Source organism: Zootoca vivipara, chromosome 1 (assembly GCF_965207765.1).
Source record: "Zootoca vivipara chromosome 1, rZooViv2.hap1.1, whole genome shotgun sequence".
Classification (NCBI taxonomy): domain Eukaryota; kingdom Metazoa; phylum Chordata; class Lepidosauria; order Squamata; family Lacertidae; genus Zootoca; species Zootoca vivipara.
The window spans coordinates 106,685,288-106,829,466 of NC_142582.1; the positions used below are offsets into that span (position 1 = coordinate 106,685,288).

Here is a 144,179-nt window from a genome sequence, read left to right on the forward strand (position 1 = left end):
TGTGATCCTAATGGCAAGTGTGATATCAATTTTGATGTTCATGCTGTCTTTGATTTGCCTCCTGTGAATATTTAATGGCATCACATGTCTGGAAAAATATAAGGAAGAACTTTCTGACCGTAAGAGCTGTTTGACAGTGGAACGGTCTCCCTTGGAAGGTTGTGGACTCTCCTTCCTTGGAGGTTTTTAAGTAGAGGTTGGATGGCCACCTGTCATGGATGCTTTAGCTAAGATTCCTGCATTGCAGGGGGTTGGACTAGATGACCCTTGGGATCCCTTCCAGCTCTATAATTCTGCAATTCTATGATTATATAGAATGTAAAAAGTTAGTTCCAACCAACCAATCATTTTATTTGTATGTCACCTTTCGAAAGTCAAAACTGTGCTCAAAGCAGCTTACAAATATATTAAAAATTACATAAAAACAAAAGTACCGGTAGTCTAAACAGCAGGCAACACATCTGGTATTAAAGGTTTCCTTGGGCTGCACTCCTTGAGGCTGCCAGTGAGATTGCATGGTTGAATACTTCCCCTTGGGAAGTATAGGTGATTTTTGCATTAAATGGGTATTTTTGCATTGTTGTTGTTGTTGTTTAGTCGTTTAGTTGTGTCCGACTCTTCGTGACCCCATGGACCAGAGCACGCCAGGCACTCCTGTCTTCCACTGCCTCCCGCAGTTTGGTCAAACTCATGTTCGTAGCTTCGAGAACACTGTCCAACCATCTTGTCCTCTGTCGTCCCCTTCTCCTAGTGCCCTCAATCTTTCCCAACATCAGGGTCTTTTCCAAGGATTCTTCTCTTCTCATGAGGTGGCCAAAGTATTGGAGCCTCAGCTTCACGATCTGTCCTTCCAGGGAGCACTCAGGGCTGATTTCCTTAAGAATGGATAGGTTTGATCTTCTTGCAGTCCATGGGACTCTCAAGAGTCTCCTCCAGCACCATAATTCAAAAGCATCAATTCTTCGGCGATCAGCCTTCTTTATGGTCCAGCTCTCACTTCCATACATCGCTACTTGCATCATGAAGTGGTAGATAATCATTTATCTTTTTCTTTTTCAGGACAATCTTTCACCATTTGCTTCTGTTGATTGAATCAATTGCTCTTTAGTGTTTTGTGGGTAATGCGTGAGCAAGCTGTGAGCTTATGTAGGATATTTGAGATTGGTTATTTGTTTATCAAGAAGATAAAAGCATTCCTCTTTGGCAGTTTTGGATAATCTCTGAATATTTTTGGACTTAAAAAACAACACTCTGAGCTATTTCTTCAGGCACCGGCACACAAAGAGGAAATCCAATCACTCTAAGTAGGTGCACATTCTAATAATAGAATAGTTTGGCTTTGATTATAGAATTACCTCGTGTTCTGGGGCACATGGTATTATACAATTGGGGTATTCTTCCTTTGTCGCAGCCTCAAATTTTGATTATTTAGTTAAGAGCCACAAGAAGCAGATTATTTTGAATCAAGAGAACAAATGCAGATAGAAGGCAGATATAGACACATATTTCCCTTTCGGACAAGACTTGTGATCCAGTGATTAAAAGAAAAAGTAGGTTGGAAGTAAAGGCAAATCATGTTTAACATCTGTTTCGACAGATAGCAGAGCACTGGAATTAAAAGTGATTACATCAGTGAAACAAATCCTAAGCAACAGAGTAAGCCATTAAAACCATCAAATGCTCAGTGTAACATCGTAACATTGTGTATGGGTGGGAAGAACAATGAAAAATGATAAGTAAATAGGACTTCTAGAGCCAACCAGTGTGCCTCCAGATGTTTTGGGACTACAACTCCCATCATCCCTAGCTAGCAAGACCAGTGGTCAGGAATGATGGGAGTTGTAGTCCCAAAACATCTGGAGGCACACTGGTTGGGAAACACTGTTCTAGAGAACTTCATTCAGAATTACTGTAGTTTTGATAGACAGTATGGTTAAATGTGCAAAAGTAAGACAGACCCTTACCCAGGTTGCATGAGTGACCACAGGTGCAATTTAACTTATATGTGCTAAGCCAGAGACTGACTCTCTATATATATATTCCAACATTTGTGCTCCTGTTCTAATTATCCTAGCTTAGTGGGAAATGATATGTTTTCAGGCTGCTGTGGCACCACAACATGGTAAAACGTCACATTTACACAACTGCTATGCTTACAGAAGTCCGAATGTTGAACAACTGGCCAATTAATGTACTTATAGTCAGGCATCCCCAGACTTCGGCCCTCCAGATGTTTTGGACTACAATTCCCACCATCCCTGACCACTGGTCCTCTTAGCTAGGAATCATGGGAGTTGTAGGCCAAAACATCTGGAGGGCCGCAGTTTGGGGATGCCTGCACTAGGAACAAGGACCCAGACGGGGGTAGGAAGGCTAGAATGGAAGACAGCAGAAACCCCAATGGGTTCTATGTGGAGCTAACTTCAGGCACTAGGCCTCTTGGCAGAAAAACTCTGCATTACAAAGATGTCTGCAAACATGACATGAAGGCTGACAACATTCACCCCGCTTTATGTGACTCCCTTGCAGACGACCACAGTGTATCCACAGTAATGACCAGCAAAGGAATAACCACTGGGAGGAGTGCATACAGAAGAAATGCCATAGTGCACCTGCAGTAGCAAAACAGGACGCCTTCATCTGCCCCACCTGTAATAAAACATCTCTCTCTTACATCCTTCTGTACAGCCACAGCAGACACTGTAACTCTCCAATGGTTTGACTTTACCCCCAAAGGTGCACATTTCTACTGTCACCCAAGACTGACGGAGAGGAAATTTGAGTGACAACAACAACAACAACAATTTATTATTTATACCCCACCCATCTGGCTGGGTTTCCCCAGCCACTCTGGGTGGCTTCCAACAAAAAAATAAAATAATTGATTATAAAGATTTAAAGCCTCTCTAAACAGGGCTACCTTCAGATGTCTTCTAAAAATTTGGTAGCTGTTTTTCTCTTTGACATCTGATGGGAGGGCGTTCCATAGGGCGGGCACCACTACCCCATTCAGGACCAGAGAGTCCTCCACACCTGCCCGCCTCCTGTCCCCCACAAACAGTACTTCTGTCTTGTCAGGATTCAACCTCAATCTGTTAGCTGCCATCCATCTTCCAACCGCCTCCAGGCACTCACACAGGACCTTCACCGACAAGCTACCCTCGCTGAATTTCCCTCTTATGCAAAATTATTAGAAGGTGCAAGAGGGGCTGGCCTCCTTTGTATTGGGCTAACTTACTGTCCATTAAATGTCAAATGCAACCAAGCCATAGAGAAAGGAAGATAAGAGTGGCTTCATTGTATCTGCAAAGCACTTTGCACAGCGGTCCTGTGGCAGACGTGGGACTTAGACCTTCAAGATGCAGCACTCGGCCCATCAGCTCACTTTGGCAAAAATGCTATTTTATGCCATGCTTGCTTCCCTTTCTGTATAATAAGCAAACCCTCCAGTAGTTACTCCCATACCCCAGTTCACATTCGATATCTTTATCTAGAATCAAAATCCTCCATAAAATGGATTCCACCCCCCCCCCAACATCTCTCCACTGCCGCCACTGACAATAATCAAGGATAAATGTGCTCATTAGGAACAATGGAAGTGTTGATAACAAGGGAAAACATTTGCAGGTGTGAGGGATGAAGCTTCCTGTACAGCTGGCTTTTAACTCAGGCCTCCCTACCACCAGAAAGGAGAATAATGACGAACATCACCATTTCCAGGAAGATGGAGCTGATTTCTTTTCTAAAGCTGTGCTAGAATAATTATGATGATGCTAAACAGATTTTTTTTAAAAAAAAAAGTTTAAAATACATTTTCTAGGAGAATCAAGAAAGAGAACAGAGCATTGTCAATATAGATATGCTCTTTCTGGGACACCAATAAGCTTGTTTTGCACTTCCCTGACTTGGTAGGAAGTTTCAGGGGCAGACTTTCTACAGGGCCAGTTTCCTAGGGAGACGAGAGTACTGGAGGCTTACGGAGATTTTGAATTTTGAGGGGAGAATGTAGCCACCAGGATCCCTTCAGCACCCCTTGTTAACAGCCACAGAGGCAACACCATCAGTGGTTCAGTGGAGACTAGCTGATGCCCAGCTCTGTTTCTCTGAAACATCCAAATCAGGAGAGGCCATGAAGGAGACCTGTCCAACAGTTCCTTTCAGCCTCCAGCCAAGTAGATAGGGAGGAGTGTCCAGTAAAATAGTAGCCACCAATGTTCATGTGCCTTGCAGGCTGCTGAACCCTGTGACATTCCGATTTAATGTAAATCCTTATGTTACTCCCACAAAAAGATTTCCAATGAAGGTTTGTATAAATTAATACTTTAATACTAAACTGTCTTTCACCTCCTAAGGTGCACTCCTTCATTGTTTCCTGAGACAGATGGATGCCAGCAACACATACAGTGGTACCTCTACTTACGAATAACTCTACTTACGAATGTTTCTACTTACAAACGGAGCTCCGTCTGCCATATTGGATGTGGTTTAGATAGGATTTTTTTCTACTTACGAATTTTTAGATAGGGTTGCTTCGACTTACGATTTTTTTTCTCCCAATGCATTCCTATGGGATTCGACTTACAATTTTTTTCGACTTACGAATGTGCGTTCAGAACACATTAAATTCGTAAGTAGAGGTACCACTGTATATGAAACAGTCAGTGCAAATTATAATTTTGCCACCCAGTAGGTTGTATTGTGAGTAACCTCAATAGGCATGCATCAGTGCAAACCTAACGTAGAACACCAAACCAACAACAACAACTTTTTTATATGCCGTCCATCTACTGGGTTACCCCGGCCACTCTGGGCAGTTCCCAACAAATTAAAACACAACTCTGTTGCACCCACTGAATGTATCTATTAATTATAGGTTTTCTACCCCACCCTTCAAGCCAATTACCAGACTGGCTTCCACCAAATATTATACAGTACTGGTATATTAACAAATTACTATGATATGCTGGTGGCCCAGGGGCGGGGCAGGCGGGTAGCAGTACAATCCTAAATGTGTTTACTCAGAAGTAGCCTCTGATATAAACACAACATAGTCTAAGGCACTGCTTACAGTTTGTGCAACCGGATATTTTAGAAGACAGCAAAAGCCACCTCAAACCTATGCAGCATTGATATGCAATAATTCAGGCATAGGCAAACTCTGCCCTCCAGATGTTTTGGGACTACAATTCCCATCATCCCTGACCACTGGTCCTCTTAGCTAGGATGGGAGTTGTAGGCCAAAAATCTGGAGGGCCGCAGTTTGGGGATGCCTGGCCTTGAGGACCATGAGGATTGGGAAATTGTACTTCTGAAACAGGAGTGGGTGGTGGGGTTTTTAAAAATAATTTTTAAATTATTATTTCATTCTATATGTATGCACACAACAGAGATTGTTAGACAAAACTTTAAAGACGAAAAACAAAACTATATAAATAGACAGAGAGAATGAATAGTTTACACATGAGTTAAAACAAGTATAGACTATCTTCTGTATCAGATCATCAATTATATTTCCAGATTTGCCAGGCTTGTCTTGAAAGCAGGAGCGGTTTGTCCTGTTTTCCCCACTAGCTTTCACAGCACACGACATGCTTGCCTATTGCAAAACTACCAGCTTTGTTGCTGATACAGGTGAACACATGTAAAAAGGCTGACCTACAAATAGGTGTCAGCGAAGGCGGCCTCTCCGGCTGACGGCAAAACGCACCGGCGCTTCACCCACCCCCCTCTTCTCTTTCAATGAGCTCGCCCGGCGGCTCCGGCCTTGTAGTTCTTCGGAGCCCAGGCGCCCCTACAAATCCCGAGGCTTTGGCATCCGCGAGAAAACTACAAGTCCCAGCATCCCCGGCAGGGGAAAGCCTGTACTACGTGCGGGAAGCAGGGGGTGGGGAAGAGAGGGGAGGAACCTTGGATTCCGCCGAATAAAAGCGTCCCTGTGCCCAGAAAGCCGGTAAGTGTGGAGAGCGGCGCTGTCCACGTTGGCTGTGGCTGGACGGCCAGACCAGGGGGACGGGGCGGGCGGTCCTCTTTGGAGTCATTTCGGCGGAGGGACAAACCTTTGTGGAATCTAGAACGTCGAGTAATGAATGGGGAGACGGCAGGGGGTTCGGAGGGGCCGAAATGGGACCTCCCCCGCACGTCCGTAGTCCAGTTACGCAAGTAAATTTAGGGTCCTTATGTATCGAACGTTTCCACTTCACCTATGCGCTGCAATCCTCCCTAGCCCCGCTTATGGGACCGGCTTCTTTCAACGCTCATTTCAGGGTTTCGATTTGCCCAGTAGCACCGTGACCTGACCTTTTAGTTTTTCCAGAAGTGCACTCAGTCCCCCTTGATCTTCGTGTCCCCTTTTTACTACCGTATTCAGTCCCCGGCTCGCTTTACGTAAGAGCTCGGCCGTTCATTCGCCTCTGAAGTGCAACCTGCCACCCACTCGCCCCATCCACAACAGCCCACCTGAAATTTCCCTGCTTGTAGGTTGGGGGAAGCATGGTCGGGTGATTTGTCAACAGCTTCAGGTACTGCTGGCCATACTCCTCCGTCGGAAGGAGAGTCAGTGGTGAATCTCACAGACCCATATTTGGGAAAAAGAAAGTTTTGCTCTGAAGGCAGAGGCCAATTCAGTGAGCACTGTTTGCTTAATTGGAAAATGTTGCCTCCATGGAAAATTGGAAAATGTTGATCTTCCTTAAGGATTAACACATTTAGGCTGCAGTCCTGTGCCCACTCACCTGGAAGTAAGCCCCACTGAACTCAATGAAACTTATTTCTGAGTAGATATGTATTTTGTTGACTATATCTCTTATCCAACGTTCATAGCATAGCGTAGCCAATGGCCAGAGATTATGTGAATTGCAAAGATAATGTGAATTCAACACCTGGTGGACCACAGGTTAGCCACCGCTTTGTTAGACGGAATGAGGCACAAAGTTCTTCTTGCATGCCTTTAGATGGGCTTGCCACCTGGGCATCCAGCCAGTTGAAAAGTGTATATGGAAAGCCTGTGTTGATGTATCTATGCCCTTTTTGAAAACTAACTTTTGGCCTTTTTTATTAACAAAAGTTGGCCCAATTCTCCTCCCCAATATTTGTGTTTTTACTTTAAAAAAAGTATTTCTGTACAGTCGTATCAGAAAATATCAGGGCGTTGTGCAACAATAAAACATAAAACACCATTAAAAAACATTACAAATAATAATTAAAGTGACTGGCCAAACAGCTGCAAAGGCCAGTCAGCACAGAAAGATCTTCAAGAGACCCCTGAAAGTCAAAAGTGAGGATACCTGTGTACCTTTGCTGGAAGAGTGTTCCACAGCATGGGAACAGCAGTGCTAAATGCCTTACATGTAGCTGAGGCCCGTTGGGTGCCCTTAGCGAACACATTTAAATGGTAAGGATTTTGATCATGCTGATATCGTTGCAGGATGGATCTCTGTTATTCTCGTTTCCTACAATTACCGTACTGTACATGATTTAAATGGTAGAGATAGGTTGCATCATCATGACTGCAATTGAAACATCTATGCTAGATTTATAGGAGCCCCTTGCTATTTGTCTTTCCTTGCCTTTCTACTGGAAATTGAAGGACCACCAACTTGGATGGTTTAAAAAGAGGATTGGACAAATGTATGGAGGACACAGCTGTCAACAGCCACATACCACAGTGTGTCTCTGAAGACCAGTTGCTGGGAGTTGCAGGTGGGCAGAGTGCAGTTGTGGACATGTCCAGCTTGCAGGCCTTCCAAGGGCATCTGTCTGACGACTGTGATAAGAGGATGGTGGAATAGATGGGCCATTGGCACGATACAGCCGGCTCTTTTTATGTTCTTACGACTTAACAACATCGAACCTGCTTTCTAAAAGTGTTTTGCTGCAGGTGCTACATAGCATCATATGTGAGACTGTGGAAACAAGGACTGGAACAATCCTAAACACCTAGCAGAAAACTTCCAGCGCACAAAGTCACTAATTGACACCAACAGTTTTAATAATGAAATGAACTCTGGTTCTCACATCTTTTGCAAAAGCAAAGCTTCAGTAGGATTTCTGCTGTTGAGAATAGGGGTGTTAAAAACATACATACATTTACGATTCCCTCCAGGGATGTCATAGTCGCTCGTTTACGTGCGAGAAGCACACCAATGCCTCGTGGAAAATTTCCAAAGCAATTTATTCTAACTGTTGTTTTCACCTTATATATTTTTAATAACTCCATTTTTATTGCAAAGAGAAATTAGCACAAAACCAGGTGTCTTTGTTGCTTAAAAGCTCAGCTGCCACTCTGCCCCCCCCTCCCTTGAAGCTGCCATCCTGTGGTAGGTGTTGCAATTAGTGGAGATGGCAATAGTCGTGATGACACAAATGGCACAATATGGCTTCAGGTGAGAATAGACAATGGTAGCAGATGGAGTTTTCAGGCACAGGTTCTTAAAAAATAATAAAAGGAAGGAGGTGGGGGAAAGAGAGCTGAAATGGAAGGTGGATTTTTTTTAAAGGAATTGCTGCCAAAAAGAACTAGGCCTCAACAGCTACTATAAAAAGGAAAGTGATAGGAATCGAAATGTTATTCGTTAAAGAAAAATATGGTTTTGACGGTCCCCACCCACTGAGTGCAAACCTAAAATGGAAGATTCTGTGACCATCCTGGCTAACTTACTTGGTGGTTGCTATAGTTAAGAAAGACTTTGCTGTAAAGTTTAGCCTACTGTATATATGAACAGAGGAGGTTGTCTTTTACTCACTGAGCCTGAGATTATTGATTCATCAAACATAGAACTGCCTCCTTTGATTTGTAGTGACTCCCCAAGGTCTCAAGCAGAGATCTGCTGCATAAAATCACTTTAACTGGAGGTGCAAGGTCTTTAACCTGGTTCATTCTGCACGCAAAGGAAAATTTGACATTGTAATGGGAATGTCTGGGGTTCCCAGTCTCCATAGCTAGGCCCATGCACCCTCCATTTTTCTTGTAATTCTCATTCTGCCAACTCACTTATCTCACATGTACCCCATCGAGTCATGACTTATGCTTTATTTCTCCTCAGTGTTTACTGCCATGGCCAGAAGGGCTTTAAAACTCGCATCGTTGGCCACTGCAGCAGCCGCCACCACTGGGTTTTACCTGTATGGCAACAAGCACCTGGATCCCAACGATTTTGGAATTGTTCGAGTAGGCAGAGCATTTGCCACAGTAAGTTTCAATCTGGCATCTTGTGTGAGGGAAAGCATAAAGTCATCTTGAAATCCACAGGACTTATGTGTTGCCATGTAATAAACCTGATTTGAATATTTCTGGTTTACAGCGGGCGTTTTTAATCAGGAATCCATATTTTAGAGGCTTGTGTTGCGACATTTGATGAAAAAGGGAAACTCGTAAAAGGAATATAGAAGGAATCTAGGGAAAAGCTGATATAAAATATGACAGAAATCATGCAGAAAGTGGGTATCATCATCATCTTCATTTATTTGTACCCCACCCACTCGGCTAGGTTTCCCCAGCCACTCTGGGCGGCTTCCAACAAGATTAAAATACGTTAAAATGTCACACATTAAAAACTTGCCTAAACAGGCCTGCCTTCAGATGTTTTCTAAACAGGTAGTTCAGGTAGTTGTTTATCTCTTTGACGTCTGATGGGAGGGCGTTCCACAGGGCAGGTGCCACTACCAAAAAGGCCCTCTGCCTGGTTCCCTGTAGCTTTGCTTCTTGCAGTGAGGGAATCGCCAGAGGCAGTTCTGCTTCTTCGCCATCTGCTTCTTCTGCTTCTTCACCGTCGCCATTGCCTTTGCCACTTGGTAGGCTTGACGTTGAGCTCTAACCCATGTCTGGTCCAATTCAGGGAGAGTTTTCCACCACCGGCGCTCTAGCCGACTCAGAGATTGTTTCATCACCCTCGGCTCCAGGGAAAACCACGGGGCTGTCCGGGCTCCATGCAATTGGAGAGGGCACTTTGGATCCAGACAGTCAATAGGCCTGGTTAACTCCATATTCCAACAGGTCACCATGGAATCAGCTGAAAGGCCATCAACATGGGATAAAGCATCTCTGGAAACCATTTGGATCCATTAATGAAAAGCACAAAAATCAGTACACTGGGACCTAAATATTTCTATTAAAGGAATGCTGATACCCATTTACTGAGCACTTTTGTCATTCCCTACCCACCCTCCTGCAATAGAGCAGGGATGGGGAGCCTGTGGGTCTCCAGATGTTGCTAAACTACAACACCCATCATTCCTGACCGTTGGTAATGCTGACTGGGGTTGATGGGAGCTGGAGTCCAACAACTTCTGGAGGGCCACAGGCTTTCTAACTCTGATAGAAGGATATGAGTGTTCTTAATTCTTGAGATGATTGGATTGTTTTGGGTCCACCGTTCTCAAGGTGGAGGGCAATAAGCAAATGTTACAGGTACATTGTGAAGATGGTCCCTTCTGCTTCCATTCTCTCACAACCCGCCTCTCTAATTACAGGCTCAGATTTGCATCAGATCCCTCCCCGCCAGCTCATTGGATCCCCAGTAGTCTAGTGTTGCTCTAATTTACATTTGCCCCCTTTCTGTTTTCTGAGAGATGTTACGTATGTGCCTTCGAAAGCTGTCAGAGATACATCAGCTGCAGTTTTCCTCATCTCTGCAGCTCTGTAGGAGAAACATCACCTGTTGCACTTCTGCCTATTGCAAAGTTGTTAAAGGCACAAAACCTGTGTCAGGAATAGGGTGGAAAAGCAACCTTAATCAGATTGCATAATCTTACAGAGACAAAGCAGTGAAATGATCTAGCAAGGGGGACAATTCAGAAAAGACAGTTTTCTGTCTCCTGAACCATCTGGACCTATGCTTTTGGTGTGTGATAGGATCATTATTTGTTGTCTTGGTGTCCAAGCCGTATCCATGCTAAGGCCTAATATTTAGTCACTATGACAACAGGTATGATGTCACTATAGTAGATTGTGATGACGCCAGCTTTAGGCTGCTTTCTGTCAGGACTTCAGACTGTTGAGTCCCTTGTTGAACATCCAGCAGGCCAGGGCAGACCATTGTTTCCACTGAGTTCCTGACTTCAGGTTCTGCATGTCTGAATTAGAAAACCCCTGATCTGTTTGTCAGAAAGGTTGTACTATTAAGATTATTCTCTAAAAGGTAGTCCATAATTCTTGTAATATTTTTATTACACTTGCCCTATATATTTTTAGGTATGGGTGGGCAGAAAGTAGATAGGGATCTACTGGTAGATCTCTGGGTGGCTTGTAGGAGATCAGGAAGGGTTTTTGACTCACAACTCTTTAACAAAATGTCATTTTCATTTCAGCTGCTGTAGTGGAGAAAAAAGCTGAAACCTGGAAGGGACTTTTTAGTAAAGTCCTTTTGAGTTCAGTGAAAACAAATTCCCAGGATGAGAATGTGCTCAGAGACAATCTGACCATTCTGAAGCCCGCCCACTCTTGTTTTCGGGTAAACCTGAATTTGGAAACGAGTTCTAAACAAAGTGCCAAAGGTTTTAGGAGGAAGGTGAGGACTCAGTGTGCTTGGAGTGCGCTGGTAGCTTTCTGAACTGAGGATGCATTTCTAGTTGGGTAGAAGTGGGAAAAGTGAAGCCGCCCAATGGCTTAAGAAAGGACCATACTTCTGGATCAACCACAAACTCATTTTAGTAGAACAAGAGCCATGGGATACTTTGCTTATGCTGTTGTTTCTGACTTGTTTTGCAGACAGCAGTTATTACCTTTGACTACCTCACTTCTCTCCGGAGTGTTTCACGCGGGACAGAAGAATATGAGTCTGTCAAATCACAGGTAAAGGGCCAACAGGAGGGGGAGAGTACCATACCAAAGGCCGTTTTCAAAGCAAGCCCACCTGATTGCTCATTTTGCAGTTTTAAGGGCTGGAGAAGAAATGGATTTGACTTCCCACAGCCTGGAATGATGCATAGAGTTGGTAATTCAGCTAGTGCAGATGTGAAAACACAGATTACTTGACCGGGTTAGCAGGAATCCTTGGGTAGAAGGCAGTGGCTATAGGGAAGATCAAATGTGTGTGAGAGAGAGTTGGATTGGGAGAATGAAAAGGAAAGTTATGTGGATTCAGCTTCCTGAAGAAATGAGAAATGACTAAGCAAATTAAGGACAGCTTCTGATGGAGTTGTTTGGATGTTCCTGGGAAGTGCGATTTAAAAACAGAACCCGACGCATTATCTATTAAGGATAAAAATTATGATAGTTCTCCTGATGCCTTATGTTTCTTATCCCGAGTTGCTTCTGTTCCTGGAGCCTCTTGCTGAAGACTGAATGGTGGCAGCTTTGTTCTTTTGTTTGTTAGATTTCATGCCTGCCCTTCACCACAAGATTCCCGGGTGGGTTGCAACCATATAATCGTACAATGTTAACATTAAATAAAATTATTTAACAAAGCAACCACTATATCTCAAAAAAGGTGTGCTCACATAAATCTTAACTGTCAAGGGCCAAGGTTAGGAGGTGTGTCTTTAGCAAAACTCCAGAAGCTATATACAGTAACGGAGGTGCTTGATACACTTGCATGGAGAGGGAGTTCCATTGTTTGGATGCTGATGCAGAGAATGCCCTCTCTGGGGCCACCATCTCCCCATGTTTTTGAGTGTGTGGGAACTTCCAAGAGGGCACATTGGAATACCAGAGAGGATTTGTGGGGAGACTTTAAATATTTATTTTAAATATTTTTAAAGTCTCCTTTTGTTGTTGTTTAGTCGTGTCCGACTCTTCGTGACCCCATGGACCAGAGCACGCCAGGCATTCCTGTCTTCCACCGCCTCCCGCAGTTTGGTCAGACTCATGTTGGCGGCTTCGAGAACACTGTCCAACCACCTCGTCCTCTGTCGTCCCCTTCTCCTAGTGCCCTCCATCTTTCCCAACATCAGGGTCTTTTCCAGGGAGTCTTCTCTTCTCATGAAGTGGCCAAAGTATTGGAGCCTCAGCTTCACGATCTGTCCTTCCAGTGAGCACTCAGGGCTGATTTCCTTCAGAATGGATAGGTTTGATCTTCTAGCAGTCCATGGGACTCTCAAGAGTCTCCTCCAGCACCATAGTTCAAAAGCATCAATTCTTCGGCGATCGGCCTTTTTTATGGTCCAGCTCTCACTTCCATACATCACTACTAGGAAAACCATAGCTTTAACTATATGTACCTTTGTCAGCAAGGTGATGCCTCTGCTTTTTAAGATGCTGTCTAGGTTTGTCATTGCTTTTCTCCCAAGAAGCAGGCGTCTTTTAATTTCGTGATTGCTGTCACCATCTGCAGTGATCATGGAACCCAAGCTATTCCCCTGAGGTGGCTTTCATTCAATATAAAAATACAAACCCAAAATAACAATTCCTGAAGCCATCATACAATGCTACAAAATAAAACCGCAAGTTGAACCATGGGGAGATATCCAATGAAGTCATACTCAAGAGCCACGTTGGTGGCTCTACTCTTAATGGGTGGGGAAACTGCATCTGGCCAGTGGTTTGATCCTTTGATTAGTGGGTGGGCTCCCCACCTGACATCACAATCATGTTATGTGAGACAACACTTTGGACTTCGAAGTACAGTGCAGGGCTCTTTGCATGTCTAGGATTGTGGCAGGCGGGGGGGGGGGGTCAATGCTTTCCTCCCCTCCTGTGGACCTGATGCACAATAGTTTGGTTGATGGTGCTATTTGCCCTGGAGAAAAGCTCCCATTGATGCTAATTGGAGCTTTCTTCCTAAAGCAAATAGTAGCTTCAGAGAAGCAAATTCTATTCGGAATGTAGCAGGGGAGGAAAGTGTTAAGCCACGCCACTCGCATGCAATGATACCAATAATTATCTGTTCCCATCCTTTCTCCACGGTGGCGGCTACTTGCATTATTTAAAAAGTACACGGTAAATACAAAGATGCATTTAATGCCATCGCCAACATTGTGCCTGAGAAGGGAAAGGATGCTAAGGTGATAGACATATTTATATATTGCTGTCTAAGCAACTGGAGAGTTAAATTGGGAGCATCCCAAAAGCGTCATGAAAAAGAAAGAAATGATGGTCAGATGTATGCAGTTCCGAAGACACCAAGGGGAAGTTGGTTGGACAACTGCTGCCCATCTCGCACTGCAGAAAGAAATGGCAAATCAGTAGAAGTAGCAGAAACAGCAACTAGGGAGTTTTGCAGTAATACATGACTTGCACCCAGATTCATTGGAAACGTGACCTATGTGTGTATGTGTTTTTCTTTCTGGAGGCAGAGGGTGTGGCGCCCACGGCTCTTGCTCCAAAATCCAAATGTGCACACAGTCCTGGGAAAGCTGGTGGCCCTTGCTGTTAAGGGATGTAGATTTCTGAAAGATCTGAAGCTTCTAGATTGCAATCCTGCCATTCTGGAATCTTCCTTGGCCCTATTGCAATTGATTAGGAGTGATAATGACCTTGACACCTTTACCTACAGAAGAGTTGATTGTGGTTTCCTTCTGTGCTGCAGGCAGCTTGTGGTTTGATGGTTGCTGCCAATAGTTCCCACGAAGCTTTGACCCTTGGCCTTGTGTCTCCATGGCCTCATTAACCTCTGTCAGGCGCCGGCTGATGTTTTCTTTGGTTAATGTATGGGGGAAAGGCTCAGTTCATCTCAGCTGCATCCTTCTTACTTGGCAGCCGTGTTGCCCATGATTCAGCATTCAAGCCTTGCCAAGGTTAGTGGTTAGTTAGTGCAATGCGTTTCAAGAAGATTTTTGCCGTGCTCTCTCTGTGTGCCTCGAAGCCTGTAGCCTTGAACCCCCCCAGGCTAGACCTGGATGGATAGAAACCTGATGTCTGGCAGGCTGTTCAGTGCTCTCTGTAAAAAAATAAAAATACTTAATTGAAATCCATTTCACTCTCTGGTGGACAGTGTTCAATCAAACCTGTAATCACTATTGGACTTCCTTAAGAAGCTGAACTCTCTTTTTAACCGTAGCAGTATGGCTTCCAAGTCATGGTGAAGGAGAAACAAAAGGCTATGCAGAGTTGGAGCATTTGCTTTGTTTCACTTCCTGTGTGGAAACCTTAAACCAGCTTGCTGATTTTCTCTCTCCCCCCCCCCGGTTCTGCCCTGATAATGCCACCCCCCCCCCCGGCTCTGCCTGCCTGTTTCTCCTTAGTGTTCCCTCAGTTTAGCAATGTTGCCCAAACCCTTCTTTTCTTTTCCTCTTGAATTGAAATAAAATAGTCCCAAGAAACTAGTTCTATGAATCTTCTAATACTGGAGTTTGGTATAGGGCTGCAGCACATCTGGGTTTTCCCAGAAACATCCGGGAATCAGGCAGCACAATGGCATCCGGGCGGATTTTCACTAAATCGGCAAAATGTGTAGAAAAACTGGCAAGTAGGGCATTTTTTTCTTCTTCCAAGAATGATTTAAAACATCAAAGAAATGCCCTTCAAATTGGGAATACAGTGGTGCCTCGCTAGACGAATTTAATTCGTTCCACGGGTCTTTTCTTATAACGAAAAATTTGTCTAGCGAATCCCATAGGAATGCATTGATTTTTTTTGGAATTTTTTTTGCCCATAGGAACGCATTAATTGAAATTCAATGCATTCCTATGGGAAACCGCGATTCGCTAGACGAATTTTTCGTAAAACGAATTCGTCTAGCGAGGCAACCTCCGCTTGAAAAATCCTTTCGTTAAGCGGAAATTTCGTTAAGCAGGGCATTCGTTAAGCGAGGCACCACTGTATGGCAACCCTAGATTTGTATGTGCTTCCTTCCAAAACTTGTTTTGTGGTACAGAATATTATTTCGGTGTGTGAGAGATGGAAATCTCTGAGTCGCCATATGAGACTTTTAACTTTTGTTGTGCTTTTAACTAGTACAGGTACACTCTGTTTTCACTTCTCACCTTGTAGCTGTTGCTTTACCCCTGGAGATGGTGTCTGCTGTGATTGTGGACAATGCCCTGTAATTAATAGTCTGTGCTGCTTAATAGAACATGCATGGATGGTAGTTGGGAGATAGGAAACCTCAGTGCCAGGCCCGGTCCCTGAGCCTGCTGGGGCCAAACAAGGACATCGTCATTAGGAAACAATTACATAGAAAGCAGATTAAGCAGGGAATGGGCTCCCCATGGGCACCTAGCAGGCTCCTATTTAGCTTCAAGGAAACATCATCAGTTCCTCTCCGTTTTCCTTTCATGTGTGAGCTGCTCTTGCTGCTAATTCTCACAGCCGGGCAGTTCCTAGCATCGCTTTATGGGCAGCAAATTGGGGGACTATTTACTTCTTTCTGTAGGGAAATGAAACCAAACCTGCTTGCTTGGATTCTCCAGAAATATTAAGCAAGCATCTTTCTCCCAGTTAACTCTTTTGGCTTCAGAACTGCTGTGTCAGGGCCATTTGGGGAGGTTAATTATCTCTTTTATTTTGGCGAGCAGAACTGGGATATTCTGTACCTCTGAGGTACTGGTGTTTTTTTTGAGCTGAAGTTATCTGAGCAATTTGTTCCGAGGTCGTGTGAGGAGCTGCAGCGGGAATTTTTTTTATGATGTCAGGAGAATGCTAGGCTGATCCTGCTGAGTTTTTTTGTCTCCTCAACTCAAACTAGGATTTGACTGCTAACAGTACAAATGTACTAAGAACTGGAGGAGACTGAACATTTGTACTGTCAGCCAGTCCCTAAAACTGGGAGCACTGCTAATACCATGGCACCTTTTGATTATTTCTTAGGCAAAACCTGAAGTTTATCTATTTATTCATTTGTATGCCGCCCATCTGACTGGGTTGCCCCAGCCACTCTGGGGCAAAGCAGGCCACAACAACCATATATGCATGTAAGAAGCACATAGAAATTTAAAATTGGATCACCAACTATGATAGAAAGATATTTTATTGATTGCCTGAATAAGCTTGGTGGCACAGAAAAGTTCCCAGCAGACATTTAAAGGTTAAAACAGAGCATCCCACAGAACTGGGCTGAGGACTCTGAAGGCTCGGTTTTGTGTCACTGTTAGATGAGCCTCACCAACTTGGGGAATGACCAATGATGTTCCTTCAGATAATTTCAGTGATTGAGCTGGAATATAAAGGTTCATTCTGTCCTAAGGTACCTTGAACGTAAGCTGTGTGGGGGCTTTGTAAATGAATACAATGTCTCCAATAACTTCAACAACCATTCCTCCATATTAAACAATAAGTTTTTCCATCTTTGTCCACACAAGAATTTCTCAGCTATGATAATTCATTAAAATAACATTCCATAGTTCTTTACCTATTATGTATTTATTAGTTTGTACCTGGTTCCGTACCTTCTGTTCCCATTTCCTGTTGTATTTGTTGTAGTTTTCCATCTTGATTTTTTTTAAAAAATAGTCCCTCCATTTACGCTTCTTCTATTCCCCTCCCCGCCAAGAAAAGTGACAGAGGTTTGATAGCTTTATCATATGAATTGACTCCAAGTTGTACGCAGAGACCTTTCACTCTCAACTCTTATCACTGCCAGCTCAGGATGTCTCTTCATATCTTCATCCATGACTCCATTCCACTCCTCCAACTTCCCAACTCTGCCATTTGGTTGTTTCATTTCTCTAGTCTAGGCACTTACATGAAGGACTTCTCCTTTTCACCAACTGTTGCCTCCAACTTTACCACCTCACCCTCCTGTTCTGGCAATCCTTCATCCCATATTGTTCTCCGAAGTCTCTGTGTCCTCTAATTCCACTTTCTATTTCATCTTCCTCTAGTCCGCTTTCATTCACCATTTCACCAATCTCAGCCCCAATCGCTTTTATTTGCTTATCAAACAATTGCTGAATGATGCCAACAGTCAATGGGATTGTCCAACAATGTATTAGTCATACCGTATGTTTTTGATCTTATTAACAATTCAGTCTCCACCTTGAGATCTCCACAATCTCCACCTCAGAGATCTCCCGTCTCCACCTTAAGATCCGCTGTGATGTAAACTTTGAAGACTTGGTTGTTGAGTATTCACCTGATTTTCTTACACTGTGCTTAGAATATGCTTGATCGTTATTGTGTGTTCATTCTGATTTGTTTGCAGAGATATTATATGATAAGGAGCATTTTTCCTGGTTTGTCTGCATGGTATTTGTATATTTCCCTGTTAATCATTTGCTCACCTCACATATTCCCTGTCACTTTCCTAACTGCAAAAAGTCTGTTGTTTAAAAGTGAATTTGTTGTGCTAGAGCAACAAAGGGCTTTAAGCTCATCATTGTTATTGTTTGATAATAATGATAATAATTCCCTGACAGGGACTCAGGGCGGCTTACAGATAAAATAAGAACAGCTTGAAATATAGGGGGAAATAATTAAAAAACAATTAAATATTAATACAGTCCTACCTCGGTTTAAGTATGCTTTGGTTTGAGTACTTCAGTTTAAGTACTCCGCGGACCCGTCTGGAACGAATTAATCCACTTTCCATTACTTTCAATGGGAAAGTTCGCTTCAGGTTAAGTATGCTTCAGGTTAAGTACAGACTTCCAGAACCAATTACACTCATACTTTGGGTTAAGTACACTTCAGGTTTAGTACTCCGTGGACCCGTCCGGATCAGATTAATCCACTTTCCATTACTTTCAATGGGAAAGCTCGCTTCAGGTTAAGTACGCTTCAGGTTAAATATTCTGCGGACCGTCTGGAACGGATTAATCCACTTTCCATTACTTTCAATGGGAAAGTTCGCTTCAGGTTAAGTATGCTTCAGGTTAAGTACAGACTTCCAGAACCAATTACACTCATACTTTGGGTTAAGTACACTTCAGGTTTAGTACTCCGTGGACCCGTCCGGATCAGATTAATCCACTTTCCATTACTTTCAATGGGAAAGCTCGCTTCAGGTTAAGTACGCTTCAGGTTAAATATTCTGCGGACCGTCTGGAACGGATTAATCCACTTTCCATTACTTTCAATGGGAAAGTTCGCTTCAGGTTAAGTACGCTTCAGGTTAAGTACAGACTTCCGGAACCAATTGTGTATTTAAACCAAGGTACCACTGTACACACACATATAAAATTTATTAAAAACATACAATCACAACGAAAACAGCAAGGCACCAGCCCCTTCCTTAAAAGCAATCAGTTACCAAAACTGGCGGAAGTACAACAAGGAGCCACTCTAACTTCTCTTGGGATGGAGTTCCAAAGTCTGGGAGCAGCCGCCAAGAAAGCCCTCTCCTGCTTCCCCACCAAATGTGCGTGTGAGGGTGTCGGTATTGGAAGAAAGTCTCAAAACAGGGCAGGTTCATTTGAGGGAATATGATTTTTCAGATGGTTTCATCATCATCTTCCACAGGCATCCCAAGGCAATGTACAAAACCCACTTCAAATGCGCAAACCTAGATTTCCAATGCTGCGCTTGTATCCATTCTACAAAATGGTGACAGTCCTGGAGGTGACCATGTCTATTTGGTTACAGGGTACAGTTTCAGCTTTTTGAGAGGCTTCTTTTTTTTAAAAAAAAGGAGGGGAAATGTTCACTCTGACTTCTAGTAGGTACACTTTGGATAAAATTAAATGGTGCCTTGCTGAGCCAGCACCTTCCACTTCAGTCGGCGTTGCTCTTCATTGCCTTCCATCATGTTAGCAGAACAGTTATTTAAACCATGTCTAATTTAATTCCCAAGATAGGATTGAGCTACATGCCACTCACAAAGACGGTACTTCTCTCTGGTGTGCAGGCCTGCATTTGTTTCTATTTATTTATTTCATTTCATTTAAATAAATAAATAAAATTCTGCTTTCCCTGATGTATTCCCATATGTCACCTCCAGGTGGGGCTGTTCCTTTGTTGTTGGATCAAAGATAGGCCTAAAAGATTTATCACCTTAAAGGACTTCGGCCCTTTCCATGACAATTGAAAACAAAGCAAAACTGGTTTTCCATCATTGGGGCTCTTTTCATGTTTGTCCCAGTTCACTGCCAGCGCTGTGATATCTCCTTCTCTTGTACTGGATTGTGAAGTGGCAGTGGTGGGGATATATCTTTGCTGTGGTGACAGGCTATACTTGAGTTTTCCTCTCTTGTTTTTAATCTGGAGAGTTTTGGGGACACATGACTTTCAAAGAGGTGTACAAAAATTAATAGCCAACAACAATGCCATATAGTTTTCTATTCAATAAAGATTTCAATGATAATGAGCGCCATGTGTACATTAAAAGAGGTGCGAAGGCATATTTGCAATTTGCCAGTCAGGAGAGCATCAGTTAATCATCTGCCCTATTAATTCTAGTTTCCTCTATTTCCCTCCCAATGGAGAACTTTCCATTGCAGGGTGACTCTGGGAAAGTGGTTTTGCCTTGCCTTGCCTTGAAATCTACCCAAAATGCAAACTGCTCTTTTGCAAAAGGAAGCCATTCGAATGAAGGCCCCAGATGTACCCAAGTCTATAGTTTGATACTACTCTCCCAAATAATAGGGTCTTTGCCCAATAAATGCAGAGATATTACTCATTTGTATTATAGGATCCAGATTATTGCCCCCACTCCCACTCAACACCATTTGTGAGATACCAGCACTCAAACCGTGGTATGCTGTCGCTAGAAAAACGTGATTCCGCTCCCAAGCCAGTTAAGGCTATATTAAGCCCAGGTTGCACATAATGGTAAAGTGACCACAGTAATACAAAGTCCAAACAAGCAATGCCTGACCATTCATGAGCAGTGCACCCTCCCCGCCATCTCCCGCTTTTGTGCCAAGAGGAAACAAATCACAGTGCTGGCTGCGAACCAGAACCCATGGTTTGTTTCTCTCCAAGCAAACCATGACAAGTAAACCAACAACAAAGCTTGGCTTCCACCAGTGCTAACCCAGTGCTGTGGTTTGTTGCCTCCCTGCACAGGAAAAGCTGAGGTGGGCACAGTATGAGCGGCACTCACCAGTGTGCTGCTCATTCCCAGTAAACCATGGTTTGTTTGGACTATGTTAACAAGCGAATTATGCATTACCACTCAAAGGCAGGGGTACAGATCCATTTCTGTACTGTTGGACGCCTATGCACAGCAGGCTTCTGCTCAGCTTCCCTCTGTGGTTGTGTACTCCCCTTCTGCTGTGCTGAAGGGGACAAATGGTTATTGAAAGGGTTGTGTGTGTGTGTATGTGTATGTGTGTGCATGTGTGCGTACAGCAGCACAGTGTTTTTAGCTGTCTGAGTACCAAATGGATTTTTCAGGCCAGAGGAAACATATCAGATTGCAAAGCAAAGGTCACTGTGCTCTTGTTAGGTGACATTGTACGGATTGTTGTGATATCTGGACCTCTTGTAGGAGAAGTCGTCCTAGATTCTGAACATCACTTGGGGAGGAGTGAAAGAAGAAAACAATTCTTAACCCAAAGGGATGGCTCCTAGTGTGTGTGTTTTTAAAGGCAGTGCAATTTACCACTGTAGTCACAGTGACTCTAACTTCTTTAACTGTCCGTATGGTTTCTGATAGAAATCTTCATTTCCAAATAACTACCATAACTTTGCTTGGAAAAATAAAACTTGGCAAAAATGAGCAGCTCAGGGCAGTGCTCATGCAGCAGTTAGTGTGGCAAGATACAACATAGGACAGGGCTCCTAGGCCTCTAATAGTTGTGTAGAACTGGGAATTTCAGCATGTGTAGACTTCATGCCATGCCATGCCTGCTGAAATTCCCTCTTCTCCACAGCTGTTACAAGTGTAGGATCCTTGTAGCCATTTGTATTGGGCCACCATAGCAGCTGATAAGGGTGTCCATTCAAACATGGGGATGTGCCATAGCTCATATGCTGTTTGCCAATGCCTTGAACTATAACTCAGTACCTGGGGTCCTTTAGACGTGGTACAAAACCAGCCAGACTAAGTTTCTAAGAAAGCAAAAGTGATAAGTTGTTCTATTTATTATTAGCTATAAAAAAGTAATATAAGTTCTCCATCTGTAAACAAAAGTCACTTGCTTTGTAGCCTTGCTTTGAGGAAAGACGAAGGAAGGCTTGTATTTTTTAATTTAAAAATTTCAGTATGCTAAAGTGAAGATCACCGTTCCATTTTGAGATATTTGCACATGCTCAGTGAGTTGTTGGGTCAGGAAAGCACTGATAAATTTATATACGGGCTATGAGAGAATAAGAGGAACAGACTAAATTGTTTTCCCCTGGTATGCTTAAAGGTAAAGGTAAAGGGAACCCTGACCATTAGGTCCAGTTGTGACCGACTCTGGGGTTGTGGCGCTCATCTCGCGTTATTGGCCGAGGGAGCCAGCGTACAACTTCCAGTCATGTGGCCAGCATGACAAAGCCATTTCTGGTGAATCAGAGCAGCACACGGAAACACCGTTTACCTTCCTGCTGTATTTATCTACTTGCACTTTGAAGTGCTTTAAAAACTGCTAGGTTGGCAGGAGCTGGGACCGAGCAACGGGAGCTCACCCTGTCGCGGGGATTCGAACCTCCGACCTTCTGATTGGCAAGCCCTAGGCTCTGTGGTTTAACCCACAGTGCCACCCGCATCCCCCCTGGTATGCTTACCATATAGAAAAGATGTTGGACTGCTGGTATTAGACCTGTTGCAGCAAGTTAGCCACTGGATCATGTTCATGTAAAGGGTTTTTTGCAAGGATTGAATAGCAGACTTAGCATAAATTCTGTGGGCTTCTTCTGCTAAACCAGTGACCTTATCAAAATCTCCCTAAAGTGTATCAGATGAAGGAAGGTGCTTCAGGCTAACACACAATTAGCTTACCTGTCAAGCCAACGTCTTCATTTTACCCTGCTTCGTCAGTGCCAAGGGGATAACTGAAATTGGTATTGGCTTATAGATGCTTCTCCAAATTAGGGAAGGATCTTAAGGGTGATTCGCACAACTGTTGGGCGGATTCATATGTTTGCTGCTTTGAAGCCCTTCTGGTGGAAAGGCTTGACAGAGTAAGATAAATAAATAAATTTTAAAATCGGAGGCCCACTCCTTGCCTGTTGCCAGCTGCTTGTGTGCAGCTGCTGCCACATGCAGGATTAAGCTTTGCGTGTGTTACTGCAAAGACTGGGAAACTCAGTTTTGAAGCCTTGTGCAAAAGGCTTAGCTTCATACTTGGCAGCAGTTGTGTGTGGTTGGCTGACAACTGGCGGTGAGCTGACATGGGCAGCTTTTGGAGTGGCTACCCTTCATGGTTGTGTGAATCAGCCTTCAAGGGTCCACCTAAATCAGGCATAGGCAAACTCGGCCCTCCAGATGTTATGGGACTACAACTCCCATCATCCCTAGCTAACAGGACCAGTGGTCAGGGATGATGGGAGTTGTAGTCCCAAAACATTTGGAGGGCCGAGTTTGCCTATGCCTAACCTAAATGCTACTGGAAGGAAATTTTTTAATTTTGTTTCGACTAAATGTTGGCAGTTAATCTAAAACCTGCTTAGATGAAAGGTCCACCCTAACCCCCCCCCCCGAGCTGCAGCAGCTGCTGATTTAATTTGGAAACAATAAAATGGAGCTCTGTGTCTTTAGCCTTTGCCTGAATAATTGAATTGTCCGGGTGATTGACCCAGTAAGATGGGCAAGAATGAGTGTGTTTGCTTCTGTAAATCTAGGCAATCATCTTTGAACAAGGCTATACAGTATTGAGCTATACTTGGGAGCATCCCAAAGTCTGGAAATGGTTACAGGATCATAGCTGCAGCATATACAGTACTCTTGAAGGGCACGTATGCTAAAAGAGTGGGTAGGTGAGCTAGGCAGTGTCAAAAAAATCCTTAAACTGACATTTCCCACTTTCTTCTTCTTCTTCTTCTTCTTCTTCTTCTTCTTCTTCTTCTTCTTCTTCTTCTTCTTCTTCTTCTTCTTCTTCTTCGATCACTTGTAGCCGAGTAAGATTGTCTTAGATTGTCTTTCATGAACACAGTCCTAACAGTGAGTCCGTAAGTGACTGTTCTCCAATTGGAGCGCTCGCAGGCCAGTGTTCTCTAGTTGTCAGTGTTTATACTACATTTTTAAAGATTTGCCTTGAGAGAGTCTTTAGACCTCTATTGTTGACCACCAGCATTACGCTTTTCATGCATTATATAGCAAACGTGTTTAAAGCCAAAGCTAGATATAGCCCTGTGTCTGCATAGAGCAGGGATGGGGGGGGGCGCTTTTTCAGCCTGAGAGCTCATCCCCTCATCTTCTGGAGGCCGTGTGCCATTGGTGGACAAAGCTAGAGGTAAAAATGGGTGAAGCAATGGATGTGACCCTAAACTTTGTGCAGTAAGGCTACATCCCATCCATGCAAATGCCACAGGTTTCTACACCCATACGCTCATTTTGCCTCCTAGGCAAACAGGAAACAGTTGTTGAGGGAGTACACGGAGCATGTCCAGTGAGGAATGTGGTCTGGCATACAGGTGTAGCTTGAGGAAAGTCCCAGGGGTGGGATAGAGAGGCACGAAGGGCCACATTTAACCCTCAACCCTCAGGGCTAAGGCTTCTTGCATTGGTGTAGATGGATAACTTAATATATTGCATACACTGATGACAACCGAAAGCAGCTGTTGTTGTTGTTGTTGTTGTTGTTGTTGTTGTTGTTGTTGTTGTTGTGTTGTTAAAAAACAGAGTCCAGGACAAACTGGGATCTTTACTTTAAAATAATTATGTGAGAGCAGTGTTTTTTTATCGGCTCCTTACAATTCATTCGGCTTCAGACAGCAGTTGCTGTTTCTTCATCGCACGCCAGAAGGAGAGTGAATCTGTTCCCTGTTTGGGGGAAAGTTGAAATGGTGATAACATGCTCATAATGAAGACCAGAATGGCTGTAGTCTCCTCTTTGTGTCACTGCAGATTTTTTTTTTTAAAAAGTGTGGAGCTAGCAACTCACAGGAGAGGCTTTGGGAAGTCTGCCGCTATATTCCGCAAGAGTTACAGTAAATCTTCCAAACGGTTGCCAAAGCAGCCCTGCAAAGTTACATTATATTTCAGTATGTACCCTTAGCTTTGTTTGCCGAGTTCTGGGAGGCTTTGCACAATACAGATGGTCAAGCTATGGCGTGGCTTCAGCGGCAGTCATTTGCAAAATCCATGTATGATGATTTGTGGGATTTTAAATAAATCCAAACCCACAACCTCGCCTTATAGCAAGTGTGTTGCCCCCCCCCCCCCGGTGTGTGTTTCATCTTATCTATCCCACCTTAACTTACTTCAGATTGAATCATTGTGGAACATTTGTGCAATTAACGGATGTTTCTTAAATATATAAATAAACTGTTGACTTGCTTGTAAATTGTGGGACATATGTGTAGTTAATTAAAGAAGACGAGAGGCATAGATAGGGCCACTACTGCACCAACCTGCCCCCTCCTGCCATTCCCCAGTGACAGATGCCCCCCTCCCCCCTAAACCTGGATTGCTTTAAAAAAATGTTTATATTCGGTTGGAAAATGTCGTTTCAATCACAACATGCCCCGTAATTAATTGCATAGCAATTCCAGCGTGCAGCTCTGTCACCCATGATAGGGACAGGGGAATGGGGGAAGGTGTTGATATTTTTTGTTGATGGTTGAACATTTGTTTTCCTCATCATTTTGACATCAGAGGTAATTGCCACCCCTGAAATATTTTTCTTGCCGCTATTACAAGGGAACTGTTAGGGACAAATTAATTATGAAGTCTCTTGCTATGGCAGATGAATAGGCCGATGGAAGAGATTTCTTCCTGTCTTCTGCAACTTTTGGCTGGCAGGGTGTTGGGCATTTATGTACTAAAAACATCAGACTTTTCTCAGACACATGATATAAAGCATGTTATCTATATACAGCAGCAAACTAGCATATCAGTTTATTGCCGAGGGCAAATGGAGGAATTAAGAATAAAAATCATAATGGACCCAACCTGACAGTAAACAGAACCTTCCCACTGCAAGCCAATTCCGTTCTTTTTAAAAGCGCTTCTGTCTACCAGGTTCTTTTTTTCAGAAAGGGCTTCTATAAGGCACCACCGTTGTGCATGGTGCTTTACAGAGTACAAAGGGATTGATCCCTGCCCTGAGGGGCTTACAAACCAAAATTTGAAATGGGGAGGGAGGGAACTGGAGCCATGGTGCTAAACTAGGGAAGAATATGCAGGCATTCCTGTTAGCTGTACAGTGGTACCTCTACTTACGAATAACTCTACTTACGAAGGTTTCTACTTACGAATGGAGCTCCGTCCGCCATCTTGGATGCGGTTTAGATAGGATTTTTTCTACTTACGAATTTTTTCTCCCAATGCATTCCTATGGGATTCGACTTACAATTTTTTTCTACTTACAAATGTGCGTTTGGAACGCATTAAATTCGTAAGTAGAGGTACCACTGTACTTAGGCTTAATTTGGAGAGGGGAGATGAGTTAAAGGACCACTTTTTTTCAAGAATAGGGTTGATCTTCTCAAAATGTTCCTGCTTCATGTTCAAATTCAGTAAGGAAGGCTCTGTCAAGAGAGGAGGTAGATTATGTGATGGAGAAGACAGATACTTTCTGTACCACCAAGGCCTTCCTGATCAGATATTGCCCACACAGTTCTTAAAGGTCCCCCCCCCGCCCATATTTACAAGAGTTAGAAACCTGCCCTGTTGAAGGAAAACATTATTTAGGCTTCCATGGCAACTGCCAGATTCGGAATCAGGTGCCGCCATGGAGACCAGGCTAGCGTATTTGGTAATATTTCAGGTACAGATCAGACTGTGACTTATAAATGGTATTGAGAAGCAAATTGGCTATTAGCACCAGTTTTGCTATTATTGTTAAATGGAATAGGTTACATCCCCCCCAATTGCTAGGTCTTTAATGCAGACAAGTGGGTAGCTGCAACATGAGCCAGGGCATAGTTAAGCTGCTATTCTCCATGCCAGCTTCCCCTAACCTGGTGCCATTTGGGTGTTTTGCACTAGAAATCGCATCCGCCTCAGCCAGTGCACCCAGTGGGAATTGTAGTCCAAAACACCTGGGGGGGCATTGGGATTGAGGAAGGCCACTCCGTGTCAACACTTGACATAATTACATTTTACCCCATTAACCTGATACCTAACCATAGAAGCAAACTTGGAATATACAGTCTTATTTTTAATTAACCCACGGTAGAACTTATGTATGCTTAAACAGCAGAAGCACGATTGGGTTAGCAATTAAGGATTTGATAGCTTATTGATTGCTAAAGGAAAGAAACCCTAATAAGCTTTAGTAAACATGCAGATTAGTCTGGCAATCTGCCTTTTCACTGATGCAGCAAGCATAGCAGAACAGAGACAGGCTTTGGATGTGGCCAAACCCTTGGCCAAGCAGGGTATTAAAGGTAAAGATAAAGGGACCCCTGACCATTAGGTCCAGCCATAACCAACTCTGGGGTTGCGGCGCTCATCTCGTGTTATTGGCCGAGGGAGCCGGTGTACAGCTTCCAGGTCATGTGGCCAGCATGACAAAGCCGCTTCTGGCGAACCAGAACAGCGCACGGAAATGCCGTTTACCTTCCCCGCTGTAGCGGCACCTATTTATCTACTTGCACTTTGATGTGCTTTTGAACTGCTAGGTTGGCAGGAGCTGGGACCGAGCAACGGGAGCTTACCCCATCGCAGGGATTCGAACTGCCAACCTTCTGATCGGCAAGCCCTAGGCTCTATGGTTTAACCCACAGTGCCACCCGCGTCCCTTCATTTGGTTAAGATGAATAGAATTAAACCCACTGAATAATTTTCCAGTACTGTTGCTAAAGATGTGCCATCTTGAACCTTTGTATCCTACAATATATGGGGAAAATCTCCTTCATTTCCTTCCCCTCAACATACTTGACTTTTTACCATAAGTGGAGCTTCAGGTCAAAGCAGAAGCCCTTTAAAGGAAGTCAGTTTTCTCACATGCTGAAAAGAAGTCATGTAGAGTCTTTAAAAATACCCAGATGTCCAAGAGTTATTCAGAGTTCTAGGTAAAGCCAGTTTTTTTGGTGATTAGACATCTGTGTTCATTGATGCACCACAATCCATCCCATTTCTCCCTCTTACTTCATTAGCATATTAAATGCCACCAAAATACTGACAAATCTGAGGACATTCAAAGGAGAGCAACATAAAATGATCAGGCAGCTGGAGGGATTGATCAGTAGAAAATGGAGTTTAAAACATGGAGGGGAGTAGGACAGGGGCGGCTAACCTGCGCCTAGCGATTTGTCAGTTACAGTTTTTCTCAGTTTTTCATTTTTTTCCCAATCTTAAGGTCAGTTCCTTACATTGACTTGTTGTTATTATTATTATTATTATTATTATTATTATTATTATTATTATTATATTTATACCCCGCCCATCTGGCTGGGTTTTCCCCGCCACTCTGGGCGGCTTCCAACATGTAACAAAATACATTAAAATATCACAGATTAAAAACTTCCCTAAACAGGGCTGTCTTTAGGTGTTTTCTAAATGTCAGGTAGTTTTTTTATCTCCTTGACCTCCGATGGAAGGGCGTTCCGCAGGGCGGGCGCCACTTGTGATTTTGTTAAAAGCCCACATGAATATTCACCTTTATTTTAGTGTGAATTTCTCCTACTAGACACATTTTTGCCCTGTGTGCACATTCCCCCCCCTCCAAAGTAATTTCCTTTCATATAATATATGCATTTTAACACACCCTTTTGGTATACATTACATGGTTGGAGAGTTGCATTGCAAAATTCAGAGAAGTATGAACTTCAAAGGATTTCTGTGTTTCACAGTTCGCTCATTGTTTCCGATAGCGCAAATTAAGTTGGCATGCCTTTAAATGTGAACCAGACTGCATGTCTTTTTCCTACCTGCAACCCTCCAGATATTGCTGGCCTCTCAAGTCCCGTCAGCCCGAACCTGCATCGCCAGTAGCAAGGGATGATGGGCTTTGTAATCAAACAATGTATGAGGAGCCACAGGTTACCCCCCCCCCAACCCCGGTGTAGGTCTTGTTTAACGCTGCGTGTGTGTATTTTATTAAAGCTAGTGAACTTACGAATGCAAAGCAGGATCAGGGCAATGCTGTTCTCAGCTTTCTGTCGAAGGGTCAGAGCTTGAACTCCTTGCCTGATTTTTACTGAGGCCCAACTCCCACTGACTGACTGAATTTGCACGCAAGTAGGGTCTGTTGTGTTTGTTTCTGAATGAGCAGCCGCCTTAAGGAAAGTAAAAAGCCATTGAGGTGAAGGTAGTTGGTGAGGTTGTTTCTATGCGTTTTCATGAAAAAGGATTGTGCCAGCAGTTCTCTGCAAAATCTCTGAAGAAGCAAAAGGTCGCCTTCAGCCTCAGTATTTTGTGCGTACTGGAAATTTAGGTATGCACAAGTAAGTGGATTAAAGTGTGCTGTCGCCCTCGTAACAAATCCACTTAAACAAAACAGCAACATACATTTTTGCAGTTAGGAAAGTGATGAGGAGATGCACTGAAAAGTGTGGAATGAATCTGCAGTTTGCATTTTTTCTTGCATGTGATAAACCTGACTTAGTTGGGTGCCCAGTTTTAGGAATTGCTTTTGCTAGTGTTCTTGGTTTTGCGCGTTCCTTATTCCTCGTTTTCATGGCCATGATTTAAAGGGAACTGTGTCTAATGTCTTATTGTTCACAACTGCCTTGAACTGAAAGCTACAATCACACAGGATCCAGTTGCCTGAATGCGTTGTCTGGTTTTGCTGTGGCTCTTCTGCCTTTCCATATCATCTGTGATGTACACTTGTTCACATTTTAATTTGGCAAAGCAGCACGCACACATTCAAATAAAAAGTTTCCACAGCCATGAGGCGGTTGGCGAACCAAACACTGTCCTTTGGACACTTCATTGCTAGACTCGTCAATCAGCAATATTGGATTCCTTCCTAATATGATGTAATGTCATCCCATTTTTGGAAAACCATTTTGGTTCATGGGTTGCCCTTAATTGGAGAGATTGTGCAAATGACCCTCTGTTCTGTCCTCTAACCTTTCAGCGCCATTAATTTTAGCTGAGCTTGGACCAGTTGGTGGTTTCATGACGACAGGTCCTCTGTCTAGAGAACAGGGGAGGTCAAATGTTCCCACCCTTTATGCCTTTCTGAGAGGAGGACGGCAATAAAGATAATAGGCTTTGAAGGCAAGTCCCAGGTATGCCAGCTGAAGTATGGTAGGTAGGCTAAGCTTTGGAAGATTCAGGGTTGCCAGAGGTCAGAATATTTCAAAAGAGAGGGAGAGAACAAATGTTCTCAATTGCCAATGCAGGCAAGACCTGGGAAGTATCTGCTGGTGAATTTGCAGGAGCCTGGTGCATCAAAATATGTGCGTTCTGCTTTCACAGGCCACTCTTCCCACCAGGGATCTACAGACAGGGGGCAGTGGCAGCGCTGTTTGTTCCTTTCTTTGCACGCTGAACACTTAGGTCACATCTACATCATATGTTTAAAGCACATGGCTCCCTGCAAGGAACTGTAGTTTACCCACCACAGAGCTCTGAGCACCCTTAAACTACAGTTCCCACAATGCTTTGTGTGTGTGGGGGAGCCATGTTCATTAAATGTGCTTGAAACATTTGGTATGGATGGGATCTAGACTGGAATGCAGGTGAGCTGCAGTGGGATTTAGAAGGTGGTGGTTTTTTAATTCAGAAGCTTTTCAATCAGCTTCCCATGTGGTGGCCATTATGTAAAAAAATGTGGTTCACAAGACAATCACATTGCAAGAATGATTGAGGGCTGAGCCAGATGTGATGTAGAGAGAAGAGATCCATGATTAGGATTTCTTGCAGTTTTTGTTTTGCTAATTAGCAGTGCCACTTTGATGGCAGGAGACGTGTGTCTTTGGGAGAGGGTGCTCAAGTCTTCTCTCCTGTGCCCTTTCTGCAATGTATGTCTCTCACATACATTATCTGAAGAAGTGTGCATGCACACGAAAGCTCATACCAAAATAAAAACTTAGTTGGTCTTTAAGGTGCTACTGAAGGAATTTTTTTATTTTACTTCGATCCAGACCAACACGGCTACCTACCTGTAAACAAATCTCACACTCTTGAAATGCTGTTACTTCCGCAGGAGAAAACAAAGAGAGGAAGAGCATTGTCAACCTCCTGCATCATATCTGACCTGACCCTAGTAGAAGGGAAATGATGTTATACAAATTCAGTTTTAGAGACACAACAGAGACCATAATTCTAAACAAATGCATTTTATAAATGAGAAGTTTTACTTGCTGGTTTCTCTGCATAGGAAAAAGGAACTGTTCAAGACCAGGATTTAATCCAAACTCTCTAAGCCGAAATCTAGAGTTCTAGTGCAGAGGTGCCTATCCTGTTGCTGCCAAGATGTTGCTGGGCTCCAATGCCTTTCATACTTGACTTTGGCCATGCTGCCTGGGAGCTGATGGGAGATGAAGCCCAACATGATCTGGACAGCCACAGGCCAGTCATCCCTGTTCTGAAGACTGGGCTACACTGATAGATGCAGAGAGGTTAGGTAGGCTGAAGTCACATGACTTCCCCAAGGAATCCTTGGAAATGTGGTTTGTCAAGGGTTCTGGGAATCATATCTCTGTGAAGAGGTAAACCATAATTCCCAGGATTCTATGAGGGAAGCCACGTGCCCTGAATATGTAGAAGTGACCTTTAGCTTGGGTAACTCTGGAATTGGACTACAATCTCTGTCTCTACCCAGTCCGTGTGTTTGAGAAATGGGCAGGAGCAGCTCAAGAGCACAGTGGTGGGCCATGACTTGGTGTCCTGCTTTGCTCTTGAGCAGTTCCCATTTGTTTCCCCGAGTCTTGCGCTGGTGAACTGCCCAGTGTGTTATGTTCTTGGGTATGATTTTTATTTTTTAAAAAATTAGGCCTGGCTTCCAAGATTTTCTAAAGAGGCCTTGTAAGAAGGGTTCCATTGTTGCTTCATTGGGATGTAGATGGGGAACAGCTGCTCCCCATACACATTTCGCTCCTCCCCCTTAACAACCCCTATTGATAACTAATCGCAGCCCAGACGCTTCTATTAGCTATTTACCCCAAATCGACTTGGCTAATGAAAATGTTTCTAATTAATACGAGGCAGATTAAAACTCATTACAGCAAGGTCGTTGGTAATGAGAGATAATCAGAGCGCAAATGACCGAGCTTGGAGCAAAATGAAGATGGAGCGCGAGCCAGGAAATCGGCACCAGCTGTGTGTACCTCCAGCAGCAAGGGAGGAAGGGAACAGGGCAAGGGGGCCGGAGGATTCGTGCAAGCATTGCTGCAGGCTCGGATCATGGCCCATTTGGGTTAGGCATGTGCCTAAGGTGCTGTGGCTGTGGGAGTGCAAAGGTTTCCAATAGCAGTGGTGACTTTGGAGAGTCAGGATGGGCTTTTCTCTCTCTCACACACCCCACCTGAAGGTGACCCGAAGTCCCTCTTAAAAGGCCTTCTTTCTAAGTGAATGGGGGATGACCACTGCAGGAGTTCCATTGCTACATTTCCCCCATCTGAGGTTGGCTTTAAGAGCAAAGAAAAGGATTGCTAGAGTGAAACGGCTATGAGTTAGCTGTGCAACCTTTTTCCTACATGAAGCTAAATCTCAATATAAAACCCCCAAAACAAAACAAAATCCATGAGCAGTTTGAAGACAATGCTAAAATTTATTTTGTCACCATCAAGTATTTTGCTGTGGAGTAACTTCCATAGACATGACAGTTTTTTCAATATGAATAGGAACACTTTTTTACAGACATGGTGATGTATGAGGTTTTCTACGGGGAGCTTATTTTGTGTAGGAAAAAGAAATCACATTTAAAGCAATTCTTGGGACACATTTATACTACAGAGAAACTTGTCTTATAGTCATTACCGTGTTTCTCACATTATAAAACACCCCTACAAAATAAGGCATGGCAGGATTTTTCTGAGGTGGCAAAATATAAGGCATACCTCGAAAATAAGCCATACCGCAGGTCTGTGGCAAAGAAGAGGAAAAGGAAGGGGGCTGCTCGGAACCGGCTGCTGCTGCTGCGTTAACCCCTGGGACCCGGCTGCAGGCTTTGCACGCGCCGCGCGAAGCCCCGGGACCCGGCTGTAGCCTTTGCGCGCGCCGCGCGAAGCCCCGGGACCCGGCTGTAGCCTTTGCGCGCACTGCGCGAAGCCCCGGGACCCGGATGCAGCCTTTGCGCGTGCCGCGCGAAGCCCCGGGACCCGGATGCAGCCTTTGCGCGCGCCGCGCCAAGCCCCGCTCGCAGACAGGCAGGCGTGCGAATGAACGAGGGAGGTGTGGAAATGGCCAGGAGAGGTTTCCCACCCACCCCTCCTCCTCCCTCGGCCTTCACATACGATAGCTGGGTAGCCAGTCACCGGCTCTAACTACGGTATGGACTTTTTACCTCAGGCGGGGAAATGGGATGGGGGTCGGTTGGCGGCGAGGGAGGGGCGGAAGGAATCTGAGGGGTTGCATGCTGACGTGCATTTTGTCGCCGCCGCGCAAAGCGGGCTGAGGATGCGCGCCCGGCTGAGGCGCAGGCATGGGGGGGGGAGAGCAGCAAACCTTTCCTCAGGCAATCCGAAATAGACTCCCTTGCCTGCCTGCCTGACTCAATCAACTCAGCAAAACCACCTCCGCTCCCCAGCTCACTGCCCGGTGTGGGAGCGAGAGGACACACACTCGCAACAGGACACGCAAAATGCGATAGCAGGGGGAGCTACTGCACTACCCATGTACCGTAATAAAAATAAGACATCCCTTGAAAATAAGCCATGGTGTGTTTTTTGAAGAAAAAATAAATATAAGACATGTCTTATAATATGAGAAACACGGTACCTTTCCACAGAGAACTGTGGCTGTACATTATTTGGGGATCTAGGGATTTCTGACAGAATCTGCAGTGTCCTTGCCAAACTACAGTTCCCAAGATCATTTGAGGGAAGCCATTACAGTTAAATTGGTGTAAAGCCAATATAAACTTGAAGCTCATATGACACTAGGCACAAGATTCTTGCACAATCTTAGACCAGTAGTGCAGAAATGTATAGCCCCATCTCCTATTTTGAGACAGAAGCCTTTGTATTTATACTCCTTGAGAAGGTTAGCCAACCCATATAATCACAATTACATTGTGCTTCATAGAATCATAGAATTGTAGAGTTGGAAGGTACCATGGTCATCTAGTCCAACCCCCTGCAATTCAGGAATCTTTTGGACTAATGGGGTACTTGAATCCATGACCCTGAAATTAAGAGTTTCGTGTTCTACCAACTGAGTTATCCCACAGGCTCAAAGATGTGCTCTGCCAACACATAAGTGCCAACTTCAGTGCCATGCCAGAGGTGCTTATAGTAGGGTTGCTGAGTCGAAAAACTTTGAACAATGAAGGTGGGGTGTTTTGTTTTTTTTGGCTATTTTTAAGGAAATTTACCAAAAATTCAACACTTCCGTCATGAGTTGCCATATGCCTGGGTTTTCCCGGACAATTTTACTGATTTTCGTAAATTCTGTCCGGACGCTATTTCCGATGGACAGATCCCAGATATGTCCGGGAAATCCCGGATGTATGGCAGCCTTAGCTTATGGGGCAAAAAGGTGTAAACTTATTTGACTTTTTCGGGTTTTATTTTGTGTGCATACTTGTGTGCACAACCACAACCACACATCCCTTAAAAAGCAGTGGCTCCTTCAGTGATGTAATTTACTTCTTTTAAACCAAACATTTATCTTTAAAAATACAATTTGTGGGGGAAAGCTTAAGGCAGGGGTCCCCAAACTACGGCCCCCGGGCCAGATGCGGCCCAATTGGCCTCCCAATCCGGCCCGCGACGACCCCCTGCCGCCCGCTGCCGCCGCCCGCTCTTACAGCGCGCGGCGCGGATCTTCAAAATCGGCAAAAAATCGCCGAAAATCCTTTGTGCGCATGCGTATGGGCCTCTCCCGACCCAGAAGAGGTCATTTCCGATGCACTTCCGGGTCGGGGGAGGCCCATACGCATGCGCACAAGCGATTTTCGGCGATTTTCCCCCGACCGTGTGCGCATGCGCATGCGCACAGGCGCGCACTCCCCCGCCCTCCGGCCCGCCGCGCGCGCACTCCCCTGCCCTCCGGCCCACCGTGCGGTAAGTCTGGGGACCCCTGGCTTAAGGCAACTCAAGCCCAGTAAATCCCCAGAGCCCAGAAACCAGAAGGCAAACAAAAGCAACCCAATCCAACATACACCTTGCCTTTTTTCTTGCACCACAAAAGTTACGATTTGTATGTCAATCATGTGATTTCTTGGGCTTGACTAATGCTTTCTATTATTTTGACTCTGTCACAGGTGGCACAGTCTCATTTTTCAGTGTCATTGTCCTCGTAATCTATTCTACGATTTCATTTCTGTCCTTTTGTTTTAATGCACCCAAGCAACCTGTTGCTGCTCCAGCGGCTGCTGTGTTATAAAGAAACATCTTTACTGATCTGAATTCCATCTGCCACTGGGCTGCCAGCTCACCTAGTGTGTTTGACTCCACCTGGAATTTGCCATAATCTTTTCAAAGTCCAATGTAACACAGATATATAGGCCCACAATGTATCTATATAGGCCCACATTGCAGCTTTAACCAGCCACAGCCATATTGTACTACTTAGTTCTGAGGGCAGAACCACATGTTAATAGGTGCAAAGTTCTGGATTGAAAAATCCGGGATCAGCAGCGCCGCGGCACCAGAAGTCGCTTCTATGCACTTCCGGACATGCCTAGAAGCGCCTTCTGGCGCTGCGGACATTTTGGAAATGGGCACAGCGGCATCAGAAGTCGCTTCTACGCATGTCCGGAAGTGCATAGAAGCGACTTCCGGTGCCGGCACAGCACCAGAAGAACATGGCCGCCAGCAGGAGCTCCGTAATCTGCGGGAATATGGGGTATTTTGCCATTCGGGACACCTGCGGGAAATGGTAAGAAAATACGGGGGTTTCCCAGGGAAAACGGGGTACTTGGCAGCTATGCACATGTTAACCCCCCCAAAAAGTGTTCTCAAACCTTATACTACTGTAACAATATTATGCTGGAATAAAGGTAAAGGGACCCCTGACCGTTAGGTCCAGTCGTGACCGACCCTGGGGTTGCGTGCTCATCTCACATTATTGGCCGAGGGAGCCAGCGTACAGCTTCCAGGTCATGTGGCCAGCATGACAAAGCCGCTTCTGGCGAACCAGAGCAGCACTTGGAAACACCGTTTACCTTCCCGCTGTGGCGGTCCCTATTTATCTACTTGCACTTTGACATGCTTTCGAACTGCTAGGTTGGCAGGAGCTGGGACCGAGCAATGGGAGCTCACCCTGTCGCAGGGATTCAAACCGCCGACCTTCTGATCAGCAAGCCCTAGGCTCTGTGGTTTAACCCACAGCGCCACCTGTGTCCCTATTTTTCAGAAAGCCATGCTGACTTTTAGTGATCACAGAGTTCCTTTCTAGGTGCTCACAGACCGTTTGCTTAATGATCTACTCTAGAATCTTTCCTGGTATTGATGTCAGGCTGACTGGGCGGTAATTGTTTGGGTCCTCTCTTTTCTCCTTTTTGAAAATAGGGACAACATTTGCCCTCCTCCAGTCTGCTGGAACTTCGCCTGTTCTCCAGGAATTTTCAAAGATTACTGCCAGTGGATGCAGAAGGTTATTTACTGAGAACTTTTGCAAGTGCCATAGGAAGTACCGGTGGGCATTCTGGAGCTTGCCAGTGCCTTGTTGGTGACTGCTTTCTATTAAAGCATAATCTGTTTGTTGAATTGAGGGCAACAGTCGCCATGGAAGTGCAATTCCCCTGCCATTGTGGTTGTTGTTCCAGAACTTTGACTCAAAGAAAATGGAATTCTGTTGGTGCCCTGGCAGTTTCAGAAGGGCTTTAGATCTAGATGGAAGAGGAGGGGGAGCAGTTTTTGCTGACTTTCCCTCCTACACCCAGGGCTTTTTTTTTCCAGCCACAACTCACCGAAACTCTGTTCCGGCACCTCTCAGTTGGGCACCATTGCCATTATAAAAGAACAAGGGAGGCATTCATGGTGAGTTTCAGCACCTCTTTTTCTAGAAAAACAGCACTACACCTTTCATGTAGTGTTCCCCAACTCCCCTGGATCGAGTGGGGGTGTTGCTGAGCGCTGTAGAGCAGAAAGAATCCTGCCCCACTTCATTCCCCCCTTTCCCCCTTTTTTTTTTTAAAAAAAGAATGGGAAACTTCCACATGCAGCGCCTTACTTGAATGTGTCTGGAGTCTTGGAAGCTTGACAACCCTACGTTCTCCTACAAATGGACCTTGAGCTTGTTTGGAGGTTCTTAGCAGGGGAGCGCAGCTATCGTATACCCTTGACCGAAGAACGGTACACTCCTTCTATCTGGGATGGTCGTCCTCTTCCACCGAGCGCGCAGCTTTGGGAGGGACACACATGGAGCGGTGAGGGAGGAAGGGGACATCCGCCTAGCCAGCCAGATTAGCCGAATCAACCCTGGCGATCAATGGGGTGACAGATGTCACAGCCAGATCGCCCTCACATCCATTCCCCCCCTTTTCCAAGACACTTGTTGATTTGACCAAATAATTGCCACTCCAATTTTAATACTGCCCATGTACTGCCCATATCTATGTAATAAACTGCACATTCAGGCATGACTCTTAAGGTTAATGATCCCAACATCTGTTCAGGTATATGTGTGTATCACTGCACATATGGAGATGAGGACATGTTTTAACAAACCTTTCCCCACCAATCTAAAGTCTTTACTCAATTAATATAACCAATTAATTGATTAACCGCTGCCGTCGTAGTCTAATATGTATTATTTTTATTATTTTTTATTTGTTTTCAACCCTACAGCTGAAGTCAGCTCAAAGTATTTTGCTGATTGTGAGAAAGGAAAGGAAAAATGAAACCCTGCGAATGGGTGCCATCATTTTATTTTAATTAAAATTTGTATAGCCTACCCTAATTCAATTTTGTCTCCAGAGAGGGTACAATGGTGTTTCTAAAACAACAATATATAAAACAGCAGTAATTACAGTAATTAATGATTACAGATGTAAGTCGGTTTTGGCATAGGCATTGGGTATATATCCTGAATCAGTCAACCCCACTGTTGGCTGATAATTCCATGTGCATGCACACAAAAGCTTATACATAAAACTACTCTGTTGGTCTCTAAGGTGCTACATTATAATTTTTAAATTCTTTTGGAAGGATTCTTTTAAATACTTTTTTTAGATCATATAACTGTTTTGAAGACTTGGTTCTTTTAAGGGAGTTTTTAGGTTTTTAAAAAGAGTCTTTTAAACTATCTTTTTAAATAATTGTTTTAATTTATGTTGACTACGGCAGACCAACACGGCTACCTACTTGAATTCTGTCAGGGTTGATCCTGGGATTATGGATCCCCACATGATGCAGATCACGTCATAGGGTGATCATACCAGATTGCCATTTGGGGTGTTCTATGGCCCATAAGCTTTTGGACAGAGCCCTACTGGGCTACCCTGAATTTTGATCCAGAATCTGGGGATGGGGCATGGACTCACCCCCTAGCATTTGACTGAAGAATCCAACCCAATGCCTTTTCCTGCCAAAGTTGTGACAGTTGCTATGAGGAAGGCAAAAACCCCATTTGTCTGCAGGCAAATTTCTCCCTGGCCCTGAAAATGGAATAATCCCATTGCAAGTCCAGTTCGAAAGCATGTCAAAGTGCAAGTAGATAAATAGGTACCGCTACAGCGGAAAGGTAAACGGCGTTTCCGTGTGCTGCTCTGGTTTGCCAGAAGTGGCTTTGTCATGCTGGCCACATGACCTGGAAGCTGTACGCCGACTCCCTTGGCCAGTAAAGCGAGATGAATGAGCACCACAGCCCCAGAGTCGGTCATGACTGGACCTAATGGTCAGAGGTCCCTTTACCTTTAAGGCCATATAAGTGCACTGCCCACTTACCTCCAGGCAGAGCCACAGTATACCAGGTGGGACGACTGACCAGGTAGGTCGCAGCGCAGGCAATTTATGTCCTGGCAACGGACATGACAGAAGAAAGTCCCTGCCACGTCCATCGCTAAAGCAACTCCCCTACTAGGGCCATGTTGAATTTAAATTTTGGCGGGCAATTCTGCCAGCCCTTGCGGTCATCTGAGATGAACTGTGACATCAGCCAGTCATGCAGGCTAAGGGCTGTTTGGCTGTGGGGGGGGGGGGCTGCAGCTGCTGCTGCTGCTGCCTGGATACGGTAAGTGGTTTAAGAGAATTTGGTGAGTACCAGGTTGGAAAAAGCCGTAGCAGAGTGTTAGTTGACTAGAGGGAGGAAGTACAGTAGCCCTGCTTTGTGAGGAGAGGGTGCTTAGACTTTTCTCAGTGTTCCCATACCACTAAGGCTGCAGTACTATTCACATGGACCTGGAAGTAAGCCCCCTTGAACTTGATGAGACTTACTTCTGAGTAGAAATGGATAGGATTATGCCATGGGTCGGCAAACTAAGGCCCGAGGGCCGGATCAGGCCCAATTGCCTTCTAAATCCTGCCTGTGGGCGGTCCGGGAATCGCTGCGTGGATCGCCAGCATGTGCGTTCTTTCCCTCTCCCTCACACGGTGCCACCGCTGGCGCTGCCTCCTCCCTCCCTCCTCCTGGCTTCTCTCTGCCCTGCCTAGAGGAGGAAAAGGGCTGGGCTTTGTTGCTGCCAGCCCCTCTCTGGAGCCCTTTCGTGCGCCGCTCATAGTCCCTCCGCTACTGTTCACCCCCCCCAATATAGTCTGGCCCCCCACAAGGTCTGAGGGACAGTGGACCGGCCCCCCCACTGAAAAAGTTTGAGGACCCCTGGCTTATGCTGTAGTCTGACCTGCTGGGAGCCTAAAGGCCCTCTCCACCTGGCCCAGGGTGGGGCCTCACAGGCATCATAAGAACTGCTGCTGCTGCCGCCACTGCCCCCAAAGACTGGGGTATTTGGGGGAAAGTTTTGTCGGGAGTTTTTGCTGTTATTGATATTATTTTTTTGAATCTTTATTTTTATGTGGGAATTGTTCAGTTTGGTTATGTAATTTTTGTTGCGTTTCATTTATTTTTGTGACTACTTTGCTATGTTTGTAACTATGTAAATACTAGCTGACCCGGCCACGCGTTGCTGTAGTTCTTTCCTGTGATCCCCCCCCACCCTGTCACGATCCATGACCATAGCTGCCAAGTTATCCCTTTTTTAAAGGGATTTTCCCTTATGCTGAATAGGCTTCCTCGTGAGAAAAGGGAAAACTTGGCAGCTATGTCCATGACGTATCCTGCTCCTCCTCCCTCCACCCCGGCTCATCCCTGTGTTTTGGTAGGATACCCTTCCCTCTGTTGTCCCTGGGGAGTGTTGGCCCCTCCCCCTGTATCTCCATACCGTGGCCCCCACCCTCGAAAAGGAACTGTTAGGTTCTGGGTTTTATTTCCCAGCATGCACTTTTGTCTGAACCCTCTGTTGTTTCTGGGGAGTGTTGGCCCCTACCCCTGGTATCTTCATACATTGGCCCCCATCCTTGGAGAAGGAGCTGTCAGTTTTTGGGTTCCATTTCCCAGTATTTACTTTTGTCTGAGCCCTCTGTTGTCCCCTCCCCCCAGTATCTCCATACATTGGCCCCTGCGCACGCATCATGAACATTTCTATATGTTTAGATTAAGGATCGGGGGTGATGATGTGCCCTGGAACCCAGAGAACTACTTAAAGAATCCCAACCTGGGGAGGGGGGGTCAAATAGCGAAGCCCCACAGCCCTGTAGCAACAGACAGGCCCAGACAGAAGGAGGGGGATCATATGGGCCACTTGGCGCGGAACTACGAATCCAAAGCGGGCCTCGGTCAGCATATTCACAATCAGTAAAATGAAAAAAGTAACAAAAGGGTTAAAAACAGGGACACATTATCTTATCTACCTGGGCCGGGCCTCTGTCTGGCCCTGCAAGGGCCTGGCAACAGAAGGTGCGTTCTGAAGCACCTGAGTTGTTCAGTTCCATAAAAAACCCCAGGAAGTGGTAAGGGGAAGGTAGGGAATTGTAAATGGGGTGGGGGGGGGTGCACTGCAAATATCTGAGGACTTAAACTGGGGAGAGAAAGTGAATGTTTTTTTTTTTTAAAAAAAAAAGACACAGAGGCTTACAATCAGTTGTTTCTCCTAAAATAAGACATACCCATAAAATAAGTCATATTTATTTTTGTCTTGTGGATTTTTTTGGAGTATTGGTGCTAAATTATAAAGTAAAAACCCCTTGCAGTGTAGGGGCCTACATAAATCAAAGGCCGTGCTGCGGTCTGTGGCAACCCCCCCCCTCAGGCAGGCCCCGACCTCCCCTTGGCAATGTTGCTTCTTTGGTGGGTTTTTTTTTGGGTGGGGGTATTGTTGCTAAATGGTAAAGTAAAACCCCTTGCTGTGCAGGGGCCTACATAAATCGAAGGCCGTGCTGCGGTCTGTGGCAACCCCCCCCTCCAGGCAGGCCCCGACCTCCACTTGGCAATGTTGGTTTTTTGGTGGGGTTTTTTTTGGGTGGGGGTAGTGTTGCTAAATGGTAAAGTAAAACCCCTTGCCGTGCAGGGGCCTACATAAATTGAAGGCCGTGCTGCGGTCTGTGGCACCCCCCCCCCCCCAGGCAGGCCCCGACCTCCACTTGGCAATGTTGGTTCTTTGGTGGGGTTTTTTTTGGGTGGGGGTAGTGTTGCTAAATGGTAAAGTAAAACCCCTTGCCGTGCAGGGGCCTACATAAATCGAAGGCCGTGCTGCGGTCTGTGGCAACCCTCCCCCCCAGGCAGGCCCCAACCTCCACTTGGCAATGTTGGTTCTTTGGTGGGGTTTTTTTGGGAGGTAGTGGTGCTAAATGGTAAAGTAAAACCCCTTGCCGTGCCCCCAAGTGCGTTGCTGTGGGTTATCCCCCTCCCCGGGCCTAGTGGAGGCCTGGCAGCCTGTCAGGGGCCTAAAACAAAGGCCTAGATAAAATGGCTGCCTTGGTGTGTTTCAGTTGCTTGGTTGATGATGATGTCATTCGGTTTGTGGGTGTGGCTTACATTTCTCAGGAAGGGAGGGGGTGTACTGTGGGAGGAATTCCACTTGAGGGCGCTTTTTGACTTGGTGGAAAAGCAGGTCTGTACCTGGGCAGGTGTGCGATTTGAGGGATTTTTGCCCACAACAACGCTCTAGGAGTGGCCTGGATCGTTGTGCCAAAATTTCAGGACGGTCGTTCAAGCGGTTACGGAGAAAAGTGGCAAACGGGATTTCACGATTTTTACATTTTTTTATATATAGATTTTCATATTGTAAGCTGCCTTGAACATTGTTTTAACTGTGGAAAGGTGACATACTAATAAAAGATGATGATGATGATGTAGTTTATTTGATATACCACTTGATTGTAAAAAAAATAAAATTGAAACGGTTTACAAGAGGAATAAAACAATAAAATTACCAGCAATCTCAGTTAAAAACAGCTATTTAAAACATCCAAAAAATGGTGAATATCAGCAGTAAGTTACAAAGAGATCAAAACACATGTAGACATTCTACTTATCTGGGTGGGTTTATCTCAACATAAATGTTTTTAGCAGGCACTGAAAAAGAACAAAGTGAAGGCATGTGCCTTATATCAATAGGGAGGGAGTTCCAAAGAGTGGGAGCTACCACACTAAAAGAACTATAACTCAAATCATCCCTGGGAGTCCTAGCAACAGCTGGAGGGCCACAGATTCCTCATCCCTGGCATAAGGCAACATCATATGTTGAATTTAGAGCTAGTTTAAAGTGGGGCTGGCAAACGCCCAAGACTGACACATCTTGCCACAACTTGTAAGTTAAACACATCAAGTTTGAATGTGGCAAACATATTTTTTCCCCAGGGGAGCTGGGGTTGGTTGCATATCCCTTTTAAGAAGAGACTAACTACAGACACATCTGCTATTCTTATAAACCACATCTCTGCATCCTTCTAAGCATGCTTGGGGTATCTCTGCTACTATTTGATTGATTGACTGATTTTGACTGATTGATTTCTACCCCACCCTTCACAGAAAAAGATTTGCCAGGGCACGGTGACTCAGGCAGGTTCGCAGTGCTCTGTGCAGAAATGCTTACAATGAAATTGGCTTTTGTGGATTTCATTCAATGAAAAGGTCAACTTGTATTAACAGTGAAAGTCAAGAAAATCCCGTGGGCTAAATGCGGTTGGAGATCTAGTGAAGTGCAGGGCTGGCTTTGGACATGAGGGACTCTGGTTCAAATACAATCGTACCTCGGAAGTTGAATGCCTTGCGACTCGAATGTTTCGGCTCCCGAATGCCACAAACCCAAAAGTGAGTGTTGCGGTTTGTGAAGCTTCCTGCAGCCAATTGGAAGCTGTGCCTTGGTTTCCAAATGTTTTGGAAGTCGAACGGACTTCCGGAATGGATTCCATTCAGTTTCTGAGGTCCGACTATACTTGTATGAGTGCTGTATGGTTCCTCCTGTTTTTCTAAATAAAATAGCCCAGCTTGTTTCAGTATCTCTTCCTGTGTTAACCTTTATGCCTGGCCTGCTTTCTATTGCTTTTCCTCGAGGGAGGATAGCTAGATGTGACTGCAAATATACCATCAATTTAGGTGACGACACTGATGGTATTTCTTGTGATAGCAGTCATATCTCAGAGAGGAGGGAACTTCATAATTGAGATGTCACCAATGAGAAGGCTCTCCTGTCACAGCATAGCATATATCAGAATGTTGCAGGGCCTCCCTCATAGATCTTAACAGGGACAGACCTGGACACTGTCTCTCACCCTCACAAGTAACATGGGAAAGTAAAAGGCCTACAGGTTTGATTCAAGAATAAACAGGGTTATGTTTGCAAAATAATTGTTTTTTAAATGAAAACAAAGCTATATCAGACAATTAATAGTAACAATAGTTCAATCATCACTACTTATTTTATTTTGCCGCTATATTGTGTCAGTCAGGGCATGACAAATGTTTTCCAATATGTTGGGTTTTGACACTAGTGTAGGCTTCTCATTTCTCAGTGTCACTCCAGTTTTAATAAAGCAACTGGCATTATATCATTGGTGCTATCTGGTGCCTTTCATAATGACTCACAGTGCCAGAATAAACTGCAATATGGCTTCAGAAATCTTGTTACCCCCTAGAAGTTCCACATCTGCTTTCTGAGCTGAATCTGAATCTTGTGCATTGGCAGATGGCTGGGTGTGACATTGTTAAGGTGAACCTGGCCATGCCTACATGCCGAGCTGGCACAATGAAATCCCATTAATCCTCTATTGCTCATCCAGCTCAGAAATCCAATCGGTCCCCAAGCCCGGGCAGCCCACCTCAACTCCTCTGTTTTACAGCATCAGGAATCAATTCGGGCATTTTGGGCCCTGCCCAGTCTATACATGGAAGGAGTAATGGCACCTCCTTCCTCTTCAGACCTCAGTTCTGGCCCTTTTTAGTGTGTAGGGCATTGGAGCCAACCTCTAGGGGCTGAGGGGTCTCCGCCCCCCAATAAAATATTTGATGGAGCTGGGGCCACCCCAAAGTTGATGGGCATTGCCATTCAAATGGTGTGTGTGCACTGCGTGATATGATTGATCATGCGATTTATCACCCTTGGGGTGATGAGCAGAGTTCTTTCCATTTCTTTCTCGTCATGCTGATGACATCTCAGTTCACTCCAGTTCTAGTAATAACTATTGGGCATTTGAGTGGAATTCAACTTGGAAGTCAAGTACAGTGGAACCTTGGTTCTCGAACGTCTCTGTTGATGAACGTTTCAGAACCCAAATGCCAAAAACTTGGAAGTAAATGCTTAAGTTTTCGAACACGCCTTGGAAGTTGAACGGCTTCCACTGCGTGTTTTTTGATTTCAACCATTGAAATTAAGATTCTCCCTTCACACCTGGTTTGTCAAATGTTTCAGAAGTCGAATGGTCTTCCGGAACAGATTATGTTCGACAACTGAGGTTCCACTGTACTGGAAAAGTTTAGCCAGAGTCTGATCATTGGCCATATTTTTGTATCTCATGCATTGATTGTTTTCTAACTGTGTGTAGGGGATTTTACCAACGTTCACTTGAAAATATTCTGCTTAAAAAATCTTCTCTTTTCTCACTGTCCCTGTTCTTTGTTAGAATGTTCACAAACTAATAAATTGGAGAGGAAATGGTTTCCCCCTCTCCTTTGGCAAAAGCCATGCTGGTTTGTCACGTATCATATTCAGTGAGGTGATTTATAGCTTTGTCATTAATTATTGTTTTGGCTTGTTTATTTGCTGCTGAAGTAACTGAGAGCCCTGGGATGGTTCTGTGGCTAATGGATAAAAGGGGGGGGGGAAGGGAAACCAAAGTAAAGCATAAAACAGTTTAGGGTCAGGAGACCTACAGTAGATTCAACAACAGATGAACCATCAACTTACAGTGTGACTTTGTGGACAGAAATACAGCGTTCAATAGACTGGCGACTGGGAGTGGCCGCCGAGACCATATAACACTGGTCCTGAAAGACCTACATTGGCTCCCAGTACATTTCTGAGCACAATTCAAAGTGTTGGTGCTGACCTTTAAAGCCCTAAATTGCTTCGGCCCAGTATACCTGAAGGAGCATCTCCACCCCCATCATTCAGCCCAGAGACTGACGTCCAGCTCTGAGGGCCTTCTGGGTAGTGGCGCCCGCCCTGTGGAACGCCCTCCCATCAGATGTCAAGGAAATAAACAACTACCTGACTTTTGGAAGACATCTGAAGGCAGCCCTGTTTAGGGAAGCTTTTAATGTTTGATGTTTTATCAGGTTTTTAATATTCTGTTGGGAGCCGCCCGGAGTAGCTGGGGGGGACACCCAGCCAGATGGGCAGGGTATAAATAAAAAATTATTATTATTATTATTATTATTATTATTAGACTGTGAGCTGCCCTTGATGGTGTTATAACTCTACTGCCAGAGAGTCATGAGTCCCTTGGCGTTTTAGATTGTGTTGTTTCAGATCCATCCCAATCTGATGATTTGTTACATTTTAATTGGTCAATTTACCCTAGGCAGTTCTGTGCTCTTGCAGCTTAAACTCTATTATATTTTTTAAGTTGCTGGAGTGAACAGTTGATCTTCTTTATCCCATCCTTTCATATATTTCAAGGCTATCATCCCTTCATATTGGTTTCTCTAAACAAGGCATGGCTGGTTTTTTCTGCCTTTTCGTTAATATGATTCATTACAGAAGCTAGAAGTAACTTGAGCAATAGGAGCAACTTCCAGGGCATTTTCAGAATGAATTGTTTGAATGTTATTTCAGTGCGCCGGACACTTGCATGCTACATAGGATAGAACTGTGTTAATCTCATTGCTGAATGTTCCTAGTATAACCTACAGGCTGGGAATCAGTAGGATCAGCAGAGTTGGTGCAGTCGAAAACAGCTAAAAATTCCTATGCCAATTGCCACCTTTATCATGCTTTTCTTAGAAGATTCATTGAGGATTCCTTAACTTACATCACTCTTGAAATACAATTTCCAGTTTAGGACTACAGTACACCAATGCATAGGTTGTGCAAGGAAAATCTAGTTAGAATGCAGCCAAAGGTTTGAAGTAGACAATATGCCATACACACAATTAGAAATTACATTAGTGCCTTAAAAAAGAGAGAGGTATGGTGGTCCATTTGGAAATCTGGTAGGGGTGATAGTCAATAAGGGTTTTTTAAACCTTTGCTCTCCACTGTACATAATATAAATTCCCTCCTTTGAAAAGAAGAGGTGAAGCAGGCCTTGATTTGAATTGGGACCACCATGAGGGGCAGAAAGGTTAGAGCTCTTCCATCCTCACCCCCCTGGCCAGGGTTTCAGTCTGGATTGGGGCCTCTGCTGTGACCACTCTTTACTGTTTTAAAAGCCATGCATGCAATAGATAATTGTGTGAATGGCATCTTGTTGAGCTTGACCTTTAGTCTCTCTTTAATTCAGTCATGATGATGATGATGATGATAGTAGAGTACATAATGCAATCAGTGAATAATGTGCAGGATGTTTGTTTTGTTAAGTAGCATTAAATATCTGTTCAGTAAATGCTTTGGAAATGGCAAGAAAAAACTTTTTCCCTCAAGTTATTTATTGCATTACTGGTACTTGCTGGACAGGTTGGAAAAAAGCTAGTAGCTTGAATTGTATTTTGCAGCGCCATGGCCAGGGATTGTTAATTACCACGTCAAGTACACACAATAAACTGCAAATGGCGTTCAAAATCTTCTTCTCCTTGTTTGGCTGGAGTACCTGGCCTTACAATGTCTTTTGTTGACATGGCTGCCATCTGTTCTGTGGCCTGTTATTCAACCCGAACATTTAAAGGAGGGAAAATGCTTTTTCAGTACCTATTTCCATGTTGGTGACCAGTGTTATAAATCCACAGGAATCCCAGTGGGACTTGCTCGCATGAACTTCCTCGTCTCTGGATTGAGGCAGAATTGCCATATGGTAGAACTATGCTTCTTTGCAGTGACACTTTGGCTGCAAGGCAATCGGGCAGTTAAACTGGCAGTTAAAAAAGATTTTGAGCTTACATTTTAGGAGGTGAATCAACATTGGGGTCAGATGTCTTTTTTGCTCCCTTGGCTCAATCTGGTGCGCTCCCATGCAGGCCTAATTGTGTGTTTGCTTTGTGTGTGGAGTGTGGGTAGCTGTTCCCAGTAGCCCTGACACTCTGTACAGTTCCTGAAATTTTTGTTGCTGCTGCTGCTGCTGCTGCTCTCTCACCACGAGCAATATCTGGGTTGAAGTGGCATTTTCCCCCCCTCAAGTGTGCCCAGCCTGCCCTTCCTTTCTCTGAAATGCAAGTTAATTCTGGACAGCTATAGATAGCCCCTCCCTGCTGCCCCCCCCCGCTTTCTCCTCTGTTGGAGACAGTGTCGAGGACAATTATCCAAGCTGCATAAAAGCTGTTTCCCTGTAATGGGCTGAACTCCCTGTACTGTGACAAACTGCCCAGCTGCTCTGGCTCCATCCCTCTCTTTCCCCCCTCTCTTCTCTCCCCCCGCCCTGTCTGCACCCTTTCATTTCCAATTCATTCCAAGCTTTCTTTCTCTCTTGACATCTCTGCCACTCCAAGGGGAGGTGAATAAACAACCACATCAAGGGAGCAATGTAAAAAATGTCCCCTTTTCTAAGGCACGCTGCATATAACTACTGTACTCATGACCACACATTTTCATGGCAGAAGCTTCCTGCTCCTTGCAGGAGTATTTTGAGTCTAGAGCTGAAAGATGCCTTTTTGCACACCGTTGCCCAACCTCTGCAAGGGGGTTTGCAGAGGCAGGCGGAATGGCAGCTTCTGCTTTCAGCCGCCCAGTGTAAGGAAGTGGTGAGCACCAGGCTTTCAAGGGACTGGAATCCAAATATCTTGCATGCATGTTTGTGTAGGGGTAGGGGTACACAACTTTCTTCAACCTGAGGTCCACATGCCCTTCTGGGGACCACATGACATTGGTGGATGGAGTCAGAGTCAAAAGTAGGTGGAGCAAATACGGGCATCATAGAATTGTAGAGTTGGAAGGGACCACGAGGGTCTTCTAGCCCACCCCCTGCAATGCAGGAATCTTTTGCCCAACATGGGGCTCGAACCCACGACCCTGAGATTAAGAGTTTCATGTTCTACTGAGTGAACTATCCCAAGTCCATTCTTTTTCATTTGTACAGTAGACTTGTTTCTACACCCACCCACAAGCCCTCTCTGTCCCCCATCAGGGTTCAAGGACATATTCCAGTAAGGCAGGGCGGGGTTGAAGCAAGGCCACTGAGAGGGGAGGGTGTGTGGCCTGGGGAAGTCTCAAGGGATAGATAGGCCCAGAGAGCTGCATTCAGACCCTGGACCTGAGATTCCCCACCCTACCTTAAAACACTGCATGGTGCTTATTGAGGAGACTAGATGTGCTCATGTAGAACTTCTAATGCCTGCAGTCTGCGTACACTTGTAGGTACTGGCCCACATCTAGCCCTGGTCTGCAATTGTAGGGGCATCTCGGAGAAAACAGTGTCTGTTTTTTCCAAAGATGCTTCCTGTCCTAATGATAAACACAGGGAGCCTTATGGTAACACACACCCAGAACAAGCAAAATGGCTTCACAATTGGCAGCCCGGGAAGAGAAGATACGGAAATGGGTAGCATAGGGTTTGGAGAAAGGGATTCAGTCAAAGTTTTGGATGTTTCTGAGTCTTTCAACCCCCCTCCCTCTCTCTCCCCCTCTGCAGGTGCATCTGCGCTCTGCAGAACGTCTCCGAGACCTGTGCTGTGCCAACCGGGGCACCTTCATCAAAGTGGGGCAGCACCTGGGGGCTCTCGACTATCTCTTGCCTGAGGAATACACTCGCACACTCAAAGTGCTGCACAGCCAAGCCCCTCAGAGCAGCAGGCAGGAGATCGAGCAAGTGATCTTGGAGGACCTGGGCAAAGGGGTATGTGTGACAATAGGCATGTGTTGACTTGTCCACCAAGCATGAGCAATAAGAACATAAGTATAGCCCTGCTGAATCAGGCCAATGGCCCGTCTAGTCCAGCATCTCACAGGGCTCATCCACACTGCTCAATGCTTTTTGAGGCAGAGGTCTGGTCTTTCCAAGTGCGTGCCTGAGCAGTTTTGCTGCTTGCTGCATTTCAGCGGTAAAACGCGGGTTTCCCTGAGGAAAGTGCCAGGACAAAAAAAGACCTGCTTGGATGCTGATATGGAAAGCCCGGACTTGCACCTAGAAACATGGCACAAAAGGAAGTGTGTAACCAGATGCCTTTGGAAAACCTGCTAGCTGATCAAGCGTGCAGCAGCCACTCGCAATTCCCAGCAACTTGTATTCAGAGGCAAAATTCCTCTGATTGGGGAGATAGCCATCATGACTAGTAGCAATTGATAGCCTTGCCGTCTATGAATTTGTCTAATTTCGGATAGTTCAGTGAACTGAAAGCACTAAACAGTGGTTTGTTGCTGCTTTCTGGTAATAAATGCACATCCACTTGTTGCTAAGGATACAGGCATTGTTTTCTCAACATAGTGCTTCTGTTGCAGAAATATCACATTTTTGCAGTGCCGAAACTGGAGTATTTTGTCACTGCGAAAATGCAGATTCTTTCCCCTAGCTCTCACAGCTGTTACTGTTGAGATTGCTGTGTACTATGTGCAGCATAATGTGATTGTCACAGACCTCTGTTGGTTATTGAGTGCACCATTGCTAGCAGTGAGTTATACCTGCCATTGCTGTAAACGTGCAGCACACTTTATAACACAGAGGTGGCTAATCTGTGATTCTTTAGGTGTTGCTGAACACCTAACCATCCCTGACCATAGGCCAAGCTTGGCCTATCGCTCAACATCCAAAAAACCAAAGCGCTGCACCAACAAGTACAAAATAACCCCTCTGCAGCAGCACAAATCCAACTCAATGGTGTAACATTGGAAAATGTTGATCACTTCTCCTACTTGGGCAGTTATCTTTCCACAAGGGCTGACACTGGTGCCGAAATCCAGCATCGCCTGAGCTCTGCGGCGCGTGTCCTGGGGGTGTGGCGCCCAGCACGACCGGGGGGAGGGGGAAAGCCACGATGGCACCCCACCAGGATCGTGGTGCTGGGGGCGGTGCTCTCCCTCTGCCCCCCTCTTCCTCTGGCAGTGGCTGTCTTGTTCAAAAGAATTTTAGAAATACTCTTGAAAGAGAAGTTGCTGAATTACAACTCATTACCAAACTAAAAACTATGGAGAGACCTGGTCTGAATAGAGATATTGGATTCATGTCCCATTATACATACTAAAGCTAATTTTGGTCATCTATCCCTTTAAAAATCCTTTGCCCTTCCCTGTGGAACCAACTGCCATAACAGTCACCAACAGTTATAAGGTTGAAGCTGTACTGTAAGAACTTCCTGACAGTAAGAGCTGTTTGGCAGTGGAATTTGCTACCAAGGAGTGTGGTGGAGTCTCCTTCTTTGGAGGTCTTTAAGCAGAGGCTTGACAGGCATATGTCAAGAATGCTTTGATGGTGTTTCCTGCTCGGCAGGGGGTTGGACTGGATGGCCCTTGTGGTCTCTTCCAACTCTATGATTCTATCAAGCGACCTCTGTTTCAGAGTATCTGACGAAGTGTGTATTACACACGAAAGCTCATACCTTGAAAGCTTGTATTTAGTTGATCTTTAAGGTGCCAATGAAATTATTTAAAAAGATTTTTTCATCTTTCATCTTGTTATTTATTATTTCATCTTGTTATTATCAACACGGCTATCCACCTGAATCTGTTAAAACCGTGTTTATGGAAGACAATCTTACTCGGCTACAAGTGATCGCCAAAGAAGAGGAGAAGAAGAAGACGACTAGCTAGGACTGATGGGAGATGGAGCCCAACAAAATCTGGAGAGCCCATAGGTTAACCAGCTTTGTTTTAACATCTGATACAGGGATAGCTCTTGGGAGTGTAGCTTGTAAGATGCAGGTGTGGGAGTCTGCTGTTCTTAGCAACTGGAGACAGACAATATTTGCTGCACAGAGTTTCAGAGTGTATGCATGTCTTCTACCTTATTGAGAACGCCCAGTTAGCGAAAAACGGGCCATGTGTGAATTGTGGAGCCTGGGCTACAGAACAGATATGAGTGGCATAAGTAGAACAAAAATGGAAACACCCGTCAGGAGCCCATTCACTGGACAAGAATAATGGGGGTCAGTTAAATCTACAATATTCATCTGATTGCCAGCAAACTCGGCAGCTGCAGAACCAATGTAGCAGTGGGGCTGAGCAGTGTTCATGAGCTAAGGAGTTTGTCTAAAGTGGGTACAGAACAGTTAAATGGGTCGGGTCAGATACAGAGGCATAGATGGGGCAGTGAGAGACAGTTGGTTAGATGATATCAGACAGGAGATAGAAGACAATTTGGCAGGCTACATTGCAGTAAAAATGTCTGAGACAGTATTGATCCAAACCAGCAAATCACGGAAGGCCTTATACCTTATTATCATATGAATGTTTGTGGGCCAGAGTTCATTGATGAGACATGTTACCCACTGAGCTGCTGAGCCCTGTTTTGCTAGAGTGGGTCCCTTTAAAACTTGCTGCCTAGTAGCTAAGGCTTGGTCACTCCATAGATGTGCCAGTTTTGCTCAGGCCATTGTCAAAGCAACACCCGTCTTTTGCGGGCGATCTTTTGGGTCTTGCAGATCCTTCCTTTGGTACCTGGAACCTGATATCTGCTTTGTGCTGTTAGAGTGTCTCCTCCAGCCCTTGGTCATCACCCTATAGGTCAGGAAACAAGACCATGGCTGCCTCTACATACCGGTAGTGCCCTTGTTGTGAAATAGCCACAAGGTGTTCACTCACCTTTTAATGGGCATCTGCATGATGTCATGCAATGAACAAAAATGTCTATGTTTTCCCTGTTCAGCTTCTGTTTCATGCCTCCCACCCACCTCAGGTGATCCAGCTCCCCACCCATAAAAAAATAAACACCAATGCTACACAATCTCAGAAGTAGATGTTCCTTTGTGAGCTATTCAGTAGGTCCCCCCCCCCAGTTATGGTCTTTATGATTTTCCTTCTCTGTGGCCCAACTCTAGGAATTAACATGATCACCTTAACCCTTCCCTTTCCAGAGAAAATAACATTTATACCAGTTTTATCCCATCCCTCCCTGCAGTGAGGGAGAGGAAGCAATAATAATTAGCAGTGTAGTGAGGGGAGAAGGAAATATTTAACACTTTCTGATATATTATTTGGATTCCAGAAGTCTGTAAGCAGGGCTGCTATTCTCCTTCCAGCTTAACACTGAATAGCAGTGACTGGGTGCTGCAAAATTTCCACATCTGGAAGCACCCATTGACAATGGAAGGTGTTGGTTCTAAGTGTGCTGCAGAGAGCAAAGTAGGGATGGGGAGATCTGCCATTTTTTATTTCGCTCAGTTTCTCTCCCCGCCCCCCATTTTAAGTTTGGTTCTCCAGATTTCCACATCATTTATCAGCATGTTAGTGCAAATTTATCCTAGTATACACATTTTGGTATGCAATTTCGCCTAAGAAGCACACACACACACACACACACACACACACACACACACACACACACAGAACACAATCTGCCCCAGATTGCACACTTTACCCTAGCATAGACACTTTTGTACACAGTGTTTGGCTAAGAGAAGTGCAACTTTTGGAAGATCTCTTTGTTTCAGTTTGCACCTTGTTTCAGAAAGTGCAAATTAGGTAAGTTCGCATTCAAAGGTGAACTGAATTGAATTTCTCTCTCATCCCTAGAGCAACGGTAGGCATAGGAATGGAATATCAGAGGCAATATAGATGGCCTGTGGCAGAACCATGGAACGAGGGCCAGTCTTAACATTAGATGGCTGCCTTAGGCGGAAGATGCAGAGGGGCTGGGGGAGGGGCAGCAAGGTGCAGCAAGGCTGGGGGAGGGGCAGCAACCCTCACATGTGGTGGAGGATGCTGTCCCACTGACAGTTTTGAACTGAGGTACCATACATTTAAAGCTGTATCCTACCACTTTAAACAGTCATGGTTTTCCCCAAAGAGTCCTGGGAAATGTAGTTTGCTAAGGTAGCAAATAGATCCCTATTCACACTGACAGAGCTACAGTTCCCACAGTAGTTTAATAATCAATTCCTCTTTCCAGGAAAGTGTGGGAATTGTAGTTCTGTCAGGGGAATAGGGGGTCTCCTATCAGGTTACAGCACCCTTAGCAAACTACACTTCCCAAGATTCTTTGGGGGAAGCCATGATTGTTCAAAGTGGTAGAAGGCAGCTTTACGTTTATAGTGCAGATGGGGTCTAAGACTCACCCGCCAGTGCAGTCAGCTTCCGTATATGGAATAGAAAGAGACGCCATTTTGCCTTTTCCCTCAGTTAGCAACATGTCTTGGGGCTGCCCTACATGGAGCTCTCCCTCAGTAGAATGGCAGGCGCTGTTAAAATGAACTGCAAGCTTGCTCTTGGTAAAATGCTACACGTGGGCAAGTTGTGCTGGCCTTTTGCTGCACTATAACCATTTCCAGACAGCACTGTCAGCCCTTCCTTTTTGAAAGCCCCCTAATTAACCCTGAATGAAAAACAAATAAATCCCCATAATAACCACATAAATAGCTGTTGCCGTTTACACCAAGGCCATGTGGTGGCAAGGAAGGCTGTGTCAACCATGAGTGCTTTATAGCTGGTAAATCAGATTACTTTCCCCCAACTTCATTTGTGATCATACTTCAAGTCTCTAGGGTGGATTGAGAAGGTTCGGCGGTGAAGAATGAGGCTGCAGGGTGTGTTGGCTTTTGGAGGTGGTGAGTGGGGTAGACCTACCTATAATGCCATGGGGCAGGGTGAAATGCAGTCGGTGCAGCAGGATTGGAACATCTAGTAAATCTGGGGTTTGTGGTGCAGGAGTGCATATAAAGGAACATGCTGTCATATGGGTTCACCTTGTGGAGAGTGAATGATGTTGCCATAGATTGTGTAGTTCAGATAGGCAAGGGCACATCTGAGTAGGTGGGAAAGCCCCCAAATAGCCTTTTGTTGGTAATGTGAGTAGAGATGGTGAAATTGGGGTGGAGGGTTATGGGGTATAGGGAGATAGGACTTTTTCCAGCCAAGGCCACATTATTCTGCCCAAGCTGTAGCCTGACCCTTACTGAACTGTGACATCATAATGCAATTTATGACCACAGCTGGGACTTGCTTTTCAAATAATCCTGCCTGCTTTCTGAACAGTGTTATGTATGAAGCTGCCTGGTGCTGAGTCAGACCATTGGTACATCAATATTGTCCTCACTGAATTGACTAGCAATGGCTCTCCAGAGTTTCGCAGGGGAAATTCACAGCTGGGATTGACTTTGGAACCTTTTGCATTCAAAGGAGATGCTCTTCCACTGAGCCACACCCTTCTACCATTTTAATCAGAGATGCTGTGGATTGAGCTTGGGAATTTTTCTCTTCAATGTGTGTGCTTTGCCCAGCTGGCAAATATTTGTGCTTTTTAAGTGTCTGGCTGTGGGTGGTAAGCAACAGTAAGTTTTAGAAAGAATGGCTAAGATACCAGTTAAAACCATATAAACCAGATAACTCTGCTAAGACCTTTGCCCTCTACCACCTCAGTTCCAGCTGCCAGTAGTTAACACAAATGAAATGTGATTATTGCTCCTGGAAGGTGCTCATTTTTGAACCTTGGTGGGTCTGTAAGGGAAGAGATGTGTCTTGGACTGTCAATTCTTAGTAGATCTTAGAAATTATGATTGGCCATAAATTGAAGAATATGTTGGGTCAAAACCTTGTTTTCTCCTGCTCCGGAGATTAGGACTCGAACCAATGGATCCAAGTTCCAAGAAAGAAGATTCCAAATAAACATCAGGAAAACGTTTCTGGTGGTAAGAGCTGTTGGACAATGGAACAGATTTTCTCAAGAGGTGGTGGATTCTCCTTCCTTGGAGGTTTTTAAGCAGAGATCGGAATGGTAATCTGTATCGCAGGGAGTTGGTTCTATAATTTTGTGAGTCTACAATTCTGAGGGCTTTATGGATTAAAGCCAGCACCCTGAATGCCTGTAGCAGGGATGGAGAACCTGTGGCAACCCCCTCCCCAGTGCTGCTGGACTACAGCTCCCATCACTGCCCAGACTGGCTGGGGTAGATGGGAGTTGTAGTCCAACAACACAAATGGAGGGCCAGAAATCTTTCACCCCTAGCCTGCAGGTAGCCAGCACAGACATTGGCCATTGGAAGCCTCTTAGGACTGAGATGGGTTGCGTATACCCAGAAGAGGAAGAATGTGTATTGTTTCTCGATATGTCTTTATAGCTGGACACCGGCACTAAACGTATTCGATGAATCTATTCCTTGGTGAGCCCTGCCATACATTAAGCCCTCTCAGTATTATTCATGGCCTCCCCAAAATTGGTCCCCCCTCACTCAGAGCTCTGGGGAGAGGTAGAAAGGCGATATATTAAAATACGGCACATGGTTTTCTCTCGCTCTGCTTTGGCTGTGTGCGGCTTCTGCGACGGACCTTTTCTTCTCTCTTGAATACGTTTTCAGCCGCTACTGATCCGCCCCAGTTCCTTTCAGCATTTCAGGCGCTAGACAGAGACTTCTATGCCTCATTGATTCCCAGCGAGGCAGCTCGAATCCCCTCTCAGTTGCAGACTTTCCTTTCAGCGTTACTTTGCCCGCATGGGCAGAGCCAGGGTGATATTTAATTTTAAAGAGACAGAGAGAAAATGATGAGTGTGTGTGTGTGTGAGAGAGAGAGAGAGAGGGGTGGGTGGGCAGAAATAATAAACGAGAATAGTTAGAAAGATATAATGCAGGAGGAGTATGGGTTATGGTATTGAGTAAGTGGTGTGGGCTGTTCGCTTTGAGGAGTGATTTATACTGGAAAGTGGAAATGGAGCTGGGAAGCTCCTCTCTGTTGATAGTGTAGGATGGGATCTTATTCAGCCAAAGGGCCACTTTCCTCTCTGGACAACTTTCTTGGGGCCACATACCAGGAGTGAGCAGGGCCAGAGGCAAACACATGCACCACCAGAGGCAAAATGGGCGAAATAATGAATGTGAACTTTACTTTTGCACAATAAGGCTCATCTCTACACCCGTCCTCACAGTTGTCTCTGGCAATCAAGTGGCAATCCTGGGCCGGTGAGGGTTGTGTGGCCTGGGGAAGAGTGCCAAGGGCCAGATACAGAGGTTTGGAAGGCCACATTTGGCCCCCAGGTCTGAGGTTCCCTACCCCTACCTTGGGAGCTCTTAGCGGTTTTCATTATTTATTTAACGGTATCATTATATTGCCTGCTATTGGAAAGAAATATTGAAAGCAGCTTCCAGAGATAAAATATACATTAAAACAAATTTAAATGGAAAGAAAGACAATTGCTTTACAGAAATTCAGGGCAGAAGGGTCCAGTGGTGGTGACTGGCTGCTAGCGAAAGCCTGAGGAAACAGGCAGTTTTTAAAAATTAGCATTGGAAGCTCCCAACAGTCAGTTTTGATATTATTTATTTCTTAAATTTGTTATACTGCATGTACTATTGAAGCCCTTTTTACCCAAGCTCCCAGTTCCTAGTCTTCACAAGCTGCAACTACTGGACCTCAATGAGGATGCACCCCCCCAAAAATGCCCTTGATTGCCAGAAGGTGCTTCCGGCAAGCCCAGTAGGGCCTGGATGAGCACCACAGCACATGACAGATCTAGAAAAATCTAGAGCCTCATTCCACTCATTTTAGTTGTGGATCACACGGATCACTCTTATTAGATTAAGCCAACAATCTTGGGTGGAAGTCCATTTGATTACTGCTAAATTTAGCCCATGCACACATTTGCTTGGCTATTGGTTATGTTTTTATATTTCAGAGATGTATTTTTAGCCCTTTGAGCGATTGCGATTGTAAGATTGTTTTTCATGATGCTGGGATCCTATAGGAGGAAGAGAAGGGAAGAAATACACATAACAACAGCAGCAGCAATATTTCATGCTAATATTCAGCATTGTGCTATGGTGAATGTTCCATCTGCACAAGCATTGGAGCTTGCCAGAAGGAATGATCCTTCTCCTTTCCCCTTGTACACTGTACTGGGGGTTCTCCCAACCCCCTGAGCCAGTTTTGGGAGGTGCAGGAGGTACTGGGGGGGGAGCCATGCTGCATATGCAGAAATCATTGCATAGTGCTTCTTCTGACAGGCCTGCCTAGGTGAATCCCACCCTCTATTTCTAAAATTAATACTCTTATTAAAGGGGGGGAGTTCTACAAACATAGAGGATTAAATGCTTTGCTACATCAACATTTAAAAGCTAAGATGCACTCTAAGGGACACTGATTATGTTTTGTAGTCCTTTAATGATCTGGAGTTAGAGACATCTGGCAATTCAAAAACCAAGGATTTTAAAATACTTATTATCCTGCTGTTCTGAGAAGCTAGCATGGAAGCCTGGTGGTGCCCAACGACTATGAAAATCACTATATCTGGAGAATATAATTGATCCTGTAGGAGGTCAAAGAAGCAATAAGCAATGGCCAGTCCATTGCCTTTTCTGTTCCTGTTGCTTTGACCTGTAAAAATTAGTGTCCAAACTTTTGGCTGTTGTTTAAAATAATATTTTTACAAATGTCCTTTTTTATAGTATATTTTAGAATATATTTACTTAAGTGAAAGAGAAAAAACATTTGCAAATGTTAACATGGAGTTTTACAAGGTCAGATTTGACAATGGGTAGTGAAAATATCAGAAACGCTGTTATTTTGTGCTGGGTAAATAAATTTTGGTAATACTGAAAAGGCAGTACAAAAGTATGTGATTAAATTTTAGAGGCCATTTACAAAAAGTCTTCAGGTTGAGTATTTCAGGGTTGACCTCATTTTCAAAGAGTGAAAATCTTATCCCTTATCTGTAGTCCAGTATGTGATGCAAACTGGCCAGCAGAGCCAGAGAACCACAGGATCCTAACTCACTGGTGGAACTTGAATTTGGACTGTCCCCTTAGATACCAAGATGACCTTGATGATGACAGAAGAAAGTATCACCTGTGAAAAAACAGAAGCAAGATGGCTGTTTGAAAAGTGACCTGTTGTACGGTGCAGTGTGAGCTAGATCAGTCTTCTCCAACATGGTGCCCTCCAAATACTTTGGGTTTAAACTCCTATCCCTCCTAGCCAGCATGGCCAATGGCCAAAGATGGTGACAGCTATACAGTCGTACCTCATTTTGTGGCTGGGATCCGTTCTGCACATGTGCAAGCGGCAAACCTGGAAGTATCCCCTGGAAGTATATCCTCACCTGGAGTACTGTGTCCAGTTCTGGGCACCACAGTTCAAGAAGGATACTGACAAGCTGGAACGTGTCCAGAAGAGGGCAACCAAAATGGTCAAAGGCCTGGAAACGATGCCTTATGAGGAACGGCTTAGGGAGCTGGGTATGTTTAGCCTGGAGAAGAGAAGGTTAAGGGGTGATATGATAGCCATGTTCAAATATATGAAAGGATGTCATATGGAGGAGGGAGAAAGATTGTTTTCTGCTGCTCCAGAGAAGCGGACACGGAGCAATGGATTCAAACTTCAAGAAAGAAGATTCCACCTAAACATTAGGAAGAACTTCCTGACAGTAAGAGCTGTTCGGCAGTGGAATTTGCTACCAAGGAGTGTGGTGGAGTGTCCTTCTTTGGAGGTCTTTAAGCAGAGACTTGACAGGCATATGTCAAGAATGCTTTGATGGTGTTTCCTGCTTGGCAGGGGGTTGGACTGGATGGCCCTTGTGGTCTCTTCCAACTCTATGATTCTATGATCCCGTTCCGGGTTTGTCATAGACGTTCGCCAGAATGGACGCTAGACAAGGCGGACATTCGCGGAGGTATTACTGTAGTCCAAAATATTTGAAGGGTACCAGATTAGAGATGACAGGGCTAGATGCTACAGTGCCTTAAGATTTCTAGTCTTATCAACCTACTTTTTATTCTACAGAAGAAATGAGGTAGCTGTGGGATTAGCCCAGGTAGTGGAAGCCACGCAACAGAAAGATGCATAGATCCCCTTGGCAGAGGGCCTTCTCGGTAGTGGCACCTACCCTGTGGAACACCCTGCCACCAGATGTCAAGGAGATAAGTAACTATAGAACCTTTAGAAGACATCTGAAGGCCTTAAACATCTGTTTAATGTTTGGTCATGTTTTTATATATGTTGAGAAGCCACCCAGAGTTGCTGGGGCAACCCAGTCAGGTGGGTGAGCTACAAATAATAAAATGATGATGATGATTATGATGTCACTGAACACATGGGCCTCTCCTTCCCACCAGTGCTCAGGGCAGCTCTGGCTTCAGGCTTGTGCAAGAGACTTTCCAGTGAGTCTTCCTGAACTATGGCCCCTCAATGAGGCCCACCCCTCCTTCAACAAGAGTGCTTGGCTCATTCATCCACAAACCTGTCCTGGATGGGGAGTTTAGCTCAATGGGCCTTGCTTTCCATGGTTTCCGCCAGCTGCCCACCTTGGCCGTGAGTGCTAGTGTGCTAAGGCACTGAACTGTGGGCATGAGGTATATGGAGGTAGAAGCAACATGATTTAGGGCTACGCTCACTGTAGCATTGTGTTGTTATGAAGAGTGGCTTGTTGTCCCTGGATAACCTCGCTGAGAGCCTGCTCAGAATATATTGCCGAAACCTCATGACCCTCAGAAATGTGAACATTTTTCAAAGAGCAGCCCAGCTGACAAGGTTCTCGGCGGAGTGACTTTTGAGAAGCAGTATAAAGAATTTAAAACTAGGTACTAGGCACCACAATAAATTCTCCATTTAACCTCATTTTATCTATGCATGGGCTAATGTGAAATGTAGGCTAGGGGGCACATCTTGCCAGAGGGTTCAAATTCCTACCATTCGCTACCTATGACACCCGAACAAAATAATAAATCTAATGGCAGTTGTAACTATCTCTTGTTGGGGTCTTCTGCACATTTGTGATTTCACAATACAAGTATTTCACTAGTGATAATACTGAGTCAAACAATTTTCCCATCTCACTCAGTATTAGGGGGTCTTGTTGGAAAGTGCGTAAGTGTGCATTAGAATTCAGAGAATGATAGAACCTTAGAGCTGGAAGGAGCCTTGGAGGTCATCTAGGAAAACCCTCTGCTCAGTATAAAGGTAAAGGTAAAGATACCCCTGACCATTAGGTCCAGTCGTGGATGACTCTGGCATTTGTCCGCAGACAGCTTCCAGGTCATGTGGCCAGCATGACTAAGCCGCTTCTGGTGAACCACAGCAGCGCACAGAAATGCCTTTTACCTTCCCGCCGTAGCGGTATCTATTTACTTGCACTTGATGTGCTTTTGAACTGCTAGGTGGGCAAAAGCTGGGACTGAACAACAGGAGCTCACCCCATCGCGGGGATTCGAATCGCCGACCTTCTGATTGGCAAGCCCTAGGCTCTCTGGTTTAGACCACAGTGCCACCTGTGTCCCTCTTCTCAGTATCAAAACTGTGGTTACGTAAAATACACTCAACAAACACACAAGACGTAACTGGCTGTGCTCTTGCATAAATAAAATATATTTTTCAAATAACTTAGAGTTCAACACAAATAACTCATAAAGTTCAACCGAGTAAGCAGAAGACCCAGTAGATCAGTTCATTCACGAGGTCCATACATGTACTAGTGTCTATTCCACCTGTGTCTTTGTATGTTCATAAAGTCCAAACAATCCACATGGGAGCTTGTACAGTTCCACAGAATCCTTTCACAGAGTCTAGACAAGGATTTCCAGAATATTGGCCTTATTTCTCCGCCCTGGGCTTCATCAGTTGTACAAGTTCCAAGTAATGCAAATAAATGCAGAAGAGTGATGAAATAGAATGCCTAAGTAATGCAAATAAGTACAATGTCGTAGTCTCACACTACTTGCATTTATTTGCATTACTTAGAACTTGTACAACTGATGAAACCCAGGACGGCGAAACAAGGCCAGTATTCCGGAAATCCTTGTCTAGACTTGGGCTGCACTGGGACTACTGACTGCTATTCAGCGTGTCTGTGTAGCACTGTAAAATTGCTTTTTCTCTTCCTCTTTTTTGGCAGTCTTTTCAGCATTACTTGCAAAAAACGTTTGCTTGCTTATTTGTTGAACTGTCCTCACTTTCAGTTGCCCTTAATGATGTCATCAGGTTCGATTAGCAACATTGCGTTGTGATGTCATCACTATGTGCCTAATCCAGAATGGAGGAAGTAGAAGAAGAAACTGGAGGAGAAAATAATAACCTAGTAGCAGCTGGGAAAACAATGGCACTGCATAGAGCTGCAGTGGGTTAGATGGGGAAATCACTCGGTATAAGTGGTTTTCAGGAGAAATTTTCCATCCCACAGATATAGCTGCTTTCAACCCCTAAATCAAAACTGGTAAATATTTATTGCAGCCCTAGTATTTTCCCACATCAAATATGGAAGATTTTGCATTCTAATCTCAACTTTTGGGACTTTGGGATGGAGTCTTTTTGTTTTTGCTTGCCGCCTCAGCTTATGAAACTGAGAACCTCCATCCTTTGACATTTGAAACTTTCAGTGTTTGCAGTAGAAGACTTGAAAGTGCAGCTGTATTATGGCATATTAGCTCAAACGCCACAAGGCATTCAAAAATAGAATATTACTGTTTAAAACCTCATTCCTTTCAAAACAGTTTTGATTTTAGGTGCCTGGCTCATGTTTTCAAACCGTTCAGGATTCGCAGTCCTTAAGGAGTGAGATTAGCCTTTATTGCAGTCAAGTTCCCAGTCAGAGGAAAAACGATGGGAAATAGATTATGTAGGAAGGCAGATGTTAATGTTTTTGGAGCAGTGAGGCAGGTCTGGTAGTAGCCTAGCAGCATTTAATTTGAACATTATTGTTCCCTCCTCAGTATTGACCTCTGAGAGGAAATAGCAAACAAACCACAGTTCTGGAACTTCTTAGCAACAACCTGCTGTCAATGGCATCAATTGGCTAGATATTATGATGTCACAAACCCATATCCTGTAAGCCAGGAGGGAGGGACCTCAGGGAGGCCCCAGGCCAAGGGCCACATGACCTCATTGACAGTGTTCCTGGGGCCACATTCTGGTGATGTGTAGGGCAAGAGGGAAAAAAAAGCAGAGCAATGTGACTTCAGCTTTTGTACAGTGGGATGCAGTTCAGCCACACAAAAGGCAGAGGGGGGGTCTGTACACAGGGGGTGTACAGGGGGCCCTTGAGATATTTCACTACACACTATTATGCTATAGAGTTACTTGCCTAGTAAATACCCTTTCCTCCATTGAGTCCTAGAATGGCCTACTCATTTCAGCCTCTGCTTCCGTTTTGGTGGCTTCTCCTTAGAACTGGTTTTTCATTTAAAAGTCCATGCATTCCATTTCATCACTCTTCTGCCCCAAAGTGAGGACTCAGAGCTATTGGAGTGGGTGGGGGCTGCTTTCCCCACCTCCTTTGTTAGCATCTCCCAGTGAGTTTGTCGAGCTGTCCAAGCATATATCAATAAAAACCACATTTATATTAAAACTAAAATGATGAATAAAAAGGGAGGGGGCGAACCCTTCACATTTCTCCCTAATAATGTGGGATATAAAAAGGGAGATTTTTATCAATTATGGGAAAAAAAAGGATTTCAGCCATAAAAAGGTAATTTAAAGAGTCAGAGATAGATGGGAAGGAGCATTAATGTCAGCCAGAACAAATGGGCCCACATTAGTCAACTGAAAGGTGGCATCACCAATGCTGTGCTTTCAAGCGAAGCGCCTACTTTCTGGAGCTCGCAGAGGCCTGCCCCACCCTAAAAAGAAGAGAGGTCTTTTGAGGGCAGTCTCGGGCAAGCCGCTCATCTAGTGCACAAGTCATACGTGGTGATGATGCGGGTGTTTGAGGTCAAGCCTGATCTGTATCTCAAGCCAGGTGTGGGGAACCGGTGGCTGCCAAATGTTGCTGGACTCCAACTCCCATCAGCCCCTGCCACCATGGCCAATAGTCAGAGATGAGGGGAGTTGTAGTCTAGCTACATCAGGTGGTGTGTGTGTGTGTGTGCTACAGCTCTTTTAGCCCTGTCCTAGGACAGAGAAGTCAGCCCATAGAGAAAAGGTTCCACATGGATTCTAATGCATTAGGGGTTCCCAATGTGGGCAGTGCCACTGCCTGAGGAGCAGTGTGAAAATCTGGGGTGGGGTGCTAAGAGGCAAGGAGGTGGCAGGAGCGTACTAGAGGTGTAAATGACTGTCGGGCTTTGAAAAGTTGGTATTGCTGGATCCAGTTCATCAATTTTGTTGCATTAATTAAACTGAGAAGACCATGATGTCCTGTCCTTGTATGTATAAGGTAGCTTCCTTTCCCTGCATGTAAGGTTAGTGGCTGAATTTGCACAAATCGTAGTCTCCCTGACCATCCGGAAAAACATGATCACAACCGTCAGCCATGCATCCTTCTCTTTCCCTTTGCAAATTATGCCCCCGGGGAGCAGCGGCAGTGCTGGGCCCATAAGTGCAGATGATTTATGTTAACCGTTGCAACGATAATGTTTAATCTGTAAAGTGCTAATCTATTTTTATGTTGATTATGAATAGGCCAGCTGTGCCTACTTCCCTATTCATAGAGTTTAGCGAACAAGCCCATTTTACAGGCTGGGCTTGGAGGATGATTTACATGTGGGCAGATGCTGCTTTCAGGGGAGTAAATCAGCTGCGCTGCGCTCCTGAAATGGTGCTCAGGCAGCTCGGCAAGGATAGAGGTGGGAAAGGAAGGGAAAGAAAGAGAAGGAAAGCGTGGACTGAAAAAGGAGGAAAGGGATAAAAGCGAGTGCAAATGGAGTGGAGATGTCAAGGAAGATACAGTCATACCTTGGAAGTCAAACAGAATCCGTTCCAGAAGTCCGTTCTACTTCTGAAACGTTTGACTTCCAAAGTGCAGTTTCTGTTGGCTGCAGGAAGCTCTTGCAGCCAATTGGAAGCTGCGGAAGCCCAGTCAAATGTTTAGCTTCCAAAAGAATGTTTGAAAACTGGAACACTCACTTCCAGTTTTCAATCGTTCAGGAGCCGAAATGTTCGGGATCCAAGGCGTTTGGGAGCCGAGGTACAACTGTACATTGCACGGCTAAAATTTGTTGCACTAGCCTAACCGTTTAGTTGGGGACCACTCGTTGAATTGGATGCAGATTCTGTGAACAAAAGGGCTTGCTCTGTTTCTGGAAGGGGCTGAGACATAGCTGCCAAGTTTTCCCTTTTCTCGCGAGGAAGCCTATTCAGCATAAGGGAAAATCCCTTAAAAAAAGGGATAACTTGGCAGCTATGGCTGAGATCCAGTGGGTGCTTCTGCTAGAATGTGTGGATAGAGACAGGACTAATTCCCACACTGTCAAGGAGAGCTCACTGCAGGGGTTCGGATGAGCAGGTGAATATCTGCTTTCTGCAGCACCAGCACCCTGTGAGCAGAGTTCTGCTCCTGGGAACTCTGGATCGAACCCCTAAAGCAACAGTTTCAATAAACAGGTTTTCAAAAGAAGCCCTACATACAGTGTTTATTTAGCTTATTGGCACACACCTAAGTATGATTAATTAACACAAGCTGCTCGGATGGACTGAAAATAAAACTGCCAATATCATAATGCCTTTATTCAAATCTGTGGTTGCAGCTTCCCTTGGAATACAGTGTATAGTTCTGGCCACCACATCTTAAAAAGTATGTGGTGGAGCTGGGGACATGTTCTGAAAATGTGTGTGGCATAGGGAAAGGAGAATAAGGAGAGTCCCTGCACCCCACTCTCTTACAGTAATAGGTGGTGGGCTGGTTTTGGGAAGGAGTGATCTCAGTTCAAACATCAGAGGACTTGTCTTTCCTACCAGCTCTTCTCGCTTCAAAGTGCAGTACTTTTTAATAGAGGTAGTTTAATGGAGCTGTGGAAGATTATGTTTATAGTAATTCGGTTATGACACATAAGATTATACATGCTTTTGTGAAACTGACCTATCCAGATGTAACTCTGGGGCAGCCTGCAGCAGGCTGTGTTACAAATGTAAGAAATAAAAATTATTTCCTTCTACATTGCCCAGTGACTTGAATGCTAATCCTTAAGTCTGATGATTTTCTGCATTGCTTCTTCCATACATGGCTATTGCTATTTTTGATACGCAGGACTGTTAAGCATATGCAGTGCTGGGGTGCAAAGATCTGCCCGGCGCGCCTCCCCCCAGGTTGCCCAGTCCCAGGCATGCAGGAGGGCTGAGCCGGTAAGCCGCCTCAGCTTCTCGCTGGCTCGGGCGCCCCCCAACTTGCGGCGCAGAGCCACCCACAGCAGAACACCCCACCGTGGCGTCCGATGGGTGGGCTCTTCCCTGGATTCAACTCTCGGGCCCCGAACTCTAGGCCTGGCGCCCTGAGAACCTGGTGCCCCGCACCCCTAGTGCCTATGGGTAAGACGGCCCTGTTGATACGTCATACATTTCTGTTGGCTGATAGCTGAAACAAATGAGCAGAGAGCCCATGTATTGTATCTGTTGCTAGAGTATACCATTTCTTACTACTTGTGAGGAAATGACTGAATGCTTCCTTACTTACTAGACGGACCTGTTAGTTTCGTTTCTCTATGTTTATCATTTTTCCAGTCTTAAATTCAGGTCTCCACATTTCTTTAGTAGTTAGCAATTTTTAGTAAAAAATAATAATAACCTCATGAAAATTCAGTAGCATTTTACTGTGACTTTCTCCTAACAACACCATTTTTATATGGAGTTTTGATTAATATGCACATTTTTGCAAAAGCAATTTCCCCATATATAATGCATTTTGGTGTGATTTTTACGTATGTGCATTTTTACACAAACTTTGCCCTATAAATTCAAATAATAATAATAATCATAGAGTTTTTTGGAACGCATTTCAAAATTTGAACTGCATTGCAAAATTCAGAAAAGTGTAAATTTCAAAGTATGGCTGTATTTTGGTTTTCATTTTGTTTCAGAAAGTGCAAACTGACTTTCTCTTCCATCCCTACTAAGAGCAACATAGGAAGCTGCTTCATTCCATGTCATACTGTCCATCTAGCCAGTAACTATAACAGTAACTCTATCAAATCTGTTTACAGCAAAAGTACATAAAAATCATACAGCAGAAACTATATAAAAATAGTTTCTATTAAGAAAAAATAGTTTCTTAAATGATGAAAAGACAAAGAATGTATAATCATAGCATTGCAGTGCTATTTTTCTGGGAAAAGAGGTGCAAGACCTCACCCTTGTTCTCTTATAATGGCAATAGCGCCTACCCGAGAAGTGCCGGAACTGAGTTCTGGTGAGTTCCAGCTGGGGGGAAAAAAGCCCTGCATGACAGAAAGATCACTGAGAGCTGAAGACTGGATAGATCTACAACATTTGGCTAACAAAACACGTGGTTCTGCTGAAGTTCTTGCTTTGGTAGAAAGTGCAAATAAAGTGTAAGTCAGGAGTGAGGAACAGACATTGCTGAACTACAACTGCCATCAGCTTAGCAGCTATAGTCATTGGCCAGGAATAATGGGTGTTTTAGTTCAGTAACATCCGAACATCTTAATAGTCCCCACACCTGGTGTAAGGTTGTGTTCCTTTCCTTCTCCCCTTGTGGTATAAAAGAGATTATTTGTCAGAGTGACAAGGTAAGTCATAGCCAGGTAAGTCATACTCAGAGTAGGTCTATGTATTTCAGTAGGTGTGCTCTGAGTATGGCCAACATTGGGGATCATGTCCCATTTCCCACTGGCAATCAGGAAATCAAGGCCAGAATCTTGCCTCAGAAATTAAAAGAGAGACTATCTGCTGCTGCTTTTTCTTACTTTTAAAGCACATTCGTTTTAATTGCTGCTGCTGTGAAACTGCACCTTCTGAAAGTTCCAATCCATCTTTGAGATTGGCAGACACAACTCCATCCTGACAGGCAGGCTAGTGCAAGAAGTGCATAAGATAATATTTCTCCAAAGAGAGAGAAGACAGTGGATTTAATGAGCATTGTTCAGTTCAGGTGGGAGACAGCTGAAGACAGAAGAGCAAATTAGGCAGAGATAGACTTGACATGGGGGGGGGGACCTACTCCCACCCCAGATCTAAGAATGCCTTGACTTTTGGCAAAGGCAGAGTCAGAAGGGCATTGGTGATATCACAGGTCACCAGGTTTTTTATACGTGGTATATTGAGGAATTTATTCAGTATTATATATCATTTATATAATATTTTCATATAATTTTCTCTTAAACCATAACGTGCTATAAATTTTATATCCATATTCCACAATCGTTCCTATGCTTCCACATCTATATTATTAATCAATATCTATTGCCCAATGTATCACTGAAGATTTTAACTGCTCATCCTTTGTCTATCATTCCAGTAATATACATTTTAGACAGCACTTTAACATTACATTCCAACAGATCTCTCTCCAATTATGATATTTGTTCCCCAAACCCTCATTTCCTATCTCTCTTAAATGCTTCATTTTAATAATGATATTGTATCCATCATGTTAACTTCCTTGATAAGTCCTTAAATTATTTTAATTTAAACTCCCCTCCCTCCTGTTTTAATAAATTTCTATAAGTTGTCCAACATTCCATCATATTCTTTTTCTTTACTGCTATGGCTTCCAGCAGTGAGAGCCAAAGTGGTATTTTTGTCTCCAATAATTTCTTTATATTTATCCCATACTCTATACATTCCCCCCCATTATATGATTTGTAAATCCTTTGTGTACTTTCACCTTTTCATACCACAAATAGGTGAGCCAACCAAAAATATTATCATAACCTTCTAAATGTAAAATACGTGGATTCTCCAATGTCATCCATTCCTTCAACCAACAAAGACAAGATGCTTCATAATATAATCTCATATCCAACAGGGAGAAACCTCTCTCTTTTGCATCTATCAGTATTTTATATTTTATTCTCGGTTTTACCCCTTGCCAGATATATTTAGAAATATCCTTTTGCCACACATTGAAACAATCTGTTTTGCCAATCACCGGAATTGATTGAAACAAAAACAACATTCTTGGAAATACATTCATTTTTATAGTTGACACTCTACTTAACAGTGAAAGTTTGCAGATTTCTTGTGATATCTTCCCAGGTTTTTAAATAATTATCTTTATATTATTTGCTGTTAACCATACACCTAGATACTTAATCTTTCTTTCAGTCTTTAAACCTGACATAAAAAAGCCCTGCCTGCATGGATTGATAGCTGCCTGCTGGAAGAAGAGATGATCTACGCTAACCACCTCATACTTCTGGGTGCATCCACATGGCATCTCTATAGGGTTTCAAGATTCCACAGTGCTAATGAGCAGACCCTGCAGCAAGCACTGGTCCGCCTTAAATTTCCCCAAGTGAAGACTATTGCCTGTGCAATGGGCATTGTGTATTGACTTTTGCTGCCCATGTGGGCAGAATTCTAAGTGTTGCCATGAGAAAATGTATTTACCTGTGTCTTCCCAGGATGCGTGGCAGTCTTCCTGCTAAAAGCTATGGGTGGTATTCAACTAGGTCAGTGGTGTCTCAAAATTCACCAAAAAACCGAGCATAACTCGGGTGTTGTGTCACTTCGAGAGAAAAAACCATAATTTCGTGATATATATACTTTAAATAACAAAAATGTATAATTGTAATATATAACTGTATTTAATAAACCAAAACCTAATTATTTAACCAAACCAAACCCCCCTTATTTATCACAAAGTGCCCAGAGTTGTTGAGCTTTTCGGGGGGAGCTGCTGACCAAAGTTTTGGAGGTTTTTTTGGGGGGTGCAAAAGTTGCTTTGCTTTTTTGGGGGGATGCCCCAAAGCTGCTGTGCTTTTTTGGGGAGAAAGAGAACAGAAATAAATGACAAATACCTTCGCTGGAACTAACACGCAGCACTGATATAGTCTGCTAAAGCACCAAAAAACCAGCACAGAACGGGTTAAAAAACGAACGCTGTTACACCCAATCATAGTCTGCCAAAGCGCCAGAAAAAAAACAGCACAGAAAGGGTTAAAAAACCAATCTCTGGCTACCAGCAGCAACAACAACAACAAAAAAGGATCCGGGTTTTAACAGCAGCAGCGACAAGCTCTAGCGGAGACAAGCTGTAGGAGGAGCGGGAGAACAAATGGGGGAAAAACAACAACAACAATAGCGTGAATGGGGCGCGTGCCAGCAGTGAGGGCTCTGCGTGTCACGTCTGACACGAGTGTCATACGTTCGCCATCACTGAACTAGGTGTTGCTTGGAGTAAACACATTGAAATTAATGGTCCTATTTTAGTTATTTTCATTTATCTCAAAGGGCCTACTCTGTGTAAAACATAGTTGAATACTGCCTTAGGGTCTCAAATGTTCGAAAATGACACAGACAAGCAAAATTAAAATTAATAATGCATGTGGTTCACCTGTAATTTTGTTTTTTGATTTACATTAAGCTGTAATCATATTTTTTTTTAAAAAAATGTCACCACTGTAAGCCCCTCAGAGACAATGTTGAATTGTGGAGAAAATCCGTATCTGGAGAGATAGTAAAGTAAACAGGCCTTGGTAGCGTGACACAATGTTGGTTTATTTGTCTGGATTGTCCCAACAGTCTAATGGGTGAGCTAGGATTAGTATTCAGGCCAGTCTTTTTAGAGTGCCATGGTATACATGCTGTATGTGTGCACTCCAGCTAGGTATCACTGCTTCTCCCATCTCCTACCTCTTCCCTCATGGCACCATCACATTAGGGCATTGTTATCAGCCCAGGATTACTGATTTTTATTGGTAGCTTTGCATTTTATTAAGTATCTGGCCTTAATCAAGGTTATTCTGTGTGTTTGCCTGAGCACAGATGATAAGCAAGAGTAAATTGAAATGGAATAAAGAGCATGTTCCCCAAAGCATCAATTTGTAGGGGGGAGGGGGAATCAAAACAAAACAGGGTAACTGCCAGCACTGTGTTGTATGCCAAAGCTGTGTTAAGTGGAAAGCAAGACTGTGCAGTCTTTGCTCGTTAAAAAAAGAAAGAAAGAATCATTTTTCATCTTTTTAGAGTACCATGAATTTATAAATGATACAAGTACAGAAAATATGCATACCTTTCTTTGTTTTGCAGAGTTTTATTCTGCTTTTGCTCAGCACAACAATCAGGGAGTTATGCAGAACACTAAAGTCCTGCCTTCTGACCACCGGAAAAAACAGGCTGTCTTCTGACCTCTTGAGTTTTTATCAGGCATTGCCAACACAGTTCCAAGACAATCTATCCAGCCCTAGTCTGAAGTTGCTCTTCTTTTGTTTGCTGTTATGCACAGTTACTAGGGAGCCTTGTATTTAAGCAGTAGCCTGGTAGCCATATCCGACTAGGAATTCAGTGTAGATGAGTGAGGTGTTTCTTGCAAATAGTTCACTGCACCACTGCAGGTGTTAATTCAACAGCCTCAGGGCCGGCCCTAAGGCAAGGCTGGGTGGCGCAGGGCCACCAGGGGGGCGTCGCGCTGCTGCGCCTGCCAGACAGCCACGCTGGCAAACGGGGCCAGGGGGGGGGCGGCGGAGGGATCTTTGCACCACCGCGCCAGGGCACCAGATATGCTTAAGACGGCCCTGAACAGCCTGTTACTGTAAAAGGTCAAAGGTGTCCCCCATTTAACGTATATTTTAGCGCTAATCATTACTGACCATAATTTATTAATTTTATATATTAAATTTAGAAAAGAGCCCAGGTCGGCAAACAGCAAGAGACAAAGCAATAAAAGCATCTTAAGAACAATACCAGCACAGAGTGGGAAAGATCTCAACTTAAAAGGCTCGCTGAAGGAGGAAGGTCTTCAGTAGGTGCTGATAAGAAAACAGAATGCCTGTCTAGTATTCGAGGGGAGGACATTGCAAAGGATAGGTGCCAAAACACACAAGGCCTGATTTCTACATTGGGCAGAATGGACCTCCTGATAAGATCGTATCTGCAGGAGGCCCTCACTCCAGCATGCAGTGATCAATTTGTTTTTTAAGGGGTCAGATAACCTTTTAGGTACCCTGGTCCCAAGCAATGGAGGTACCAGTGAAGGTACCAGGGTGTCAGAGTATGCCTCTGTATTTTTCAGGAATCACAAGTAGAGAAAGTGCTATTGCACTCAATCCCAGCTTGAGGGTTTCCCATAGGCTTATGACTTGTCCACCCTGAGAACAGGATGTTGAATTAAATTGTATTCGTCTCATCCAGCTGGGCTATTCTTTAGAGAGACGTTTTGTACAGTGCCCCAGTTTGGGGTGAGAAGCAACTGTATCACCCACATGTTAGAAAATTATTATTTTAAAATACTTAATAAATATGCACTCTTGACAGTTAAGTTAGGGTCTCATCAATTAAGCTCTGCATTCATTAGTCAAGAAGAAGTCCAATCAGATTTCACAGGCTCAGCCCAGCTTCTATAAATTGTGGGCTGTTTGTTCTGACGTATGATGAATTATTCTTCATAATCCACTATTGGCTGTGATAAATCTAATCTTTCAACTTCTCCTGTCTTAATAACTCCTAGGGTAACAATGCAACACTTGATTTCTGAGCACAGAATGCACAAATTGATGGGGGAACTAGAGGATTTCATTTACTGCCCAGGTTTAAAGTTTAGAGTGGCTCTAGCTTGACATTTGCTGCCACAACAAGTCTAGGTCTTGCCAAAGCCCGTGGAAGAATAAATCTTTAATTTCAAGTGCTGAGTACAATATATAGTTTGGAATAGGGTCAGGGTCGGTACATTCTGGCAGTGTTCTTCCACGGGAGGATTTTAGAAGCTCCCTGAGACCTGGTGTAGTAATAGAGGAAGCTGCTTTATAGCAGCTTACAGTATTTGTCCATCAAGCTCAGGGGGAGGGGAATCTTTTTCAGCCCAAGGCCCACGTACTGCCATTGGCAACCTTACAAGAGCTGCATGCCAGTGGTGTCTCGGTCCAGGGGCAGAAGTGAGCGGAGCATGTGACAGTAGATTACATTCCAGCCATGCAGAAGTCAATACAGTGGAACCTCGGTTTATGAACACCTCGGTTTATGAATTTTCGGTTTACAAACGCCGCGGACCCATCTGGAACGGATTAATTCACATTCCATTACTTTCAATGGGAAGGTTCGCTTCAGTTTATGAACGCTTCAGTTTATGAACAGACTTCTGGAACCAATTACTGGTACACCCATGCTTCGGGTTAAGTACGCTTCAGGTTGAGTACTCCGCGGACCCGTCTGGAACGGATTAATCCACTTTCCATTACTTTCAATGGGAAAGTTCGCTTCAGTTTATGAACAGACTTCTGGTACCAATTGTGTTCATAAACCGAGGTACCGCTGTAGTTTGCATCCTTCACTCCATGTTCCATCCAGGCTACCAAGAGGTGTTACTACATATTCCATATAGTGCATATTCCAACCAGGCAAAAGCACTCAAGCAAGGTTTGTAGAACAGGGGGTACTGACTGGTGTGGCCTGAGGAGGATCCTGAATAAAGAGGCTTGGAGGACCAGATCTGAGCCCCCACACCCCTGATGTAGCCCAATATTGTCTACTCCGTTCAACAGCTGCTCTCCAGGGTCTCAGGCTCTGTGTCACAGGGCAGAAGTATTGCCCTTGATTTAGGGGAAGGTGGACTTTATACATCTCCTCCTCCCTGTTGTGTTGGAGCTGCGGCTTCTGATGGTGCAATATATAGTTTTAAAGAGTTTGATACCATGCTTTCCAGGCACATCTCAAGCACTTCTGCGTTGCAAAAATGGGGGTGAGGATGAGGATATGGAAGGAAGCCCATACTGTGACAAAGAAAAAAAACAGTGGCCCACATTATGAAGCTGGTGCACTGGGGAGTGTTGGAATATATAGACAGTATATGAGAGTGAGAGAGAATGATTTGCTATGCTGGGGTCCTGCAGCTCACACTGCTGTGTTATCTCAACAGCACACCTGTTCATGTAGCTTCTTCTATATCTCCCCTTCCCCACCATTCTTCAGTTCCTGGAGACTCCACCAATCCTGTTTGGTGCCTGAGCTCTTTCCTTTCCTGGCTTTCCTATGCTTACTTTCCTTATAGTCTATCACTCTAGTGAAGTAGTCACTACTGGCTCCATTTACACATAATGCTGAGGCAAACCGTGACATTATGTCCAAACTTGGGCTCGTGGTTTGTTTGCCTCAAACAAACAACACGTTTTAAGCCAAGGACAAATATTGGTAACAGCTCATGGTTTGTTTGGAGAGAAATAAACCCAAGCTCAGGTGTGACAAGGGTGGCATGTCCTGTTTTGCCACTTGAAGCCACCGTCTGTGCCACCCTGCCTGCTGCCTCTGCTGCCAGTGGAGAAGTGATGAGATATTTCAGGTGAGATATTGCACACTCTGTTTCAGGTGAGATATTGCACACTCTGTGATGCTGGTGCTGCTTTTCTGCTGGTGGTGGAGAAGGCAGGGCAGGTGGAGATGCCTCTGGGGCCCCACCTCAGGGACTTACGCTGCCTGAGGCCATGGCTTTGCCCCACTTAATGGCTGTGCCAGCTTAGTTCACAGCAGGAGCAGGGAGGACTAAAGCGCCCGTGGTTTTAGGTCAGCATGCTCCGCTTTCACCTCTAGACCATATGTTCAACTTTGGTTTAAAGTGAAATGTAAACGAGGCCAATGTGTTGCTTTGATTAGATTAGGAACTGGAAGAAGACCGAGCGCCAGCAATCGTAATGGAGGGTTTTGGCGGGAAACTTCACCTGGCTTTAGCTTGCTAGATCTCTCCACTCATCACTTCCAGACAAAATGGAAGCTGTTGTGCCAAAGTAATATTGAGGAGGATGCACAGTGGAGGCAGCTAGTGCTCTCTGGTAATACAGACGTTCAAAAAGATCTCTGTGTGTGCTGAATGCCCTAGGCAAATTGAGTATATAATTTAGGAGTTATGGGGAGGTAGAAGAACCCATGGAAGCACCTATATTCCATTTATCCATGCCCGGTGCATGCTCTGTTCACCATCTTGTTGTACTTCATTACAGCCTGTATGCTTTTCAAATTCACCTCTGCAAACCTATGGACTAGAGGCTTAGTTTAAAAAGAAAAGGAAGCAACCTGAGATTTTCAGAGTGTTGTACCCCAAGTGTTGGGTTGTAGCCAACTAATTTCTACTCATAGTAAATCCTCTGAAATTCACATATCTAAGTTAGGCAGCTCCATTAATTTCACTGGGTTGTATCCAGTGCTAGAGTAGACCCATTGACATTAACCGGCATGACTAACTTAATGACTAACCCATTAATTTCAGTGGGTCTATGAGTAGAACTTAGCTGGATCTCACCAAAGTGTCTACTCTGAATAGGACTAACATTGGATACAGGCCGGTGTGCTTTACATTTGAGGCAGGACCCTTTACTCAAGTGTAGGGGTTTCAGGTGTAGGTAAAAGTCATTTGCGGCTTTTACCTGCCCAACAACCCTGCCTACATGAGTAGTTCCCTCAAGCCATGATCTGACTCTCTGCAGAATCAATCATTTGCTTTGGTGAGGAAATGAATAAATCTGAAAGTGAAGAAGAAAAAAACAACATCTAGTAAACCGTTTGAGGGGAAAGAAATTCCTTTCTGAAGGCAAGAATGTCAAAAGGTTTGAATCATGGATCTGCTGTAATTAAAAAACACATAACTAGTCGTTTTCAAATGTGGTTGTTCTACTTAATTGATTTTGCCGCCGGAGGAATAAAATAAATAAATAAAAGGCGCCTTGCCTGTGAATTACTGGAGGCGGTTGAGACTCCGTTTGAATCTAATTGCTGCAAATGTGCCAGTTTGTTGCTGGTAATAGTTATTGTAAAAGAAGCAGGGGTGGGGGTGGGGGCGACGGGGAAAGAGAGGCAGCGGTTTGTGAGGGGAGGGAAAGTCGCTGTCAGCAGCTGCATGTGGGCATGGAGGCCTCCTTCAGAGATGGCGTTTCTCTCCCCCCCCCCCCCCCGGTGGCTTCATCAACACAAAAGATTTCTGTTGAATGCTTTGCATGTAGGCTCTGCTTAAAAGTGTTTTATTCATATTTAATTGCCGGCTTGCCGCAGCTCCCGTCTTTAATTACTGTGTAAAAAAGTGGGATATAAAAATGCACTAGCATTCCATTTGTTTTCTTTTTTTCCATTTCTGCATAAATTATGTGTTTCTTGACTGCTGGCCCTGGTGAGATTTGTGTATTGTGTAAGCAGGGACCAGGCGGTCTTCTTCTAAGCCAACTCTATTGGCCGTTTTTGCTTTAACATTGGGTTGGGCTTGTGGAAGAGAGGCAAGATGGCCCTGGAAGGTTTCCCCAGCTATACAATAATATCTCTGAAGGGCAGCTTCTGCATTGGAACCCCACCACTGTCTGATAAGCCTCATTTCACACCTGCGAGCTTTATCTGACTGATCCAGTTTTCCTTCCTTCCTATGCAGCCTTGAATTTAACAGTTCGCCTGGTAGCCACAGGCCAGAGGGGTAGTGGGGGAGAGACAGATTCCCTTCTCTGTCAGCTTACATGCAGCGTTTCTCAAAGCTGGGCCCCAAGCTGCTTTTGGACTACAACTCTCATCATCCCTATCTAGCAGGACCAGTGGTCAGGGATGATGGGACTTGTAGTCCGAGAACAGCTGGAGACCCAAGTTTGAGGAACATTGGCTTGTAGGAAAATCAGAAGGTGCCTTGTACCAAGTCAGTTGCAGCCATGATGAGATGAGGGCCAGTGTGGTGTAGCAGTTCAAAGTGTTAGACAGGGGGAGACAAGGGTTCAGATGCCCCCCCCCCCACTCAGCCATAATGCTCACTGGGTGGACTTAGGCCAGTCAATGTCTCAGCCCCACTTACTTCACAGGGTTGTTGCAAAGACAAAATTGGGGGAGTGTATGTCACCATAAGCTCCCTGGAAGAAAGGTAGAATTATTATATAATAAATTATAGTAATTAAGAAGTTGCCTTATATCAAATCAGACCTGTGGTCCACCTCCTCTGTACTGCCTACCTTGACTAGCAGTGGCTCTATGGCAGGCACGTCGAACAGGTAGATCGTGATCTACCGGTAGATCACTGGAAGATCTCTGGCTCCCCCCCCCCAAAAGAAGCTGAACAACTTTGGCTCCCCTAAAAAAGCCCAACATTTTTGCCCTGCACCCCCCCCAAAAGGGGGTAGATCACTGCCAGTTTTTAACTCCGTGAGTAGATCACAGTCTCTTGGGAGTTGGCCACCCTTGCTCTACAGGGTTTCAGACTCAGGACATTCCCACTTTTACTTGGAGATGCTGAGGATTGAACCAGGATCTTTCTGCATGCAAAGTTCATGCTCCACTGCTGAGCTTTTCCAAGAAGCTGGCTTGGGTTTTGTGCTGGCTGTGAAGAAAGGAGACCCGCCCCGCCCGCCTCACAAACAGCATGAAAATTCAGAGGGCTGTCAGAAGAGAGATGGCGTGCTCTGTTCCTCTGTTGCCAGCCTCCTTCGTAGAAGCCTTTCTTTTCTTTCACTAGCCTAACGAGGCTAGAAGGCAAGAGGATGGGGCTTCGCCTCTTCATTAACTTTTGTGGACCTCTTCACATGGCTACTCTAAATGCAGTGTAGCTTCTGCCTGTTTAATCATTCCCTGTGATTTTACCTGCTACCTGCCAGGAAGGAATTCAGTAGTTACACTTTACCCCATTATGGAGCTGCTGTGACAGGATAAACTTCGCCTACTATTGCCCCCCCCCGACATGCAGCTGCTGAAAGCGCAGGAGCACTGCCAGAGCAAAAAGCTGACAACCCTACCCAGACTGACTTCCCACTTTCGCTGAAGAGCTTGCCTATTGAAAAGGCACACACCTTTTCTTGCTGAAATATACTGAGAACAGGAAGCTTGGGTTGCAGTCCCCAGGCTGCCAGGGCTCTCCGTCTGTCTATGGTAATTAATGTCTCTCCGCATCCGAAGCATACCTGCAGGCTGTTTCTTAGGAGGCTGACAGCTTCCCTTCTTTCTTCCCCTTGCAGATTAATGAGTTGTTTATAAGTTTTGAAGATGCTCCATTGGGGGCGGCATCCCTGGCCCAAGTCCACAAGGCTGTGCTACAGGATGGGAGGACCGTTGCAGTGAAAGTCCAGCACCCGAAGGTTCAAACACAGAGTTCAAAGGATATTCTGTTGATGGAGGTAAATGGCTACATTCATGTATCTGCCTCCAATTACAAAATGGACCTGCATCACCTTTGGCACAGGCAGGCTCAAAAGCTGGGCTGGATCTTCAGAACTCTCTCAGTACCATGCTTCCTTTTGCTTCATTAAGGGTTGTCTTTAGTTTGTTACATGTATGAGAATCATGGAAGCAGTCAGTCGGAAGGGACCACGAGGGTCATCTGGTCCAACCCCCTGCAATATAGGAATCTTTTGCCCAGCATGGTACTTGAACCCATGACCCTGAGATTCAGAGTCTCGCGCTGTACTGACTGAGCTAAGCTAGGCTCCAGATTTTTTCAGATGCTACGCAAAGAGAAATAACATGGGTAGAAGTTAGCGATTGGCTAACATTTCTCAGAAAATAATTTTATTGATTGATTTCATTCGTGTATAAATCATTTCCCACAAGATACCCCAAAGCGATTAACAGTGAAAACATCAACAAACACATCAACATTAAAAACAATTCCAAAGCCAATACAGATACAGGGTCCTGTTTGGTCCTGATGGTCCTGTTCCGCTAGCTGAAAAGATGCATGCTAGCAGAACAGAACTTTCCCCTCTTTCCTCTGCCCTGCAGACCCTCATAATCAGCTCTAGAAGGTATGGGAAACATTTGGAGAAGATTAGGAGTGGAGGGTGGAGGGAAGAAGAAACAGAAGTGGAGCAATGAATATAAATGTTTCCTTTGTACAGAAGGCTAGTTTCTACACACATTTGACACATATTTCCATGTCTTCCATGTAGTTAAGGAAGGGGCATTATCAGAGTTTTCACCCAGGTGAAAACACTCAGGGTGTGAAGCAGGGCCACTGAGGGCTATGGCCTGGATAAAGTTTCAATGGTCTTGAAGGACACATTTGGGCCCTGGGCCTGACATTTCACAACTGTGCATTAAAACACGATAGTAAATCCATATATCTATTTTTCAATCCACCTTTACTCCACCAGTCATCATATTTATTAGATGGACTGCTTCCACACTAGAGCTGTTTGCACAGCTTAGGCACCACTTTTCCGGTGAGCCACTTCTGTCATTAGAGCTCACAGGAGAGGAGGTAAACTATGGCTTAAGCCCCCTTCACATGTACACCCCTATCACTGAGAAAATTAGATGCCTCTCCCCACATTGAAATTCTCCCATCATTACCTGGTTTGGCCTTCAGTCTTGGCTTCTTGTTCCTGCCTGGTACTGCAATGTGGTTTAGGATCCTTTTGGAAACTCACGATGTGACTGCTTGGTTCCAGGTCCTTGTCTCGGCCGTGAAGCAGATCTTCCCAGACTTTGAATTCATGTGGTTAGTTGAAGAATCTAAAAAGAACTTGCCTCTTGAGCTGGACTTCCTGAACGAAGGGAGGAATGCTGAGAAGGTGGCCCACATGCTCAGAAACTTTGACTTTCTAAAGGTAATGTGTGCACATGCAATCTGCATGCAATCTTATGAGTGTCCCAGTGAGTGTAAGACTGGCATTCAGCAGGGGCAGTGTTGTTATTAATTTGCTATTGGGGGTGGGTGAGTGGGTGGGGGTATCGAAAGTGAATGTAATTCTGCTGATGCTGCTGAATTAGATATCGTAGGGATATCATTGGCCCTCACCAGAATAGCAGGGAAGGGTGTGTGTGTGTGTGTTACATTGGTCCTGCAGGCACTGCCTGGAGGAAGAAAGAGGTAGTAATTTTTAATGACTAGTTTTGGGCTCCTCAGCAGAAATGGCAAAGAACACAGCTGGGACACTATTCTCTGCACAGCTCAGTAATTTCTGTGCTGAACGATTATTTCAGCCTTGGTACAACAGCTCCACGTAAACTCGGTCCTCCAGGAAAACTGAGTTCTAGAGCACCGGGTGGCCTCTTGATGCACAGAACATTCTCTTGAATTACCTGACTGTTGCCTGAATATTCAGGCTGAGAGCTTTCTGGGGTAGCAGCCAGAAATTCACAATCAATGACGTTATAAGCCTGGCAGTGTGGGTACTAGGAAGGAGCATCATATCCATTTTGTTAGAACTCAGAATAAGTTTAAAAACAACAAACAACAACAAAAACCTACAGCACTGCTTGGAAAATGGAGACATCCCTATCCTGCTGCTGCTGCTGCTGCTGCTTCTTTGCTGAGGCTACTGCTTGGCACTGTAATGAAATAATGTCTGATGCCACAGTTGGTCATGAGGCTAAGGGCATGCTTCCCTGGAAGTTTCCTGAACTCTTGGTTTAGTACTACTTTTCTTATTATAGTTCTAAACCAGAGGGGGAAGGAGGTCCTACGAGAAGCAAATATCCCTTTTGCTCTTTTCAGCAGAAAGCTAGTTGCATGGCTGGCGCTGACAGTGGCCTGATCTCCTTCGGTGTGCATTGCCAGGATCAGCTGGGGTGGGGGTGAGGGTGGGGATCCACCATTCTGAACAGTTCAGTATTTCTTTGCAGGGTTGAAAGGTAGGGAATCAAACCTAATAATCATCTTAGGGGTTGTTGCTGTTCCTTAGGACAGATTTCAAGTCCCCCCCCCCAACTCTGAATTTATTCTTATTAACTACAGTGGTACCTCTGGTTACGAACTTAATTCATTCTGGAGGTCCGTTCTTAAGCTGAAACTGTACTTATCCTGAGGCACACTTTCGTTAATGGGGCCTCCTGCTGCGAACGCAATTTCCATTCGCATCCTGGGGCAAAGTTCACAACCAGGAGCAGCAACTTCCAGGTTAGCAGAGCTCGTAAGCTGAAGCGTTTGTAACCAGAAGCGTTTGTAACCAGAGGTGCCACTGTACTAGGCCATCAGAAGGCCCCTTTCATTATTTCCTCACAATGGAAAGGAACTGAAATAAAAGTAAGAGCAGGGGTTGTATTCCTTAATAATTTCTCAGTAGTGTATCTCTATGAGGTATGCATTTGAATAGCAGTTGCTGGAAATCGCAAGTTGGGAGAGTGCTGTCCCACTCATGTCATGCTTTTGGGCCTGCCATTTTGGCATCCTAATTTTAATGTTGCAAACGGCTTAGAAGCCATTTTGACATGCCAGGGGTACAGAGATTAAATCACCCCCATCGTCAGCCTTAATCCAGGCCAGTGCAATCACACACGCTTGCCATGTGCACACTAATATGAGTATACTGCTACCATAGGTATAATCCAGTACATAGATTTGCATGTGTGAAGATAGGGGCTGAATTCCTCAGCTGCCATTGCTGAGAAATGGCCAACTTTGTGGAGTGCTCATATACTGATGTTGCCACATTGCTCCTGCACATAGACCTGTAGTGGTCTGCGCACTTGTCAGGTTCATGCCTTCATAAACGATTGTAGGCCCCTGCACAGGAGCAATGTTGCAGCTCCTATGTCACATGAGCCAGGCTGCTCCCTCTGTGCAGTGTGTGTGCCCCCTCTGCTTTTGTGTACACATACCTGGATATTGCAAACAGGCAGACTTATGCAGGTATGTCTTTACCTACATAAGCACTCATGCTATTTGTTTCTCTCAAAAAACATTAGGCAAAAGCCTTGCTCATACACTCAGAGCCCCATGAATGCAAGAGGAGCCTGACCCAACGTCCTGTTTTCATGGTGGCCAAACAGATGCCAGCTCTTTCGAAGCTGGATTGCAACCCAGCGACACTCTGCAATGATTCTTCCATGTGCAATGCTAAGCAAACAGGCCTTAAAAGGGCACAAAAGGCCAAAGGCTGATGGCTTGTTCTAAGCGATTGTTTATCAAGAGTGTTGCGCCTTGGAGAGCAGTTCTGCTGCTGCTGCTGCTGTAACAAGTAGGAGAGTGTGGAGCAAATCCCCATGGAGACAGCCAATCACATCCTCGCTGGGTTAAAGAGCCACTGCAATATCGATTCAGGGAATAATAACAAATTGCTGCAAAAACGGCTAAATAATAGATTCCCCCTGTCCAACCCGTCGATTCCAAGACGTTTTCATCAACCCCAAAGGCAACAAGGGAGTTGTTTCCTGGTAATTCCCCCCACCCCCAGAGTTAAAAAAGCAACAACAACACCCATAGCACAGCAGGGAAGTGGATTTCTTACCATGAACCCAGTTGAGCTTGTAAAGCCAGAGATAAATTGTTTCCATGTGCAAGCATTAGGGCCAAATGTCTGTGCATCATTTAAGCTTGCCAAGGACTATGACTCTGTGCGAGTGAGACTTATGCACAGCTTAATAAGGACCATTGACTGCTGTTGTAAATTTTGGAATGGGGATAAATGTTGACGCAGGGTTAAAATACAGGCTTTGGGATCAGTGGATTTAAGAGCCAGTGCATGGTAACAGCAGGGGCTGGGGAAGCTGGGAATCAGTGTGCTATCAATGGCAACTAGCCACAATCGCTATGCCCGGCCTCCACAGTTGGAGGCAGCAATGCTGCTGAATACCAGTTGCTGGAAACCACAGAGAGGCCAGTTCTCTTGTGCTCAAATCCTGCTTGCTTGTTAACCACGGGCATCTGGGAGGACAGATAGGGCATTGGCCTGATCCAGCAGGCTCTTCTTCTGAACAAGGCTACAGCTTTAGGTACCTTCCTTTCATTTTGAATGCATGGCTTCAGCAAGTATTCTGCAATGTGCTATAGTCTGAGAGAAGGTGAAAAGTGCTGTAGTTCAGTAGCCCTTGAGGAAGTGAGTTTGCAAACCCAGACTAAGGAGCAGTGGCACAGAAATGGAAATTTCTGTAATTTTGGAGCTATGTTTTTTCCCAGGGCAGAGGCTCCCACTCTGCATGAAAAAGAAGTTGGAGTGGGGTATTGAAATATAGTTGTCTCAATCCCAAACTTACCTGATTATTTTAACAGGCAAGTGTATGTGTATAGTTGGAGTAACTAGCCTTTGGCTCACCTGATGTTGTTAGAGTCTAGCTCCCACCAGCCCCAGGCAGCATGGCTGACGGTGAGGGATGATGGGAGTTGTAGTCCTAAACTTCTGGAGGGCTATAGGTTAGCCAACCCTGGTGTATAGGATTCAGCCTACAATCTTGTACACATTTACCTGGGAGTAAGGAGCATTAAATTCATTAAATTAAAGTTCCAGGAAGCAGAGCAAAGCAGTTGAGACATCTCTCTCAGTGTTCTTTACCCAACTGGTGCTGTGATGGGAGTAGTTGGAAAACCACAGTAAGAAGATGAAAAAACACCAGGGGGAGACAATCAGTAATTGACCAACAGTGGTTGGAAGACACCTCTTAGATGCACCCGATAGAAAGACCAGGAATGAAGATCAGTTAACACATAGGTTTATGGAAGGCAGTGTAAGACTCAAAGAAAGGGATTCTGGCAGCTAGGCCCAGGTGCCTTATGCTCTGTGCCAATCTAAACTCACCTTGCCGTGCCTTTTCTTTTCCTGCATGGCTGACAACTGGAACTTTGCTTCTTGCTTGCTTTTATCAGATTACATTGGATGCCTCAAGCCCTTCAGACATGTGCTTGCTCCCTTTGGGCTTTGTCCACTTGTCTTGCTTACCTCTGGCCCCTTCAGCTGCCATCTCCAGGAGCCTCTGGCCTATCCATTGAGCTGCTTGCAGGTCTGACCTCACTCAAGTCCTGGCAGGCAGATGAAAAGGAAGGTGCTGCAACTGAAAATGGTGCTCTGTATGCAGGAGGGGACTTAATGATCTCTCAGGATTTTTGCAAGGATCCTCCTATTTATGAGGCACTACCCCCCCCCCTTGCCAATAGCTGATGTGATAGCCTGGAGGCCTGTGCATGGGTCTTGTCAGCCTGGCTGCATCTGTGCTCAGAGGGACGCTGTTGAAATACAGATTAGGATTATTTATTACTGACAGAACAATGCTAAGTGTGCACTGTGCATAACAAACAAGAGATGTGGGCTCTTCCCCTGGATGGCGGTTTCTGCAATTCAGACATATGCAACATGTAGCAACCCCTGAAAAGGGTTACACATTCACCATGCTAGGTGCACAGGTCGGTGCAGGTTCATGACATGTTCAGATGCACATTTGCAGGTCTTTGATAATGCCATGTCCTCAGGTGAACCCAGGCACACTTGAATAATAAGTATGTGAACATATAAAAATGCATTATATTGAATGAAACCATTGGTCAGTTAGTATTGTTTACATTGACTGGTCATCGCTTTTCAGAGTTTCAGACAGGATTTTTCCTGTGACTTACTTGGAAGTTACAGGGATTGAACCGGAGATCTTCTGCACACAGTGTGTGATCTTCTGCTCTACTACCAAGCTCACGCATAAGGACATAGAAGAAGAGCCTGCTGGATCAGGCCATTCTCCATCTGGTCCAGCATCCTGTTCTCACAGTGGCCAACTAGATGCCTATCAGAAGCTCACAAGCAGGACCTGAACACAGCAGGACTCTCCCCTCCCGCAGCCTCCAGCAACTGGTATTCAGAAGCATACTGCCTCCAGCTGTGGAAGTAGAACATAAGTAGCCACTGGTAGCTTTTCTCCTCCATGAATGAGTCCGAGGTTGTGGCCATCACAGCCTCTTGCCAGTGGCGAATTTAGGGGAGCACAGCCAGTTTGGTTGCACTGGGTGCAGAGCCTTGGGGGCACCACTTGGGATGCCATAACTGTTACTTAGAATGGGGTGCGAGAGGCATGGGGGCATTGAATTTTGGCATCACACAGGGCGCCGCTGAAATTTGAGACCCCAAGGTCTGCCACTGCTCTTGTGGGAGCAGATTCCATAGTTGAGCTGTGTGCTGTGTGAAATACTTCCTTAGCGCTCAAAGGCTTATAACCAATGCCAACAATACTCCTTGAGATCAGTGGACTTTAGCCTGCTATTTTCAGTGGATTTACTTACCATTATTACTTAGCTGGATTTCACCCAGCTAAGTTTGGAGAGTGAGGTGCATCTGTCTGTTAAGCAAGCAGAGTGTTATGTTTACCGGAAGTTAGTTCAGCTAGCATAGCGTTGAGGAAAAGTTAGTCAGGCAAGTTTGCTCCACTTGAAAACCAGAAAGGTCCAGCTTGCTTGAACTGACATAAAAATCACTGACTCGGCTTCTGGGCCGCTTAAAGAAAAAACACAATATGCTCTGCTTTTCCTCTAGAGCATGACTCTGCAGAATTCTGGGACCTTTCCACCGTGTCTGTTATTTATCATGCGGTTTTGGTCTGTAAGGTTGCTGGCTGGCTCCTACAAGAAACAGAATGCTGGCCTTTATTTTACAGGGCTGATACAGTAAGGAAACCTCATTCACAGAGACTAAAAGGACAGCCCAAGATTTCAACCCTTTCCTCACATTTTGGCTTTCATAATCATTCCAACCATATGCTTTCTGACACATTACACACACACACACACACACACACACACACACACACACACACACACACACTGAAATGATGGTGCCAGGACCAAGATGGAGAATTTACAAAGGTGGCCTAAGACATTTTGCTGCTCGAGGCAAAGGACAAGATGGCCCCCCTCCTTTCCATGCATACAAGCTGACTAGCTGTTGATTCTTGCTTCAATGTGGGTGATGAGACAGTGTCCTCTACCGCTTTTGAGGGCAGCAGGCTAGTTTAAGGTATGCAGGGCAGGTTGCTTGGAAGTAACACAGAATTCTGTCTTCCATTACTTCCCTGTCTCCCTCTGTATCAGCTGCCTGAGGTAGCAGCCTCTCTCTGCTTAATGGTAGGGCCTGCCCTGAGTGCTTACTTCTGTCAAGTTATGATAAGGCCTTTGTCAAAAGAGGACATGGATTAGCTCATTTCTCCTACTTCTTGGCACTTCATGCATATACACTTTCTCTTCTGTTCCCCTTAATCACACGGTGTTCAGAGAGTTGTATTCTTTCTTTCAGATCCCTAAGATTTATTGGGAGCTCTCAACAAAGCGTGTTCTTTTCATGGAGTTCATGGAAGGTGGGCAGGTGAATGACAAGGCCTACATGGAGAGAAATTGCATCAATGTCAATGAGGTAATATCCCCTCTGTCCAGATCTGTCCGTCTTTCTATCCATCCATCCATCTGGTATTTATAGGCCATTCCTTAAACATTTTACATTAAACAATTTAGAATGTGATAGCAATAAAAACAAAAGATGCAGGAACCATTTCTGCATTCCACAAAAGCACTATTTTTGGCCCACAAAATGAAATGAGTGAAGTTTCAGCACAGCTTTACATACAGTTTCAAGCTTTTCTAGTAAGTCCCAGTTCTTTCTCTTAATTTATTTCTTAAAGGAAAGATGTGTGCTTAGAATTGTCATAGTCTGTTCCAGATGTGGTCATATTTCATTGCCTGGTGAAATGATTCCTGTGTACTGGGTGCACATAGCTGGCTTTCAGGGGATTAAAGTGTTTGTGTCCGAGGGGAAAGGAACCTGGTCTTTATTTGCAAGAACCGGGCAGGTTCAGCCTGCCATCCTTGCCTTCCTCCAAGTCAGTGAATTCTGATTGAATCACTGCTGCCTACTTTCCCCCCTGTGTGCTATTGATGAGTGTCGAAATGCCATTTGGTTGACTAGCTATCAAAGAGCTCCGTCACAAAATCAATTGTACTTAATCTGTCTGTCCACCTGTCTCTGGAGTCCGGACGCTCCCTCCTCTCATCTTTTTTTATTCTGTGGCAGAGTTCACTCCGTGTCAATTATAGACATTCCAAAATATATCTAGGGGGGGGGGGAATATAGTCATGTGTTCATTGCCCTCCAAGAGGTTACGTCTTTATTCTCCTACTTCCCACTAGAAGGAATTGCTCACAGATGTAAGTAAGCTCACACAAATCACATTGATGCACTAATTGCCAGTAGCATGAAGGGAAATTAGAACCTTTGCCTCATTGCCTTCCTATGCTTCCAAAGCTATCATTTAGACGCACTGTATATAACAGTTGTTAGCATCCCTGTCACATTCTGGTGTGACCAAGAAACCCTACTATGCGAACCCTTTGATGGGGCCATGCAAGTGAAGGGGCAGGACTGTGCAGAGAAGAGTAGACTTGGGTCTCTGTGTCTGCCATCATTGAGTTCACCAAGGGCCAGGGAGCAGATCTAGCACCAACCTTTGTGTCGACCCTGAGTGTGGCACTTTCCATTCTGAATACATGTTTGCTGTTCATTCCTGTGTAGTAAAGGAGAGCCATTCACTTGGGGACACTGTTGCAGGGAAGGCAAAAGCTCTCACTGACAACATGGGAGGACATATTGTCTCACACTCTGCAGAGGTCCTTGATATTTACGTGGCTATTTTATCTGAGAGAGTAAAGTTAGATTTATTCCACCTACTCAGGTCTTTGTTGCTGGAGAGGGTTGCAATTTTAGAGGTACAATTTGTTAAGGTTTCTGGTTATTTGTACCCCCAAGTATCTTAATTTTGTATGGCAGAGTTTTATCTTTGTGGTCTTAGTGAATCCTTTTTAGATATGAGAGGGAGTGTTGAAGCACATTGCCTCAGATTTAGCAAAGTTCACCTGAAGGCCTGATACCATTGCAAAAGTACCGAGTTCTTCGATCAGCGTGGTTGCTTTTATAATGGGGTCTGGTGTCATGAACATCAGGTCATCTGCAAAGAGCCCTCATTTATTTGTTTTAATTTTAATTCCACACCCTTAATATTAGTGGCTGCCCGGAGTCAAATTGCTAAGGGTTCGAGGACCAGGATGAATAGAAAGGGAGACAGTGGGCATCCTTGTTTTGTGCCTCTTTGGATTGTGATGGTGGTGGAGTCCACATTGTTGATTCTGCATTTAGCTGAGGCTTGGGTGTAAATTTGTTTGAGGGTTTGTAGTACAGAGGGACCAAAATTCATACTGCTTAATTGTGCTAGTAGGTATTTCCATTCTAAGCAATCAGAGGCTTTAAGGATATCGAGGGATATAATTGTCAGTGAGTTTTTAGTTGTTTTGCTTGGTCTGGGGCTATTAGTTTGTGTAGGAAGGCTTTTAGGCAATTAGCCAGGATGGATATGAATATCTTGCAGTCCTGATTTATCAGTGAGTTTGGGTGATATGATTCTACTATGAGGCTATCTTTGAATGGTTTTGCATGCTTTGTCTACAGCATTTATTTATAAGACACCTTTCTTGATCGAGTCCACCACTAAAAAACCAAAGAGATCTCAGCCTGGGGGGGGAAAACTCTGCCTGGGGTTTTGGAGAGCTGCTGCCAATCAGAGTGGGGTGTGCTGGGCTTGTCTCTGTGTAAAGCAATTTCATATGCTTTCAAAGATCTCAGTTTTTCTCAGCTTTGCTACCTCATATAAATATATGAAAGTCCCTTTTACTGACTCAGACCATTGTCCCTTCCACCCAGTGATGCCTACTCTGACTTGCAGTTAGTCTCTCAAGTCTTTCTCAGCCCTGCTGAGTGCTGTTTTGTTCTCTTTTTTTAAAGAACAAAAACAGACACTGCGTGTGCTGGGGATTAAACACGGAGCCTCCTCTATGTTCTAGCATTGATATACAGTCTCTCTGTGGACCTACAATGGCAAGCATGCCACCTCACTTTCCCTTGAAAGAAGCCTTGCCATTTTTTTATTTTTTATTTTTGCTGGGAGGGGCTGAGAGGAATCTGTGCTAAGCAGGCTTTCTTTTGTAGAGCAACACAGCCTTGAAAAAAGCAGGCTGAGCCTCTCTCCTCTAAATGGAAAGGATCCCTGAGGTGAAAGCTCCCTTCAAACCAGGTTACTGACATTTACTTAATGCCGTCTGTAGCGGGATTATCATTAAAGCTGCCCAAAAGCACATTAATCTCCCTGGATCCATCCGAGCGCCGGACTGTAATGGCATTTAATCAGAGAAGCCTTTGATTTCTAAAGACAAGTGCAAACACTGAGATATCTGCCTGTGGAACAGTTACTTATTCATGTGCGAGTGCGGCCTAGAATGAGAACATAGCTGGAGGACTAAGGAAAGGCGGGGAAAGAACTCGAGAAGACGCATCATGAATGTAGAGGGCAAGGCAAAAGAATGGAGCAGGGACGTGTGTTTGAGAAACGGAGATCTTTAGGCAAAGGGGCTTTCCCTGGATCAGGCGACCAGATAGCGTTGCATAATATAGAGACAAGTGCATGGCAGCTGGTTGAATGTATTAAGATCAGGGAAGTAGCCAAGTATTCTCACTCTGATCTCCAGCCCCTGTGGTCCAGGGGCTAGAAGGATATTTTTGCATATAATTCCTTAGGCTCCATCACAAAAATGATGCTACAGAGCTGCAAGGGCTTTGTAGTTGCAGAGTGCATGAACTCAGCTGTAGTGGTCACATTACGTACCAAGAGAGGAGATACATGAACACAGCAGGTGGGGGGAAATTTGCAGACCAAGGGCAATATTTCCCTCTGGGTGACCTTCCAAGGGCCACATGCTGGTGGTGGGCAGAGCAACAAATTTTAATGTTGCCTTAATACACTAGGCTAGTTTCTTTCTCGGTCCTCCACCCAGCCAAGCAACAGGCATTTGCAGAGTTCAAGGACACATTCATCCAGGTTGGGGATGTGAAATAGAGCAACTGATATTTAGAAGCATTGCTGCCTCCAGCTGTTAAAGCAGAGCATAGCCGTCATGGCTAGTAGCCATCAATAGCCCTCTCCTCCATGAATCTGTCTAATCCTCTTTTAAGCCCATCTAAGTTGGCCATCATTTCTGGGAGAGTGAGTTCTATCATTTGATTATGCTCTGCATGAAGAAGTACTTTATCTGTCCTAAATCTTCCAACATTTGACTTCATTGGATGCTTACAAATTTTAGTATTATGAGAGATGGTGAAAAACTTTTCTCTATCTACTTTCCCATGCCATGTATCTTTTTTAAAAATAAACGTCTATCATGTCACCTCTAAGGGCTCATTCACACTTCTGCTTGTATGGTGCTTGTCCGGTGCCTGAAAAGCACAGGGCTGAGCAGTTTTGCCTTTGACCCACCGCTTTGCCCACCTGGAAAACCTGCTCTTTAGCGCTAAATCAAAACAAACAGCAATCCATGGAAAACCCAATTGCTGTTTGAACTTGGCCTGGTGGGTGTTCGCAGGATAAAGTGGCAGGGGAAATGGAAGTGTGGATAACTCTAAACTTGCCTTTTTAGTTTAGGAAAAGGCAATTAAGGGCTTATCCACACCCCAAATGCTGCAACCATTCTTCATAGGGGAGTCACCCCATCCCCTTGATCATTTTGGTGGCCCTTTTCTGAACCTCTTCTAAACCTGCAGCTAGGAACTGGTAGCATTGAACAAGCAGAGTTTGCCCACAGACCTGAAAGCAAACTGGACCACATTGCGAGATTCGAAGCTAGGAAATCCTACTGCCATTCCCTTTATATTCTTTCTTCTCATATGCCATCTCAAGTGGGCTGATCTGGGCTGTCCAAGTGGTAATGGTGAATCACTGCTGCAGCATGCCAAAAGACAGGCCTAAGTTGCCCAGAGACCGTAGAACAGAATACAGTGGAACCTCGGTTTACGAATTTTCGGTTTACGAACTATCATAACCCAGAAGTTAGTAAACCCAGGTGCCCGAGGCCTACTGAGCGTCCAATGCCTTTGGGGAGGCCGGGCCTTCGCTCCGATGCCTCCTGGAGGCCCGGAGCGAAGGCCCGGCCTCCCCGAAGGCATCGGAACGAAGGCCAAACCTCCCCAAAGGCATCGGAGCGTCCGATACCTTCGAGGAGACTGGGACTTCGTTCCAATGCCTCCCAGAGGCCGGGGAGCGCTTCCGTGACTGGGCTGCAGCTGCGGAAGTGCTCCCCGGCCTCCGCTACTTCAGGGGGTGTTTTTCCTCGTCTAGAACGGATTAATCAACTTTCCATTACTTTCAATGGGAAAGTTCGCTTCGGTTTATGAAAGCTTCGGTTTATGAACAGACTTCTGGAACCAATTGTGTTCATAAACCGAGGTACCACTGTAATGTGAAAATGTAACCACTGCTTTGACCCATATCATAATGATACTTTAGGAGGCTCATGTTGAGAGTATGGAACTCAGCTCCTGCCTTGAGAATCAAAGTCTCGATCTGCAGCATGATGTGGTAGTACAGATCTGACATGAGGTAGTAGAATGGATTCTGACATGTTGCGCTGTAAATTAGATATCAAAGACTCGTTCTTTTTTTAATATATATATATACTCTTCCCTAGATAAGTATCACACCAGGGAGAAAGGTTTAATTTTACTTGGAGTTCATTTTACCTGAGGTAGCATCCATAAATGGCACCTTCCCCTCCTGCAATCTGAAGTTGAACAATTTATTCTTCCACATCATTTGGTTACAAGTATAGTCCAAGTTGAAAATGCTGGTTCTCTGGTTTTTTTTTAAAAACGGGCCTTTCTCCCCATCACTGATGAACCAGGATTGTGGGGCCATTGCCTAGTTGTACACATTACCTCTTTGTCTTAGCCAAACTTTGCAACTGCGGTGCAAATCTACCTCCATAATTCCTCACCAAAATATTGTTCCTTCTGTGTGTTGATTTACTGTCCTGTTTTCTTATGGTGCTTTCTATGTGGTTCCATGAACAAGGGATATTGCAGAGTTGAGATGATGAGCAAGCAAGTAGTGTCAGGGCCCCTAGATGTCACACCACCTTGGCTAATTTCACACCAACCAATGTGACTGGGGACCTGCAATGGCAGGGTGTTTTTTTAAAAAAACCACGCTCACTAATCCTATTAACCTTCGATTAAAGTTCCAAAATCAATGCTATTCTTTTGGCCTGAGGAGGTAATATTGAGCCCTGAGAAATGAGCTCCCTCACGACCTTTACTTTTAATGAGATCAATAGAAGTTAGTGTCGCCGTCTCTTAAAATAATTGGCAAATATTAGGGCTGAATTCGGGCCAACAGCTAGTATCTGTTCTAAATTGAAAGAGACAGGAATAAATAGAGGAAAGGCACAAACAGATCTGGTCTTGAGCTCCTTGTTCCATTTAGGATTTTCCAGTGCTCAATGTGGACGATATGGTCAGCACAGGTGCCATTCCAGAGGTAGGTAACGTGCAACACCCACAAGACACAATTGTGCACTGGTTCACATATTGCCAGGTTAGAATTTTACTCTTCACTATTAAACAGTTTCTGCCCCCCCCCCTTAACCGGCTTAATGATTGGTGTCCTAGAAACCAGCAGAGCATAGTATTTTCTCTGCAAGGGCCCTTTCTGTGCCCTTTAGAAATTGTGTTCTCTGGGAACTGCAGGATACCTGAGCCGCCACAGGCCTGGGATTCCTGAAGGGGTGCAGATTCTTTCTCAGTGACACTTTGTTGGGAGTGGTCGGTGGCATAATCTGGTAACTGAGGACCACTAAGTTGCTTCCGGACAAGCTGGCAGCCAACCAGTGCCACCAAGGCCACTGGGCAACTGTCCTCAGGTGGGAAGGCTTTCCTACCCTGGGCAGCCTCCCCGCATAACACAGGGAAGCTTCCAAGGTGCAGACGGAGCCGTCTTAACAGCTGCAGTTATCCCTTCCCTGCAAACTACTCTGGCTTTGTTTCACTTTGTTCTTTCCTATTTCCTGGATTTGCACAGCCCAACATACAAATTCCTGGCTTGGATATCATTCTCCCCATGTCAACTGATGACATTTTGTTGCAGTTGCACATACTGTATTTAATGTTATTTCTTTTGTCTGGAACACAGAGGTCACCAGAAGCTATTGGTTCCTTGAAACATTGCTGGGTCCAACAGTCACTGTCCCAAGCTCCAAAGTTGAAATAGGTTGGAGTTTATTTGACAGGGCATCAATCCTACAGATTTATTTGGATGTAGTAGGCTGTCTTTTCCCTAAGGAACCTTGGGAGCTGTAGTCCTGTGTGTTGGGAGATGGGGATTGCTGACAGACAATTCTGTAGTGTAGATATACCCACTGGAGCTGTGAGGGAAAAAGATAAAAAGTCAAGTTCCCCAATTAATTTTTTTTACTGGTTTGTCCCCAGTTTGTAGCATCCTCGGCTTCTGCTTTGATCCCAATATACATGAAATTCAAGCTTTTTTGCTTCACACTGATTGGCCGATTGGTCCAGAGAATTAAATGTTGCAGCTGCTGTTCCCTAATTAAATGAGCATTCATCCTGTCATTAATACAGTGTAATATTTTGACATTTATCTTTTCTTTTCTTTTTTTAACCATTGGATTCTGTTCATGCCTGAAGGCAAACTCAAAAAGAGGCAAATGCAGCCAGAGTAAAGTTTTGAGTGATATTTTACTGGAAATAGTTATTCTCCAGTCTCTTGACAGGCACAGATTCACAACTGGCATCAGATTTATTAGCACTTTAGGCTAAATATGTACCTAACTGTACATTTAAGATCCTCAAGGGTGGATCTCCTACGGGTGCCTCCACCATCCAAGATGCCAGAGAGGGCTCCTTCTCAGTGATGGCACCCCAATTCTCCCCAGAAAGGTTAGCTTGACACCCACTTTATGGTTCTACTGATGCCAGGCAAATACCTTTTATGTCTTGCCAGTCTTATTAGATGCACTTTTAATCCTGCCAACCATTTTACATTTCTTACCTTGTAAATTGCATCTTAATTGTTTTATCCGGTTTGTAAAACACCCGTGGGACTATGATCAAAGCCACGAAGAGTAAATAAATACAGACTCTCCTGCAAATTCACAGTTGCATGTGCACAGTCATAAAACAGCATATCTGAGCAAGCATATTTGTATACACTGGTATGTACAGATGCTTTACCATACTTGCTTTCTCACAAGCGCACCCAGAGCCTCCTCACCTTGAACAGGGAAACCCACAGGGAGAGCTGGGCTTCATAACTGGGTGACATTTGTGTGCTGCCTCTCCCCACAGACTGGGCCCGGATAGTGCCTCTTATTACTGTAGCCTTGTGATTAATGTTGACGAACAAATTTAGATTCCTGCCCTTGCTCTCACTGCCGCCTGGCCCTGATGTGCTCCGAATCGCAGCAAGCTGTCTGCTTTCTGGGATGCAGCACAGGCAGGAGGAACATGTATTTCTCTGCCTCCCACCACCTCCTTGAATGATGACCAGCGTACCTCATGGCCAAAGGCACAGTCTACCCCACTTTGCACAGAAGGGGTCCACAATGTCTCAGAAGATGGCGGTTTTCCTTAAGAGGAAAATTCACGCAAGGTCAGCTGCCGTTGTGGTGGGATTCCTCCCCTTCAGGCTTCAGCTTCTGAATGCAAACTGTTGCCTGGGATTCCACAAAGCACCGCAAATGCTCTCAGCCTTGGTCCACAAAACACGTACAATTTTAATCCTGGGGTGCCAAAACTTGTCCTCCAATTCTCAGGGTTTTCCTCCCTCTGCAAAAGAGTTTTTCTGCTTTTCTGCCTTGTTCTTGAGGCACTTGAGAATTTATTTAGGATTTCAAGTGGTGTGGGGTTTTAAGTTCACGATCTTGTGAGATGACCAAGGTTGTTTGTGGGAGGCGGAGTTATTGTTTTGTGCTGTTTTTAACTATTTTGTGCTTCTATCCTGTGTTTCTGTCTTATGAACCACCCTGAGATCTTCAGTTGAAGGGCAGTATATAAATTTTAGCAACAAACCACCACCACCACCTTGGTCATCTAAAAGGCTATAGAACATTAATCAGTCAGCGATCTGGTATAATGAAGGCACCAGGTGAACCTCCCTGGGAAGAGCATTCCACAAATGGGGAGCTGCTGCAGAAAAGGCCTGTCTCATGTTGCCACCCTCCAGATCACCCATGGAGGAGGCACACGAAGAAGCTCCTCAAAGGATGGTCACAAAGTCCGGGTTGGTTTATAAGGGGAGTGGCAGTCCATGAGGTAGTTTTCTTCCTTGTAAATATTTATGCAGCACTTTGCAACCTCCCTGGCTGCCTGCACTTTCTGATCTGGAAAAGCCCCATGGGAGCAATTACTTTACAATGTTTCCCCTGAGCTTTAGTTGAGGCACAGGCATTCAGGAAAGCTGCAGAGCACAGACCACGAGTGAGATGATTTGTTGAATGAAAGAAAAGATGCTCACCAATGCCAATTCACCAGTTCAAAAATAAGGTCAGCGTAACAAAAAAACAACATGAATGAGACTTTTGCTAAAAATTTATGTCCCCTTTGATAACCAAATGCAATTTCTTTCCCATTTACTGATGGAGAATGGTTAAAAAAACCACACACACATGCAGGACAAATGTTTGGCACAACACTAATTCATATTCCACCAGCTCCCTTTCCTGAGCACCCAAAGCTTCCTGGGCCATATTCTGGCCTCTTTAGAAGCTGACATTGAAAACATCCTTTATGAGTTTGTCTCTTTTGTCTGCCTGACCCAGCCCACCCTCCTCTACCCTAGTGGCAGCCCTGAGACCAAGAGATAAGTGCTAATTAGATTAAAGATGCTGTCAAGGGCTGACCTCTGTGGGACTGTAGGCAGAGGCCCTAGAGGGCATTGGCCTCTGGCACTCAGCCATTTTGAGTAACCCAATAAAGAAGTAAAATGTACCAATTGCTATCTGTTTCCTCAGGGAGTTTTCAATATTTGATCTGCTCCTAACCTTCTGTGCTGAGTCAGCTTCAGATCTGAACATTCTTTCCACTGCCTGCAAGTCAGCTCTTTCCCTTCTGCCTTTAGATCCCATTCTTATTTTCTGTGGGTGGCCTCTTTGGTTGCTAAGTTTGCCTGTAGTCTATGCAGCAACCTTAGCTTTGTTTTTGGCTGCTGAAACTGATTCCAACAATGAATCCCAGTGACTGCCGGCCTATCCTAGGTTTTTAAAACTTGCATTAGTTTGCATACCTCTAAGCCCTGGGGAGCAAACATTGACATTATGACCCCCCGCCCGAGCTGTCATCAGTCACCACAGCTTTTTTTATTTATTTTAAAAAAATTATATTTATTATGCAACTTCTAAAGATTCAGAGCCTGAATTTGCTTGTTTTCTAAGTCCTTCCCAGTTTCTTTTTTCTTTTGCATTGTGTATGTTAGACTGTAAGCTTGTGTTGTCAATCTCTGCATGACACATAGTAATAATGACAACAGTATACCTGTGTTTCTCCGAAAATAGGACACCGTCTTATATTTATTTTTCCTCCAAAAAACACACTATGGCTTATTTTCAGGGGATGTCTTATTTTTTCCTCCTCCTCCTGCCGCGGCCGGCATTGCTGCTGCGCCTATCACTATGTCTTATTTTTGGGGTATGGCTTATATTCCTTGAATGCTTAAAAATCCTGCTATGTCTTATTTTATGGCTATGTCTTATTTTTGGAGAAACAGGGTATATATATTGTTAATAATTATGGAGTATAGCACCTCTCAGGCCCATCAATAATTTGATCATAGGAGTTTAAGAAGATGCTTCTACTTTTTCTGATTTTACACTTTAATTTTGAGTATTTATAACATGACGTTTTTCAATATATCTAATCACCTTATGTCTGCCATACCGGTAAAAGACCACTTGGGAGTTTCTAGAGATATGTTTTGATCTGCCAGTTCAGTGAAGGGGACTTCTTTCAACTGATACTGTAAAGATACACCTGCATGTCAGGTTAGGAAGTGAAATAGAAGAATTTGGCATTGAGCACCAGATGCTCTGAAGTGGAATGTCTGCCGTGGAATCCCATTGGGTTGCAAAGAATTCTGTATAATGTTCTTGCCAAATGGCTGCTGTGACAATGACCTAGAACACAACCAACACACTCCTGCAGCTATTTGCTGCAGAGGAAAACAAGTTTTTTTTGGGGAAAGCTCTCTTTCCAGGAAGATGCCATTATTGAGGAGTCTTTGATGAGGATCCAAAACACACCAGGATTTCCTAGACTCCCATTTGAAAAACCATGGACTGATATAATTGTTTCTTTTTACTTTGACTCTGTCCAGAGCTTTCAAAGATGAGGTCCATGTTTCTTTATTTTATTTTTTATTTTTTTACATTTGTGGGAAGTAATTTCTACAACACAATATTGTGTCAACATATGGTCTGGATTCCTGGAGTTTGAAACACGATTCCCTGCTCATGGCTCACCTCAACCACCCTTCTATTATTTTTTGTTCTTTCTCTTTCTCTGTATTTGCTTGTAAGCACCTGGATATGGGGCTACCTGGAGGAAAGAGGTCACGTCGACGACGGGTTGTTTGATATATTTTCCCCAGCCACTCTGAGCAGCTTCCAACCGAATATTAAAAACAGTACAGCATCAAACATTAAAAACTTCCCTAAACAGAGCCGCCTTCAGTTGTCTTCTAAAAGTAAAATAGTTGCTTATTGCCTTGACATATGCTGGGAGGGCGTTCCACAGGGCGGGTGCCACTACCGAGAAGGCCCTCTGTTTGGTTCCCTGTAACCTCACCTCGCAATGAGGGAACCGCCAGAAGGCCCTCGGTGCTGGATCCCTCATGCTACATTCCTGACCCCAGTGCCATCCCATCAGTGTGCATGAAGTGTGGTCTGTGCATGTGCATGCTTGGTGTGGCGATCCATGCAATGTGCTCCAGAATCCTTCTCCCACACGGAAGTGTTGGGTCTGAGGTTTGTTGCTGGTGCCTGTGGAGACTCTCCCTCCCTACCCCAAAACACTTCGAAAGTTGGTTGCTTATACTATGTGCTTGTTGATGTGTTAAGGATCTTTTGTAATAATTGTCTTTTAATTGCCTCTTGGGCAACCTGCTGCGGGGTTGTTTGTGTCTGGCTGGGGGAAGAGGTTGTAAGGCAATGTGTGCGTGCTGTTTGTGCGTGCTCTTTTGACGCATAAGGGAGGGAGTGTATTCGCCCTCCCCAGGGAAAGTGAGATGCAGAGCTCTGGGACCCTTCCCTGCCTCTGAGCTAGCTTTTAACTTTAATAAAATGGTATGGCGATAAGGGGATGATTGGGGAGAGGGGTTGATGAAGGGGGATCACAGGCAGTGACAGAATGATTTGTTGTTGTTGTTTAGTCGTTTAGTCGTGTCCGACTCTTCGTGACCCCATGGACCATAGCACGCCAGGCACTCCTGTCTTGCACTGCCTCCCGTAGTTTGGTCAAACTCATGTTCGTAGCTTCGAGAACACTGTCCAACCATCTTGTCCTCTGTCGTCCCCTTCTCCTAGTGCCCTCAATCTTTCCCAACATCAGGGTCTTTTCCAAGGATTCTTCTCTTCTCATGAGGTGGCCAAAGTATTGGAGCCTCAGCTTCACGATCTGTCCTTCCAGGGAGCACTCAGGGCTGATTTCCTTAAGAATGGATAGGTTTGATCTTCTAGCAGTCCATGGGACTCTCAAGAGTCTCCTCCAGCACCATAATTCAAAAGCATCAATTCTTCGGCGATCAGCCTTCTTTATGGTCCAGCTCTCACTTCCATACATCACTACTGGGAAAACCATAGCTTTAACTATACGGACCTTTGTCGGCAAGGTGATGTCTCTGCTTTTTAAGATGCTGTCTAGGTTTGTCATTGCTTTTCTCCCAAGAAGCAGGCGTCTTTTAATTTCGTGACTGCTGTCACCATCTGCAGTGATCAAGGAGCCCAAGAAAGTAAAATCTCTCACTGCCTCAATGATTTAAATAGCCTCAATGTGCGGCTTCATTTTTGCAAACATCACAAATCAGACTAATATCTGATTGAGCAAAGAGGTGTGGCAGTAACAGCAAGGAAGGGGCAGCGAGAGTCTGATGTGCATTAGAAGCAGGACAAGGAAATTGTGGCTAATATCAGAAGAGGCATTTAAATCATTGGAAAAAAATATTTTCCATGGTGTTGTGAGGGCATCACATCAGAGACAAGCAAATGCTAACGGCATTTCCTGTGAGAGTGGAACCAAATATTATGACGAATGTGGGGCTTCCACTGAAATGGGCAGCCTTGTGTCAAGTTCTTGCTCCCTCTTCTTAGTCATAGTAATGCCCTGCAATACCATTGTGTGTTTACTTGCCCTACTGCTGTTTTCACCAGCAGTTCTACACTGATTTCCCATCATGAAAAGGAGACCAGCAGACACTAATGGGTATTTTTAAAATTACGAGTGTTTGCTATAATTGGGGGGGGGGATTGAACCCACCAATTGGTCACAATAAGCATATTTGTTGAAACTATAGTGTCTGTTAAAAACAACAATTTCCTGCCTATGTTAAAGACAGTGTTCTTGCATCACTTATGAATACAACCTGTGTCTATCTCACTGAAACTCATGTGAGATGGTTGATACACTTTGTCTCCACTGGGGCCACTTCTCGTACTTCTTTCTATCATTTTTAGGCATGCACATAATATATATAAAAGTGTAAATACACGCACATATTCACAAGGACACTGCATCTCTCTGTTGAGTGTCCATTCAGTAATGTATGTAATGTCTGAAGCTGCACTCAGCTGGGCATTTCAGTTCTGCTTTTCATGATTCCCCTTTCCACCTTCTTGACTTCCTGCTAATTCCTGCACTCTCACCCATGTTAAATCTTTAGGTAGATGCTCTCACATTTGCCCCCTCTTTGGAGAGCCATAAGAATGTGAGGAGGGTGCCTGCATTTGCTACCTACCTGCCATGGTGCTAAGGTGATGGTCCTGTCAGGTCAAACATCTCATCTGGCAGATGGAATGGTCCCCTCTCTCCTCCTCCTCCTGCACAGTGTTCTGAGGTTTTTTCCCTCATCCCCTCCTGGTAAATTTCAGGCATGCATGGGGTAGGAGAGGGGGGGAACGTCCCATTACACAAACATAACTTCTTGCACAGGGCTTCTGCTGACACAGAGACTCATTAGTTGAATCCTGCCCTTTGTTCCCTGGCACGTGCCCTGTTGCTTAGCAGAGTCTTATACGGTGTCCCCCCCCCTCTTTTTTTTTGTTCAGATATCTTACAACTTGGGGAAGATGTACAGTGAAATGATATTTGTCAATGGCTTTGTGCACTGTGACCCACACCCTGGCAACGTGTTGGTGAAGAAGTGCCCAAGTACAGGCAAGACGCACATTATACTTCTGGACCATGGGCTCTATCAGGTAAGCAGAGAGCAGTGAGAGGACATGGGAAGAGAAGGAGGGCTGTCCGTACTGAGATCAGAACTTTGCCAGGAATAATTATTTTGCCATGGTAGCCAATGGCAATCTTTTTCTTTCCCAGTGAGGTTTTTGTATCTATATTATTCTGGTTCAGGAACCAGGGCGGATGAAGAGGAGATGGGTGCTGTGATGATGCAGGGAACAGGCAGGCAGTAGGAGAGGCATGGGAAGGAGTCCACAACCTGCTGCCTTCCAGGTGCTGTTGGACTTCCATCAGCTGTAGTGGTCAGTGGTCAAGGATGATGGGAGTTGTAGTGCCACAACATCAGGGTAGAGTACCAGGCTGCAGAAGGCAGATCTAAGGTGAGGGTGCCTGGGTTGCACCAACTCGTAGCCTGTGGGCTGTGGCTCATAGAGAGGAGGTGGGCAGCTGTCTTAGCTGTGGGAATGGCTGACTGACTCATTAGGAAATATAAGTTATGGGGCCAAGCAGAATGAGTGAGCAAGACTGTCAAGAATATGAGCTGCTGGACCCACAGCAAGGAGGGCACCTTATCCATATTCCACGTGGGGTGCAGCTTAGAGCTATGCTGGAGTAGTAGCCAATTGCCTCTGTGTGAATTAAACAAGTGACACAGGCCAACCTATTTCTTATTCATAGTTGTCACTTAATCCCAGCTGTTTTCTTCTCTTATAGAATTATGTATTTTCGGTGCATAATGTTATTTAACGGTGCTTTGTGGAAAATTCCTCCTCCTCCTCCAGGTCCTGTCAGAGAACTTCCGCTTGGACTATTGCCGGCTTTGGCAGGCCTTGATCAAATCTGACATGAAGCGTGTCCAAAAATACAGTCGGCGGCTGGGAGCGGGCGACCTGTATCCCCTCTTTGCCTGCATGCTCACTGCCAGGTCTTGGGAGTCAGTCAACAGGGGCATCGACCGGCTGCCAGTCACTAAACAAGAGGTACATCTTTTATTATAGCTGTCTAGTAGGTTAATATAAGTACGTAATAAACAAGGAGACTGCCCTGAGAACACTCTGGTGAACAGTCATGGATACCTCAACTAAAGAAGGTCTGCATAGGAGCACAGGAACCTGCCTTATAGTGAATTAGTCCATGTATCTCAGTACAGACATACCTCAGATATATTGCGGATTCAGTTCCAGACCACTGCAATAAAACGAATATCGTAAGAAAGCGAGTCACACAATTGTCTTGGTTTCCCAGTGATATAAAAGTTATGTTCACACTATATTGAAGTCTATTAAGTGTGCAATAGGGGTGGGAGGGGGAAACCTGGCTCCGGACCTAGCCAGCTCTACTTCCGTGGCCAAAAGAGGCAGGGCAAAAGGGGGCGCTTCCTTCCTCTGGAGCAGCTGGGCTGCACCCGTATCCTCGTAAGGAGCAGCAGGAACAACTGTGTGGTGGGGATAGGCTCCTGTAGCCTTGTCTCGAACCCAGCAGCACAGCAACAGCTCCTCCGGTCCTTCAGTTTGAAGGGAAAATGCAATATCTGCGAAGCACAATAAAACAAGGTGTGCATGTATTGACTGCACTGACTGGCAGGAGCCCTCCAGGGTTCCCGACTGCCACCTTTCCCAGTCCTACCTGGAGATGCCAGAGAATGTGTTCCCTACCACTGAGCTATGGCCCTTACCCAGTTCTTGTGTGATATCTTATGTAGAGGCGCATGTAGGAGAACCCAGGTTTCTCAAGAGGGAAGGGCTGCCACTTAGTCTTAGAATACTTTTGCTGTATGCAAAAGGTTCCAGGTTCAGTTCCTGGCATGTCCCGTTAAAAGAATGCTCCGTTTGGGAATGATCTCTGACTGAGACTGTGGAGAGGTGCTGTTGCCTAGAGTAGACTGCACTGGACTTGATGGACCACTGGTGGTGTTCTGTATAGGGCAGCTTCCATTTAGATTCTCCTTTGACTCTCTTCTGGATTTTACTAATTAGCATGCTAGCTGCTAGAGGATGTGTTTGTGAGATGTGCACCAGTGCTCTGGATTCATTGAAATGCTTGCAGAGTGTGATGGACAGGTGTCTCCAGCAACAGACCACAGGCCATACTTCCTATTTGTTGGACCTGGGCACCCTGGGCTTCTATTTGTTGAGCTCCGGATTGGCCTTTCCCAACCTGCTGCACTTAAATAGTTTCGGACTGTGTCTCCCATCTGGCCCAGGCAGCATGGCCAGTGCTCAGAGATAATAGGAATTATAGACCCAAACATTTGGAGGTACCTGGTTCAGAAAGGCTGTTCTACAGAGCAAGCCCTCTTTGCAAAATCTGTGGTAGCTGCTTCTAGATTATGGCTCAGAGATTATGGATCAGCTCTCCATTGTGAACCTTTCTCATCCCTATCTCACCTACCGTCTGACTGTGCCAGGATGTGGAAATCCGGACGAACGCTGCCATGTACCTACCTCAGATCACCAAGCTGCTGAACAGTGTCCCCCGTCAGATGTTGCTGCTGTTGAAGACCAACGATTTGTTGAGGGGGATCGAATCAGCTCTACAGACACGGGCCAGTGCCAGCTCCTTCCTCAACATGTCTCGCTGCTGCATTCGAGCTGTCTCCACGTGAGTTCCCTTTGCCCCGTGAGGCACGATCCTCAGCTCTTGTTTGGCTAGTGATTCCTACTTCCTGGTACCCTGCAGAGGAGCTAAAGAACACATGTAGGCCAGAATTCAGATGCATCTGGTTGTGGAAGATTTAGCCAGACCCAATCACTGCTGTTCTGTTTTAAGGTGGAAGTGGAATACCAACTCCCCTTTGAATCTTCTAACACTTTGTAGCCAAATGCGTAGTCCCCCTTTCCCCAACACCATTATTACATTTTTTTGAGGGGGGCAGAGTTAATTGGGGTTATTATTTGGGGGTAAGCACTCCCTCCACACATTACTGCACTTCAGATCATGATTGTCACCTGTGATTTGGGGGCGGGGGAAGCAGGAATGAAAAAGATATAAGGTAATTCTATTTGGAAAGGGGCAATGTGATAGAGCTGACTCCTAGAGGGGAGAAGAGATGGACCATAGAAAATGAAATGGCTAGAGCACAATCTCTACAAGCTATTACAGGATAGAGGCCAGAGCATCTGTGAGATGGTCCATCTCATCTAGGCCATAGGAATTTGAGCAGCTGTTGCATTGTGTAAAAAACAAACAAACAAATTTCTGAGCTCAATAAAACTTGAAGCTGAATAGGGGAAACATGAGAAGAGGATGTTTTGATTGCTATGTTGTGCAAAATTGAGTGGCAGAACGTGGCTGTTCTACAATACGTGTCCAGAGTGTGGAAATAACATTGGTGCCGTGAAACGTTTAACATCCTGAGATGTCTTCAACCATCTTTATAAATCTCCTTCAAGTGGCGCAAGCAGAGGGGAAGCGTTGAGAAGTTGCAAGTTTGGGGTGCAGTTCTTTATTTGAGTAATGGCAAAAAGGAATTCCTACCCCCTTCCTCCCCTTGTTAAGAGGGGGCAGTTGGTTTGCATCCTCAGTTCTGCCTTCATTCCTGCCATATGGTACCCACTGTAGAATTGTAGCAAAGGCTACTAGTAACACAGGTGGAGGTGGCAGGTGGAATGAAAAGGTAGAGGCATGCCTGGTGTTTGTGAAACACTTCTCCAAGGGAGGCTCACCTGGCACCTTCATAACATAACTTTAGGTGCCAGGCAAAAACATTTCTCTTTAGCCAGCCCTTTGGCTGATCAACATTTGATGCCCTTTTAAATGTATTTGTGGGAGAGCAGGGGGTTATTGGTTAGTTCTTGCTCTTGCTTTTATTACTTATTTTGTGCTCTCATTTTGCATTTTTATGTTGTGAACTGTGATCTTTGGATGAAGGGTGGTATATCAATTTAATAAATAATAATTTTAGGCCCAAATGGGGTCCAAATGTAAGCCAGCAGAGGCTGGTGCAGTGTATTTCACTTGACCCAAATTTATGAATTGGTTCACACAGTAAACTCCACCAGAATTGCTCTTTCACTGGCTTCCTGTTGCTGGGCTTTGTCCCTGTAAGACAGGGGTGGGGAACGTTTCCCACCCCCCACCCCCCGGCTGACCAGATCTGTATCTGCCCTACCCCTCACGGACTAATTTTGAGATCTCAAAATTGCTGCAAGATCTCACACGTTCCTTTTCTGTGTTTTCTCCAGGCACCAGAGGAGCAAGAGTGACTCACTGTACAGGAAGGCACAGATATCCATCTCTGAGGCCCTGAGCTTGTGGCAGATCAACTTGTACGAACTTTTCCTGCGGCTGAAGGGGTCCCAGCTGGGGAACTGGGTCATTGCTTTCCTGAGCTGGATGCACCATTCCTCGTAGTGACACGAACTGGTGGCAGAAGCTGGGCCTGATTATATCCTTGCCTTTCTCAGCTGTGGCGTTTTGTTTCTATTTCTTCTGCTGGAGTTTTCTGGGTCTGTTTTCATGTAACACACGGTGCTGTCCTTGTTGCCTTTTGCAGGGTCACTTTCTTTCTGAGGCAGAGAAGGCAAAATCACAAAACAGCATCTAGAGCTCAAGGGAGCCAGAAATCTCATGCTTCCAGATATACCGGTAGTTCAGGATGGTGGCAGCTTAGGAGAAGGTTGCAAATTTCTCTGTCCACAGATCTCCAGTTGAAGTCATAAAGAACTGCACAGGACCAACGAGCTTCTTACAATACCATACAGGTTTCTTGAGCAGATACTGCAGAATTGTTGCATTAATTCCCCTTCAGTTCTGCTGAAATGTTCCAAAACAAAATGGATACCAGGTAGGCAAAGAACTGAAAGCCAGAATGTCTGAACAGTACTCCCACTTCTGGGAGATCTTGAACGCAAAGGCCGGGAGTGAAACCAGTGAGAATTTCTTTTCTTTTTTAAAAACAACAACCACAACCACAGACATGTCTATTAGCATAGCTGCCAAGTACCCCGTTTTCCCCGGGAAACCCCCGTTTTTACTTACCTTTTCCCGGTGGTCTCCCGTATCACCTCGTCTCCCGTTTTTCTCCGTTATTTTCTCCTGCCGGCGGCCATTTTTTCTTTCTGATTTGCCCTTCTATGGGCACCAAAAATGGCTGCCGCTGGCTTCAAAAGTTGCATCTACACATGTCCGGAAGTGCATAGACGCGACTTCCGGTGTCGACGGCAGCCATCTTTGGTGCCCATAGATGGGCGGAGCGACACTGGAAGTTGCACCGACGCACTTCCTGACATGCATACAAGCAACTTTTGAAGCCAGCGGCGGCCATATTTGGTGCCCATAGAAGGGCAAAGCGACACCGGAAGTTACGCCGACGCAACTTCCGGTGTCACACGGCTGCCGCTCCCGGATTCTGCAGTCCGGGACTTAGAAGGTAAGCTACTAGCCATGGACTTCAAGTAACCTGTTTTGGGCCTCTCTGGTTGTGAGATTTGGGAAATTTGGGGACATTTTAATTGCCTTAATTGCCTGACATGTAAACTAGAGGCAGCAACGCCAACCTGCCTTGAAAGTGTTCAGAGAGAGACACTGTTGAATGGCAACACATTATTGTCTGATAACTCATTCACAAGTCAGTGCTGGTCATGTTTTGTGTATTTGCAAGGGGAAATAAACAAGAGTGCCCTCCCTTTGGGAGGTTAAAAACAGCACATGACCTTTCTCACAAGAGCAACCTGTCTCTCTCTGTGCTGTTGGCAGTGAAATTGGATCTATTCACCAGCTCCACAGATGGAAACAGCTAGTTTTGTCCCTTGCTGAGTCACAGAAGCTGCTCAATACCCTCCCATACAGAAGTAGACTGGGGGTATGTCCTCACTAACTCGCTTTCCATTCTTGACTATTTGTTTAGTCATTTATTTCAGAGAATCCGGGTGATATTCCTCCTAAGTGGTTGTGTTCCCCCTTTTGTTTCTCCCATTGAGAGAATAAATAAATACCAAAACACAGTAAATAAAGGATAGCGCCTAACATTGTCATGGAACTTACCATTCTGAAACCTTATAAATATGGACCTACTTTGCATAAAAGGGTTCTCACTAATGCATCTTTCTTGAGTCTATAAAGGCAGTTTGATAAAGGAGGAACAACAGACTTGTTCTTGTAATAAAAAATATTAGCCTTTGCGGCCATTAATTAATGACCATTTGTAAATCATTAGCACCCTCCAGCAGCTGTAAATAGCTGAAGAGCACTCACATATAGAGAATCTGTAAGAATTCTCTATTTAGAGATTTGCTCCAAATGTACAATAGTATGACCTTTAACATGTACAAAAAGTCTGTGAAATTTTCCATGATCCCACTGATAACCAGACATCAGATTATAAATTGGTTTCAGTTTGTTTGGGGTGTGTGTGTGTGAAGGACCATTCATTATAGACATTTCAAAGATCCTCTTTCCAGTTCATTGATATAAATCTTTTAAGTATATTATACCACAGCCATTGCCAGACATTTGTTGTTATTGCTATGCCTAAATCTCCCCACCATTTTATTTGACAAGCCATAGGTCTTATCAGCTAAGAGATTTAACACTGAATAAATTCTACCAATTTTACGGTCTTCTACTGTACCAGGTCCACGAAAGAGAATACTTTCAAACTTGTGTTAGATCTCTCTGACTGAGGACTGCATTTGACTGAGGGTCAAAACAAAACGTCTGAGTGGAAGGTATTGGGGCAACTGTCGAATTCATCCTAGCTTTTGATTGCTCAACAAAGCCACTTTCAATAAAGTCCTTCAGGAACATTCATCCTTTGGTCCTCCTCCAAGCAGACACAAGGCCACTTGTAACATGAGGAATGCTGGAAGTGCTCTATGGGATTTTTTAGACTTGCCAAACTGAAAAGACTGCTGTTGCACATTTCCCCATGTCTTGGTGAATATTGTGTCATAGCATATAGTTCGTGAAAGGGGGGGTTGTTAGGGGGCTGTTTTTATACCAAGGCTTGCTGTTTTGTCTACCAAGCCCAGTATTGTCTTTATTGAATGGCAGGGGCTGCTCAAGGTCCCAGGCAGAGAAAGGTTTTCCCCATCGCACGCTGCCCAGTCTTTTCAAATGAGAGTGCCAGAGATTGAAACGGTGATCTTCTGCATGCTCCTCCGGTAGTGAGCAGGTCTAGAAACAAAAATTAGGTGGGGCAACAGATCTACCACTGACCTGTGTATAGCAGGCTACATACCATGTAAAAAGTCAGTGGTCCTACGTATGCACATGCCCCTCTTCATCCAGGTATGCAAGAAGCATTGTGACAGATCTAGCAAGGCAAAAACACTTTGTGGAGGGGATGCCGAGTAAGGTCAGTGATGGATATGCCCCAGGGAGATTATGGGTTAGTGCAGGGGTAGGGAACCTAAGGCCCGGGGGCCGGATGCGGCCCAATCGCCTTCTCAATCCGGCCCGTGGACGGTCTGGGAATCAGCGTGTTTTTACATGAGTAGAATGTGTCCTTTTATTTAAAATGCATCTCTAGGTTATTTCTGGGGCATGTCTGTTGTTTTTACATGAGTAGAATGTGTGCTTTTATTTAAAATGCATCTCTGGCTTATTTGTGGGGCATAAGAATTTGTTCTCCCCCCCCTCTTTTCTCAAAATATAGTCTGGCCTACCACATGGTCTGAGGGACGGTGGACTGGCCCAGGGATGAAAAAGGTTGCTGACCCCTGGATTAGAGGACCCCCCCAAAGCAGTCTTTTTTTCCCTTAGGGGGTAGGCAGTACACAGGGGACTACAGAAGAGGAAGAACTGATGAACATGCTTTCCCTCCCCATTATAGTAAAGATGCATTAATGTCACTGCCCGATATATCCCTCTTATTTTGTGTGTGTTTCCTTCCCTGGGTTTGAATGCTTTATGCCTGAAACTAGCTGTGGGATGCGTTCTTGGTAATGAAGAGAAGGCTTTAAATATTTTTCAGAAACGAACCCATTTTTTTCCATCAATGCTCACATACTCCTGCAACCTGGCATTTCAGCTAGAGCTCTGAGGGCTTCTGAGCCCCCCAAAGTTCCCTTTTTTCTCATTTACATGTCATGTTCTTTCCCAGCAGGAAAAGAGAGATAAATGGGAACTTCCATTCTCTTCTTGTGTTTGAAGGAGGAACAGAGAGGAGGGTGTGTGTGTAAGTCCGAAGCTCATAATCACATTTTAGATCAGATTTAGGTGGTCGCCTGAATTGGGCCTAAGAGCTGGAGCTACAAACCATGAAATATGTCATTCATCTCTTGCTTTTGCCAATAAACTAGGTGGTCTTAAGAAAGCCACAGTCTCTTAGCCTTTGCCCTCCCCCTGAAATATTCTCTATGAAAATTTTGGCTTAATCAAACAAGTTGTTATAAGGATTGCAACAATGTAAGAGCAATGCTTTGAACATTCAAAAGCACAGAATAGATTATTATGGTTAGTCATTCAACCCACATTTCACGCATGCCAATTTGGTTGTGTGAACTGGCCCACACTGTAATCCTAACAGATTTCTGTTTAAAAGTCATACATTTCTTTTCTGCAAATCCAGATTCCTGCCTTGTTACAGTAGTGTGTCAGAACTTGAACTGCTTAAGGATCTCACTAACTAAGCTGGTTTCCTTTTGTGGTAATAGCAGAAATGCAAAAAAGGACTTAACCTTTTGTGCTATCAGATGGCAGCTTTCAAGGTTTGAATAATAAAGGGTCTCCCTAATTCATTTTGTCTCCACTTTGGATTCTGCAACTGGCTATTCAAGATCAACTCTTCCGTGTTCCATATTTTTGGAATAAGCTTTTACTGCTCGCTGAGAGCATCTTTCTAGATGCCTGCTGAAATATACTCGGAGTCAAGAGTGAATTTCATGCTCTTTATTCAGCTCATAGTCATCAAGGAGGAGAAGAGAAGACGAATCACTCTTTTCCCAAAACCATCTGCTTATATACATTATTTACACAATGGGCCTTGCGTGATTGGCTACTTCAGGGCTACACCTGTGGGCCAATTATATTGTGGATTGACTTTTGCCTGCAGCCTGATTGGCTGCTCCTACAGGCCAATCAGGTAGCAGATTCACTTATGCCAGCCGCCTGATTGGCTGCTCCAGCAGGCCAATCAGGTTGCGGATTCACTTCCACCTGGAGTTGGATTGGGTAGCTCCCGCTGATTCTGAATCCTATTGTTCTAGGATTCAGCTCAGTACATAACACCCCTCCCCTCTAAGTTCCAGTCCTGCCCGGGAAGTTGCATTCGTAGTCCCCAAGGTCTGCTGGCCGCCTCCGTGTGCGTTGTGGCCTGGGGTGTTCCTTGGTCAGGGGTTCTGGTTCTGGCTCGTGTTCCGAGGCTGCTGGCTGTGCCGGGGCTGTCTGGTCTGGCGCCACTGAACCACTAGGTTGTGGCTCTGGTTCCGGTGTCCTTCCAGCCTCGGGGCGCCCCTCTGTGCCTACTGCTTCTGCTTCCTCTGCCCACCCCTCTCGCTCTACAGGCCTCACTGCCCTGCTGTCCCCTTGGGACCCCTCTGTCCCGCTCTCCTCCCGGGTTCCTCCTGGGAATCGTCGCCGTATCTGGTCGCAGTGGCGGCGCCAACATTGCCCCCCTTCCGTTAGTACCTCGTACGACATGGGACCGGTCACCTTGGTGACTGTGGCGGGTACCCATGCTGGGCCTGCCCCAAAATTCTTTGCATACACTGGGTCCTGGGCCACAAATGTCCGGGGGTTCCTGCCTTTCCCCACCACTACCTCATCCTGAGCTCTGTCGGGGTGAAGTCGGTCCAGTCTAGTTGCAAGGCGCCGGCCCATTAGTAATTCAGCTGGGCTCCGGCCCGTCGTTGTGCTTGGGGTGCTGTGCTGTGCTAGAAGAAATGCGGCAAGGCGGTATTCCCAGTCCCCTTGTGTCATGCGGCGGAGGCTGTCCTTGGTGGTCCGCACCATGTGCTCCGCTTGGCCATTGGTGGCAGGGTGGAATGGTGCTGAGCGGATGTGGCGGATGGCGTTCTGCGCTGTGAAGGTCTGGAACTCCTCTGACGTGAATGCGGTTCCATTGTCCGAGACGAGGGTGTCAGGGAGCCCGTGGGTCGCAAACAGCTTACGTAGTACCCGGATGGCTGCCGCCGTAGAAGTGGATGGTACCAGTGCAACCTCCAGCCATTTGGTGTAGGAATCCACCACTATGAAGAATGTTTTTCCCTGGAAGGGGCCAGCGAAGTCCACGTGCAAGCGTGACCATGGATGTTGGGCGGACTCCCAGGGCTGGACTGGGGCCCTTGGGGGATCCGGGCGGGATTCTTGGCAGGTCTGGCAGTGTTGGACCCAGGCCTCTATCTCTCTGTCAATCCCCGGCCACCACACATAACTCCTGGCAAGGGCCTTCATCCTCACTACCCCTGGGTGTGTCTCGTGTAGGGCTGTGAGGACCCTTTTGCGGAGGGGCTGGGGAACAACAACCCTGCTTCCCCATAACAGGCACCCCTTGTGGGCCGACAGTTCATGTTTGCGGTTTGTGTAGCCAGCGAATTCTGGCCCGGGGCTGCTGCTGGGCCATCCTCGCCACACCCAGTCCAGGACCCGGGAGATGACCCTATCTTTTGTGGAATGGTGCGCAATTTCTTGTGCCTGAATGGGTCGGTCGGGAAGCAGCTCCAGGGTCATAACCTCTTGCGCAGGCGCTGGGTCGGGGCCTGTTTCTGGTAGTGGTAGCCTGCTGAGGGCGTCTGCGTGGCCCATCGCCTTCCCAGGGCGGTGGATTAGTGCATACTGGTAGCCGGCAAGGAAAATTGACCACCTGAGGACACGTGGAGACAACACTTGGGGGGTCTGCTTCTCAGGGGCAAACAGGCCAAGCAACGGCTTGTGGTCAGTCACTATGGTAAAGGGCCGCCCGTACAAGAAATCATGGAATTTTTTAACGCCCTTCACGATTGCCAGACCCTCCTTGTCAATCTGTGAGTAGTTTCGTTCGGCTGCAGCAAGCGTCTGGGAGAAGTATGCCACCGGCACCTCTCTTCCATCCGGGAGTTGGTGTCCCAGGACAGCGCCGATGCCATAGGGAGAGGCGTCGCATGCCAGCACCACTGGCAGCCTCTCGTCGAAGTGTGCTAAGACCGAGTTCGAGACGAGCAAGTCCTTGACTGCCTGGAATGCGGCCCTTTGTCGCTGGCCCCACACCCAAGGGGCCCTTTTATCTAGGAGTCTGTGTAGGGGCTCCGCTACCGCTGCCTTATGGGGAAGGAAGGCATGGTAAAAGTTCAATAGTCCCAAGAATGACTGAAGTTCGGGCTTGCTCTTGGGCGCTGGGGCCTCACAAATGGCCCGTACCTTGTCACCGGTTGGATGGACCCCTTCTGCGTCCACCTTAAATCCCAGAAAGTCCACCTGCGGCACTCCCAGTAAACACTTTTCCCGCTTCACCTTGAGGCCCGCCGTCTGGAAACGGTGCAGGACGGAGCGGAGGCGGTCCTCAAATTCCTCTGGTGTGGGCCCGGCGATCAGTACATCATCGAAGAAGGGGGTGACACCAGGAATCCCTTTAAGGAGAGAGTCCATTAGATTCTGGAATATGCCTGGTGCCACGCTAACGCCAAATTGCAGCCGCTTTACTCTGAATGCCCCTCTGTGCGTCACAATCGTCTGAGCCTCTGCTGTGGCTTCGTCCACAGGCAACTGTTGATACGCTTGGGCCAAGTCCAGTTTGCCAAAGATTTTTGACCCAGCCAGGGTGGCGAGGACATGGCTGACCACTGGCACTGGGTATGCATGGGCCGTGAGAGCCTTATTTATGGTGCATTTGTAGTCTGCACAGATGCGGACCGAACCGTTAGGCTTGACGGGTGTGACAATTGGAGTTTCCCAGGGGGCGTTGGGCACCGGCTCCAGCACTCCTTGCTCCACGAGCCGGTCCAATTCCTCGTCTATGCGGGGTTTCAGGGCGAACGGGACCCGGCGGGCCTTGTGCCTGATGGGTCGTACAGCGGGGTCTAGCTGTAGGGCAATGGGGGGTCCTGTATATCGTCCCAATGCCCCATCGAAAACCCCTGGAAACTCTTTGCATATGGCGTCCACGTCCACTTGTAAGCTAGTGCGGTTCACCCCGGTAACGGCTAGCCCCAGAGGTCCAAACCATGCCAGTCCCAGTAAGCTAACGTAGGGGCCCTTAACTACCAGCAAGTCCAATTGTTGCTTTCGCCCTCGATATTGCACCCTGAAGGTCCCCACCCCCATAGTAGGGACCTTACGTTTCTGGAAGTCCCGGAGGGTGAATGGGGCCGGCCTTAGTTTGGGACCCCCATTAGGGCACAGTTCCCTTAATGTTCGGGCCGAGATTATGGATAGAGTTGAACCCGTGTCCAGCTCCATGCGGCATGGGGCTCCCTCTATCTGTACCTCTATATAAATTTTCTCTGTGCTGGGATGGGGCAACTGGAATACCTGGTAGTCCGTGATCTCCGTCGAGTTGCCTTGGTGCATGGTGCCGTGTGACCTGGGGCTCCTGGGTCGGTCATCTGATGCTTGTCGACTGGTGAGTCGAGCCCGACACACCCGTGCGATGTGTCCCAATTTTCTGCACTGCCTGCACTCTGCGTTGCGGAAACGACAGGTCCTCCTCTCGTGGTTCTCCCCGCAGCTTGCACAGTTCCCTCCTTCTCGTCGAGGCTGCTGTGGTGTGTGTGCTGCTTGAGTGCGCCGCTGTACTCGGTGTACTTCCTCCCTGTCAGATTCGGATTCGTCGGTGAGGTCTTCGTGGTAGACCCTCGGTTGGGATGGCGGGGCCGGTCGTGCCTCTTGCGTTGACCTCTCGGCGGCTTCGGTTGCCAGGGCTTCCTCCAGAGCAATCTGGAACGTGAGGTCTTTTTTGGCGTAGAGGCGTCGTTGCAACATCTCGTCCCTCAGGCCACCGACGAGGCGGTCACGAAGCATGTTCTCCAATTCTGAGAAGTTGCATAACCGGGCGGCTTGGCGGAGGGAGGTCACAAACCCAGTTATGGTTTCCCCCGGGGCTTGCCGTTTTGCGTAGAAGGCATTTCGGCAAGCTACCACCGAGGGCTGTGGTGAGAAGTGCTCCTTCAGCCGTTCCATTATTGTTTTGTAAGAGACGGTAGCGACATCTCTAGGTGCAAGGAGAGCCCGGGCGATTTCAAACGTCTCCTCTCCACAGACGCTGAAGAATGTCGCCCTCTTCATGGCATCGTTGGTGACTTCTTTCGCTTGCAGGAGGAAGTTGAAACGGGCGGCGTACCCTTCCCAGTCTCCTGATGCTGGTTTGAATGGCGAGAAGCTGCTGTCGGTTGCCATTCTGGGTTCCTTGGGTCCTGGAGCTGAAGCCTGGATGCACGGTGCGATGCAGCGGTGCAGCAGGTGGCGGTGCTGCGGTGCAGTGCGTGGTGGCGGTCAGCTCAGCAGGATCCCACCTTCGTCGCCAGTGAAATATACTCGGAGTCAAGAGTGAATTTCATGCTCTTTATTCAGCTCATAGTCATCAAGGAGGAGAAGAGAAGACGAATCACTCTTTTCCCAAAACCATCTGCTTATATACATTATTTACACAATAGGCCTTGCGTGATTGGCTACTTCAGGGCTACACCTGTGGGCCAATTATATTGTGGATTGACTTTTGCCTGCAGCCTGATTGGCTGCTCCTACAGGCCAATCAGGTAGCAGATTCACTTATGCCAGCCGCCTGATTGGCTGCTCCAGCAGGCCAATCAGGTTGCGGATTCACTTCCACCTGGAGTTGGATTGGGTAGCTCCCGCTGATTCTGAATCCTATTGTTCTAGGATTCAGCTCAGTACATAACACCTGCTGTTTTCACAACAAAGTCTCACCTTTCAGGGGCTACTTTTCAAGGAAAATGCCATTTTATTTGGACTGTTCATTCTGTCTCTGCTGACTCCCTCTGCTGGCCAACAACATTTGTTGTTGTTTAGTCGTTTAGTCGTGTCCGACTCTTCGTGACCCCATGGACCATAGCACGCCAGGCACTCCTGTCTCGCACTGCCTCCCGCAGTTTGGTCAAACTCATGTTCGTAGCTTCGAGAACACTGTCCAACCATCTTGTCCTCTGTCGTCCCCTTCTCCTAGTGCCCTCAATCTTTCCCAACATCAGGGTCTTTTCCAAGGATTCTTCTCTTCTCATGAGGTGGCCAAAGTATTGGAGCCTCAGCTTCACGATCTGTCCTTCCAGGGAGCACTCAGGGCTGATTTCCTTAAGAATGGATAGGTTTGATCTTCTTGCAGTCCATGGGACTCTCAAGAGTCTCCTCCAGCACCATAATTCAAAAGCATCAATTCTTCGGCGATCAGCCTTCTTTATGGTCCAACTCTCACTTCCATACATCACTACTGGGAAAACCATAGCTTTAACTATACGGACCTTTGTCGGCAAGGTGATGTCTCTGCTTTTTAAGATGCTGTCTAGGTTTGTCATTGCTTTTCTCCCAAGAAGCAGGCGTCTTTTAATTTCGTGACTGCTGTCACCATCTGCAGTGATCAAGGAGCCCAAGAAAGTAAAATCTCTCACTGCCTCCATTTCTTCCCCTTCTATTTGCCAGGAGGTGATGGGACCAGTGGCCATGATCTTGGTTTTTTTGATGTTGAGCTTCAGACCATATTTTGCGCTCTCCTCTTTCACCCTCATTAAAAGGTTCTTTTAAAAGGGCCAACAACATAATATCAATAAATGTCCGGGGCATAAAAATGATTGCAAATCCTGCCGGCGTTAAAGCATATTCCAGATGCCAGTGTTGCTTTAGAAAGAAATTCTAAGCACACGTCTTTGCTTCCTTCAAGTCCCTCCTCAGAAATCATGTTTTCCCAGAAACTCTTTAGAAAAGCCCCTGGTCCTAATAGGCCCCGTGGCAACTAAATCAGTGTATATGTAATTGAAGTCATCACATTTTCTTCCCCTGCCTTCACTCCCCCGCCTTCCTCTGTTGTTTTTCTGTGTCTATTTTAAGATGCTAAGCCCCTTGGGGCAAGGACCTGTCACACCTGTACTTTGCAAAGTGCCATGTCTAGAGATTGTACCATAATAGCAATAATTTCCAATTTATACAAAATGTAAAGGTAGCCAGGCTGACGCGTAAGGGGGAAAAATCCAAAATGCATACCAAAATCCCATAAAATAACATGTGTGAGCTTTTTTGTTCCTCGAAACGGCCGATCTCGTGTTTTCTCCTTTCCCAGTGGCCTGGGTGCAGCCTGAAACCTGCAAAGCATCCGAAGGAGCCTCATTTGAATGCCCGCTATCTCTTCACACACTTTGCCCTAAGACTCTAAACAGATGCAGACAAGGATAGCTTGAACAACAAGCCTGCACACCCACCCTGCTCAGCTTCTGCTTTTTGGCACCTAGCCTGATGGGAGTTCTGGGGCAGGCAAACGCTTGCTCACTAGTTTCTGACATTTTGGATGGCTCAATAAAAGTATCTCCCTAATGTGGATTTTGGCTTAAGCATGGATGAAGTACAAAATATGGCAGAAGTGCAAAATGGCCAAAGAGTGGAGTAAAAGTGCTTTAAATAAATAATATAGAAGTTCTCAGTTCTTGTACATGTATAGGAACTCTTGCACATCCAAGCAACAGATGTGAATGATAACCATGGGTTAATATGGGAGAAACTAAAGGAGTGCTGCCAGAGACAACACTGCAGTGGAACTAAACTAACCCCCTGCTCAGTGAACCCAGTGCCTGAGATAAGGGGCAATTTTATTCCCTGTATAGTTACAGTGTTTATATGCATGGAACTGTAGAGCTGGAAGGGACCCCGAGGACCGTCTATTCTAGTTCAGCCCCCTGCAATAAAGAGATAAAAACAGCAGTATTGTGGGTGAGCATAACATGTGTGATGGGACTCACAGAAAATAGGGGTAACAGCAAATAATATACCTTATCCAGAAGCCCTGGGCTCAGTGTCAGAATCAATACTTAAGATGCTTGCAAGAGTTAAGCTCTCCCCTCTAAGACAATCACTTTTTCAGGAAACAGATATATCTTCCCTTTCCCTAGTCTGATGTCTGGAAGGGAGCTTCAGTTGAGAGCAACATGCAGTATGAGAGAAATTGCTGGAGCCTCACGCTGCTGATTTGACCCATGCAAAACCTTTACCTTAAATAAGTGTCTGGGTCTCATTGACTTCTATGGGAAATGGGAGAGGGGAGTGCATGATGTGCAAAAGAGATACACACATGAAATGATCCCTTTGAAATGTACAATTTAATGTTTGTTCCTTAATACTATTGTCGTGCCTGCATGAGGTGAATAGGGCAAATTCCCACATTTTTGGGGGTGGGGGTGGGGACAAGCAACCTTTATCCGCTACAAATTGCATGGTGTCATAAATTAAGCCATAGTGGGCATCGGTGTTTGTCTGGAGTCAAACTCATCCCTGAACAAACTGATTAACAGGATTTCCTGGTGGCCAAATTGTTTACCAGTGAAATCCTCTCTGGAGCCAGGAAGTCCGATGTTGCACTCTTATGTCACAAGCAGGGTAAGGATTGAAGAGGGGTTGAGTCTACAATGCAAGCAAGGTCGGTGCCCTGATCCATTTAACTGAGCCAGAGAAAAGTCAGGGCAAGCAAACCTCTGTTTCATCCTGAACCAGCAGAATTACCAAGAGAACAATTAGGACTTAGATCTCAGTGCAGGGCTTCTATTTTACAACTCTTCAGCCTGATCTTAAAAAGGGTTTGGTTTTTTTTAAAAAAAACCAAAACAAAACCCAGGAACAAGTGCTAATGTTCTCTGTTCCACATCAAAGAGCCATGATCTCATTTTATGTCTGCAAGGCCTGCCTTAGGGCATGGCATTGCTACTTCAGGACTATAGAGCTACGGTACTTGCCTGTGGATCTTGCAAAAATTATACTGTTGCTTTTTTAAAAAGAACTTAAGGGCCTTTGTATCCCAAATGAGAAAACATTGCTTGTAAGAGAATGACACTGATTGGCTGGGAAAAAACAGAAACAGGAGGTCTGCTGGATCAGAATAACAGAAGCTTGAGGACCTATGAATTAGATGGATCAGGCCAGAGGTTTACATGAGTCTTACATTCTCATGCTTTTGTTTTATCTAGTCCAGTATCCAGTTTCCTATGATGGCCAATCAGATGCCCATCAGAAACCTGCAAGCAGGGTAGGAGATGATAAATGATGAATGGATGAATGAATGAATGAATGACTGTTAGGCAACCTAAATACTTATTCACGGAGTGTGGATCCTTATGCAGTTTAAACGACAGCATCCACATATAAGAGGGAGGTTATCAGTGGAGTCTCAAGGTTTCCGGAAATACAGAAATCTTTAAGCAGAAAACTCTAGGGATGCAGGGGAGATGAGAACTGAGCATGCTTAGCATCTACAAAAGGTGGAGTGTCGCTGGGATGTGGGAAAGAATGGAAAACCAGAGGTGAGAGTTGAGCAGGAGCCCTCTACATTGCAGCCTACTTGCAGTAGCTGTAACTGGAATATTCCATGTTCAATACCAGGGGGTGGCTGTCATCATCATGCTCTGTCCCCTGAGCTTCTAGGGGCATCTGGCTTAGACAGTTTTGGGGAAAGACAGTGATCCTGAAGTATTTATTTATTTATTTATTTATTTATTTCTCAACAGTCAGAGCTATCCAGGAATTCTTGGCCTGTCCCTGAAACTAGCAAGGAATACTGGCGGCAGAAGAACAAAAGCTGCAGTGACTTTACTCAGAGGCCTGTTGCAGAGAGTTTATCCAGTCATTGCACAAGACAGCCGAGGCTGATGCCCCGATGCACGCAATGGGAAGCGGCACTTCACAGAATTAATTTACGGAAAACATTGCCGCACGTCGTGGTTAAGGCCACCGTTTAAAAATGGCTACTGACAGAAGAACAAAAGTCACATGTGGCACAAATGGCTTATTATCCAATACACAAGGGTCTTATGTATTTCAAGTAGAGCTGCATGTGCGGCAATGTAGTCCGTAAATTAATTATGTGAAGTACTACTACTTTCGTCCTGAACTGACTGCCAGTCAATTTCATCGCATGACCCAGAGTTCTAACGTTTGGAAATGGAGAGAGGATAATTCTCTCTACTCAATCTCTTATGGTTAATAATTTTAATAAACATGTATCATGTCCACCCTGCCTTAGGGCCAAAATTGATGGAACACAAGGGATGCACGAACAGCCTCCGTGTGTGTGTGTGTGTGTGTGTGTGTGTGTGTGTGTGTGTGTGTGTGTGTTTAAATGCAATGCAGCTTCAGGCTACTGCATATTTGATTAGAACAGGGGGGGGGAAGCTTAATTCTTTGTCTATGTGAGCTTTTTCCTCAATCAAAATTCACTCAGCTGGTTTTCCGCTTGCAAGGTTTCCATATGTTTCCCCCTGCAGGGAGAAAAGCAGCACGAGGGGAGTGGTTTTGATGGGAAAGGGCCCAGCAATCTCTCTCTACAATCAAATTCACAGCCCCCTTGCCATCTGCATCTTAAATCCAGAAGACTGTCATGACATTTCCTGGTCCAGTCTAGTTTGGTCCAAGTCATCTTTTCTTTTTTACTGAATTGTTGTTGTTTAGTCATTCAGTTGTGTCCGACTCTTCGTGACCCCATGGACCCAGAGCACGCCAGGCACTCCTGTCTTCCACTGCCTCCCACAGATTGGTCAGACTCATGTTGGTGGCTTCGAGAACACTATCCAACCATCTCGTCCTCTGTCGTCCCCTTCTCCTTGTGCCCTCCATCTTTCCCAACATCAGGGTCTTTTCCAGGGAGTCTTCTCTTCTCATGAGGTGGCCAAAGTATTGGAGCCTCAGCTTCAGGATCTGTCCTTCCAGTGAGCACTCAGGGCTGATTTCCTTTACTAAATTTGGAAGTTCCATCTTATGGGAGGGTGATGTTCAGCTTGCTTGATCATTGTAGATGTTCTCTTTGGTATTTTCTCAGTAGTCTTTTTGTGGGTCATCACATGCATGGCTCAGAGGCAAACCTGTCTTTACCACTGAGCGCACACTTAGCAGTGAGCTACTGCCAATCACAACACCATGATGAGTATACCTGTGTATAATACATCTGCTTGCACATTTGTTAAGATAAGATATCTTTATTGTCATTGTCCCCTTGCGGGAACAATGAAATTACTCGGTTGCTACACCCATTGTTGCTTTCACACATGTGCTTATTAAGCTTGTTCGTTTGGCAAAGCTGGCCGAGCGGTGGTCCTCCAGATGTTGCTGAACTACAACTGCCATCCTCCCTTGCCATTGGCCGTACTGGCTGGAGCTAATGGGAGTTGCACCTCAGCAATATCTGTTATAATGCAACAGGTGGCATTTCACTTTTTACACTAAAGGAATGTGTGTGGGGAAGGGCAGTGCAAAGCCACAGCTTCCTTGTGCTCTGCTTCCTTCCACAGATGCAGTTTTGGAACTTGTTTCGAAATTGGCATTTCCAGAATTGCATTTGAGAATGAAAGCCAACTAAATGTGGTGTTAAATGTTCCTTTGCATTTAACAAACTCTTAAAAAAAGAACTGCAAAGAGCTGCTGCTTAGCTATGTGTGATAGCCTCCCCCCCCCCCCCGTCTCTTGTTGGTCCTGGGCTAAGCTGCTATTTGCATTGGGTGGAAATCCCCCCAGCAGCTGCTATTTTCATTTTTTAAAAATGTGCATATCAAACCACAGAATCACAGAGTTTGAAGGGACCCCGAGTGTCATTTGGTCCAACCCTCTGCAGTGCAGGAATCTCAACATGTGGTCTAATTTGAAACAGTACCAGACCCTGCTTAGCTTTGCAAATGTGCTAGCAGTTTTATTGCTGCATGGAAGGACACCTTCAGCGCCACATCTAGTTAGGCCCCTGAGCAACAAGCTGACTCGGGGAAGAGCCACGGCTCAATGGCAGAGCACATGCTTTGCATACAGAAAGTCTCATGTTCAACCCTGACAGCTCCCAGTTAAAAAAAACAACAGGGTACAAGTGACATGGAAAACCTTTACCTAAGATTCTAGATTGCTGCTCATAGTAAGGGATACTGGGCTAAACAGATGGGCAGAGCGATTGCCAGTGGCTTTGGAGTGGGTGACTCAGAGAGATGTGGTGGCATGGGAGGTGAAAAGGTGGCGTGGTTTCTTCATAATTTTTCACACATCAGCTCTAAGAGGTCCGAGGAATGCTGCCGCCTTCTCCATAAAACACCCTGTTTCAGGGTTTTCTAGTTGCCATTACTCAAATACAGTGCTATTTTTCTAGAAGAAGAGGTGCCAGAACTCACCATGAATGCCTCCCTTGTTCTCTTATGATGGCAGTGAGTTCTGGCAAATTCCGGCTGGAAAACCCCTTGCTCAAACAAGTGGTGCTGCAGGTAGCTTTCTACCTGCCTGGCTGAAGGCAGGGGCTTCCTGTGACACCCTTCAGCTGTCAGGGACTGGGCAGAGGAGAAATGGTGGAGACCGCCTCCCCAGCTTGACTCTTCGAGAGAAGAAGGAGACAGTTGAGAATTACAACAGGGATTTGAGGGAGGTCACAGCTCAGAGGCAGATGAGGGGAAAAGCTGGAAAATAATGGGAGAGGAGGAGGAGGAAGCACCACCAGGAGAGAGACAGCTGGTGGACTCAGTGTCTTTAGAAAGCATTCCTGACCCCCCCCTCCCAGAACCCGGAAGGCATTGAAAGTAGGAGAGCAGAGACCTCAGAGGCAGAAGGCACAGCTCAGCCACCGTAGCGATGATGTGCATAATGGGGGAGACGGAGGGGGTTGGGTTTCACTCAGAGCAACACCATTACTCCAAGGAGTGTGGTGGAGTCTCCTTCTTTGGAGGTCTTTAAGCAGAGGCTTGACAGGCATATGTCAAGAATGCTTTGATGGTGTTTCCTGCTTGGCAGGGGGTTGGACTGGATGGCCCTTGTGGTCTCTTCCAACTCTATGATTCTATGATCCAAGAGGCTGCATTTCTAAGCCTCTCTCTGTGAATATTGAATAAAAAGCACTGGTAAGAGCTTTCATTGTCTTTTCCATTTCTGGCAACCTACTGTGGGGTGTGTGTGTGTGTGGATCCTCTGACGCCTGACACCACCCACTGGTGGTGCCACTGTCAGGCACCTACACACCATCTTATCCCCCACCCCAGCTGTCCATATCAGGACCAGTGGTGGTAGGATTGTGCTCAAATAATGTGGTGGTATAAATTCCTCTACTCCTTACTGGCTTCTGATGGGTGTAAAGTGGCAATCTTGTAATAAATATCTCCCGTCTCACATTTCCAGCTTCCTCATACCGGTAGTAGTTTTTTTTTTTGGAGGGGAAAGGGCATAATTCCCCAGCAACTTATTTCTTGCAAGCCCCATTAACATGAACAAGAGTTATGCAGAAGCACAGCTGTTCATTTTTCAGCAGGGTGCCTGCGGTTCACGTAAGACTGAGCCCTAAGCCACGATGGCATACGGAGCCACTATCACCTTCCATGCTTCTTTGGAGAGACCCCACCGGAGCCAGGATACACCACGAGCCTCGTACAGCAGTAGACAAAGTAAAGCTGAAAGGGCCAAATGCTGTTTGCTTCGTCTAATCCCTAATCCTTCTGCGTTAGCCGCTTGAGGTGGTAATTACCATTCCACTTCTGTCCACGGCTCGGGGAATTATCTTTGGCTGATTTGCTGCAATGTTGCAATGTCCAAAGCAATAATAACTTCGTTGGCATTCCAAACATGAAGCGAAGTCTATTTGAAAAGCAGCACGAGGACTCGCATGGGTCTCTACTCTGCAGCTGATATTAGTACTCCAGTTGGGAGAAGCGAAAAGGGCATCTGGGAAGGAGAACAGAAAAGCAGAAGTGCTCTTTGGAGTAAATAATATCAAGCAGAGAGTTTGATTTACATGTGTTAAACCTTTCTGTACTAGATTTGCGCTCTAGCTTAGATGCTCTAACAGACAAAATAGATCTGAAAACTCAAGAGATTCCCCACCTTGTAGGCTAACATGCTTTCACTTTGAATGTGATTTTTCTGAGGTTTTCCTTCCTCTGTGGAGTTTCAAAGCTTGGCTGCTTTGTTTCTCCCTTCCTTTCATGCAACTTCTTCATCTCCCTCCCCCGCCCCCTGTGCATACTTGTAGACAGTAGGAGTTGTCAGTTGTGTCAGAATGATGAGATGTCAGTTTTTTTGGTTTTTTTTAAAGGCATGCTGGTTTTGCAGTCTAGGAAAGGAAGAGCAGGGCTTGCCTCTCCTCCCAGGCTCCTCAGATGCAAGGATCTCCGGGAGGTGGGATAATCTGGGAGTGACTGGCCTTGCAAGGCATCTGCCAGGCTGCTGTATAACAATCAAGGTCAAGGAGGTTGCCCTTTCAGGGTAATTGTATGCTAATTTCTCTTTGCACATGGCAACAGTGGAAGGAGGCACAATGTGTGCACTGGTTGAACCCACTGTATGAACCCACCTGTTGCTCTCCTTAATAGGAGGTGACAAAATGGGTCTAAGAATAATAATGATATTGATGATAATAATAATGATAATGATGATGATGATGATGATGATAATTTATTATTTATACCCTGCTCATCTGGCTGGGTTTCCCCAGCCACTTTGGGTGGCTTCCAACAGAAAAATAAAATAAAATAATCGATTAAACATTAAAAGCATCCCTAAACAGGGCTGCCTTCAGATGTCTTCTAAAAATCTGGTAACCGTTTTTCTCTTTGACATCTGATGGGAGGGCGTTCCACAGGGCGGGCGCCACTACCGAGAAGGCCCTCTGCCTGGTTCCCTGCAACTTGGCTTCTCGCAACGAGGGAACCGCCAGAAGGCCCTCAGTACTGGACCTCAGTGTCTGGGCAGAACGATGGGGGTGGAGACGCTCCTTCAGGTATACAGGACCAAGGACATTTAGGGCTTTAAAGGTCATCACCAACACTTTGAATTGTGCTCAGAAACGTATATGCAGATGTCTTCTTCTTTGGCGATCATTCATAGACGAGTAAGATTGTCTTCCATGAACATGATCTTATGAACACAGTCCGTAAGTGACCGTGGAGGCCAATTCTGGATCCACACATTCTTCCACAGTGGGGGCATAAGTTTCTGGGTGGGAGTTGATCACAGTGAGGTTTACCAAGCATGCCTTCCTCTTAGCACGTTTCTCTGATTCGTCTTGAGTTTGAGCATCTTCAAAGTCCATGACAATTTGGCAAAGGCTGTTCTCCAATGTGCACAAGTAGGCAGGAGATACACTCACCACTCCAAGCTTCCTCATCGGAGTTCACTTCCTGGAGGCAAAGGCTCCAGCATGCAGAATAGCCCGCAAGGAATTTAAGAAACATTATACCGATGCCTTTCCGTAAGCCTCCCCTGTAGACACCACAAAATGCAGGGGATAACTATGTATAAGTTGCATGGCTTGCAAGTTGTGCCTCAGTGAGTTGCTTCCTTGGCTTCTCAGTGCAGCTTCTCAAGGAGAGGGAAGGGCCGGTGGAGGCAGGGAGGTTTGTGTGGGGTGCAGGCACAGCAGTGGAGCCAGTCTGATGCCCCTACCACTTGCATCTGCATCACGCCAACTTCCCCGTCACTTAGCTACCAGCAACCTCTGCACTGGGAAATCAGATAAGCAATGCTGCCTCCCTCTGCTCAGCTCAGTGGCCGCTTCTGCAAACTAACCACCAACTTGGTCAATGGTTCTTGATGTAGCATTCCACGTTGTTGGACTGCAACTCCCTTCAGCCACAGCCACCTTGGCCAGTACCATCTGGAGGGCACCACACTGACTGCCCTCCAACGGGCAGAACCGTTCTAGTCAGAAGTCTGGTGATCAGGAAGAACCAGCTCCCTCAAAGCTCCTCCTATATAAATCTTAAGACCGATGACTACTGTTTGGTTTGAACGCATTCTCACCTAGTGAAGTTGATCCGCTGTAGGATTCCCTCCAGTGGCTTCTCAGGGCTTCACTCCAAAATCAAGATGGCACCTAAGATGAGGGATACAGCTTTGGTTTAGCCTCATCAGATCACCCCAATTTAGGGCCTGCTTCAGTAACATGTGTATGGATTTTGGTGTAAGCTGTGGGATCCCTCTCAAGACCATCCTGTTGTTGGTGTTCAGCACTTAACTATTCCACAGGGCCTATGTATTTCTTTAAGCTGTGTGGATACAAGACTTTCTTACACGAAGGAGGATGTATGTATGAAAATGGGGATCAGGCCATATGATGGCTACAGCTGTGAAACCTTGCATTCAGTGTCCCATCACTCCACCTCCCCACCCCCGGCAACCTCTCTGACAGCTAAAAGGAACCTTTGAACGAGAGCTTTTGTTTTCAAATTTGCTTGAAATGACTTGCTATCATTGCTGGTTGGACTAAAGGGGCCTTCGTATACGGATGAGTGTGTCAGAGCACATTTTACTTGCAAAATGTGTATTAAATGTTTCTTGTTCATGTACCTGCAGTTCTCAAGATTGTGATCGGCTGAAATAATTGCTTTTTTTCCGAGGATGGGTGCCCATTGGAACTGCTTGCTGCGAGGCGTTAAGTCCTGGAGAGACTAACCTCATGTCAGCTGACACCCTAATAGTGTCTCCAACTTTAATAAAAGGAGGATTGAAGCAATTGCTAAGTGGTTTCTGAGAGATAAAGCTATATGCCAGGAGCACAATAATATATTACTGCCATTAAAGAAATTATGGAAAATAGTAATTGTACCCATTGTTATCACTATCTTGTCCTTCAGTGTGCTTTAAAAACAATCCATCACATTGATAAGGCTGAACGAAACTCCTGGCACTTAATAAATAGACGGAAGGATCTCTCTCTCTCTCTCTTGAGGCTTTTAGTTTTCAACACAGCGTATGCAACTTCATTTTAGTAGAATCATGCATTGTGGATGCCAGATCTGTCTTTGCAGTAGGATTCCACTTCTTTAGCCTCCCTTCACTGAAAAACTTTTTTTGGGGGGTGGGGATCACGCTTTGCCTGAACAAAAGGAATTCTGAGCAAGATTACGGTATGCCAACCCTTCATAGGCTGGGGATTTATTTTGGTGTACCAATGTATCTTTGATACATTTTGGTAAAAGTCAGCAGAGAAAGTTTTGTGTTTCTGCTAGCTGTGGGCAAGATGCAAATGTTCAATAAAACAGTCCTGTAATCTTGCTAAGAAGGAATTATTGGCTTCTTTAGCATGTATTTTCCAGAGAATGAGTGCTGAAAAAAGAAAAAGGCACTAGAAAAGGCCTATTAGTGATTACTACTCAACACCTAGTCCAGAGATAGTCAATGTCACCATTTGTTATTTGGGCTTTGCGCTTCTGTTTCAAAGAGGAACTTGGATAGCTACTCTGTGGGCATCTTTTTCATAAGCAGAAGAAGCCAATGTGGAAGTATTTATTTATTATTTATTTCCTAAAATCTATACTGTATACCACTTGATGGAAAAACAAACAAACTCTTGAAGCAGTTTACAAAATGATAAATTTATAGATCAGCTAGGAACCCATAATCCACTAGAGGGAAGTAAAGGTAAAGGGATCCCTGACCATTAGGTCCAGTTGTGACCGACTCTGGGGTTGCGGCGCTCATCTCACGTTATTGGCCAAGGGAGCCGGTGTACAGCTTCCAGGTCATGTGGCCAGCATGACAAAGCCGCTTCTGGCGAACCAGAGCAGCACATGGAAACACCGTTTACCTTCGTGCTGTAGCAGTACCTATTTATCTACTTGCACTTTGATGTGCTTTTGAACTGCTAGGTTGGCAGGAGCTGGGACCAAGCAACGGGAGCTCACCCCATCGTGGGGATTAGAACCTCCGACCTTCTGATTGGCAAGCCCTAGGCTCTGTGGTTTAACCCACAGTGCCACCCGCGTAGGTTAAGTAGGGAAGTAGGGTGAGGCAATAGAGGCAATGGGAGAACAATATCACCTCTTACTCCTCTCCATTAGTCTTCAGCATAGGGCCTACGACTTACCTCAGGCTCAGCGGTTAGAGTCAAGTTAGGAGTCATTACTGTCACAGAAAGTGTAATAAGCACATCAGCTATGATCACAGTAGGCAACTACCACATCTACAGTATGTCAGGGATGAGGGGGCTGGAGTCCAACAATATGTTGGGGCCACAGCTCCCTTATCCCTGGCTTAGATCATTCCTGACCTGGCAAACTTGTTGTCCTCCAAATGTTGGACTCCCAGCAGTAAACCTTGGCTGTTGACCATGCTGGCTGGGGCTTATGGGAGCTGGAGTCCAACAACAGTTGGAGGCCACCATGTTGACTACCCCGTCATGGATTATTGGATCCAGCAGGGCTCTTATTATGTTCGTAAGAAACTCAACCTCCCTTTCCCCCAAATGATGGTGAAGGAAAGCATTGCCCATGAAAGGCTGCAAACAGCTCTGTGGGGTGGAGGTTGGGGAGAAGGTGGAAACATTTCAGCCTTCCTGAAAGCATACCTTTCACCTTTTGAAATGGTGCTGGTTGCTTCCTCACGAGTAATCCGCTCCAAACTCTGTGGCTGGTTTTTACAGAGTTTTATTAGATACATATGTACAAGACAGAGCAACAAAAACCATGACCGTTCTATCCCGAATCAGAATCCGGAAGCACCGCCCTTCGTGACTTCCGCCAACAGAACATGCTGGGCGTTCGGAATCTCCTCTTCTCCGTGCGCTTCTTTTCACCCCTCCGCTGTTGGGGTGATGGGGTTGGTGGAGTACCCTCCCCACTGGAACTGCCCAGCTGGGGAGCCGGTGCTGTCTCCTCTGGCCCCTCCTGAGCGCTCTAGTCCGACCCTCCAACATTTCCCTATGAGGACCTTCCCTCCTCAGCATCCTCAAGGCTCTGCACTGCTTCCTGAGGGTCAGCACCACCTCCTGTGGACTGCTCTGAAGCGTTGCCATCCCGGGCTCCTACTGCACCGGAGAGCCTCCGTCCCCACTTCCTGGACTCTCCGCTGACCCCTGGTGGTCCCCTGACACCACTTAAGATCTGCAGCTTAGTCCACATTAATATGCATTGTGTTTGTAAACATCCTCAGGGGTTATTGGTCTCTAGGACTGATGTTGACCATGACCATGAATTCTGCCAGTTGTTGCTAAGGGTGATATGGGAAATAATAATATCCCAGCAGCTGAGACTTTTGTTCTCTTCAACTCCAGCCAAGCACCACGGGCCATCGGACTTCCCACTTTTCTGCGTGTTTCCTAGGCCCCACCTAGCCCGTTCTTCTCAGACGGCAACAGTAAATGGCAAAGACAAAAATTACCTTGCCACCAAGTTAAATTAGCACAGCTGAGCTCTCTCCCTCCCTCCCCCCATAGCACTTACCTGAAATTAGCTGTGGTCGGCGTTTTTCAGAGGTGAACCTAGTTGCGATTATGAATGCACTTCTTGTTTGTCTTTTCACTGCTGAAATCCTGTCAGTGAGGAGAAGTGATAATAGCATGCTATTAAGTTCTTTCTGTATAATGTAATTCAGGAGTCAGGAGGCTGTTTGGTCATTTATGCCTTTGAAAAGCTCAGAATAATTTTCAGTTATTATCTTCCATTTTAAAGAGCCTGTTTCAAATATCAATATACAGACCGCCACCCCTCTCTACCTGCTGCTTCACGCTCTGTTTTGTGATTTCCTTGCATCTATTATTCTTATGTGCTCTGAATTTCCAGGGATGTCAATTTAAAAAAAATAAAAATAAAAATCCTGCAAAAACCTTTTCCCTTAGTCACTTTTTTCGTATTGACTGTAGCAAGGGACTAATATTTATTTAGTGTCTGTAAACTGAACTCAGAGCTTCATGCATCCTGGAAATCAAATAAACACCCATTGCCTGTGGTACCGTAGCTGCGAATGCTGGCTCAGCCTCTTTAACAAAAGAAAGACCCAGCTCCTTGTCAATTCCTGTCAAACCAAGCAGCCAGGCTTACAACCAATTTAATGGGAAGTTTATTTTTCCCCAGTGCCATCTGATAGCCATTAAAATAGTTGGTTGAGTATTTAGTGCCATTCCTGTTAGGTTATTTATGGAAAGTAGAAATGCTAGAGGGGCTGGGGAAAGCCATGGGGCTAATTCAGGAGCAAGATCAGCTCTGGAGAATGTAGGGTTATATTCTGTTTAGATTGCAGGTGTGATGAATTTAGGTACCTGAGCTTAGTCCTAGCGACACATCAATCCATATCAATGGATTATCGTGATTTCTCATTTCTCCACGTTCTGTAGTGGCACAGTCACAATTAATCCAGCAAAGGCAACGGAAGGATGCAACATTTTTGGTCTGTTGTGGCACCTGGGAGCAGAGTGCCCAGTTCTGGGTACCACATTTTTACGAGAGGCATTGACAGACTAGAACAGGCATCCCCAGACTTCGGCCCTCCAGATGTTTTGGACTACAATTCTCATCTTCCCCGACCACTGGTCCTGTTAGCTAGGGATCATGGGAGTTGTAGGCCAAAACATCTGGAGGGCCACAGTTTGGGGATGCCTGGACTAGAAGAAAGGACAGAAAGCACAGCAGAGGGTGGAAACAAACACAGAGCAAGATAAGTCTCTCTGTCTCCAGGTTCCAGCATCAGCCAACACATTCTTTCACACAGCCCCCCCTTGGCCTATTGTTAAATTTCACTGGAAGGGACCAGGGATATCATCCAGACAGACCCCTCAAACCTGTAACAACAAGAAGAGCTCTGCTGCATCAGAACAAAGGCCCATCTCAACCACAATCCATTTCTTGCAGTGGCCAACCAGATTCCTATGGGAAGCCAGCAAACAAGACATGAATACACAGCACTCTCACTGGAGTCTTTGGGGAGGTCTTCAGCAAGAACTCTTTGACAGTTTAAGTACGCAAGGTCTACTGAACTGCTCCTACGCATATGCTTATTGACACTCTGAAAACTCTAAAAGTTTAGCCAGGCAGGACTTAGCCTTGCAGAAGTCGTGCTGGTTCTTCTTCAGCAAGAATTCTTCGCCTATATGCCTGGTAATTCTGTCTTTAATAATGCTTTCAACCTGTCTTCCTACAAAAGATATTAAGCTAACCACCTGCAGTTTCCCAGATCCCTTTCCAGTCGTTCGGTATGGAGGCTGATAGTAGGGAAAAGTTACATTTTTTTTTAAGGTTCAGCAATTTTACATTTGAGTTATTTAAGAACTCTTCAGGTGGATGCCATCTGGACCCAGTGATTTGTTTGTTTTTAATTTGTTAATAATAATAATAATAATAATAAATTTTATTTATACCCTGTCCATCTGGCTGGGTTTCCCCAGCCACTCTGGGCGGCTCCCAACAGAATATGAAAAACACGAGAAAACATCAAACATTAAAAACTTCCATGAACAGGGCTCCCTTCAGATGTCTTCTAAAAGTCAGATAGTTGTTTATTTCCTTGATATCTGATGGGAGGGCGTTCTACAGGGTGGGCACCACTACTGAGAAGGCCCTCTGCCTGGTTCTAAGTCAGGCATCCCCAAACTGCGGCCCTCCAGATGTTTTGGACTACAATTCCCATCTTGTTAGCTAGGGATCATGGGAGTTGTAGGCCAAAACATCTGGAGGGCCGCAGTTTGGGGATGCCTGTTCTAAGTCATAGAACCATCTCTTGTCACCACCACTTGCCTGGTTCCTCAGACTCCCCTCCTGAAAAAGCTATTTCAAGTACAGGGTAATAGCTTCTGCGGCAAAGAAAGATGCATAGAATTCATTCAGGTTCTTTGTAATCTTCTCTTCCTCCTTTAGTACACCTTTGACTCCTTTGCCATCCAGAGATCTAACCTCCCCTGTAGACAGTTTCTTACCTTTAATGAATTTAAATGCATACATTTTTATGGTCGGTCTTAATGTTTTTCATAGAATCATAGAATTGTAGAGTCTGACCCCCTCCAATACAATATGCTCCTCATTTTTTTTGTTTGTTTGTTATGCACCCTTGGTTGTCTGCTTGTGCCCCCTCCCCTTTTGCCAGAATTTGTGTTCCTCTTCATTCTTCTCATTTGGGCAGATCTTCTGTTTTCTGAAAGACACTTTCTTGCCTCTAATAGTTTCCTTGTCTCAACACACATTTTGCCTCTGTCTTCACCCAAAAGGAAAGCAGTGCCCAATCTGGTGACAAACGATGCAAGGAGGGAGCTGCAGCCCACGAGAAGAAAAGAGGTGGTAAGAGAACACCTAGCTACTGTTTTTTAAAGCAGAGGTTGGATGGCCATCTGTCATAGATGCTTTAGTCAAGATTCCTGCATTTGCAGGGGGTTGGACTACACCCTTTTATTGTCCCAACTCTACAATTCCATGATTTTATGATACTCCATTAACCACACCTTCAGCCTCTTGACCTTGGTGATACCCTCCTGATCTGTGGTATACATTCTAGAAGAGCTTCTTTTATTGTGGTTATTGGCATTTCCAAGATCCATCTTTTAAAAAAGCAGCAGGGAGGCAGTCGTGTTGGTCTGACGTAGTCGAAACAAACAAACAAACAAACAAACAAACAAACAAACAAACAAACATTCCTTCCAGTAGCGCCTTAGAGACCAACCAAGTTTGTCATAGGTATGAGCTTTCCTGAAGAAGTGTGCATGCACATGAAAGCTCATACCTATGACAAACTTAGTTGGTCTCTAAGGTGCTACTGGAAGGATTTTTTTTTAAAAGGAAGCTTTTGTGTACAGCAGGCATCCCCAAACTTTGGCCTTCCAGATGTTTTGACTACAATTCCCATCATCCCTGACCACGGGTCCTCTTAGCTAGGGATCATGGGAGTTGTAGGCCAAAACATCTGGAGGGCCGCAGTTTGGGGATGCCTGGGTACAGCAGCAGCTAGACCCTTCTTTCATTTTTAAATGGGTCAATGAGTCATCTGGGAGATCTCAGTGTTTTTGAATTGCTGAATCTAAGCAAATGTGGGCCCAGTTTCTGGATGAGAGACCCTGAGAGCCTCATGTAAGGCCCTATAAATGTTCTGAGGAATAGTGTGATGAAATTAAAGTACACAGCATTCCTGCCAGTATTGTCTGGTGTTAGTAGAAAGAGAATGAATTCCTCATTTCATAGCCTGTGTTTATCCCTCTGAAGAGTCTTCAGTGCACACGGCCAGATGCTTATAAATAAGCCTGTCAGGTCCAGTGTCCATTGCAGCAAAGCAAGAGACACACATAGATACCAATATGTGCTGAAGGATGATGTGACTCAGAGATGGGGGACTAGTGTGTCCTCTGACTCACTCTGAAAACCATGCAGGTATCAAAGGATGCTTGTGAAGAAGGACCATGGCTAATGTAGACAGCATCTGCTTTCAATCCCAGGTAGAGAAGGGGAGGTGAAGGCAGTCAAATCCAATGGGCCAATGCTATCTGGAACAGGGACACCCCATATGGTGCTCTCCAGATGCCGTTGAACTCCAACTCCTATCAGTCTTGGCAAGTATGGCTAGGGTAGAACAACTGAGGGGGGACTGCACCAAGCACAGCATTTTTGCTCTATCCATGAAAAGCTGCCCTTGCCAGATTCTAGAGCTGCTAAAGGTCCGAGAGTCTGGTTGTCCTTTGCATCCGATCACCCTCAGAAGAAGAAAGTGGGTCAAAATGGACCTTATAGGACATGTGAGTGGGCCCCATGCTGTGGGGATAAATTGGGTTGCCAGGTATGAAAGAAGCTCATGTCACAATAGACTTCTGAGCTATTCAAAATATAAAATAAATGATGTGAACATTAAAATAGAAGTAGCCATAATTAAATAGTAGTATGTTGTTATACTGTTTTGGGGAGGGGACTGCAGCTCAGTGGTGCTGAGCACATCTTTTGCATGCAGAAGGTCTTGGTATCAATACACAGTATCTTTAGGTAGAACTGGGGAAGACTCCCGAGGTGGAGTGGAGGATCCTCAGGCCCTGCCTGGCTCTCAGAACTGTCTCCAAGGCTGGCTCGGCTTGACAATCCGAGTATTTTTGCCTGGCTGGAATCTGTCCTTAAACCCTAAGCATACTTCTTACGTATCATGGGGGGTGTAAGTCTCTGTAGAAACTAGCCTACAGTGCACAGGTAAAATTTACATTACAGTGGTACCTCGCTAGACGAATGCCCTGCTAGACGAATTTTTTGCTAGATGAATGGGTTGCCTCGCAAGACGAATTCATTTTGTGAAAAATTCATCTAGCGAATCGCAGTTTCCCATAGGAATGCATTGAAATTCAATTAATGCATTCCTATGCGCAAAAAATAAAATAAAATAAATTCAATGCATTCCTATGGGATTCGCTAGACGAATTTTTCGCAAAATGAATTGACTCACAGAATGAATTAAATTCGTCTTGTGAGGCACCACTGTAGTTGCTTCGCCCACTTTTGCATCTGGCCCCGCCCACCATTGGCCCTTGAAAGGTTTCCCAGAAGGGCATGTGGCCCCAGGCTGACAAAGTTCCCCACCCCAACTGTAGAGACAATACCAAGAGGCAATAGAAGACAACTTTCTCTGTGGAGAAAGCAAAGTCACGGCAACTATTCTCTTGTTCTGGATGGGTTCCTTCTGCCCCTCGGATCGCAGCCTCTCTTGATCGCAGCCAAGCTTGATGTAGCATTACTCTTTTTTATTCTGCCTTTGTCAAGTGGGTGCTTCAGTGTGTGCAGTTAATGGATATTGTTGCTCTGAAATAGCCCCCAGGAAAGAAAACAGGGAGGCTCCTTAGCAGATGCAACTACAACACCAGCCTACACTGCAGACTTCAGAACACATAGATGTCTCCAAGCGAATGCAGCAAAAATTACCATCCCAAACTGATGTACTTAAAAAAACAAACAAAAAAACAACCAGTCTCTTCTCTGCTGTGTACATACATAGGGCAATACTAGAAAAAGGAGAGTTTTATTTCATTAAGTTAATTGGAAATGGGCGATGAACTATCAGACTAAATATTGCCTCTGGGTCCTGGAAAATGCTTTGCTATCCCTGCATAAAGGGGCGGCGGGGGGGGGGGGGAGACACAAAAGATAAACACTGATTTGGTCCTTTGCACACCAAGTCTGAGGTTGCTTTTTTGGAAATGTCCTTGCCTTCACTCTTGTGTTTTGTGTTCTCCCCACCCCCACCCCCAGCCCCTTTTCAAGCAAATTTCCACAGCTGAGCAGAAACTTTGTTCTTGGCAAAACTAACATTAACTCCTCAGGCAAATTAAAGCTTTCGGAGTATGGACACACCCAATACATTTCACTGCTTGCCCCGAAGCAAGATGGGCAAGAAAAATGACACCCCTTTCCTATTCCATGTGCACAAATTGCCCAGATTGTCAGCTGAATCCTGTTTTAACATTGGTGATGAGACGCCTGAGGGCAACAGATTGGTTAGGAGGTGCAGGGCAGGCTCTGTGGCACACATAGAGCCTCCAAGACCTATTGCTGTTCACCCCCCCTCCACCACCTGCCCCCTGAGGCAGGTGCCTCACTTTGCCTAATGGTAGGGCCTGCTCTGGACACACAATTGCTTATACCGTATTGGTAATTTTCTACACCAGGATTGGGGAACCTCAACCATTGGCAGTTGTTGGGATTTCAAATTTCAGCCATGCCCTCTGCGATGCCAAAATTCATTGGCCCTCCGCCTCTCACCTCCTGTTGTTCACCATTGTTGTGGCGTCCCTTGCAGTCCCTTAAATCTCCAAAGGGCTGCAGAAGCAGCAGGGTCCCATGGCAGCAGTGGCATCCTCACAGTGGCGGCGCTTTTGCTTGCCAGAATGAAGATGGGGCAAGGCAGTGGCAAGCCCAGGAGAGCCACAGCCCTGCAGTGTGATTCTTTTGGATTGCTCGGTGAGTACAGGGACACAGGCCAGAATGGCCACTGCCTTTGGACTGGGACTGAGTCCCAGCAGGGTAGCCTAGAGGTGACGCCAAGCACAGTTCCCACGTACACTCCCCAGCTCCACCCCCCCCGATGCATGCATACTGGGGGCATCATAATTAACCTGATAGCACACTGTGTGAACCCAGCCATTGGCCCAATGCCATCAGCTGGGCCACAATTTTACCATGCCCTGCCAGTTACCTCTGAACGCCACAAACTGTCATCAGGCCAGGAGAAGGATTTGCCATTTAAATTCATTTCAGTCCTCTTTTTATTCTCCGCATTTCAACTTTATGCTGCATCATATTTGGCTACTTTTTATGTCACAGTGATTGAATTATAAGTTTTTTATGTTGTAAGCTGCCCCGAAAACTTTGTTGCAGGGCAGTCTATAAAATTATCTATATATAAATGTTAAAAGGGCATGTGTGTGGGTGGGTGTCCACTTTTCTCCGAAACTGCTTGACCGATTACATTTGACACAATGTCCAAAGCGAATATGAGAGTGACAATATACAGGTTGTGTAGACAGATGTCACACCTGGGCCACGTATAACCCCCCCAAACCCCATGTTCCAGAACTCACAAATCACCCTCAAGTGCATGCTGGGAGTACAGGAGATGTTGCCAAACTCACCCTCTAGCGATGGCTACATTGGTTCTGCACCTAGGCAACTTCCCTCTCCACAACCTCTCGCCTCGCCTTTCCAGACTGGGCAGAGTGGAGGTGGGAGCTCGCCTAGGTGGGGGATGGGGGGAGGAGGGGGCGGGATAGGTCATGGGTCGGGACAGGATATGCACAGCCACAGGGATAAGCCGGGGGTGGGGGGGAGGAGGAGGCAGCATACCTCATGGGTGGGGACAGGGTGGGGACAACCACAGGGATGAGCTGGGGTGGGTGGGAGGAGGAGGGGATGGGATGGGATAGATCAGGCATGTCAAACCTGCGGCCCTCCAGATGTTTTGGACTACAATTCCCATCTTCCCCAACCACTGGTCCTGCTAGCTAGGGATCATGGGAGTTGTAGGCCAAAACTTCTGGAGGGCCGCAGGTTTGACATGCCTGGGATAGCTCATGGATCAGGACAGGGTGGGGGGGAGTCACAGGGATGACCCTGTGTAAACAGAACACGCGTAAAACATTTCAACAAAATGAAGGGGGGACTCTGAAGGTGAGGGGAGTCTGAAGGGGGACTCTGAGGGTCCAATTAACAGACTGAGCCACAGCAACGTGTGGCCGGGCCAGCTAGTTCTGTTAATAAAAATATAAAATATTACACTGGATCTGTGCACTGCATCAGAACCCCACTACTATGTGCCCCAAGGCAAGTGGGTATATATATTTTTAATGCACTACCCTAGCATTTTGACTCTGCCTCCAGATGCTCTTGCTTGCAGTCAACCTCCTGTTAAGGTGCTTACCAAGCTATAGCTCTTCCATGGGGAAGGGAACACCAAGGTGCTTTCCCAAAAGCTGGTGTCCTTTGAGATGGGAGAAAGACTCACTGTCTCTGTTCAAACTGAATTCCCTAAAACACAAGGCTGGGAAGAGACAGCTGTTTCTAAGAGAGCTGAGAATGATTTGCAAGAGGCATCATTTCCCCTGTGTACACACACATTTCTTTTGTCCCACCGTCAGCTCCTGTCAAACAGTTTTTACAGGTTTTTGAAACAGCGCAAGAAAAACCCTGCCAAATTGGTTTACCAGTTAAAACTGGGATGTGTTTACACATCACAAGCAACGATCCCTCTTTCAATTCTCTGACAAAAACAAAACAAAACCCTCTTCAATTTTTCACCTGTTACACTTTGCATCTTGTCATAGGAAACTGGAATAGAGTTTATTGCATGCACTGGAAACATTTTGGTAAAGACAGTGGGAAATGGATCTGTTATACAGCAAGATGAAATATCTGTGTGAGTCTAGCCTACACAGGATTCTATACTGCTGATATCACCATTACCTTCCTGCATGCTAGCCTGCGGTTGGAGTTGCTGTGTCACATGGAGGATGGAGCAAGTTTCTTTCAGGTCCTAGCTCTGGAAGCTAGGATCTGAACCAATGGCTTCAAGTTACAGGTAGGTAGCCGTATTGGTCTGAGTCGAAATAAAATAATTATTTTTTAATTTTTTTATTTTGCAATGGCTTCAAGTTACAATAAAGGAGATTCTGACTAAACATCAATAAGAGCTTTCTGAAAGCAAGAGCTGTTTAACAGTGGAAAAGAATCCCACAAGAGGTGGTGGACTCTCCTTCCTTGGAGGTTTTAAAGAAGTTGGATCGGCATGTGCCATGTGCCATGGCTTAAAATTAGCCGGTGTTTCTTTAATACAAAAGGAACTGAGTCAGCATGAGTCAATGGCCTATAATGAATTAGCAACACCTGCATGACTTTTGCCTACATATGCCTGTATATATAGAGTGGTCATTGATTGTGTGTGTGGTGAGTTGGTTGGGAGAAGTTAGCGGAGTTTGGTGTGTGTAAAAGCTGCTGGTCGTGGTTGGAGAAGAAGACTTTTTAAGAATAAAAGCAGCATTCTGTAAAGGACTTTTTGTGCTGGCTAGAATCTGAGGACCAGGCAAAGGAGGTCAGAACCTTTTCCTTTTCAAACACTGACACCATGAACACTTTAGCTGAGATTTCTGCAGTGTGGGACACCCTCTGTGTCCCTTCCAACTCTAGGATTCTCTGCAACCCAAAATTAAAGGGCCATCTTGTAACCATACTGGCTTGCAATAGGTTTCCTGAACACCAGGGGGCAAAGAGGCACACCTCTGCTTGTCACACCATGATGGTGTTAAATTTGCATGCCCAATTTTCCCTCAAAGTCTTCCTTGATGCCGGTTTTATTAACATTCAAAATAACCACTGCCACCTATGACTTCATCCCTCTATATCCTCAGCCAATCAAATGACAAGAGTCGGAATGAGAAGTTGGAGCATGTGAGAGTGCCAGAGGATTTTAATCAGTCCTATTTGTGGCAGTTGGCCAGTTGGTTGATGGGATTATCTGTCCCTAGCATGAAATGATAATCTTCAGAGGAACAGACTAGGAGGAGGTGGCAGTGGAGTTAATCTCTCTTAAGCAAGGACAGCACCATAGAGGGAAGCCAAGGGGAGCAGGAATCTAAGAAACAGAACTGCACTCAAGAGGAGATATGTAGGAAAAACTAAAGCAAATGGGCACACAGCAAACCTAAGGCCTGTTGGCTGTTTGTGAAAGAGAGCTTTTACCATTCCTTTAACTCTTATAATTGCCTTCCCAAACATCTCCATATGAAACAACTGTCAAGGATAGGGCCTCTTTGAGCCCACAGCCAAGTGCCTGCTGTTAAATTTGTGACCTTTTGCTCATGAGAAGGAAATAGCATTCGGCACATTCCATAGAATAGGGTAGCTGCTGTGGCCCTCCAGATGTTGTGCATGCCCAGCCAGCATAGCCAATGGTAAGGGGTGATGGGAGATGTAGTCCAGCAACTTCTGATGAACCACAGGATCTCCATCCCTGGCCTCGACTCAGCCGTTTCTGCCTCTGCTAGAAAAAATGAATAAGAAACCCCTGAACTGCCAAAAGCAGATGAAGACCCTTCAAGTGTGCAAATGGCAGAGATATCAACAGAAATAGATTTTCCAACCCCTAAAGCTAGCCCAAAATTTACACTTTTGGCCATGTACCTTGGAGTGGAAGGGTGTTGGGAAATTATTAGCTTGGCTGTATATGCTTAGTGAAGCTGCTAGTCCTTCATTTTTGGGGTGAATTCTTAAGGGACATAGAAAAGCAAAACCTCTCAATTAAAGGGTCTGCAGTGTCCCATTTGCAGCCAGACAGGCCTTTCCCCAAACGACAATTACTTCAGAATATATGGGTCTCTTTTTGTGCTCGGTCAATTATCTGATACTGCCAGCAAAAGGGATCATTTCCACCAGCTGTGGTGGTGCTATTTATGATATGGATGTCTGCCCACTAGACTAAAAGCCCATTAGCTCGTTTTACAAGCCAATTCTGATTATAGGATTTATTTTTTTAAACACTTCATATTGTAATTTCCAATTTGAAATGGATACGTGCTTCTTCTTACTATCATCTTACCTTTCCCATGTTTCAAAAAAGGCGAGGCCTACTTTTTTTTTACCTCTCAGTGTTTACAGGCACACCTGAGGAATGTGTGGCATCTCTCTTCTTCTGCCACTGCTTGGTGCAGAATCCTAGAGGCAGCAGTCTGCAGATGTACTGAGCAAAACATGAAAACCCAGGCGAAATATGGACATTTGTATGTCTCACACAAAAGCCCAATGGGGAAAAAGGGGGAGGGGGACACATTGTCTTGGCAAGCCTTTGGTGGAATTCAAGATGGATCCTCAAACAATAGAACTATGTCTGAGACAGAATTTGTGGGAAAGGCAAATACCTATTTAATTAACCTGAGACTGCGAGGGGCATGTAGATAATGGCAGTAGAAAAGTCCCTCCTCCTAGGACTTCAAAGAACCAGAAGAAAAGGGTTTCTAGAAACCACCCTGCCATTGCTTACAGATGGGACAAAATGGGAGCCAGGCCAGCCTGCTCTTATAATAATCAGGAGCTCGTTAAGAATTCTAATCGGGCAGAAATATTTTCCCGTCAGCTCATTACAAACTATAACAAGGTCACAGCTCTGGGTTGTGGATGGCTTTTTCTCCTGCTAGAGATAATGAGTGTGTCTGCTGTGAGAGCCTTTGCTGGGTTGTTTGTTATAATATGCAACAAAGTTGGCATCCAGACGGCAGCTTCCTTGCCTGACTGATTTAGGGCTTTAGCACCAAACTAGAGGTGTGCATTTTTGTGTTTGTGTGTGAGAAGTTGCCTCTAGGCAACAATCCCAAGCAGGGCAGGGGTTTTCTATATCTTACTCTTTGGGCCATGCCACTTAAACTGGTCATTATGAGACCCCCAGCAGCCCAGTTTGCCACTTGGGCTAGCAATGAATAGCACAGGAATTGATGCAGTCCCTAGTTGAAACTATATCAGCTCATCTAGCATTTGAAAGGGAACAAAAAACAAACAAACAAAACAACAACCCACTTCTGTTTGGAAATGCAAAAAAGAAAGATGGGTGGGGCAGGCAATAAATAGGGCAAGACTGCCAGAACAGTTATTTTGCAATGGCTATGGCATAACCAGCAGCCCAATCGTAAACACCTCTGTTCAGAAGTAAGTCCTTTTTAATTCCGTGGGGCTTATATTCAGAGGTTAGAATTGCTGAGTGGGTGCAAAAAAGACACTGTGTGCCATGGGAAAAAAGGACATCTTCATCTCCGGGGCTTTAAACAGCAGGACCCATAGGCATAGCAGTTCCAGCCTCCAAGGAATGCTTTGCCTGCTGCCGCCACCACCTTACGCTCCTCCTCGGCAGCCCCCCCAATACTGCTTCTACAGTGGCCTCTCAGTGAACATGAGATGCTATTGGTATACTCTCACACCCAGGGAGGAAATGGCAGGGGTAGCCCTCTGGGGTCTCCTGAGCTCTATGCCCACCCAGTGTGATTCAGAACAGGCTTTCCCTCCTTGCAGCAGCCTTTGATTCCCACTTCAGCTGTTGAGTAAGGTTGATTTGATTGCTTCCCTTGTTCCTCCAGTAGATCTTTAATCACCCCTTCTTTCCTGGCAGGGAGGCATGCCACTTTGTAGTTCACCGACCTCAGGTGCCATAATGTCTTGAGCGAGCCTTGTGTGAACAACCCCATTGCTGAACACATATGACTAGATCCAAGGAACTGGACTTGTTCAAATCAGTAGCACATGAAAATTAGGGCTTCCTTCCCTCTGTCTGGTCCCAAGTTTTGTTGTTTATAGTGTGGAGTTGGGGGGGGGGGAATGTACATTTGGAAAGCTGATAATATACAGTTGGAAAAATGGGGGTGGGGGACTAAACACTTGATGTGTTATGTATTTAGAAAGCACTTAAATGACAGGCAATGTGAGGGACAGAATGTCCACCAATTATATAAGGGTAGTTTCCATACTTAAACTGACCTTGTTCTTTTTGGCCAGAACCTCCTCTACTTCACCTTCATCTTTAGGCAGGTATCACTTTGTCATACCCTTGTAAATGCCCTCAAAGTACTCCTGTTTTTGCACCTGATACTTCTCTTGCTCTCTATGTTACTGCAGCCAATGCAAAATACCTGGTCTAGAGCTCCACTTAGCCCACGGTGGCATAGTATAATGGAAGTAAAATTAGGAGTTTCTGCTTCCACAAATAGTTGTGCCTTGGTTCTACTTTTGAACTCATCACTTGAACTGGAAACATATTTAAAAATTGATTAGTATATATTTGCCATAATCTATGGCTAAAACCATATAAAAACAATTTTTTAAAAAATGTTAATAGAATTAAAACGATCTATCCATCTATTAAAAATACAGATAATCACAACAAAAACAGCATGGCGCCAGCTTCCTCATTAAAAGCAGCCAGTTTATAACAGAATAATAATTTTGCTTTCTGTGAAAAAAACATTTCTGATTTTAGTACAAAACTGCGATAAATTGGCAAAACCAAGTGAATGAAAGGTAGTATTTTGACACTTTAGGTGTATAGTTTTAGGACCCCTCTTATTTTTATGATTGTAAGTTGTTTTAAACTATTTATAATATTATGTTTTAAAGTTGTAACCTGCTCTGAGACCAAGGCAAGAAGGGTGGGTAATAATAATAATACTTGTAGTAAAGAGTACACCCACAACAAAATATGAAGAAGCTTTTAAAGTTTCTGTTGCATTCTCCAACATTGGTACAAGTTCAGAGTTTGTGTGTTGATCTTGGCCATATTATTTGAAGCAGCTACAGTATTTGAGTTTTTCTTGCCGTTTTTCTTGCTAGCTGAGTACAAGTTCCACTGCCATCTACTGGCAGGAAACTCAAAACTCTGCATAATTGGCCCTACCCTGGAAAGAAAAATGCCTGTTTTATCCTTCAAGGGTAAGGCCAAATTAAATTTGGGGTGGAGGCAAGAGAGCTGCATTTGCTTTTTCACGTGTGTCCTCTGCTTGTGTGTAAAGTGAGTGCTGCAGGTGTATAATTCTTAGAACCAAAAGGTCTGCTCAGGTGAAGGGAGCTGCCTCCGGCCTCCTCCTCCACCTTACCTTGATGTTCTCCGAAGTTTCAAACAGTACGACCCCACCTTGCACTCCCAATGCATTTTGGTATTGGAACTGGACTGGAAGAAAACTGCCTGCAACAATAAGTATGGGGAGGCTAGGCAGGGGAGGGGGAAGGATTCTGCTCCCCTCTTCCATATGCATTTATGGTACTTGTAAAAATTAGGCGCCCCTAGTAAGTGGTTCAGGAATGTAGGAAGCCACCTTATACTATAGCAGACCACCGGTCTATCAAACTTACTCCAGGCACTTTCTCAGCCTAAAATAGACAGACAGTGAACATGTGCAGAGTATCTCATCCTTTATCATTCAGTAAGCAGAACAGGAATTTGGATATGTGGGGAAAAGCTTCCAGGTACGAGGACATGATGTTCGGATAGAACTGGGCTACAACAATTGTTTTTCTTTTTCTTTGAAAAGGATTGCCTAAATTCCTAAAGCTGCACATATATATATAAAGATGAATTAGATACCACCCTCTAACACTGTTGAACACTAAGGCACAGCATCTTCATTATGTGACCAAGCACTCAGAAAGATGCCCGCCATTCTGCATGCTCGAGGCCACATTTATGCAGCAACCACCATCCTCTTCCTTGGCGGTTGGTACCTGTTTAAAGTTACTCTGCAAAGTTGCAGCAGGCAAGGATATTTTTATTTCTAGAGCACTCTCCCCACCCCACCCCACCCCGCCGATCCTAGACTAGAGAATGCCACATACATTTGAAATCATTTCACAAGATCTGAGTCTTCCCCGCTCTCTTGCGTTTGTGAAGTGCTGCTCTCAGAATTCTCCCCTCGCCTTGGCACCTGTGCTTTCCACCCACTTTGGCAGAGACCGAGATGACTGCAGAAGTTGGCCACCCGTTCCTTAATGAGCCTTCAGCAACCTGATTCTAGAAATCTCATTTGTGTTGCCTGTGGCTTGCACCCACTTCAGGTTACTCACACAGAATGTTTTCAGGGAGCATTTATGTGAAGTTGGTTGCTGATTTCAGGGAGATATATGAATTCCTAGATTACCGTGACTCACAGTGCTCCAAAAGCCACTAGTGTGCAGTGAATTCATTTCTAGGTTTTTATTATTCTCTGCATGTGGAAATAAATCACCCAGCCAAGGATGCCGCAGATTTTCAAGTGGAATGTAAGGAACTGCTTTCAACCAAGTCAGTCCCTTGGTCCATCCAGCTCATTGTCTTACGCTGACTGGCAGTAGCTGTGCAGGATTTCAGAGAGGGGGTGCGTTTGGAGATGCTGGCAGTGGAACCTGTGATTTCCCCCCCCCTATACAAAATACGTGTGCTGCCTCTGAGCTACAGCCCTTCCAAAGGTGGAAGTATTTATGTGAAAGGGGAATGTAGACAAGTGAGAGCCATGGGCGTAGCCATGTGCAGCGGGGTGGTGGTGGGGAGAGCTGCCCCAGCAAACTAAGTAAATAAATAAAAATACTTAACTAAAAGTAGAAATTGTAGAAAGATTTTGACAGATTTTTCTGAGCACTTGGGGTGAAAATAAAGTAATTCAAAGCAATTGTTGTTGAGACATTTCTTTCTGAATCTGCTAGAGAGGATGGTGACAGGTGGGTGTCCTGCCCCCCCCAACATAAATCCTGGCTACGCCCATGGTGAGAGCCAACATACTCAATTCACTAAAATAGGCTTTGGCAGCATTTAGAGTAGTGTTGATTGCTTATAAAAGAAAAATTAAGAACTAGCATTTTACAAAGTCAAAAAATACCTGATATGCAGAAGCACCATATCCGGAGGAATAAAATTTATTCCATTTATGGAGTTGGAAGCTGCAGTTTTAAGAAATCGACGTGAGTGTTAAAATATTGAGTACATGTGAGAGCACAAATGTGCTTCCACTCTTTGCCTAAAACCTAAATTCAGAGGCCACCTAGAGTCACTTCTCTTTGGTGTGTGCGCCCAAGTTACCACCTGCTCCCGCACCTGCACCTTTAAGAGCAGGGGAACAATGCATTTTCACACAGGCAAGCCTTCCCCATCACATTACCTCCCATGGCAGGGAAAGGGGGGGGGACACATTGCTTTTTTGTGTATAAAACGTTGGCAACCTTTGTGGCATAATTTTGAAAAATTCAGGTTTGGGTTAGGGAGTGGAATTATTTGGCCTAGCCACTAGGTGGTGGCGTAACTCTGAATGTGACAGAAGTGGATGGCAAGTATGTGGAGCAGCAAAATGGATAGTTTTTCAAACAACAGACCTTCCAACCCAAGACCGCATCATAATTAAAGCAGAACTGTAGCCACCCCTCATCTTCAAATACATAACCCCATACCATAGTTTGCATGTGCACACAAAAAGTGCAAAGGCCCCTGATGGCATAGTGGTTATAGTTGCCAGATGCAATTAAGAAAGCCTGAGCAGAAATAATAATAATAATAATAATAATAATAATAATAATAATGGCCTCTTTGCTGCTATTGATCTGCATTAACATAGTGGGGATAATATTACAGTATGTTCAACTTTCACATACTGAAAGCCAAATATAAACCTGCTCTCTCTCTCTCTCTCTCTCTCTCTCTCTCTCTCTCTCTCTCTCTCTCTCTCTCTCTAAAAAGTGTCCATATAATATTTCAAATTCTTCAGGACCAAGTTGACCGAGGGCTATGAAGAGTCCTTGCTTTCTTGACAGCAAAAAGTACCTCAGGGGGCTCACTGTGTTCTTTCAGGAGGTGAGAGGGAGATTGTGTGTCCTCATTTATAGAGGTTGGTTCTCCATTTGAATGAATTTTTGGGTCTACATGATAAGAAACACATAAGAAAGGAGCATGGGGTCCTTATCACCTGGACAGCAGACTGAGCAGATGCGAAGGCCACCTGGTCAGTCTATGATGAGATATATATTGTATTTATCATAAATATTTCCAGATCTGTATGGGAACATGCCTACTCAGAAGTAAGTAGGCAGAATCCCACTCTTCCTGCATTAATTCTAGACACAGAGTGACTTTGTGAAAGGGGTTCATGGGCCAGGCCTTCCAAACCAGAACACTCCCCTCCAAATCATAGGACCCAGTAAACTTGGGATCCAGCCTTAAGAAAGCTACAGCTATATTTTGGCAAGATAACCGAGAGCCCTGTATACCTGAAGGAGTGTCACCACCCCCATTGTTCAGTCCAGTCCTGCCCAGACACTGAGGTCCAGCTCCGAGGGCTTTCTGGCCGTTCCCTCACTGCAAGAAGTGACGTTACAGGGAACCAGGCAGAGGGCTTTCTTGGTAGTTGTGCTCCCCTTGTGAAATGCCCTCCCATCAGATGTCAATGAGATAAATAATTATGTGACCTTCCATAGACACTTTTAATGTGTGATGTTCTGTTGTGTTGTTGCTGTTGTGTTTTTGTGTATTCTGTTGGAAGTTGCCCATACTTTTGGGATACAAAAATACATTCTTCGTCTTCTATTTAATGAAATAAAAGATTCAGATAGCCACATTCCTTGTGCCACAGTACAAGACTTGCAATGAAATATTTATTCTCCTGGACAAGAATCAAGTTTATCATTCCTGAGATTTCCCCCCCCCCCCCCATAACTGACAGTTATAAGATGTCATTAACAGATAGAATAACTGAAGATCAGAATAATATTACCCTCTATTGACGCTATTCAAACTTAAATGCAGGTTTGTTTATTTTATTTGCTTTCTGATACACTAAGGTTTAGAAAACTTGGATGAAAATCCCAGACTGTACTTTGAGTTGTCATTTGAACATTCCTCCAAGCATCCAATCACTTGTTCAGAATCCATTCGCTCAGAAGTGAGGATGTTAAAATCTGAACACAGTTCAAGAAATGATTTGTTGCTGTTGTTTGGGAGAGGTGATTCTGCTCCCTGTTTTAGGACTGACCCCAAACAACTTTCCTCTTAGGCACAGTGGGGAGTTCACATCCCCAAAAGAAATTAGGACTTAACCCAAATTACCCATGAATTTGTGACCTTGTCTCAGGTGGCAAATATAAGGGGACATTTCCTTGAGATTTTCAGAAGAGGGAATGAAATTCACCA

At 45.2% G+C, this 144,179-nt stretch overlaps 1 protein-coding gene across 3 annotated transcripts; it reads left to right on the top strand.

Moving 5' to 3' along the window:
• The first annotated feature begins 5,813 nt into the window (after positions 1-5,813).
• ADCK1 (aarF domain containing kinase 1) lies at positions 5,814-105,319 on the top strand. 3 transcript variants are annotated; one of them, XM_035107923.3, is made up of 11 exons: positions 5,814-5,950; positions 9,042-9,187; positions 11,705-11,788; positions 49,058-49,261; positions 77,277-77,435; positions 78,708-78,866; positions 85,245-85,361; positions 99,146-99,295; positions 100,061-100,258; positions 101,686-101,879; positions 103,463-105,319. In XM_035107923.3, exons 2-11 carry the CDS (start codon positions 9,053-9,055, stop codon positions 103,629-103,631), a joined length of 1,569 nt encoding a protein of 522 aa, XP_034963814.1. In that variant the 5' UTR covers positions 5,814-5,950; positions 9,042-9,052; the 3' UTR covers positions 103,632-105,319. The 3 variants fall into 3 exon arrangements, with proteins under 3 accessions (XP_034963814.1, XP_034963810.1, XP_034963815.2); XM_035107919.3 differs by lacking the exon at positions 5,814-5,950 and adding an exon at positions 5,954-6,159; XM_035107924.3 differs by lacking the exon at positions 5,814-5,950 and adding an exon at positions 5,982-6,138.
• Positions 105,320-144,179: the final 38,860 nt, after the last annotated feature.

What these genes read in the sequence shown, in the direction of transcription:
- ADCK1 (XM_035107924.3), top strand. Translation starts at nt 6,087, where the DNA reads ATGGGGAGACGGCAGGGGGTTCGGAGGGGCCGAAATGGGACCTCCCCC. An exon ending in AGGATATTCTGTTGATGGAG is followed by an intron (nt 77,436 to 78,707) that starts GTAAATGGCTAC and finishes GCTTGGTTCCAG; the next exon opens with GTCCTTGTCTCGGCCGTGAA. An exon ending in ATTGCATCAATGTCAATGAG is followed by an intron (nt 85,362 to 99,145) that starts GTAATATCCCCT and finishes TTTTTTGTTCAG; the next exon opens with ATATCTTACAACTTGGGGAA.